Source organism: Caloenas nicobarica, chromosome 15, assembly GCF_036013445.1.
Source record: "Caloenas nicobarica isolate bCalNic1 chromosome 15, bCalNic1.hap1, whole genome shotgun sequence".
NCBI classification, from domain to species: Eukaryota; Metazoa; Chordata; class Aves; order Columbiformes; family Columbidae; genus Caloenas; species Caloenas nicobarica.
In genome coordinates, this window is record NC_088259.1 from 8442373 (window position 1) to 8578198 (window position 135826).

General features: G+C 54.9%; 7 protein-coding genes across 9 annotated transcripts in view; 4 read left to right on the forward strand and 3 right to left on the reverse strand.

Moving 5' to 3' along the window:
- Positions 1–6616: 6616 nt before the first annotated feature.
- Positions 6617–8621, reverse strand: LOC135994943 (WAP four-disulfide core domain protein 2-like). The gene is made up of 4 exons (XM_065645883.1): positions 8519–8621; positions 8129–8263; positions 6873–7025; positions 6617–6777 (listed from the first exon to the last, which is right to left on the reverse strand). The coding sequence occupies exons 1-3, from the start codon at positions 8604–8606 to the stop codon at positions 6874–6876; spliced, it is 375 nt and encodes a 124-aa protein (XP_065501955.1). The 5' UTR covers positions 8607–8621; the 3' UTR covers positions 6617–6777; position 6873.
- A 684-nt stretch (positions 8622–9305) lies between these two features.
- LOC135995027 (papilin-like) lies at positions 9306–16762 on the forward strand. The gene is made up of 7 exons (XM_065645992.1): positions 9306–9378; positions 12796–13049; positions 14134–14428; positions 14757–14897; positions 15273–15410; positions 15496–15888; positions 16651–16762. Exons 1-7 carry the CDS (start codon positions 9306–9308, stop codon positions 16665–16667), a joined length of 1311 nt encoding a protein of 436 aa, XP_065502064.1. The 3' UTR covers positions 16668–16762.
- An 8884-nt stretch (positions 16763–25646) lies between these two features.
- Positions 25647–69456, forward strand: CTNNBL1 (catenin beta like 1). Its single transcript, XM_065645603.1, has 16 exons — positions 25647–25746; positions 32692–32880; positions 35255–35361; positions 36689–36828; positions 40307–40404; positions 42584–42677; positions 43598–43689; positions 45921–45993; positions 46198–46256; positions 46591–46739; positions 51287–51468; positions 57002–57099; positions 58153–58233; positions 64183–64320; positions 64563–64635; positions 69205–69456. Exons 1-16 carry the CDS (start codon positions 25717–25719, stop codon positions 69291–69293), a joined length of 1692 nt encoding a protein of 563 aa, XP_065501675.1. The 5' UTR covers positions 25647–25716; the 3' UTR covers positions 69294–69456.
- A 7584-nt stretch (positions 69457–77040) lies between these two features.
- VSTM2L (V-set and transmembrane domain containing 2 like) lies at positions 77041–88459 on the forward strand. Its single transcript, XM_065645836.1, has 4 exons — positions 77041–77195; positions 83970–84139; positions 85000–85050; positions 87120–88459. Exons 1-4 carry the CDS (start codon positions 77087–77089, stop codon positions 87429–87431), a joined length of 642 nt encoding a protein of 213 aa, XP_065501908.1. The 5' UTR covers positions 77041–77086; the 3' UTR covers positions 87432–88459.
- A 2657-nt stretch (positions 88460–91116) lies between these two features.
- Positions 91117–103414, reverse strand: TTI1 (TELO2 interacting protein 1). Of its 2 annotated transcripts, XM_065645388.1 has the most exons (7): positions 100938–103414; positions 100324–100500; positions 99405–99553; positions 98491–98631; positions 96935–97139; positions 96125–96212; positions 91117–91646 (listed from the first exon to the last, which is right to left on the reverse strand). In XM_065645388.1, the coding sequence occupies exons 1-7, from the start codon at positions 103219–103221 to the stop codon at positions 91412–91414; spliced, it is 3279 nt and encodes a 1092-aa protein (XP_065501460.1). In that variant the 5' UTR covers positions 103222–103414; the 3' UTR covers positions 91117–91411. The 2 variants fall into 2 exon arrangements, with proteins under 2 accessions (XP_065501460.1, XP_065501461.1); XM_065645389.1 differs by lacking the exon at positions 100324–100500.
- A 129-nt stretch (positions 103415–103543) lies between these two features.
- On the forward strand, positions 103544–122857 carry RPRD1B (regulation of nuclear pre-mRNA domain containing 1B). 2 transcript variants are annotated; one of them, XM_065645391.1, is made up of 7 exons: positions 103544–103832; positions 105179–105308; positions 106355–106488; positions 112087–112193; positions 112737–112863; positions 113851–114026; positions 120427–122857. In XM_065645391.1, exons 1-7 carry the CDS (start codon positions 103682–103684, stop codon positions 120574–120576), a joined length of 975 nt encoding a protein of 324 aa, XP_065501463.1. In that variant the 5' UTR covers positions 103544–103681; the 3' UTR covers positions 120577–122857. The 2 variants fall into 2 exon arrangements, with proteins under 2 accessions (XP_065501463.1, XP_065501462.1); XM_065645390.1 differs by having other exon boundaries at positions 103545–103832; positions 112081–112193.
- A 2637-nt stretch (positions 122858–125494) lies between these two features.
- Positions 125495–135826, reverse strand: part of TGM2 (transglutaminase 2) — an 11150-nt gene continuing 818 nt past the window's right edge. Inside the window, exons 2-13 of the mRNA XM_065645997.1 lie at positions 134145–134324; positions 131891–132133; positions 130600–130718; positions 129735–129863; positions 129313–129493; positions 128320–128455; positions 128107–128210; positions 127742–127981; positions 127306–127578; positions 126998–127158; positions 126626–126762; positions 125495–126361 (exon numbers count right to left, since the gene is read on the reverse strand). Of these exons, the coding sequence (XP_065502069.1) occupies positions 126205–126361; positions 126626–126762; positions 126998–127158; positions 127306–127578; positions 127742–127981; positions 128107–128210; positions 128320–128455; positions 129313–129493; positions 129735–129863; positions 130600–130718; positions 131891–132133; positions 134145–134324 (2060 nt within the window). The 3' untranslated portion in view covers positions 125495–126204. The remainder of the gene's footprint in view (positions 126362–126625; positions 126763–126997; positions 127159–127305; positions 127579–127741; positions 127982–128106; positions 128211–128319; positions 128456–129312; positions 129494–129734; positions 129864–130599; positions 130719–131890; positions 132134–134144; positions 134325–135826) is intronic.

The following is a 135826-nucleotide window of genomic DNA, read 5'->3' on the forward strand; positions in this document are numbered from 1 at the left end:
TCTCCGAGCCACGGCCCTGCCCATCCTGTCCCGTCCCGTCTCACCGGTCGGGGCTGCCGGCAGGCACTGGCGGCCACAGCTGCTGTTGCAGCATTTCTGCGCGTCGGGGCAGTCGCTGTCGCCTCGGCACCGCTCCCGGCACGTCCCCGCCGGCCCCGGCTGCGCCGCAGGGCACTCCCCGGGTTTGGGTCGGTCTGGCGGAGCAGGGCAGGCGCGAGGCTTCAGCATCCCCGACCGGCTGGCGTGTGCCCCCGGGGGTCCCCAGACCCTCGCCGTGGCTCACGTACGCCCTGCGCCCACGTCCCGGTTCGCTGGCAGCCGTGGTCCCGGTGCCGCGCTCCCGGCCGGCCACGCCGAGCCCTTACCCTGCAGCGGCTCCAGGCAAGCGGCGCCGCAGCGCAGCGGGCAGCACTTCTGCGCTCCCAGGCAGTCCCTGTCCTCCAGGCAGGGGAAGGCGCAGGGGTAGAACAGCCCCTCGGGGGCCGCTGCCGGGCAGGTGCCGGGTTTCTCTGCAAGGCCGAGCGGGGCCGAGCTGAGGCTGCACCAGCAGCGTCCCGGAGCAGAGACAGGAATCTGCCCAGGCTGGGGGCCCTGCCTGCCTCGCCGGACCCCTATGCCCGCCCCGCCGGACCCCTCTGCCCGCCCCATCCCGCAGGGCTGCCAGCAGCGCACGGACACCTGCTCCATGGCAGTGGGGATGGGGCCAGGGACGGGGGCGGAGGTGTGCCGGTGGCCACAGCGCGGTGCCGTACCTTCTGCTGGGGGAGTGCAGCGGAGCCGGCACTCCCGGAGGCAGCACTTGTGCCAGCCGGGGCAGCTGGAGTCGTTGGCACAGAGGGCGGGTTCCAGGCGCAAACAGCGTGTGAAATCCCGCGGGCACCTTCCCGGCTTGTGCGGCTGCCCTGCAGCAGAACGGCAGCCTCAGGGCAGCGCCGTGGGACAGAGCTCCTCACCCTCCATCCCCCGTGGGTCCCACCTTTGGGTGCCAGGGGACCGGAGAGGGGAGCATAGGCTGCGGGGGGAAGGGTCCTGGCAGGAACGTGGCCTCTGGGGGCTCCGGACCAAGGTTCTGGCTCCCGCTGACCCTCCCTCGCTGGCACGGCAGTGCCCAGCTGATGGCAACACCACAGAGCTGCCGTACGCCCACACTGAGATCTGCACAGCACAGCATGGCACGATGCGGCCTGTGTGTGCCCTCGGAAGGCAGCGAGTGCCACAAGGATGTCGCTGGCCCTGCCAGGAAGAGGCCAGCACCAAGCCAGCACCAGCTGGAGGTCAGGATCCATCTCTGAGCATCCTGCTGCCCCGCACGTCCTCACTGCAAGTGGCACACTCTTCGCCACTGCCTCCTCCTCTTCATCCTCCTCCTGGTACCCTGTGTTCATATCGGCCATGCTGGGAAAATAGGGACAGCCCTGCCTTTGGCACGGGCATGGGGGAACTCCAGCTGACACCTGTGCCTGGCTCCCACCTGTGAGCCAGGAGATGCGGTGGGAGCAGCAGCTTCTGCAAACAGCTCTTGCCAGCACCTGGCAGGGCCATGCTGTTTGGGCTGCAAACAGAGCTGCTGCTGGGAGGTTTCACCACAAACAGCAGCTGTTTGGTTAAAACAAAGGAACTGGACTGTTGTCTCATGGCGGGCAGAGCAGCACTGCAGCTGGGCACCCCCGTCCCAGCATTGCCCCTAGGCTGGGGGGGCCCCGGCAACTTGTGCCAAGGATGTGTCAGCCACAGCCTGGGCCCTCTGCCGGGTTTGCCTGCTGGTACTCACCGCCTGTCTCCTCTGGTGCAGCGCCCAGATCTGCCCTGAGAGTGAGGAGCCCCAGGAGGAGGAAAACCTCCGGCCTCATGGTGCTGCTGGGGATGACGTGCGTGTCCGCAGCTGAGCTGGGGCTGGGTTTAAAGTCTCTGGTGGGGGTGCCCAGGGTGATGGGCAGCTGAAGCTGGGCTGCTGGCTGTGCCACGGGCAGGAGGGGCAGGAGGAGGGGCAGTTCCCAGAACCCGCCGGCGCCCTGCCAGCCACCCTGCTTATCTCCAGCCGAGCCGCGCTCTGGGTCAGGGTGACCCACGGGGTCGGGGAGGGCAGGTGGGGTCAGGCGGCTGCTGTCCCCTGCCGTGCACGGCTCTGTCCCTGCTGTAGCTGGCTGTGACCCCCTGCCCAGGTTTCTTTCCAGTCCCATTTGTCCCTCATCTCCACACACCAAGGGCCAGGGGCAGAGCCCACAGCTTGTCCCTGGCGCAGCAGTGGGAGCAGCTGGAGTGGCTCTGCCAGCTCTGCCACCATGGCGTTGCTCTGCAGCTGTTGCTTGGCTCAGCTGGTACAGCCTCTGTCCATAGGACCACTCAGGATCTGGCCCCACAGAGTGGGAGAGATGTCCTGGGCTGGCTCAGTGTCCCGGCACCGTGACAGGACCAGGGATTGAGTGGTTCCTGCCGTGGCCCCTGGCACATGGGTGATGCTCCCTACCCCCTCCCCTGGCCAGGTGTTTCATCTGCCCAGACCAGTGACTGCTTTTCCAACCAGGTTTTCACACTTTGGGATGCAAATGAGCCTTTCCCTGGTGCAAGGAATCCAAGGAAACTGGTTTCTGCACTCTCTTCCGCGACTGCTGAGGGGACATTGTGTGGCCCCTCAGCCTGGTGGGCCAGTCACTGCAGGTGATGGTGGCTGGAGGGTGCTCGCATGGAAATGGGAACCTCTCCCTGCCCCATGGCAGCGCCTGCCTGCACCTCCTGCCTGTGCACAGCTCAGGGCTGCCTGCTCATCCTGGGAACCCGCAGCCACACACAGGGATGGGGATGCAGGGCAGAAGGCAGTCACATGCTGGTTTATTCTGTTTCAGCGCTGCTGAGCAGCTGGGGCTGACAGGGATGGGGTTTGCCTCTGTGCCTGCACTGCCAGGAGACTTGACCTGGTGTAGGATGGTGCAGGTGGCACGCAGCCCTCAACGGCACAGCTGGGAGGGGCTGTGGGTGCCGGGACACAAGCCAGGACCCCTCTGAGCAATGCTGGTGCCCTCTTGGCAGTGGTGCAGAGGGTCCAGTGCAGGGATAGACACGGGGGGCAAAGGGGGCTGTGGCAGCAGCATCTCTTTGCTCACCCAGAGCGGTGCGATGGCAGCAGGGTGGGGAGCGGCCCCAAAATGGCAGCTCCTGGCGCAGCCCTCCCTGGCCTGAGCTAGGCCATGCCTGGAAGAGACAGGTGAGGCGGTCAGAGGAGGACGAGTGCTCCCCCCGAGGGATGAGGGGCCCTGGGGTGCCCCACCCTTGTGCCCACTGGCCTCCCTGCAGGCTGCTGGGACCCAGGAGGTGGGAGGCCAGAGGGGTCCTACCCTGCAGCATGGGGACACACGCCCGGCCGCAGCCCCGCAGGCAGCACTTCTGGTTGGGGGGACAATCCTTGTCCTGCAGGCACAGGAGGAAGCACTCGGCCGCTGGGTCATCATCAGTCATGGGGGGACACAGCCCGGGACGCACTGGAACACGTGGGTAGAGGGAGGGGTGAGGGGCCCATGCCTGCAGACAGGGTGTCCCTCCGGGGTGGGAGACCCATCTTGCCCACAGCCAGGGGGGTGCTGGCCCTGGCCAGGGGTGCTCCACCTGGGACAGAGCAGAGAGGGGACATGGGGGGGTCTCGGACCCACAGGTGGTTTTACCCTCCATGGGTGGTTTGCAGATGTGGCCGCAGCCGGTGGTGCAGCACTTGGCAGGCCCACGGCAGTCGCTGTCAGTGTCACACAGCTCCAGGCAGGGTCCCAGGGAGCCCCGCAGCACCACAGGGCACACTCCGGGCTTTGCTGTAGCATCATGTCCCCCTGGTGACAACGTGGACCACGGCCATGCTGGGATACTTCTTCCTCCTGGCACAGCCTCCGTCTCCAGCCTACCCCTGTGCTGCCCCCCATCCTGTCCCCGTCCTGTCCCCATCCTGTCCCCCATCTTCCCTCCCAGAGCCCAGTGCTGTCCACAGCCGCCAGCCTCATGCCCATACCGGTACGACCCAGTGAGACCAGTCACAGCTGCATATGGGATGCCAGTTGGCAGCTGGAGTGGTGAAGGACAACGCTGGCCATCAGCACCCAGCCTGAGTGGGGTGCAGGATGAGTGGAGGACGGGGTGCAGGATGGGATGGCATGGGCATGACGATCCCTTCCCACAGCGCCCCAAGGTTCTGCTTGTGCCCAGGGGCTCAGGGGTCCGGGGCTGTGCCAGAGGTGGTTGCGTGGCACCGTGAGCCGTGTGGCACCACATGCTGCAGCCAGTGGCACACACTCCCGGGGCCTGGATGGCTGCCATGGCTGCACACTTGGCCAGGCACAGCTGCTGGGGCTTGTCTGCTGGCATGGCTGGGCACACGCCAGGCATCGCAGGGGAGGAGGAGCAGTGCCACCACTGGCGTGGCTGCAGGGCAGCTGCGGGGCAGCCATGGGCAATGCTGGGGTGAACACGCTTGGATAGGGGGTGCAGGTCTGGCAAGCCCCGGCCCGAAATGGAGGGACGGTGCAGCTGTACCTGTGTCCGGGTGGGCACAGGCCAGCCCACAGCCAGAGAAGCAGCATTTGCGGTTCCCAGGGCAGTCCCGGTCATCGGCGCAGCGGTTGGGGCAGGTGGCCGCACTGCTCCGGGCACGCTTCCATGGGCAGAAGCCAGGTTTGGCTGGAGGGGGAGGCAGGTTTGGGACTCAGTGTGGAGCCAGTCTCGCACCACAGCACCCGCATCTCCCCCACAGAACGAGGAGGGGATGCAGACACGTGGCACCACCAGCCTGGCACAGGGACACCCGGGTGCCTCACCTGGCTGGGCAGGCGTGCAGCGGGTGCAGCAGCCGCGGGTGCAGCACTTCTGCCCAGGGCTGCACACGGTGTCGTTGCGGCAGCTCATCCTGCAGCTGGACCCAGCGGCGCTGCTGGCACGGGGGCAGTAGCCCGGACCCTCTGCGGAGGGAGATGCTCAGTGTGACCCCATGCCCGACACGGGTACCAGCCCCCGCCTGCATCCCACTCATCACCCATCTCCCTGTCCCGCGGTGGCACCTCTCGGGGGAGCCGGTGGTACCTGTGGTGGGGAGGAGGCAGGTCCTGACCTCCCCTATCTGGCAGCACTTCTCGGCACCGGGGCAGCTGCGGTCGGAGAGGCAGTACAGGGTGGGGGGGCGCAGGGGACGGCTCGTCCCCGCCGGGCACTCGCCCTCTTTCCGGGGGACAGGCCGGGCGGCGGGGGGCCGGCGTCCCCGAGGGGCCCGGTGCGGGGTCGGGGTGACCGTGGGGGCAGCGCCCTGGGCCCCGGCGCGGAGCTGCTGGGCCGGGGTGGGCGGCAGCTCCTCGGACAGCACCAGGAGCAGCAGGAGGAGGGTGCGCTGACCCGGCATCGTGCCGTCCTCAGGAAGCCGTGCTACGGGGCCACCGGCCGGGATTTAAACCCTGCCGGGGCGGGGATCGGCCGAGCCGAGCTGCCTCTTCCCATGGCAGCACCGTGTCGGGACCGTGGGAGCGTCCGGCGCCAACAATCGGGCTCGGGGGAGAGTCCCGGGGCAGTGCTGGGCTCGCAGCCCGTGGCTGATGCATCATCCACAGTGCAGCCTTTCCAGGTCACCGGTGACCGGCGAGCAGCCAGGCCAGGGGACGGCAGCGCTCCGGGAGCCCCTCTGCTGCACCCCGCCAGCGGCAGGGGTGGGACAGGGAGGAGCGGTGTGCTGTCCCTGCTCCTCGGTGTCCTACCGGCACACAGGATGGGCAGAGCTGCTGCAGAGGGCCGTGGGGCTGAGATAGGGGTGCACCAGCCCGCACCCTCACCACAGGGAGAGGGGGAACCGGCACTGGGCACCGGGCTATGCTGGGCGGGGTGAGGAGCTCACCCTGCGCCAGTGACAGCTGTGCTCTGTCCCTGACAAAGGTGGGGGCCCTGGGGATGCCAGCCCCTCGAAGGCACATGGAACATCTTGCTCTGCGCCAGGGGTGGGAGCGGGAGTGGAGTGGGCACAGGAGGCCAGGGCACCAGGAGCCCCATGGGGTGCAGGATGTGCCAGGGAGAGTGGGGCAGGAGCAGCAGCAGGAGTGGGGCCCAGCTCTGAGCAGGGAGGGGAGGGATGGGGCAGGGGCAGCCATGGGATGGGGTGGCAGGGGTGTAAGCTTTATGGCCCACAGTTCTTTCAGGCTCTGCCATGGGTGGCGTGCTGCTGCAGCTGTGAGTGCCCCAGGCAGGAGGGGGTTTGGGCGATGCTGATGCAATGGCACAGGCCAGCAGCATCTCTGTCCCCTGGCCACCACAGAGCAGAGAGCAGCTTCACTCCCATGGGACAGAGATGCAGCCATGCTGTGATGGGCCCGCTTTGAGCACAGCTGTGCAAAAGTGGAGGAGACAGCGTGCCAGGGCACCCTGGGCTGTGGGGCAGCCCCGGGCAGGGGCACTGCCTGGAGACCCTCGGGGACACGATGCAGATATAGTCAGTGCTGGTGTTTGGCAGGTGCAGCCCTTCCAAGTGGCACCAATGCCCAGCAGCAGCTGCAGCAGATAGGATATGGCTGGGACCGGGCAGAGCAGCTGCCCAACCAGAAGCATGGCAGGATGGAGAAGCGGCCACCAGCACAGCAGGGACAGGCTGCTTTATTGGTGAGAGTGGAGGGGGCTGTGGCGCACCCTGAGCAGGGGACCCTGGGGAAGAAGCTGAAGCTGAAGGCTCTGGGTTGGAGTGGATGGTGCAGGGCTGGGGCCTGGGCGTGCGGGACTCGTGTCAGGCAGCAGCTTCCCTGTGGCCAGGCTGGCAGGAGGCGGGGGTGCCTGCAAAGGGAGCAGATGCCATAAGCAGGACGGGCACATGAGTACTGTGCCCTGGGTGTTGTGGGAACCCCAGGGTTGGTGGGTGCCCGACTGACCTCAGGGGAGGGGTGTCACGCAGGAGACCTTGCCGCAGCCATTCCTGCAGCACTTCTGAGTCCCGGAGCAGTTGGAGTCCGTCTTGCACTGGTTCGTGCAGACGCCCAGCATGGGGATCCCTGGGCTGACGGGCGGGCAGGTGCCGGGCTTCTCTGCAAAAGGGAAGAGACCTGAGACCTGCCGGCCCTGGCACAAGGGACAGGGCCGGCTCTGCAGCTCCTGGAGCTGCAGGCATGGCCCCAGCCCCGGCTGTCACAGAGGAAGGATCCCTGTGCCAGCGGTGGCTCCTCCCCGCCATGGCTCTGCCTGTTGGCGCTTCCACCAGCCTGACCCAATGGGGACATGTTGGGGAGACCACGTGGCATGGTAGCCCCCATGGTCCCTGTGCTTAGCGTCCCGCTCAGGAGTGTGTGGCCAGCACAGGATGCATGGCCGCAGCACATGGTCCTGATAGCAGCATTGACCCCGCTTTCCCCCACAGACACCACAGACTGTCCCAGCTGCGTGCTTGTGGCACATGGGCTCAGTTGGGGGCGTGTGCCCCCTAGACAGCCTGTGCCCCAGCTGTGCGGGGCCCTGTCCTGCTGTCCCGCTGCCTGCCACCAGCACTGGGCTCTGGGCTCTGCACCGTGTCGTCCTCCACTGTGGCACAGGCAGGCCAGCATTGTCCTTGCAGGTGGCAATGGAGGTACTGGAGTCTCTGGTTCACATCCACAGGTTTGTGCTGGAGATCCCAACTCCTGCTATCCCGGCTGCTCTCTGGCAGGACCGGCACAGTGAGCACACTTGACCGGGTGGCTGTGGGGCCCAACCCACTGCAGGGCTGGGGATGATGCTGTTGGGAGATCCTTCCCAGGCACAGGGTCAGGAGGCAGGACAGTGCCCACGTCCTGCGCTGGCAGCCACTCATGAGGCTGAGTGGGCAGCGATGGGGAGGCCCCTGCCCTCTGCACCGGCTCCAGCATCGTCTGGTGGCGTCTGCTCAACCCCTGTGTCGCTGGGAGGAAGAAGGGATGAGTGTGGCCCTGGTGAGGCTGGATGGAGGGTGCACCGTGCCAGTAGGTCACCCTGGGCAGCACACCCCAACTCCGCCAGGCTCCCTGTGTAGCCCCCAATAACCATAACCGCGCTGCAGCCGGATTTGCAATGGGTGCCCAGGCCCACGGCTGCTATCGTGCCCCAGAACACCGGTGCTGCCAGCTGGGACAGGCTTTCGGCTCATGGCAGCGGGGCTGGGAGCAGGAGGCAGCGTTACCATCGGGCTTCTGGCAGGCCTTGCCGCAGGCCGCTGGGCAGCACTTGAGGGTGCTCTCACAGTCGCCATCGGACTGGCACCCCACCGTGCAGTTCACTGCTTCCATCGCCGGGTCCGGGCACACGCCAGCTTTCGCTGCAAGGCAAAGGTGGAGGGCGTGGGCGGCCGCTGGGGCTGCCGGCCCCCCGGCAGGGCAAGGGCTGCCAGCTCCAGGCGGGAGATGCTGCCGCCAGTCCCAGGGCTGGATCCAGGGATGCTGCCGAGCCCAACCATGCCGGGTGCCGGCTGGCTCTGGCCCCGGCCCCCAGCGCAGCAGGCCCCAGGGCTGGAGCGATGCTGGCTGCTGGCCCGGGGCGTGCCGTGCCGAGCCCAGCGTGCGCTCATACTCACTGGTGACATTCTGGGCGGATGCTGGAGGCAGCTCTGCCCAGAGAGCCAGGAGCCCCGCCAGGACGAGCACGCTGCGGGCCGTGGGCATGGTGTGGAGCCGGCGCTGTGCTGCGGGGCCCCGGCCGGCCTTTTAGCTCCTCTCCAGGTGGGGCCGGCGGGCGGGAGGGCTCGGCCTTCCGGGTGGCTCCCAGGGCCGGGCAGGGCCAGGCTCCCCCCTCGCGCTTGCACAACCCAAGTATCAGGTATCTGCCCGGCTGGCTGCCGACCAGGGAGGGGGAGCCTCGAGGAGACCGGGCGGCCACGCCGAAAACTTGCCAGGCAGGAACAGCAGCCGCCTGCCAGAGCCGCGGCACCATGCGCCGCATGCCAGACCGCAGTCGGCCCCAGCGCTGAGCCAGCTGGGGTGCAGGGCTGCTCGGCCACGGAGATGCCGCTGCTGCTGCCAGCGGTGAGCACGGCAGACGCAGGTGCATGGCAACATGGCACGATCCATCCCCACTCAGACTCTCCCTGTGCCACCCCAGCTGCCATTGTGAGCTCGAGTGGAGCCCCCAGCCTGGGCTGCTGATGCCCAGGGTCCAGGACGAGCTGGTGGCGCGGACAGAGGCTGTGGCTTGGCTGCTGCTGCCGCTTGCCTGGCTTCTGCTCCAGCCACTTGTTCTCCTCCAGCTTTCGCTCCTTAACTGAAGGGCCCTCCAGGCTCTCCCAGCAGGCGCCGGCCCTGGGTCTCCCCTGTGCCTCCCTGGCAGCCATGAGAGCTCCTCCTGCCTGGCCGTGACCTCATCCCATGGCCCCCGCCATCCTCACCGCCTCCTACAGCCCCAGGGATGTGGCCTGGATCAGCCAGCAGTGCCGGTTGGGTGAGTGGCTGGCAGGGAGCGAGCCACCAGCACGCTCTGGCTGTGTGCCCGGTACTCTGTGCCATGGCGGTGCCAGGGGTCGTACGACCCCAGAGCCCTGGGCCTGGCAGGGGGGGATACCCCTCCCATGGCACATGTGCTGCCGCGGGCAGGCCCAGGCACCTCGCGGCACCGGCTGCGCTGAGCCAGGGTGCGTTGGGTAGGCCCAGCCGACCAAGCGGCCCAGACTGCCCGGCGTGGCTGCCCTGCTCTCGTCAGTGTTTGCCACCCCGCCAGCTCCTGTCTCCTCCGCAGGTGCTTCCAGGGGTGGCTTTAACTGCTCAGGGCTGCTGATGGGAGAGGAGCAGCCCAGCACTGTGCCAAGCACCCTGACCCCTTTGCTCACAGCTCCCAGTTTTGGCTCAATGCCTTTGTAGTTTAGCTGCTGTCACCATGCAGGTCCCTGCGCATGGTGCTGGTGCTGCCCAGCCAGGGGACATGGGCCGGACCCCTCTGCTGGGGGACAATCCCAAAGCATCCCAGCTCCCTGGGACCCATCCTGGGCTCAGTCCCAAGCTGAGCCTCTCCTGCGCAGTGAGGAGGGTGAGACCTGCCCTGTCTCCAGTGATGTGCCCTTGTCACTGGCAGGGGCTCCAGGGCAGCCCCTGCTCCGGGCTGGAGCACCCTGCAGACCCGCGTGGGCCGGGGGTGGCGGGGCCAGGGACACGATCCCTGCCCCGAGTCACGATCCGCTGTCCGCTCTTCCGGGGTCTGTCTCCAGGTAATTTAACCCCACAGTCAACAATGTGGCACGGGGTGGAGTGGCAGTAAATCAGCAACTGTTTGCCTTGCCTGTGGTCCCCTCCCTGCCGTGGGTGTTTATGCAGTAACGGATGGCCCAGTCACCTGCCCCGCTGCTGCTCCGCGCTTCACTGTCCTCGGCAGCAGGAGCCGATGCATGGGGACAGGGGACAGGCCTGGGGCATAGGGGGAGTGGCAGGGCAGTCCTTGTCCCTGCGCCCTCCGGGCTGGGGTACTTGGTGGCTGGTGCCGGGGAGGCTGCCAGTGTCTGGCCATGCTCAGGCTGGCCGGGATGCTCCTGCTCTGCCCGTGCAGCTGGGCCCCGCTGTGGATAGCAATTCGGGGACCTGGGCTGGTGTTCCCAGCCCTGGGCCCATGCTGGGACTCCCTGAATAAAGGCGGCTGTGTTGCAGCCTGGTGGCCCCCATGCCAGGGCCAGGGCATGGTGCAGCAGTGGCTGGGGCGGGATGATAACGTGGTTGCTGCAAACATGACAGGCAGCCAGGTGGTGCGAGGGCTGCCCTCCGGGACAGAGGTGGGGGACCTGCGCTGTCCCTGCCCATGTTGTACAGGGTCAGAGCCCACCGGACCCTGCGGCCTCTCCTGGTGCAGCAGTGCTGCTGCCAGCCCCACGCTGCCCACCCAGCGGCTTGTCCCTGCAGCCGGGCTGCACCAGGGCAGCTGCGTGAGAGCAGATGAGAGCCTAGAATCGGAGATGAGGAGGAAATGGGGGAGGAAGGTGAGAGCTATGGGGAACAGTGTAGGCGTCAGCAGGTTTGCCCGAGGCTGCACCTTGGCCCCGCTGTGCCCCGCTGGCTGCCGAGCGGCCGATCCAGCCGGAGCTGCTCCCAGCCAGCCAGAGTGGCCAGGGGGGGCTGCACATGCAGGTGGCAGGGCCAGGGCTCCAGCCCATGCAGTCAGCATCGCTTCCCGGGAGACAGAAATGCTCTGGCTCCTGTCCCCAGTGCGTGCCACTGGGGATCCTGCTGTTCCCACCCTGGCTCTGCCAGCTGCTTCCTCACCAGAGGCCAAGGACGGCTGTGGGAAGTGCGGGGCTCTGCCGGCACAGCCACGGGCAGCCATCCCCGTGCCAAGTCATGTCCAGGGGAGGATCCTGGCTGAGGACGTGGGATCACCAGACCCAAGCCTGACCCCAAAGGCTCTTCCCTGCAGCATCCCTGGGTGGCAGTGCCTGCCCCTCTGGAGCCTAGTCACACCGGCTGCACCCAAGCCCCGCGGGTGACCGCGGCTCCTTCATGGCAGCAGGGAAGGTGTTGGAGTCACGTCTCTCTGCCTGCCAAGGGAGAGTGGTCAATGATTAAAAGGGTAGAGTTGCTGGACCAGGCATGATGCCCCCGGGCAGCTAGCCAGCCTCCTGCCGCTGCATGGAGTTGGGAGAGCAGGGGACAGTGATGGAGAGGGGTACCCTTCCTCAGGGAGAGCTCGGGCCTTGACAGTTGCAGCCTAGGCATTCCACACTGTGCACGGGCTGGCGCATGGGGTGTTATCTGACCCCTTTGGGGCCCGGCTGAACACCTGGCTGGTGATCGAGGGCTGGTGTCCCCGCAGGCAGGATGGTACCAGCCGTGCTGCCATGTCCCACTGCTGCCGCCAGCCCCCAGTGCCTGCACTGCCTGCATGGCACAGAGCTTGGTGGCCGCTCTCCGCCCTGCAGAGCTTGAGCCTCACGGCTCGGTGGTGGCGCATGGGGTGCCCCAGAGCTGGGGAAGCACCTGGCCCTGTGCTGGTGTGATTGGTCTTACCTGCTTGTCCCATGGGGGATCCCTGGCCTGAGCCAGCCCCACAATGTCCCAAGAGCCGGGGAACGTGGCCGCCCCGTAATGCCCGAGCACTCACCTGTGCCCCTAGGAGCTGCAGTGGCTGCCTGCGGTTGGGCACACAGGGCCAGGATGCCCATGAGCAGAATGCCGGTGGCCTTCATGGCTGTTCCTGCGGATGCTGGATGACCAGCGTGGGTCGGCAAGGGTTTATATCTGCGCAGGGCTGGGGAGGGGCCACCGCACACGTAACCTTGATGTACTGAAACTCTTGCTGCGTTTCATGGTGTGCCCGAGGCAGAGACAGCCCCACAATGTGTTATTGCCTCAGAAATCATTTACCATGGCCCTGTCTCAGCCCCAGCAGCCAGGCTGCAGACAGGGTGGGGACATCGGCACCCAACGGCATCCTCCCCAGTGGAAAGGGAGATGCAGCCATCATAACCCTCATGGCCACAGGGAGCCCAGAGGAAGGAGCTGGAACTCTCTGGCTTGCGAAAGAGGGGACGGAGGGGACAGGAGAAGGCTGGTACATCCTGAGTGGCCCAAAGGGTGCAGACGGGACTTTCTTCGCGTGGCTGCAGGAGCTGAGAGCACTGGGGGAGACCCGCAGGCAAGGGGCAGAGGGCAGGTGGTCTCGTCACCAAACTGTGGGAGCCAACATGGCAGATGTGAAGTGATGCCCAGGTGTGACAAGTGATTAGCTGAGTTTCTGGGACAAGAATTTAGGGGGCACAGAGCAGGAGGATGGAGCCCTGGGGTGGTGGCTGTCCTGGCAGTGTGGCACGGGGACATTCGGGGATGGAGCGGCTGCCTTGGTGCTGGCCTGGTGCCTGCATCCTGCTGTGTCTGCCCGCAGGTGACAGCTGGCTGGGTCCCTGCAGGCAAGTGTGGCCTCGGGAGGAGCGGAGCGTGGGAAGCCTGAGTGACGTGCCAGGCCAGGCGTTGCACACTGAGCACCATTCCTCTGCAGGGACAGGCAGGTGGCTGGGTGCCGGCACGCTGACTGGCTGCAGACCTGTGGCGGCAGATGGGTGCTCCAGCAGGGTCAGCACCGGGGCTGCCTTTCACCTCACTGTGCACCGGGACCGGCGGGAGGTGGTCCAGGACAGGGTGGGGGACCCCAAGGTTAACAGTGTGGGAAGGGGACAGAGAGCCTGTCACAGCTGAGCATGTGAAGGGTGACGGGGCCAAGAGTGAAGTGTGTTTGGTGCTCACAGGGATCCCATGGTGCTGCTGCGCCCTGAGGCTCTGCTGGCCACACCGGCCTAGCTCACCATGTCCCCCCATAGCCAAGGGCACAGGCAGGTGCTGCCGGCAGGCCAGGCAGAGGAGCCTGGCTTGCTGGGTGCGGGGGGGCTGGCACGGCTGCAGCAAGGGCAGCCCATGGCCACAGGGGTGGAGAGGGGCAGGAACTGGGTTTTGGAGGGGCTGGTGGAAGGGGTTCATCCTCCACTGGAGCTGTAGCTGGGGAGAAAGGCCTTGGCCGGGGTCCTGGTCTGCAGGGCAGGATGCTCCCTGCCTGGGGGTTTGTCACAAGGCCAGTGTGGCTGGAAGCAAGTGTCTGTACTGAGGCTGACCTGGCCTCTGTGGTCTCATACGGGGTTTTACAGCTCAACGATTGTATTTCCCCACTCGAAAATTCCTGTTTGCGTCATCCTTGCTCCAAGTGCCTGAAGGCACCTGTTGCTACAGAAATTCCGCGTCTGAAACAAATGGAACCAGAAAACCGGGGGCTGTAAAAGCAGTCCTGTGCCTGGTTTATGTGCACAGCGTCACTCTGAGTGACACCTTTGCCCCAACGTGGCACATGCTGCAGTGCCAGAGTGGTGATGCAAGGAGTCACCAGTCTCTTCTGAGCAGTGCCTGGTCCTTTGGCTGCCGCTGGCGGCCCCTCGCTCTGCAGGACTTTGGCCTTGCGCTCTTCTTCTCTCGGCTGCCGCACACCCACCGTGTGTTACAGCGCGTAGTTGTGTGCCATTAATGACAGGTGTTTGAGTCCTGCTGGCACAAGGCAGTGTGAAGCTGGCACAAGGCAGTGTGAAGCTGGCACAAGGCAGTGTGAAGCTGGCACGTCCTCCTGCCGCTGTGCCCTGGCCATGGGGAACAGACCCCTGGCATGTGCAGCCCCTCCCCGCCTGCGGCCCCTCCCAGCTGTGCCTGCCAAGGTGCCGCCTCTGCCCCCGCTGTCTCTCAGCTCCGTGAGCTCCGTGGGCTCGGGCCCGATCCTGCGCACATCCCGAGCGGCCGGCAGAGGAGGCTGTTGCTCCGCTGGAGCGGGCCGGGCCGTGTCGCGCTCCGGGAGCGCCGTGGCCGGGCCGGGGGCGGGAAGCGGCGCGGGTGCTGCGCCAGCCCGGCCCGGGACTCCCGGGCTCTACTTAAGCGGGCGTGGGCGGCGCGGGGCAGCGCCATGAAGTCGGGGCTGCTCCTGCTGCTGCTGCTGGCGGCCCCCCCGGGTACCCCTGGCCCGGCCGCGGGGCAGCACCTGCCAGGTGAGCCTCGGCCCGGGCTGCGCCCTGAGCTCGGCCCCGCCACCGCCCCGCTGTCCCCGGGGTCCCGTCGGTGGGAGTGCGCTGGGGGTCCCCGGTCTCCGAGCTGGGACATCCCGCCGGGGCGCCCTGCGCAGCCCCGCGGTCCCTGCTGCAGCAGAGCCCGCACCCAGCAGGGCTGGACCCCCCGGGGCAGTGCCGTGTCCCCTGGTCCCTCACCCACTGGCAGCTCCTGAGGCGCTGGGCGGCCCCGCGAGTGCCCGGTACCGCGACGTGCCCCACTGCCCGTACTGGAGTCCTGCCCGCCGTGACCCCCTGCCTGTCCCCACAGGGAGGGATGGCGAGTGTCCCCTGCCCAGCCAGATCTCCGTGGGACGCTGCGACAACTTCTGCTCCTCGGACAGGGACTGCCCGGGCAGCGAGCGCTGCTGCAGCACCGGCTGTGGACGGGAGTGCCGGCTGCCCATAGGAGGTGAGGAGGTCACTTCACCCCGGTAGCCATGGGTGAGCCTGTGCAGTGCCCTCCAAGGGGGGGTGGGTGACTGCAGCCACCTCGGGGAGCAGGTCCTGCAGCCCTGCCAGCCCCCGTGCCCCGTCCCGGCAGGTGGACAGGATGTGCTGGGTCTGGGATCTTCTGAGAGGAGCTGCTGCCTGCGGGGTGCATCACCCACAAGGGCTGACAAGGGTGTCCCATGCACCCATCCCTGCTCTTGGCCCCTCTGGTGTTGGGGGACAGGGGTGCCTGTTGCTCCCTGCCTGCAGGCCCAGGGGTGGGCACCCATGGGTGGGCTGGGTGGTGGGGTCAGGCAGTGCCTGGTGGGGCTCTGACCCTGTTGGGCACCCTCAGCCAAGAGGGGCTTCTGCCCGCGGGCTCCTGACCTGGTGAGCATCTGCCTGGTGGAGTGCAGCAGCGACAGCCAGTGCCCAGGCAAGGAGAAGTGCTGCAGCATGGGCTGCCACGTCCAGTGTGTACGGCCAGTGCCAGGTAAGGACAGCCCCAGGGCTTGGTGGGAGGGGGCTGCGGCCAGGACAGACCCCGCCTGTGACCCTGTCGCCTTTCCCACCTGCAGCCAAACCAGGCGTCTGCCCCAAGAGAAAGGTGCTGCAGACCTTTGCCCCCTGCAACAACTCCTGCACTGATGACACCGACTGTCCTGGCCACAAGAAGTGCTGCTTCACGGGCTGTGGCCTCGGCTGCCTGTCTCCAGACAGAGCTACTGTGGCCCCGCTCCTGCGCACTGGTGGGCGCCACGGGCTGGATCCTGCTCCTGCCGACAGCCCTGTATCCTCACCTCACATCTGTCACCTCCCACCCGTGCCTGGCCCGTGCAGGGGACACTTCCGTCACTACGCCTACAACCCTGCCACGGGGACCTGCCAGCCCTTTACCTACAGTGGCTGCCAGGGGAACGCCAACAACTTTGACACGGTGGAGGAGTGCCAGCAGGTCTGCCAGCAAACAGGTGAGAGGAAGGACTGGGCTGCCCTGTCGGGGCAGGGTTGGGAGTGCAGGGCTGCCTCCCTGCAGCTGGGCAGCCAGACCTGGTGGGTCTGCTGAGGTCCCCATGGAGCGAGGGCAGCCCCCCCGTGGCAGGGAGCGTGGCAGCACCCCGCATCACCCTGTCACACAGCACAGGAGCCTCTGATTGTACATGCTGGCTGATTTCAACCAGCTCACACCTCCATCTTGGGAGCTGTGTCGTCTTTGATAATCAGGCTGCAAAATCATGATTACTGACACTGTTGCCTGGTTCTGACCAAGGCAGGAAACCTGACCAGGGCGGCACTCAGCCTGCACGGGCTGGGGGAAAAGCCTGCTCATGCAACTTGCCTTCCCACGACTCTGCTGAACGCGTTTGGCAGAGCTGGCGGAGCCGCGGTGGCCCCCAGGGTGAGGGGGCGGCACCGTGTGGGCACTCGCCTGGTTGTGACATCTGTTTCCTAGTGGAGCTGCGGGCAGTTTGGGCCGTTGGTGGATGAACAGCCACCGTGATTGCTCGGCTTCCCTGGCACCACAGTTGTGTCTTCACACAACACTGGAGCCACGAGAGCTGCTCCCGGCTGTGCCACGTCCCCGGAGCTGTGGGTGGGGGGGCAGCCTGTGCCCAGGGCTGGGGGGGGGTGAATGCATTCGGAGTGAGGGCAGCGGCCAGTATGGGGCCAGCTCTGCTCCCCAGGACGCTACTGCCTGCACCCCTGTCCTCACTGTTCCCTTTTGTCCCCAGGGAGAGCCAAGGAGTGACCCTGAGGAGGAGGTGCCAGCGGTGCCTGCCCCACACCCCCTGGGACCAGCGGCCCTGGGGTCGGGGTCTGTTGCAGTGCTGGCCACCACGCTCTGCCCCTTGCAATAAAGTGCCAGGACGCCTGGCTTGCAGCAGCCCTGTCTCCTCTGCCTGGCCTGACCTGCGCCCCAGCGCCTTCCTGCTTCCCTTCACGTCCACGTGTGCTGGAGCTGCAAGGCCAGACCCTGCCCGAGCCCAGGGACCTGGCACAAGGGACACGGTTCTGCTCTGGGTGGCAGGCGGCAGCCCCTCGCTCCCAGCTCACCCTCAGCAGGCAGCTGGTGCGGGGCCCCAATGCCTCTCGTGGCTGCGTGGAGGCGAGCAGCGCTGGGGAGCTGGTGTCGAACTGGTGGGTGCTGCCCACCCCCTCTGGCAACACCTCACTGCCCCTGGCCCCCCTGGGGAGCCGGGGGGCAGGAGTGCCTCAGAGGCTTGTGAGGAATGGGTTTTTGTGTCAAACTGGCAGCAGCCAGACAGTGCCACATGTGCTGCCTCCCTGTGCACCGCTGCCTGCGGCCGCTGGCAAGCTCTGCAGGCAGAGGCAGGGAGGAACTTGAAACAGAAAAGATGAAAACCTCCTGAAAGTGCCAATTTATTATTCAGCTCCCTTCCCACCTGCTCCTGCTCAGCCCTGAGCCAGCAGCGTGGCTGCTGCTGAGATGAAAGTCCCTGTGTGGGGCAGGCACGAAGGGAGGGATCCCAGACCCCCATCTCCCTGTCCCCATCCCCAGCACCCTGTCCCTCTGGAGCCGGTGGGGCTGCACAGGAAGCTCAGGCAGGGCTGCAGTGCGTGGGCCCAGGCCTGACCCCCGGTTTGGAGAGTACCCGGCCCAGGCAAGACGCTGCCCCCTCCAGCCCCCACGATCCTGTTCTCAGGTGCTAATGACACCAACTGCCTGAACATGGTGCAGAGGCTGCGGCTCCATAACGGCTCCGGCAGCTCCTGGCCACGGGCGCCGGCTGCAGCGAGACCAAGATGGAGACGCAGGGGGGCTGGGCTGGTGCTGGCTGCCCACGGGCGCTGGCAGCTGCGGCCCTGTGCCACGCATGTCACACTGGCTGGTGGCACGGGGAAGGCGGTCTCCCCAAATGGGGTTTTTATTACAGCCATACATCACCACAGTGGCCTGATGCGGGTGGATGGTGGTGATTTTTCTTCATGGTTTACAGACAAATGAGGGGAAGGAAAATTGGTGTGAACTTTGCTATAGCGAGAGGTCGAGTGCGGGAAGGGAGCTGGTTACGGATGAGGCGGGGGCTGCTGGCTGGTGGCATCGTGGCTGGTGTGGGGACAGAGGGCCGCTCCGGGGGAATGCGGGGGCTCTGGCTTCCCTGCCCCGAGTGGGTGGCCCCTCCCTCACCGGAGGGATGTTCGGGGGGATGCCTGGCTGCTGGGGCGAGGGACACCACACGGGCAGGGTTGTTAATCACAGCGGACATTCATTAGCGCTGCAGACGCGGTTGGATGTGTGGCGCCGGACTGGCCGCTGCCACCGGCTGCTGGCGAGATGTCGTCTGTTTTCACCACAATTAAAGTTGCCTCCAAACACCCCGGTCCTGCCCGGTGCAAGATAACAGTTAATACCCTCAATAGCGACTATCAGCTTCTCCATGAGGCTCATAAATATTAATACAACTCTAATTAGTTCCTTTAAATACATTGCCTAAATTAAGCGCTTCCTCGGCAATAACCGGCGGTGGTTTGCACGCTGCTCACGCCCGTTAAGCAGATGAGGAGACCCCCGGGGACCGGGTCGGGAAGAGGCGGGGCGTTTGGGGGCTCGAGAAGCCGGAGCCCCTCCAGAACGTCCCTAATCCCGGGGGGCGGCTGGCGGGATCTCGTCGAGTGGCTGCAAAAGCCTGATCAAGCCTCTCGTAAGTGCCCGCGGTCACAGGGGTAAAATAACCCGACCATTGGACTCGAAGCGGACCGGGAGCGCAGGCGCCCTGAACAAGCAGAAAGTGCCCTGCGACCTTGATCAGCGGTGATATTGTTAATCACTTATCCCCAGGTGCACCCGATTTGCATTCCCAGCAATTTGCACAATAATGAGGCGAGCTGACCGCGTTCCAGGCAGTGATCACCCCAAGTAGACGGTACCGCAGCAGAGAGCGGCTCCGCTCCAGCCCCGCCGGCGTCCGGTCCGACCCTGATCCCGGCCCCACCGGCGGGCAGGACCGGGCGCTCTGGGGGCGGCCGGGCCCGGTGTGTCCCGGGGTCCCGCTGCCGCCTCCCCCGGCCTTCATCCCGGAGCCGCCCTCCTCCTCCCGGGGGAGGTGGCAACGGCGGCCGCGCTGCTCGGACCTGCCCCAGCGCTGGAGGACGTGGGATCCCCTAAAGGTGCTTGTGTATACACAGGGGTGCGTGCGTGGGGGGGACGCACGGGGGTTGTTTGCTCGCGGGGGGAAGCGAGCACAGGCTGCAGGTCTCGGGGGGACACAGTGTGTGTCCTCTCTGCGTCTGGCACTGGTGGTATCAGAAAAGAGCAAATACCAAACTCATTTGCTTGAGGAGAAATTAATACGGTGTGAAGCCTGTAGTAGGTAATGTAAGAAGTGAATTTAAAATCTCAACACAAATAGATTTTTTAATAAGGTCAGAAGAAAGACTAGATGCTACAGACAAGCACAGCACTTGCCATTTCCAGCATCACTTTTACCATAAATATTTTGGGCGGGTGCTGTGTCTGCACTGCCCATGTGGATCAGAGCCCACTTGCCGCGGTGGGGTGAGAGCTGGTGCTGGGTGAGCAGGGATGTCCCTGGAGAGGGCGTGACATCTCACTGTCCCCCTCCTCACACAGCGGCCCACGGGAGCAGCCAGCGATGCTCCTGGGCTGGAGGGAGGATGAGGAACTGCTGGGGCCATGCTGCTGGTGGCATTGGAGGGACCAGTGGCCCCAGGCTTCCCCCCAGTGCTGCAGCCAGCGTGAAGGTGCCTGTGGTGCGGGAGGGGGTCACGCAGCCCAAGGCAGGGTGCCCACCAAAAGGGGTGTGTGCCAGCTGCTCCTCCTGCCGCCTGGCAGGGACCAGGATTGATGGCAAGAAATTTGAAAGGCTCCAAATGTGGAGGTTGTATCACTGAGCCACCCCCATCCATCACGAGACGTTCATTATTAAGTAACACCCTGCACGCCGGGCTGATTTCACACCTCATCTGAACCCAGCAGCTGTGCCCTAAATCCTGAGCGCCGCGACTGTCTGGAGGAATTCAGCTGCCTGTGCTTAAAATTAGTGCTAGCATCTATCATTTCCCCACACCAAATGGCTTTTGTGTCGGCACTTGGCAGCGCTCATCTGTCACCGAAGTTCCGGGCTGCCCAGCTCCGTACCCTCTCCGTCACTGTCACAGGACCCCTCGCTGGAAAAACATCACCTAAAGGACAAGTGCAGCAGCTTGGCATTTCCCACCGGGCTGGTGGCACTGCCAGCGGTGAGGGCATCCTCTGTCCCCTTGGGCACGTCAGGCGCCAGCTTTGCTCCCAGCAGGGCTGTCCCTGTACCTCCAATGCCATCGCAGCCAGAGCCTGCGACCCCCCAGCACGGCGGCCTCTCCCCAGCACAGCGCCAGCCACAGCTGCGTGGCCGGGCTGCTCCTGGCCATTTCTGCCGGCAGCCTTCCCTGGCGAGGAGCTCCTGGCAGGCAGGTGATGCTGGAGCTGTCTGCGTGATGAAAAGCCTCCCGCAGCAATGCAGATAACATACAAGCGCGGGTCAGGCGAGGCCCGTGTAGCCCATCCATCAGGTGCAGCAGCTACAGGCGCTCCCGGTGCCACCATCTGATGCACGTTACCCGCCGCAAATGTGTTTCTTCCCCCAAGGTTAAACGGATGAGTGAGGTTGAGGCACTGACAGGTCTGCCTGCCTCGTGGAAGCGATAAACGAGCTCGAAGAACCAGAGGGGTAAAAAAAAAAAAAAAAAAAAGGTTTGCTTTCTGTCAAATGCTTCTTTTGATGGTGCTAGTGTGAGGATGGGGATCCGCTCCCGGTGTGGCCGTGGGCAGCTGGCGATGGGCACTGTCACGGCTGTGCTGGGAGCTGCTGGCGGTGACAGACGGGCCGGAGCTCGGCGAGATGCCGGGGCACCGAGTGGCCCTGGCAGCAGGTGCTGGTTCAGCCCCAGCATGTTGCTGAGCTGTGGGGATCGGGTGGGAGCCAGCATGTCCCCTGCACGGCTCCCACGGTGGCCCTAGGAGTGGTGCTGGGGCTGGCAGAGCTGGGGCTGCCCCTGCGGCTCCAGGCCTGTCCCAGTTTGTGGTGCCCAGGGCCTGATCCTGTCCGCTCTGGGTGGTGCCCCAGGGTGCGTTCTGGCTGCGGGTCCGTCTCCCCCCACGGTCACCGTGCCAGCTGCTGCTGCCCCTGCTCAATGTCACACTTGGAGCCTGTCAGTGTGAAAAAGGGTTTGCAGCCGATAAGCGATCGGGCTGTCAGCTGCAGAGTGCCGCTTGCTCGTGATTTACTGCAACGTTGCTAACGGAGCACAGATTTTTCTTAATCTAAATTGAAAACTACTCAAGTAGAAAAATAATTTCATTGCTTCATCTTGAAGGGACAGCGGGAGAGGAAGGGGAAGGGCTGTGCCAGGGGAGACAGGTCTGGGGCTGCCTGTGCTCCCCGTGGCTCCGGGCAGGGCTGTCCCAGTGCCACCAGCCCCATCACCTCGGGCAGCTCCTGCGCTGGGGACAAGCGGTGGCTTCTCTGGTCAGGCGGTGAAGCCATGTTGCCGTGACCCATGGCTGGGCCTGGCAGCGCCTCTGGCACATGCTGGAGCTGTGTCCCCACCGCGGGGCTGTGCTGCAGGCCCCTGGTGGGCGCTGGTGCAGGTGGGGACATGCTGCCTTGCGATCGGTAATCTGGAGCGCGAGCGAATTCTGGGAGCATTTGCTGAGCTGGATAATAACGTGGCCAGTGAGCTGCATCCCAAGCACGTTGCCAAATTAAAGAAATTTTTTTCCCCTTTAATTTAAAAGTCACCATTGGGAAATCTCTGTCGGCCTCGGCAGTGATTTCCCCCCAGGCTGCCTGTCTGGAGAAATCTTTAATTTTGATTGTCACACTTTGTGGAGTTTAACTCGAGGAAGCGGAGCCATAAATAAGGTGCTGCTCTGGCTCCAGCTGTGCCGGGACAGCAAGCGGCACCAGCGCGGGGATGGAGGAGCAGCCTGGCCGTGGCCACCGCACTGGGGTGGGGGCATCAGCCCCGCTGCCCCTGCCCGCCCTCTCTGCAGCTGGATTTCACAGATCAGCTCCCTTTAATTACCCGGTCCTGCCCCCCCGCCTGCCTGCCAAACAAATTCAATCAGCAGGTTCATGAAAATCTCATTAAATGTTATGCCACAGCTGGCATCTCCCACCGGCCCCGCAGCACTGACTGGCTCAGTGGGTGCTCAGCCCCAGGACCTGGCACCCCGTCCAGGAGCCACGGCAGGTGTCACCCCAAACCCTTCGAGCATGGATGGCGGCACCGGGATGGGGAGTAAAGGCTGCGAGGGGCTGGGGGTGAATCACCCAACAGCTCCAGCAGCAATTTAGAAAAAGTGGCGGAAATGCAGGTGCCGCCCTTTCGGCACGGAGCTGGCGCAGTGGTGCCGGCACAAGGTCTGGGAAGGTTACAGCCTATTTGCATTTTACCCTTCAGTAATTTCAGCGCTCGCGGGTGCAATCCAGAGGCCAGCCTGGCCTTACGGAGCCATTGGTGCAGACACCTGAATACCAACAGCTCCCTGTGCATTCCAATCCTGGCCACCCGTGCTCACACCGTGGCAATGCTGGTGCATTTCCACTGCTGCAGGAATGGGCCTCGGTGACGTTAAATGCCCATTTTTTAGCTTGTCCGGTAGCCTGGCCCTCCAGAGCCGTGGGTGCCAGTACTGGCATGGACAGGCACAGATGCTGGGCAGGAGCAAGCGCTGGCGCGGTGGGATGGTGGCTGTGGCAGAACCGGGGCTGGGGGGGACCACGCTCGTCTCCCCATCAAAGCGTCAGGTCTAACGTTGCCTCTAGAAGAGGAGCCCCAGGCTCATTTTGTCTCTTTTACAAGTAAACCGCCGATGCAGCAGGGCTGACTGGGCCCAGATGCTGGCACGGCCCCAGCGGGATGTCCCTCCCCAGGACTGGTACCCTTCTCTCTCTTGGGTGGGATGCCAGGCTCAGAGCATGGCTGTCTTCCCCTTTAAGCTTCACCCTGGTTTAATTGAATGGTTTTGAGTCCCGGCTCATGATTCCTGCAGCAATTTGGTCTGAAATTTCTTTCTTTCCCTCCATTATCCACTCTGATTAACTCAGCTGCACCTGTCAGCTCTGATTCTGCGGTGCAGGGACGCCAGCAAGAGCCTCTTAAAATGCATGAGATTTATCCAGAGATTTACCAGCCGTGCTGGGCAGTGATGCTGAACTGGGGAAAGAAGGGGCTGTGGGGCCCAGGCTGGGGTGGGGGTGCCGTGGGGGTGCTGGTGTCTCCCTGTCCATACCCGCTGGGGGGCCCAGGCTGGTGGCGGGGGGACCTGCGGACGCAGGCAGGGCTTGGCAGGCCCCGGCCGCCCCCCCTGCCCGGGTGCTTGGGGTCTGCGGCTTCGCCACTTTGCAAACGCTCATTTCACATTCCAGCTGTAACTTGTTCCTTTTTCTCATTTTCATAGAAGCGAAAGCGTCCGGAAACATGGCTGCGCCCGAGAAAGAGCGAGATCTGACATAATTAAAAAGTGACTTCAATCAGGCTGTTTTCCTAATGGTTTGTCATATCAGCCCACACGGCCCAGCACCCTCCGTGCTCCCAACCCCCTGAGGCATCATTTACATTTCTTAATAACCCCTCATTAATATTCATGACGTGGGGAGGGTAATAACGGCTGAGTGCACACCACTAATTCAATTTCAGCGAGCCTCAGTGTGTTTAGTTAATCACCGGGGGACCTGGGTTACTCAGTACAATTATTTATTCGGAATTAGATCTCGAGGCATCTGGATTGAAACCTGAACTTGGAATAAAATTAAGGCAGGATTCTCCTCCCGCCACAGGGCTGAGCCTCCTCGTGGCCCGCAGAGCCGCCGTTTCACACTGGCACCGGTGCCACTGCCGGGACCGTGGCTGGGGCTCGTCCCCATCTCCAGGGGCTGCCGGGACCCAGCCCCTCTGCGTCCCCAGGGCCAGAGGTGCCGCAGGGTGGCCATGGTGCCCGCTGTCAGCGCCAGGGAGTCAGCAGGACATCACTGCCTGTTACGCTGGAGCACTGAGGGCAGAGGGGCAGGGACACCCCAAACCCTGGGGATGTTGCCAAGGACAAGGGACAAGGTGCTGTAGGTCCCATCACCCCTGGCTGAGCAGCCCCAAGGTCCCAGTGATGCCACAGTCCCTGTGGTGGGTGGTGCTGGGGATGTGGAGCTGCTGTGGGCTCCCAGTTGTGGGTTTGTCCCGCTTGGCCAGAGCCCGCAGGGTGGCTGGTGTCCCTGTGCAGAGGCCGGTGCCCGGGGGGCCAGGTCAGCCTGTCCCTTCGCCTCCTTGGGGCTTTTCTAGACTTCAGGTTTGCTCCTGGTTTTGCTTTTCAGTTCAATGTTCTGTACCTGTGCTCCAGTTGCCCTTACGGATAAATCTGTTACCGGTCCTGCTGCGCAGCAGCTCGGGGACAGCCTGGTTTCCTGGGCAGCAACGTGGCCATTTGGTGTGACAGGGACAGGAGGCACAGCGGAGCTGGTGGCTGTGCCAGTGACACTGCCCCGTGCTCTGAGCTCCCAGCCCAGGGCTCATGGTGCCAGGTGAGACCCCCACGGGTGTACGTGGGCTGTTCACAGATCCAGGGGCTGTGGGGACATCCCGGGGACCCGCTGGGGTGGGACCCCTCCGGGTGGAGGGGACAGGGTCACTGGTACCCGGTGTGTGTCACGCTCATGAGTGTCGCTGCTCCGGCTGCTCTGTTCGCACTCAGCAGCAAAGCTGGATGATCCTGTAATTATCTCCTATTTATCTCATCTCTAACAGGCAGATTTGTTGAGTTAATTTTGTCATGACTGATACCTCCTGTATTTTATTGAAACAACAGGGGATGCCAGGGCCTTCTTTGAAAACATTATATATATTTTTAATTTTGTGAGTGTTCTCAACCCAGACTCCTACTGAGATAATGGCATAATATCTGCGATCATTATGTTATGAAAAATTATTTTAGCTCAAAGCTGTTTTTTAAAGGATAGTTGAAATAAATTCAATAAGATTTTGGCCAAGTTGACTGTCTTCTAATTATTCATATTTGTTAAATTGAAAAATGCCTCTAATCCGTCAGCGGTTCTGCATCTCGGCGGATTACAGGACTATTTGTCACCTCGGCAAACAGAGGGACCGTCACATCGCTCCCGGGGCTCGTTCTGGGCCTCGTTTCACGGTGACAGCGGCTGGTGATGGTGGCGGCTGTGGACAGAACGCGCTGGCGATGGACGGAAGAGCTGCGCAGCCCCACGGAGGTTCATGGGTGACAGAAAACAGGGAAAAAATGGCCCATTTTGGGAGCTGCCGGGGGCTCTGCCCCCCTGCCCGCAGCACCGGCACCTTGGCCGCCCCCACTCCTCTCCCGGTACCAGTCGGTCCCGTTCGGCCCCGGACGGGCGGGAGGTGCCGGGACCGCGGTGTCGGGGCCGGGCTCAGGGCAGGCCCAGTCCCGGGAGCCCGGGACCGCTGCCCGCCCGTGCGGTGGCCCCGGGGCTGCGCGGCCCGAGGGACGCGGCTGCCGCCCTGCCCCCGCGCTGCCGGTGCTCGGACCCCGGTGCTCTGATCCCGGTGCTCGGACCCCGGTGCTCTGACCCTTTGCCTCCTGCTCGCTCCTGGCCGCAAGAATCCCGGGGCTGCTTTACGGCAGTGTGGCGACTCCCGCCTCTCGCTTTCCGGCTCCCGTCCTACCGCCTCGCTTTCCGGCAGAGTGGCGCCCTCCCGGCTCGCCCGCGCTCCCTGCTTTACGGCACGGTGTCGTGCGGCTCCGGTGGTTGGCGACAGTTTCCCGGTGGCGGGGCCTGGCCGGTGCTATGGACGTGGGGGAGCTGCTCAGCTACCAGGTGAGCGGCCCCGCGGCGGCTGCCGGGGCGCTCGGGGGACGGCGGCGGGGCCCAGTAGGGCGGCGGGGCTGGGCTGCTTCCCCGGGCCTTGCCCGGCCCCGCGCCGGTGGGAGCGCTCGGTGCGCGGGGAACGGCCGCGGCCCTTCCCGCTGCCCTGCCGGCCCGGGGGCAGTGGTGCCCCGCTGGGACCCAGTAACCGGGGGCTCTGCGGGGCCGTTTGTCCCGGGCGGTTCCGCGGCTGTGCCGCCTGTGCCCATTCGGCTGCTCGGTTGGGGCTTGCCGGCTCCTTGGGTTGTTGTTTTTTTTTTTTTCTCCTACCTGATTTGTGACAAAACTCATTTAATTTGATCTTTACCCAAGTATTTGGTGAAAGTTTCCCTTTCTGTAACAGTTTCCTGTTCCCCTGTGACCATCTCCCCTCCCTCCTGTGCCCGTTCTGGCCGGTGTCTCAGGTCGGTTCACGGGCAGATGTGTTGAATCCCGTGTGTGGTGACACGGGGGTGGATTTCACGTGTTCCCGGTGGATTGGGACGCAGAGCTCCGGTTTGCGATGGTGTTTTGACCCTTTCGTTGTGATTTGCACACCCAACAGTGTTGGCTCGTGCTTTAGTTCTGGGGCAAACTGCAGCCGAGGCCTTTCCTTGTGGAACGGGGATGAGAAACACACCGAGACGTGATGGGCTAGAGGAGTTACATGAGCTCTCAGTTACTACACCTGAGTTACTACACCCTGACTCAGGTACCATTCCCTGAGCTGTTTTCCCACCTGCCAGCCTGGTCCATGCTGGGCCGGGGGCTCCGCATGTGTTGGGAGGTGAGAAGCGTGTCCTGCCGGTCAGGACGTGCCTGTACTGTCAGAACAGGTTGTTTGGGATGCACAGGGCAGGCAGGAAAGTTACCTTTGGGTTCGAAAAAATTCTTATCTTCTTTTCCCAGGGGTATGAAAACACTGCGGTGTGGCTGTGGGAATGGCCTGTGGGAACCCTGCTGGGTTCCGCTTGGCTCAGCCTGGGCCGTTCTCCGCCGTGGGTCGCTCTGTCCGACACCCCTCCTGCCTCACTGTGCATGCTGAGATCTGCTCTGCCTTCGGGTTTCTATCCCAACTGTTTTTCCTGTGATTTTTCAATATCATATTAGAACGATCATTTCTCACGTTCCTTAAATTCTTTGCTCTTCCCCACCTCAGTGACGGTTAACGATCCTGATGCAGTTTACACCTAAGGCGCATAAAGGCAAACCTGTGTTGAACTTCTATTTGTTTTAATTTTTTAACCAGGTTCTAGTTTGGATTTTTGTTTGTTTTCCTCTCACCAAGCCATGGGATCTGCTCCTGCTCAGGAGGAGGGTGCGCAGCTGCTTTCCCTCGATCCCACTGGTTTCTGCGCAGCTTTCCCTGGGACGAGGTTTCTGAGATGAGGGTGATCACTTGTGGCAGTGTGGGGCTGGGTTCTGTGGGGCGGGAGGTAAAGAAATGCTGCCGAGGTGCTGGGTGTTACGATTTTGACTTCTTGCTGCTGAAATGATTCTTGACTGTGGGACAGAACATTCTGCAGCTCTCAGCCAACTGCTGAAGTGATTCTGAAGAGTTTGTCCTTGCTCTGTGCGGTTCTGGTCTCTCCCCTGGGTACAGGTGGTTTCTATGTTGGTAGCTGATGCTTCGGAGTAAGTGTTGGATTTCAGTGTTGGTGAATTCAGTCCTCCAGAACTGGGTAAAATGGTGAAAACAGGTGAAAGGGGTGGAGAAGCAGGAGGAGATGACACTGGTGTGCGTCTCCATGCCCTGGCTTCTATCTCGTGCTGCAAATGAGCCAGTCTGTTCAGCTCAACCCAGAATAATTGCTTGTCTTTTGCCCTGTTTTGGATTTGTCTCTAAACGCCTGGTCGGTGCCCTTGCTCAACCAGGGTGACGTTCTCCCTCAGTGCCAGACTCGGCGTGGAAGATTGCAGGCACCGTGCCACCAGTTCAGCACCAAGTGTCTGTCAGAGTGGGAAAAAGAACCTCTCGCAACAAAAAATACAATTAAACAGCACCTGGCGGTTTATACAAAGCTCAGGAATCCATAAACTTTATGTGTTGCTGCAAAACAGTTGCAGATGGTCTAAACTGATGATTAAATATTGCTGCTGCTCTGCCCAGAAAGGCTGCGCCCGGATCCTCTGTCTGGTCTCCAATTACAGAGGGTAATTAGGGGACAAAGCCAAATCTGCTCTTCTCAGAGATCTCATTCAATTGTCTTGGGAGGACGTAAGGGGGATTATTTTAATACTCATTAAATGCAGATTTCACTGGTGTGAGAGATCATTACAAACTGCTAATTTTTTAATGGAATATTAGTAAAATCAAGTAACAAAAGCAGCAGTAAATAACGGGATAAGGGTTCACGTGTCTGAACGGCTTGAGTGCAGGTTGTGGTGGGATGGAGGAGGCCCCGTGTAATTCCTGCTGCTGGCACAGCCGATTCACTGTCAATGTGTGATATAACGGATGTATCTGATGGTGGAGGCGGTGTGGCTGAGCAGGGGCTCGCTCACTTTGCAGCCTCCCCGCGGGTAGAACTGGGAGCCCAGGCTGTGCCGCAGAGCTGGTGTTGGGCGCTGACGGAGCTGCGAGTGGGTCTTTGTTTGACTGTTTGGGGTGTGACCTTTGGCCACCGAACTGCAGCGCGTGTGTCACAGAGGGGTCGGTCCCGCCACCCGCCATGGGGTCAAGTCTGGAGGGGAAAGGGTTCATTAGGTGGGCTGGTGAGGAGCTGTCCCTGTGCAGGTTCAGCACACATCTGCTGTTTTGTTTGCCCCCATTTGTGTGGGTTTGGGGCTCTCGGGGTGTTCCTGGCAGCAGTTCTCCCCGGTTCTAATGCTCAGATCCTGCACCAAATAGGAGTGTTGTGCTTCAGGAGGCAAAACCAATAACCATTAGGATTGATGGTAGCCTGGTTTATCACAAATGCTGGAAACAAAATGCAGAAGGGAAGGAAGGTTTCCCTGGGGATTCGGGGCTACGTTCATGGTCCAGCGCTGCGCAGGTTCCGCAGGGCTCTGGAGCAGCCACAGCCGCCGAGCTGGCGGCACAGAACAAGCTGCATCGCTGATGAAGATTTATTTCAGATTTTATTAACAAATAATTTGTGAGCTGCACAGTAACCAGGTTACCCGCAGAGCAGCTGTCTTGGTGTGGAACTCCATCCCCGAGACTCCTCCAGACCCCAGTGGCTCAGCCCGGTGGGTGCGGGTCCCTGTCCCCATGCTGCGGGTCCCTGTCCCCACACTGCGGGGCAGCAGCTGCACAGAGCGGCCAGCGGGGCCTGAGCAGGTCGCGGTTCTCTGGCATGGGATGTGCCGGTGCCAGTGGAGCAGGTACAGCCCCGGGGCCGTGTGTCCCCATAGGGACTGTGTGTCCCCACAGGGACCGTGTGTCCCCAGCCATGTCCGGAGCGGGTCTGTGACAGTCGGGTCTGTCGGTTCATGGCCAAAGCCAGCGCAGCTGAAGGCTAGAAGAGAAACAGATAATTCTCCCTTTACTGATCACTAGTTTTTGTTGGCTTCATGGGAATTTATAAATGTCAGGGTTTTTTAGAGCTTTTTTTAAACCCTTTTTTTGTGTGTGTGCATTGATACCAGTGTTAGATTTAAATGAAAATGTCTTCTGAATAAATTACTGTGAATGCACTGCATTCAAGAGGAACAAAATTAAGCTTAACTAACAAAACAATTTAAAAATGCTTTTCTTGTGCATTTCCTAATGAATTCTATCTTCTTGCCAAATGCACCTTAGCACAACTGAGTAAAAAACCCCACAATTTATTTATCAAATGATTAACTTTCCCTTTTCTACCAGAAAGCAAAACTTGTGTAGATGTGTGTGAAGCTGTGAAATTATTTAAATGAATACGTTTAGACACAATATATGTGTTTGCTTGGCAAAACGCACCAGTCTCAGTGCAGCAATGTACGTGTTTAATTCTGTGGGTTGGTACCAGTCCTATAGCAAACACTGTCACAATGCAAAGGTGGGAACTGGTGCCCAGGGCTGGTGCTGCCATGAATCTGGTGCTGGCGGCCGCATGTCCCTGCGGAACGAGCACAAACCCGGGGGCTGCATTTAGGCCTTGATTTCTGGGTTCTAATGGTGCTGGTTGGAAACCTGCAATGTTCTTGGGAAGGTTTTGTGTAACATCAATAACAAAAGGAAAAACCTTAATGCCTTCTTAATAGCGTTTGCCCGGGAATTCAATTACTGCCGATTGCCGGCGTGTTGGCAGCGTTAATGATGTTAATGACGGCACGTGGGGCACCTCCATAATTCATCATCATGATTTCTGTTGTGTTACAGATGATTCCTCCCCCCAACAATGCATACATACAAAAAAGGATTAAATGATTGAGACTGAAGCAGGGTGTAAATTCTGCTGCTGTGGGCTGTGTGCTCAGAAGAGGTGGGGTTGGTTTCACAATGGAGTTTGAATTTGGGTTTTGTTCAGGTGATCAGTCCCTGTTGTTTGGCACTTTGGCTCTGACAAGCCCCCCCACCCCGGCCGCTCCGTCTGTCCCTCGTTCCGCTGCCGCCTCCGGGGCTTTTGTTCCTTTTTCCATCTTAGAAATGAGAGCAAGGAATGAGATTGTGACTCGCTGCATGAGGAACGTCCGGGGCAGATCTCGGATGGCTTTTTGTTGTGAATTTCAGGACTTTTGTGCCACTAATTTCTGTGTCTGTGTTTGTAATGGTACCTGTCAGAGGTGGTTTGGGATGAATTGGGGGTTATCAAGGAGTGAGTGGAAGGACAGACCTGGGTGCCCGTAGGGGCACTGAGCAGGGAATATGTATTAACCTAAGCCTTTCCCTGAGAATGTCATTTAGAACAACACTTTTTTTCTTTTTATTTTCCTTATTGAGTTGTTGATTTCTTCGGGAGGATTTGAATTATTTGTTGTGAATGACACATTTGTTTCCAAATCGATCTATGTGAAATTATATTTTAATGTACCTAGAAGATAAGTAATAGGAATTTTCTTAACAAACCAACCAAACAAAAACAACCCCTAAAACTGACCCCCCCCCAAAACCCGACCCAAATCAAAAAAATCCAACAAAACCACGAAGCCCAACAACCAAAAAAACCCCACCAACTCTAAAAATCTGCTGCCAAAACCCTCCAAGCAAAAAAATTTTTCATTTCAGAGGATCTCCGGGTGTGCTTCTGCTTCCCAGCTGTTGCATTATGAGCCGAGTAACTGCATTAAAGGTGCTTGAGAGCACCGAGAGGAGCTTTGAGTCGGGAATGGACCATCTGGAATGGACACAGCGGAGGAGCCGTGGGCAGGAAGGGGTGGAGGAGCAGAATGGAGGGGACTGGGGCAGCAACTCCTCGGCCTCGGTTTGTGCTGAGCCGTCAGTTTGTGCTGAGCCCTCGGCTGGGAACTCGGTTCTGCACCTTCCCGGGTGCTGGGTTCTGCACCTTCCCGGGTGCTGCCGCAGCCGCTGCCCCTCACCTCTCTTTACAATTAACACTTCGGTTGCTTTTGGGGGGTGATGCGTCTTGTTTTGTTTGTGTGGGTTTTTGTTTGTTTTTAAACATCTCTCCTGAGAGTCGTTTTCTTGTGGGCAGAGTTTGCATTTGTTGGATGTTCCTTCGCACAGCACTAAGGAGGTGATTGCTCTCGGGCTGTGCTGAGGAGCCGCTGCAGCAGCTCTGCAGCTCCCGGCAGGTTTGCCTCAGAGATTTGTTGTCCCCAACCTGCCAAGAGCTGGAAATTCCCCCTTGACACCAGCGTGGGGCCTGGCAGGAGAGTGATGCTGTCACCTGTTCCCACTGCAGCTTTCTGGCTTTAAATCGAATGGAGAAGAGCCCAAATCTCAGTGGAAAGCAGCCTCACGTTGATGTGACAATGTGACAATCATGGTTTTAGACAGAGGGTCCCCCTAGCAGAAAAGTGGGGTCTTCCTGCCAGGCCATGTTTTATGAACTAGTCCAGACAAATGCTGGACCTGCTGGGTTACAAAATCATCTACCAGGAACTTGAGCAACTGATAGAAAGTAAAAGTATTTTTCCAATTGTTTTCATTGTTCTTAGCACACAGGCTTCTTTTAAATAGTGAAGAATGAAGCTTTGTTTTCCTATAGGTACAGAGCATGCAGTGCTGCTGTTCCAGCTTGTCTGTCCTTCAACAAAATGTGAGAGACCAAATCTAATATCTTTGTGGGTTTTGAAGGGAGAGTTTTCCCTTCTGCTGCAAATGCTTTCATCCCTTTTTGCCAGAATTAAAACATGGGATTAGGATTAACGGATTTACTCTTTTCCCTGGCAAATTACCTTTAATTTTGACAATTAAGTAGAAAATGTGGAATAAAATCTGAAGTTGTTGGAAGCAAACTGTAAAGGTAGAGCCCGAGGTGGTGCAGGCCCTGCAGAACTGCGGCAGCCGGCAATGCTGCCATCCTGCAAACCCAAACCAGGCACTGAGGCTGCAGCGGTGTCAGCAACCTTGAGTCAGGAGGATGGGAAGTCAAAGTGCGGTAGGATGCACGCAATAATTTAATATAGTCTCATATACTAGGAGGGTAAATTCTCTTTTTCTGCTCTCTGAGCTCGTTGCTCTGCTGTCTGTACATTGTGGTTTGTCTCCCTGCTGGCTGGTTCCTGGTCCCTAGGTGGCTGAACTTCTGGTCTCTGCAATACTGGGTACAGAGATCCCTGCCCGTGACCTGTGTCCATGGATTGAACCTGGCAGGACATTGACACAGCTCTTGGCAGAGCCATTCACCCACTCATCTGATATTCTGCCTCTCTAAATTTACTTCCTTTCAGTTTCCAGAGTTGTGAAGTGTTGTGTAAGCAAATGCTTTAAACAACTTGCAAGAGTTTCCTCAGTATATCTTGTAATACTGGGGTTCTGGTTTGCAAGGGTCACAGAAGCCTTGTGTTCATTCACTTTATTTCTCTATTTAGCCTAACAGAGGGACAAAGAGACCCCGTGATGAAGAGGAAGAGGAAATCAAAGCACGTCGGAAACAAGCGGGTGCCCGCGAGCACAGTCGGCACAGGGAAGAGGAGCCTGTTGCTGTGGATGAAACTGATGATGAGAAGAAGAAACTTCTTCAGATAATGGAGAGGGATGGAGAAGAGGAAGAGGAGGAAGTAAATCACTGGTGTTCTGGGGAGCGGGGAGGCAGCGGGAAATAAGCGAGCGTTCAGTCACCTCTCTGTGGTTTCCATTTATTTCCACGTAGATGATAACTGGTGATTTTCTCGTGCCTCGTACAGCTGGAGGTTCTGGCTTTACTTTCCTGCCCTGCGGGGTGTTCATTCATTTCAAATGGGCTTCTCAGAGATTTCCTCTGAAGCCTTGGGGAGGGCAAAAGGGAGAAGGAAGGGAAAGCTTTCAAGCCTGATCTCTGTTTTAGGCTGGTGATACCCAAATCACCTTCTAAAATATGTTTTTAGGAAATAGTTTCTGTATTCTAACTGGTTTTTTAACTCTGTTATTCTCGTCAGTGCCCCCAGCCCTGCAGCCTCTCCCACTTCCCCTCTCTGTGTCTCTCCAGCAGCAGCAAAAAGCCACCATTCCTCTGTACGAGCAGGGTCTGGGGTCAGAGCAGGGGGCAGCCGCTGTCAAGGGTAAATGATTTCCAGCCTCGGAGACAGAAATCCAATGCAGAATTGGCCTTTCTGCCAGGGGCCAGGGAAAAGATCACTTTATAGATGCGACACATGGATTGGTATAAATCTAGAAGATATTTGCTTCCTGCTGCCTGTGTCCTGTTTGATAAAGAACCAAGTGAGATTCGCCACTGCAGAATCATGTAGGTTTGTAAAATATCGTGTCCTCTGTATGCAGCATTGCCAGCATTTGTCTCTGGAAATCTCCCTTGTTTGTTTGACGTTGAGCTATTGCCATTACAGTTGTTGCTGATGGCAGAGAAAGATCATGCGGGATTTCTGTAGCATTGAGCTCCAGGATGAAGGGATGTAGCCCGGAGTCCTCTCAACTGGCGGGTCCTGGGGGTTCCCGCGGCTCTGTCAGGTGCAGTTCTCCCATCCGGACCTTTTAAGGACTGGAAGTTGAAGGTGTCTTTGGAACCAAAATCTCTTGTTTATTATCTTGGAACGTGGTTAGTGTAAGTGCCATCAAAATGCGCTTTGTAACAGTAGATTTGAGGGAAGGAAGCTGATCTGTAGGATGCTGTAATGCTGAATGCACGGGTAACACAAGATGCAGAGCAGCCCCTGATGCAGATGAGGCGGGGGGTGTGTTAGAGACAGCGAAGAGTCAAACGAGAGGGGGAAAGAGAGTCGAGAGGGGGAAAGAGAGTCAGTGTGTGTGACAGTGCCTCGGTGGACTGGAATCCCAGTGCAGGGAGACAATGGTTTGGGCAGCTCAGTATTGATGGATGGGTGGTGCCACGAGGGGGATGGTGCCGGAGTCCCAGACTGTCCTTGCTGGGAGGGACCCGCAGGATCATCCAGTGCAGCTCCTGTCCCTGCACAGGACACCCCGAATTCACACCAGCAGCGTGTGCTGGGCCTGAGGACACAGGCAGCCCCACAGTAAGGGAAGACTTGGGCTGGTACTATTATTGTCGTGGAGTTTGCTGAACAAACTCAAGTTTTCTGTCTCGTGCAAGATTCCTGCTTAGAGTCGCTAACCAAAGAGTCTTCAACACCAGAAGCAACTCCTGATTTAATCCCAAACAGGAGATGGGACACACAACGTGGCTCAAGATGTGAAGGGGCTTGGTTTGTTTTTTGTTTTGAGAACTTCTCTTTAATAGTGATCGTAGCATAGTCAAATAAAGGAGATGGAAGAGGTTACAGAAGAAAATCTATATGATCAATGTTTTATTAAAAGAAGTGCATTAATGAAAATAACAAAACAAGGAAAATAATAGAATCGTGTTTCTAGGTGTCAGGGAGGCAGCAGAAGTTTTACAGCTGATGTACATAAATGTGTAATGCCAGCTGAGAAACACCTTAGAATTTCAGAAATAAGAAGTACTAGAGCAAAATGTCAATTTTTTTTTTTCTTTAGAAAAAGACTTTAAAATAAAAGTGAAAGCTTATCCAAGTGAGGAAAATACAAAAGAACATAAACTCGGGGCAGTTAAATGTAGAGCTACGAAAAGAAATAACACAGTGGACTTCTGAAAATAAACTGTCCCTGGGAATGAGCTGCTGATGCACATTTAACATGTCAGCAGCAAAATCCTCCGTCCGTGCGGTGGTGCCAGGTGCTCACAGGTTTGAGCACAGCTCAGGGAGGATGAGCTGTCCCAAAGGGTTTGTTTGTCGTTGGTAGTTTCAGAAAGCGCAGGGGAGCTCTGCTGGTTCCTTCGTGGGTGAACCCTGGTTTGCACCAGCCCAGCGGGCAGTTTGCTGCGGGGCAGGGGGCGCAGGGGGTGTCCTGGGTCCCCTCAGTGGGGTGTCCCGCATCCTCCTCGTGGTTCCCATTTGCTGCCAAGGTCGGGCCGTCCTGCCAACCCCAGCTCTGTCCTCTGCCCTTCCCTCTACTCAGGAGGAACCTCTGGATGAAAGCTCGGTGAAGAAGATGATTCTCACCTTTGAGAAGAGATCATACAAAAACCAGGAGCTGCGGATCAAGTTTCCTGACAACCCAGAGAAGTAAGATTGTGCTCGGCCACTCTCTCTTACCCCTTTTTTCAACCCTAAATCAATTTCTTGGGTATACAGGCATTTTCAGTTACACAAGGCTTATGTAACAGCAGTTATTGCCGTGTAGTTCTCAATTGTATTTGAGACTGACTTTTTTAATTAAAAATGGCATTAAGGAGACGCTAGCGGTGGCTGGTACATGGCCGGCAGCACAAAGAGAATAATTAGCAATGAAGGGAAAAGTTCTAGTTTATTAAATTCTTGCTGTTGTTATTAATAATATGATAGATTGTGAAACTTCAGCACTAAACCTCATGTTGTTTTTATTTTGAGAGTGCACAAATTCAGTAAGGTTTGGTGAGTTGGTGTCTGGGTTCTCAGAGCGAGCGCTGAGGAGCTTAGTCCACATTGCAGTTCTCCCTTCTGGGTTTCTGTTTGGTTAGTTGGTGTCTGTGTTCTCAGCCCGTGCTGCAGTTCTCCCTTCTGGGTTTCTCTTGGCGCTGGCTCCGAGCGGTTGCTCTCTGCTGACAGGCAGCTGGTGCCTCTCTAGGGGGTGGGCTGGAACACTGAGACCCTGGGTTGGGGAGTTTTGCTTTCCAAATAATTAAAGATTTCACACCGTCATTTTGTATGAAGGCGTTGTGCTTCCATATGCAGTCAGTGGTCCGTGTGGGAAGAAAATAATTCCATATTATGGAGCATTCAGGTGAGCAGAGTGGCTGGATGGGCTCTGAAAGCCGTCACAGACTTGGTGTTTGGTTCCACACCTGTGGTTCTACTGAGCCGCTTTCTCCTTTCACCGAGATTTGTTATTTGCGTTCAATGAATTTCTTCCTACGCTTGAGTGTCATTGGGTTTTGTCCAGTTTACTGTTTGTTCCCTTACCCAAATTTTTTTTATGGACTTTACTTCAGCCGGATACAATCCCCATGCTGATGTGTGGCAGCCAGGGAAGGTGCATCGCTCTGGAGAATTTATTTCATATGCAGGTGGTTGTTTTCAGGCGTAGCCACAACCTCTTGATTTTTTTTTTCTCCTAAGTTCTCGAACTGATTTGCAGAATTGGAACAAGTCTGGTTATGTCAATGGTAGGAAGGCTCCTGCTGTCGTGGTTGAGGTTCAAGGGCAGGCGCAGGACAGGAGGTGGCACAGCTGCCCTGGAGCTCTGGGCTCGGGATGTGAGCACCGAGGGTCAAAATGCCAGGGCCATGTGCAGCCGGGGTGACAGCCTGCCCTGGACCTGTGGGAGGGCTGGTCTCTATTCCGAAAAGGGCTGTGCATGGACCACAGCTGATGTACTTCTTCCTTTGTATTAATGGTTCTTGTCTTGCCCCAGGTTCATGGAGTCGGAGCTGGATCTGAACGACATCATCCAGGAGATGCACGTGATCGCCACCATGCCAGACCTGTATCACCTGCTAGTGGAGCTCAACGCGGTGCAGTCGCTCCTGGGGCTGCTGGGCCATGACAACACCGATATCCTTCCATCGGTAAATCAGCTGTCACCCGAGAGGCTTTCTGCAGACCCTCTGTCTCTCAGGTCTGGCTTTCACAGGCTCCTGTGTGTGTTTTTCTTGTGTTTCCCATACACTGAATTTTTGTCTTTTTATTTTTTTCTTCCAAGTGAAAGCCTTCTTTGTTCAAGTAATATTGATTCTGAGGTTTTCAGTGCTGTTATTCTGCTTTCCTGATATATGGACCTTTCATCTAGGCTTGAGTGGCTGCGTCAGAGTGTGAACAGATGAGCAATAGAGGAAAAGCTCAAGTACGGGCTTAGCAGCGCAGGGCCTTGATCTGTGTGCAGACTTTGGAGCAGTCCCAGGAAAAAGGAAAGAGATTTACCCCTTTTTGTTGAGAGCTGAGCTGTGACGCTTTCAGCTCTTTGCCATGAACTAGCTCACCGCAGTGCCACGTCTTCATTTGTAAATGTGATCAATTCTCTTTAATTTGGTGTGCTCGGAGCTTGGGGCTCTGGGTAGTCCCTCTCGTTACCTAAATATCCAGAGACATTTCCACGCTTGGTTAGTTCTTGTGTCACTGCTCGTGCTCCTCTGAAGATCTGAGGACATCTCAGAGAGGGTTTTCTGTCTATACTGCTAAAGATTTTGGTAGTTTTGAAGAAAAACAGTGCTATTTTTTGACTATCCTGGTGTCTTGGTGCTTGGCTGCCAGCTGATAAATAGACCTGTGCCTAGCTTACCGTTGTGCGGCCTCTAGAAGTGGAGCTTGGCTTGCATGGCTTGTGAAATATTCTACAGTGGATTAAGCTGAGAAATTGTGAGATGATTTGAGAGATTGCGTGTTTGTGTCCTGACAAACACCAGTGAGCGGAGGGAGCGGTAAAGCATGGTGGAAAGAGCTCTGCACTTAGACTGGGGCCTACAGCAGGATTTTCTTTTTCCCTTTTTATTGATTCATGACCTTTGGGAAGTAATTAATTTTTTATTTCTTGATTTGTAAGGAAGTAGGTAAGCAGCTTTTCTGAGGTGTTTTGAAATACGCTATGTTGAAAGAACTATTAAGTGCTCAACATTGTGGTCCGATGCACAGATCTTGGGTTTGTTTTTTAGCACTATCCTTGTGTTTAAGAATTCATAATTCATTCTTCCTAAGTGGGTGCAGCGATCAGGAAATAAAAACAAAGCATAAATATTTTATTGCATGCTCGTTTATGTTGGAAAGCACTGCTATGTGTTTGGCTATTTTGACTCATGTAGCTGAACCTCGATGCGGTGGAAAGCTGATCTCTGCAAACAGCACAGCTTTCCTTATCTCTGATCCAGAATGGAAATTACTCTCAAGTCAATGTTTGTTAACAGTTTGCTGTTGGAGGAAAGCAGCTACCATGCAGAACCAGTTTCATGGCTACCACCGTTTCATTGCTTATTTTTTTGCCAGACACCACAGGCTCTTTGTGTACGATGTGCATGGTGTGAAAAGCTTGTAGCGGGTTTCTCATTCACAAGGCAGATCCAAGCGGAGGGGATGCTGAGCGGGGTCCCAGCTGGAGCCTGCGGGAACGCGCTCCCTCGTCCTCTCAGCCATGAAAAGCTGTGTCCTGGGGTCACTGCGGCTGTCAAGGACTTGTCAGTATTTCCACTGTGAACTCTTTTTAATTGGTTTGCAACTTGCCTGTCAGTTAAGTTTATGGGCAGAAATTTGGCCTGTGAACTGCAATTTTGAGAAAAATATATTTCTTGTTATAAAACTGCTGAAGTGTTTTCCTGTCCATTGGAAGCAGGACACAGGCTGTAGTGATGCCTCTGCACTGCGCGGCTGCTCACGGGCAGAACAGAAACACCACTGAAGGGATCTAAGCACAAAAATAAATTGATACAGCTCAAGTTTTGTAATGACTTTTTGTTAAAACAAATGGAAAAAGATTTTTAAAATGAGTTCTTCAAGGAGAGGACTGAACAAATGGGTCTTCAGATGTGATTTAAGTATCATGTCTTGAGGGACTAACGCAAGGAGACAAAAGCAATGTCCAGAGGGAGCAAATAATCTACTGAATGATTCATGCAGTTGTACACAAAACATGTGAATGAAAGATGATCACCAACAGGATTTTATTAATGAAAGACACAAAAGCTTCAAGTGCGGTTTTGCTTTTCTGTCCCCTAAATTCTCTAGGACAACTGATGCTCTGGCAGGAGCAGGAGCTCCCTGGGCTGTGGTGCCTGTTCCCTTCCCGGGCAGCACTTGGCATCTGTTGAGCTTCACTAGGTTCATATCAGCCCCTTCCTCCAGCTTTTGGTAATTAGTAGTTGATTCTTTGCAGAATAAATGTAAAGCAGGTTATTTTCTCTTAACTTACTGAGTCGCACTCCAACTTGCTTTTAAAAATGGTACCCTGGCACCTTTGGCCATGTTTTTGTGTGAGCAGGAGTGACTGTGCCTGGTGAGGAGCCACTGCCCGGCCGGTTCCTGGTGGCAGGTGCAGCGGGAGGTGACATTGCCATCAGGAGCACGTGCAGAGAGCTCGGCCTTGGGTAGGGAGTGCTGTAGACGAAAGTGATTGTCTTAGTGAGACACATCTGCCGCACTGAGACATGGGTTAACGTGGGCCTGGGACAGGCAGCTCTCGCAGCCTTTCCTGAGCTTAGATAAGTCATGACTGGAACCTTGCTAAGGAAAGACACATGAAAATGCTTTTCCTGCTGCTGCTCGTGTGTCTGAGCAAATGCACAAATAGGAGAACTGGGAGCCTGGCTCGTTAGCCAGGGCATTTTAAAGAGATTCATCACAAAGTTGTTATATAGGACATGCAGAAAACTGCGAACCCTGTTCTGCCCCGGTGGGACTCGGGCAAGATTGATCAGCGTGTCTGAGAGAATGGAGAAGTGGGTCTAATGAGCTGGAATATGTCTCGTCGTACAGGAGGGCTGTGGAGCAGCCAGGGAACCGTGTGTTATGCAGCTCGGAGTTAATGAGTGAAAATGGGGCTGGCAGAAGCTGTGCTGCTCTTGCGAGGCCTGGCTTAGCGGTGTGCGCTGGCCTAATTGGGCCGGGCAGAGGTGATGGCGGCTGCTCCTGCTGGGGCGAGTTACAGGGCTGCTGCTGAGAGCACAACACCCAAATCACATTATTGGAACTTGTTTCTCTTTGCTTGTGTTCGATCTTGGCAAGGCAAAATGGTGCCTGGTTATACCAACTCTAGAAATGTTGATTTTAAAAAACTCAATAAATATCAAGAAACAGTAAAATTGCCTGAGACAGTAAGCAGATAATAATGTTCATTTTTATCATTGCTAATTGTTGGGATTCCCTGATTTTGGTGCTTATAGGACCGAGTGCTGAAGTGTCTGTGTGCTCTGGGCTCGGCTGTTCCTCCTCTCATGCTGGGACATGTTTGGCTGTGTTGGATCGTGGCACGAGCGCCCTGGCCCCAGAGCGCCCTGCTTGTGATACTCTGGGTGTCTGCCTCTGTGTTCATTGTCCTTAACACCTGCACATGTTTCCATAGCTGTGGTGGACTTGCTTCAGGAGCTGACTGATATAGATACTCTCCATGAGAGTGAAGAAGGAGCTGAAGTCCTCATAGATGCTCTGGTAAGTAGTAGCCGCTGGATTATTTTGCTGCCTGAGCAGTGCGTGCCCGTGCAGCACCGTGGTGAGTGTCCGAACCACCGCGCTCTGCGGCCGCGCTTGCTCCGGTGCCCTCGGGGTGGGGGTGGCGGGGCCAGGGGCCGCTCGCTGCGGCGGGGATGTGTGCTGGGGAACATGGCCGTGTTTTGAATGGAATGCCAGAGTCTGGGGAACAGGTTCTTCTTGCCTGTTGTTCGACCACTTATTTTTTGGAAGGAACTCACATTGCAAGATTTGTATAGGATGGGAGATTTTTTTGTGCAGGAAGGGAGAATGAAGTAATATTTGTGACGTAGTGTCCTATTGAAAACAGGAGCTCGATTTGCATTTTTCTCCCTTCTTGCAGAACAGGGTGAGCTCTGTTCACTGTGAGAAACTGCGGTTTGTGGTGGGGCTCGGGTTGGCTGAAGGACAGTGGGGCTGCTCTGGTCTCTTGCAGGGGAGACCAGTCGTCTTCCACCCAGTAACTCGTTTCAGACCCCAAAACCTGTGCTGGAACTGGAATGTGTGTTGTTATAGTGAGGGTACGTGTTCTGAACCAGAAGTAAGAGTGTGAAAGTTTTCTTGTAGCAGAGCTGATACATTTTAAGGGCGGAGGAGGGTTCAGAGGTACCGATCCTTTTTGGCACAGAGGTTAAATGACCGCAGAAGATGATCTGTGTGCAGCAGAAGGTGCGTTGCTCAGTCTGACGTGCTCCCTGCCCGAGTAACTCTTGAGCGGCTCCTGGTCTCCGGGGTGGATCTCCCTTTCCTGGCGTTTGCGCTGGATGTTCTCTGCTCCTCGGCTGCCGAACTGAGCACGAGCCCTCCAGAGAACCGATACCAGCAAAACCTGAGATTTATGTGTCTGTCCTACCTTGGGCAGCTTCTGCTGCTGAATTGCCGTGTTTGTGAATCGCTGTGGCTGTGTCGTGTTCTGTAACTATTATGTTGAAATGGAAAGGTGGGGAATTGCGGGTTTTCTTTTGTTTGCTTTGTTTGGCTGCTCTGTTTTCTCCTACAATCCTTCTTGTCCGGTCACTGTAATGTTACCTTGCAAAGGTTAATGACAGTGGCCTGCAGCCGAGTTCTCCAGCTGGCCTCTGGCTGTTCTTAATTACTGTGCCTTCGTGGAGAGATTGCTGGATGAAGGAAGTGGCAGAGAGGAACTGCTAGAGAAGATGTTTTCTGTAAAATGTGCAGAGAGGTAGTAAATCAAACAAAGTTCTTTTTCTGTTTGCCTTGTCACCAGCCCATTGATAACAGCCAAGTTTTAGAGGTTTTATTGTCCTCCTTGAAAGAAACAGGTCAGGCATAGCTTGGGAGAAATGTTCAGATATTTGCTTTTCAGATTATTTTTTTTAAGGAAGTAGGTGTAATGTAGGGTATTTGTGAAGATTGTTGCACTTCCTTCTACAGCGGCTGAGATTTGTATTTTTTCCAGGTGTTCACTGGGCCCCAAGCTGGTGAACAGTGTTTGAGTTGGAACTGTTACTTTAACTTTTCCAGGCTCATGTCTGCAATGCAGAGTGAGCCAAAGGCTCTGCCCTGTTGCAGACACTTGTGTGAGCATTTGGTTGGAGGCTCCACCTGTGGGTGCAGGTTTCTGCTCTTGCTTTGTCTGGGCTTTAGCTGGCTGAAGTCAACTTGGTACTTCCATCTTGCTGGGATTTAAATGCAAGGCCTCAACTGGTGATCATTCAGCTTTTGGATGTGAATCTGCATGTGTGAGGGTTGTTCCTCCAGCTCTTTGTGCCTGTGAAGGTGGAAGGTCCAGCACAGGTGTGGGCGGCTGACATGGGGCTGCGCAGAACCGGGGCCGCGCGCTCACCCCTTTGGAGGGATTAGAAATCAATCAGGCTGCTTCAGGAAATAAGACTGTGACAAGGTGCATGTTTGCCTCCAGATGTTTTTCTGTTTAATCTGAAACACAAAAGTTGTTTAATTAATTAGGACAAACATAGTGCCAGATTTACTCGGTGATTCCTTCTCTTCCTCTGAGATTTTCGAGCAAGATTGTTAATGTCTTCTGCTCATGTCTGGCAGGATTTTTCAGTAGGGCTTATTGATTTTTATTATTTATGAATCCCTTTGTTCTTTCGCCTTTATCTCCCTTTTTTCAGTCGTCTTTCTTTTTATCTTTCCAACGACCCCGGTGATTTAGGTGGAGGGCCAGGTTGTGGCCTTGCTGGTCCAGAACTTAGAGCGCCTGGATGAGAGTGTGAAGGAGGAGGCGGACGGCGTCCACAACACACTGGGTAAGCGGTTGGTGCACAGCCTTTCGCTCCCTCCTGCCCTTTGAGTGGAGGGGATGGGTTATCCTCCCACCTTCCCTCCTGACTCCTTTCCCCCTGAACTGCCAACGTGACGGCAGAGGACCTGGAGCGGCTTTTGTTCAAGTTCAGCTTTAGCTGGGGTGAAGCCTGGTGCCTGGAGCAGCTTTTATTCAAGCTCAGCTTTAGCTCAGGTGAAGCCTGGTCCCTGGAGCAGTGTTTGCCCCAGGGCTACTCCGAGGTGTCTCATCCCACAGGGAGGTGCTGACACTCAGATGAAACTGCCCTGCTCCAGGAGGGCTCTACTGCCTACGTATTTGCTACGTGCTCATCTGTCAGCTCTACCTGCTCCCTTAGGAGAGCTGCTTATGTCTTAGGAATAGATTTAACTTTCTGGTAGCAAAACATTTGTATTTCATGTGAGCAAGTTGTTACCTCTCTGTTTCCCGGTCCTCGTACAACAGTCACTGCTCTGCAGTGTCTCACTGTTAGTAGCGTTTAGCCCATCATCTGGTCCGTGCAGTTGTTTGAGATTGTGATCTCCCGAGGACTGGAAGAATGAGAGAGGCTGGAAACATGAGTTTTGGAATTTTTACTGCCGCTGTTGTTGTTAGTTTAGTTTTATGCAGTGAGAATTGCTGCTGCAGTAGAGGGAAGGTGTCTCAGGCTTCTTCCGGCAAGAGCTGGCATCACACTGAGGATGGACTGTGTGGGCAATGTGAAACCTGAGAGGGTGTTGTACACCTGAGCTTAAAGTCTCACTCAAAAACCAGGTGGTTTTGCAAGGAAGATGTAAGTTTGAGAAGAGCAGTGCAGCTGTAGGACGAGCTGGCCAAGCAGTGTCGATACGGCTGGGGCTGAGCAGCAGGTGGGGCAAAGGGACTGTTTTGTGTGTGTCTCCCCAGCGATCGTGGAGAACATGGCAGAGTTCCGGCCGGAGATGTGCACCGAGGCTGCGCAGCAGGGCCTGATGCAGTGGCTGCTCAAGAGGCTGAAGGTAAGTGGGTTCCTCTGCACTGGGACATGTCACAGCATGAGCCGACGGGGCGCTGTGCTCCACACAGCGTCTGGCACAGGATTACAGGCCCAAGGCTGTTTGTTATTGGCTCTTGCCATTTCTGTAGGTTATCTTTGTGATGAGATTTAACATTTGTGAATACAGTGAACTCAAAATGCCTCAAACTGGGAAGTTTGCCCCTTTTAAAACTTATTATAAACTAGCAAAATGGAAGGAGTTGGCTTTACACAATGTGATGCAAGTCTGTGAGTAGAAGTACTCTAATTTCCATAGTGTTTGCCTGGAAGAGCATCTGATGTTCAGTCTTCTTGAAGGTTTTCACTTGTTTCTGTGGCAGGTATTTTTGGTGACATGTCCCTCACCCTGCCATGACAATGAGGGTCTGTCCACCACCCAGCACTGGCCCCGGCGCTGCGGCAGCACTGGAGCTCTGCCCATCCCCTTCCCCAGCAGAGCAGCTGCTGCACACCTGAAACAGCCCTTAAATAAGCCAGTTTTGCATATGTGTTAGAGAAGCCAAGTTAAGGACAAAAAGTTAGAATTTAGGGTTTGTTTCCTCTGCAGTTCGGTTTAAATGGACATACTTCTGTCTTGTCTTTATATTGTAAATGTCTTACAGTAGAAAGTGTCTTTTTTCTGTTGATGTGATTCCTGTATGGTCCATTGCGGAGGAATATAAAAGCTTATCTGTGAGTGAGGAAACTAACAAAGACCATTTCTGCCTTTCCTTCCTACATCTCTTAACACTTTTTTTGAGTTTCGAGTGACGTCTTTTTTTAACAGCTGCTGGCGGTGGCTTTTTCTTTGAACTCATCTAATTGCCTTTTGAATTCAAAATTACTCTTTGATATTCTTAGCATCCTGTGGCAGTGAGTTACACAGTTAAACTCTGTCTTGTGTGAAAAGATGCCTAAACATTCCGGGGAAAATACTGTAGGGAGATTCAGCTCCTACAGAACTAGTGAAGAAAACTTAGCAAACAGACTCTGCCTTTTTCCTGACCTGTTCCAAAGGCATTATTAGCACTTGTACATTTAAATGTCTTTATAGTCAGAAGGCCTCCGAATCACAGAAATACTCTCTCAGCTTCCTAAGCGTGCAGAAACCCCTCTGTGCCCCTCAAATACTTGTTAGCAGAAGTAACCTATAATTTCTCACTACAGGTAGTAACGTAATTATATTCCTTTTGCTTAAAACCAAAAAGTGGAGTTAATTTTATTCCAGGCAGGTGTGTACTGAATGTGGCTCTGCTGCCTGTGTTGTAATTACGCTGGCAGCTGAAAGACCCAGAAACTTGGGAAGGCAAAATAATCACAACCTGAATTCCCTTGCCTGGTGCCACAGAAAATGAATGTTAGAGGCCCTGGAAACTTGTGCTCCATGTGTCTGTGTGAGCCGTGCCTGGGCTGGGCCGTGTGCTTGGGTGCTGCTCTTTCTGACCGAGATGCTGTCACAGGGAGCCGCGCGTTAATGGAACCCTCGCCAAGGTGCCTTTGCTATTGGCAGCGCGTGGTCTGGAGTCTCTGACCCCACCAGATGTGTTTAGGATGAAACCAGGACCTCAGCATCTGGGCAGAGCCTTGTGCTGCTGGAGAAGGGCTGTGGGATGGGTTAACGTCAGGGTTCTGTCCAGGCGGCAGCAAGGACGTCTGGCACGCAGTGCAGTGCAAGCTTCTGTTTTCTGACTCAGTGTCAGGTTGTGTAATTGTGTTCTGACTGTCAGAACCTCCTCCGAAGGCTCAGCTGGACAGCTTAATAGCTCACTGCTCCACCACAGTTGGGGTTTGATGATGTTGTGGGCAGCCTTGAGAGAGCTGCCCGTTGTTTCCTGACGCATGCTGTAGGACAGCAGCTGGTGCGCGCCGTGCTGCAGTTATAGAACATCATGGAAAGTTCATCACAGGAAAGAGATCCCGTGTTGCAAACAACCTGACACTGTTCTCAAGGGTTTTGAGCCAAGTTGGTCAAACCTGCTTATGCAGGACAGCGTGAAGGACTGGAGTGGAGCTTCTACTCGTGTGCACAAGCACACACACCCCACAATCAGAGAGATTTATTGCTGTTTTGTCACTGAGGCACACTGCAAAATTACCACTGTTGTATGTTGGTTTAAATGTTGCTCACACATTGGGTGATTTGATTAATGTGTTCAGATGAGTGAAACGCAGAGAGCCATGCCCTGCTGAGCCTCGTGTTCTTCCTGCCCGCAGGCCAAGATGCCTTTTGACGCCAACAAGCTGTACTGCAGCGAGGTGCTGGCTATCCTGCTGCAGAACAACGACGGTGAGCGTGCCCCGGGGATCCGCAGCGCTTCTGCCCCCGGCCTGGGCTCTCCCGTGAGCGCCGTCTCCTCCTCTGCAGCCCCTGTGCTCTGTCAAGCCGTATTGATTTTTTTCGCTGATATATCAGCATTAGACGGCTGTAAAATCTGACAGTTAGCTTCATTTTTCTCTCTCTCCTTCCCCCGTTCCCCCCACCTCCGTCTAGACAACAGAGAATTGCTCGGGGAGCTGGATGGGATCGATGTGCTGCTTCAGCAGTTATCAGTGAGTAATTCCCTGTGCCTTCTCTGCGAGGGCGGGAGGAGGTGGGGAGTTGTGGGGGCAGCGCTGTGGCGTCCAGAGTGCTTTGTGTTTGGTGCAGGCCTAGGCCTGGAATAACTTCCACATGAGTGTGTCATCCATGCTAAGGGAGGTTAACCCCTGGTTTGCAGATCTTAATGCAGAGATGTGTGGAAGTTACATTGCTTTGTTATAGTGACATGGCAAATTGGAGATGGGCAGGGTGCTTGTGGTGTAAAATGTTCATGTGTGCTCTACAACAGCTGGGACAGAATGGAACCCTCCATTTTGGGGTAATTCTGTCATCTTTGCCATGCAGGTGTTCAAACGCCACAACCCTGGCACAGCAGAAGAACAGGAGATGATGGAGAACCTGTTTGACTCACTGTGCTCCTGCTTGATGCTCAGTTCCAACCGCGATCGCTTCCTGAAGGGTGAAGGTCTGCAGCTGATGAACCTGATGCTCAGGTACCCTGGTCACTTTGCCATTTTCTGCCTGCTCTTGACCTACCAACACACATCCTGGCTAAATACTTGTGTTTCTCTGTTTATAAAATGTCTGTGTTAGCATATTTGTCTGTTTTCTGTTTCTTTTTTTTCCAGCGTGTAGTTGGACCTTCTCAGACATAAAAGCTCCGCTCTTTGTCTTTAGCTTTGTTTCCTAGGAAATGGGGATAGTGCAATAGGTGCTGGAGAGCAGCGGTGCAGGTCTGCGGGGCAGGTGACCAGATGAAACAAAGCTGTAGGGCAGGCCATGAATCCTCTAAGGATTTCAGAGACCGCTGTGAGGGTGCGAGGGAACCTTTGGATGTCTCTAGAGAAAATGTTTTTCCTTTGTTCCCCGGTTCAAGATTCACGCTGTTGTGTATCCTCTGAGCTGATGAGTTTTTGTGGATGTTGATACAAAAATTGCTTTTGTGACACAGGCATAATATGCAGTTCTTGTGACATGTCTTGTCACACTACGAGTCTCCATGGCTTCTCTGCTCTCTCTCCTGGCACCGGATCCTGTCTCCACTGACTGGCTGCCCCAGAGTGGGTCTGTCTGTCCGTCCCTGGCTGTGCGGCGGCTGCTTGGCCAACGCCAGCGAGCAGTGACGAGTTTCTGCAGTGTGTGGCTGGGGAACATGCAGCAGCAGGGAACTGAATAAATAACCGAACGTGGATTATTCAAATAGGAATGCTGGGTTTTCTTGAGGCTAATTAAAGAAAAGCTTCAAAACTAAGACCGAGAGGGAGGCCTCCCTCTACCTCCAGTACTGAGCTGCTAAGCCAGCCTTGCAGAACTAATTACTTGGAGTTCTTGTGCCATGTGGGTGGGACTCAGCGTTTGGATTTTTAATAGCTTTTTCCTCATTTTTGGACTGTGCTATTTAGCACTCTCTCTACCAGGACCCCAGCTGGAAAATTATGACAAGAGGAAAATTTCTCCCTGGATGCATTTTCGTTTCCCTCCCGGCTAGTTGTGAAGGGATTAGGAGGGACAAAGCCTGACTTAACTGCCAGCAGCAGCTCTGTCTGATGGAAGGAGTTTCCAAGACCTCAATCTTTTGGTGCTCAGGAACCAAACTTATTCTACAGTCTGAATGGGATTGATAAAGTGACAATGGAAAACAAGTAACAGTTCACAGAACATTTTCTAGAAGCTTACATGGCTACTGTCCATAAGCATGGACTATACTGACAGTTGATTATTATTTTTTTTTTTTTAAACTCTTCTAGTAGTAGTAGAAAAGATGAAGTTCTCCTGACCTGGCCGTTGGAGCAAATAACATGAATTACTGGTTGACTGAGTCTGATCCCAATGCAGCTCCTGGACCTGGCCTGTCCCACCCTGCGAGTCATTTAGAGAGAGCAGCACCTCGTTGGACACCTCCTGGTGCGCCTCCTGGAAACTTCTTGCTTCTAATAATGTCTTCAGACTAGAGTCAAAGGCATTAAGCTGCTGATTTTATTGCTGATTCATGTTTTTCTTCTTTCGAAGAGCTGCCAACCACTTTTCTTAATATTTCATACTATCTGTGGTGTTGACATGTCAGTTCATTCCTGTACCTTGTTTGCCAAACAAAGTGTCTGAGAACTGACACTGCAAGGTTTTGAGTGCCTGTGGGTTTTTTACAGATTTTAATATCCAGAAGCTATTTAATGGCTATTAACTCTGCTAACCTCTGTTATCTTTGGGAGTTCTCCTGCTGTATGCTCACAGGAGCTCGGTTTCTTTGTGCCACTTTGGTAGTGACAGGTTAGAGTTGTGAACGGGGAGCGATCCTCATTGTAACAGCTGTGATCAGAGAGCTGCACCAGAGTGTTCACTTCTGTGTCTTCTTGATACCTTCATGATAAACAGCAAAGAACAGCAATGCCGCTCTGCTGTGATCGACCACCTCGCCCACAAACTGGGCAGGATATTTTTCTCTCCTGTCGGTGTCCTCTGAAGACTGGGGGGAGAGATCTGTTATTTTTTGTTTTTATGTGGAAGGTGGTTAATCATTGTACCATGGTCTGTATAGATGAAAGGACAAATAAGCAAAGTTGAAAGTTTATTGACATGATGTGAGATAGATAAGCTGCGTGAGAATAAAGATATCAGGCTTGGATCTCCAGGACTGTCTTGGAGAACAGAGCATTCTGTATCTCGTGCTGCCCGGTGCGTCCGGCCAAGCTGTTCCTTTAATAATGGTCGGGCACACAGACCTGCAGGGGAGCGTCGTGTCTGGAACGCGCTCGAGATGTTCCTGTGGACACAGATGAAAACAGGACTATGTTCTGCCCAAATGCCAACAGCGAAAGATGATGATGTTTTGTGTGAACTTGTGCTGGTTTATGGGGAGACAGTGGTGGCACCTGAACAGTTGCCTGATGTGGCTGATGTGCTGTGCATGTCCCCAGCGCGTCCCCAGCATGTCCTGATTGCGGGCTGGTGGTGTTGGGGGACTCGCCCTTTACGTCCCCGAGCGGCTGGGAGAGCTGAGGGTCTGGGACAGGGGCAGCCTGTGACAGCACAGACCAAGGGCCAGTTGTGAAGCAGGGTGAGAGCACAGGTATATGTAATTATTTGATTGACATCTCCGCGGCAATGGAGGCTTGTTTATTTTATGGAGTGTCTTTATCAAAAATAAGATGGTTTATCAAGGCGGTAGCCACCAGTAGAAAATTTATAAATGTCGTATAGAATTGAATTAAATATATATTTTTTTACGTCAGGAAGCACTGTTTAGTACACAGTCCCTCAGCCTTGCCTTGGTAACTTAAATTCCGTTTACTTTTCAAATCCAAAAGAGAGAAGCTCAGGCTGGTAGCGTGCACACCGTGGCAGGGAGCTCGTGGCTTTGGCTGCAGAGTTGTGTTGGGCTTTGGAGGAGATGCAGCCGCTGCGCTCCCAGGGATGTGGCAGAAAGAGTCTCCATTGCACAGGAAAAATGCTGTGTGGCTTTCCCAGTGATTAACCGAAGGGGCGTGTGTGTGCACACAGACAAACGCGGCGACGGGAGCTCAGGGAAACGTGCATCACTTGGGCAACACCATCTTCCTTCTGCAGCTACTCAGCGGCTCTTCATGACCCTCAGAAACGCATTTGTTCTCTCACAGCAAAACCAGCTGTACGGCTCCACAGCTTGGCCAGAGTTATTTCAGAGTGTACTTTTTGTGATCATTGAAATCCTTTTATATTTTCTTGTCCTGCTGTTCCTAATGACCCCATGGAAACTTAGACCGTCTCTTTACTAAATCTTCTGGTTAATTAAACGGAACCATTTTATGCAGCACTTTCCAGGAGATCCGGTATTCCACTTTTGCTGGTGTTTTGGAAAGCAAGAGATTGTGTTATGCTAATGTGGAAGGTCCAAATAATGTTAGCACCCCTTCTTTTTGAAATAATAAATGTACCAAAAGAGTTATCTCAGATGCGATGGTATTAAAAGGAGGAAAACTAACGGTCAGCAAATCAAGCTGTAATTCAGAGCTCCTGTGAAGCCTGAGGTCGCCCCCGTTTGGTGATACTCACGTGTGCTTGTCTTTGCATTAGTGTTCAGCTAAAAGTTACCTCAATAAGCACAGATGAGAGTAAGATAAACTGCTTGCCCTCTGGCAGGATAAATATTTCAAATAAAATCAACTCTAGACAGTCCAGTCAAGCAGCTATTGATCTCTAAAAGCCTGAACTTAAACCCAATGAATATTCCAGAGATCAGCTCTGTGCAACCTTCCTAAATGCTGATCAATATGCAATTACTTCCCCTGAAAACATTTCTCATATTGTCTGGCCTACGCAATGCTCTCTGCTCAGCTCTCTGCTCTTCGCTGTGTCACCAGATAGTTTAAATTTTCCCCTGGATGAATTATAAATTCCTCTGTTTCTGGTCTGAGAGGTACGGAGCTTTTGGAGATGGTTTTCAGACCATCTGTGTGTTATTGGTGTGAGTTAGCAGTATCTGAACTCATATTAAACCGGAATAGCCCAGAATCTGTCTGCATCCTTCCAAAGGTGATTTCTGGAGATGGAGTTTTCTTCATCATAGCTGACCACCCAACTTACTCCTTTATTAAACTGCATTATTGTGAGATCTAAATCCTCATCTTTTGGTGTGACAGTGTTTGCCTCGTGTACCCAACCCAGCCTCCCCTGCCGGTCTGCGCTAGTGCTTGTGAGGTAGGGAAGAAATAACTTCTTCAATAGCCGAGAAATAAAAAGTAAGAAAATAAAACCATAACAATAAAATACATAAAATGAAATAAAAAGAAAATAGAAAATAAAAAGAAAATAGAAAATAAAAAGATATTAAAAATATTTAAAAAATAAATAACCAAGAGACTATTCTCAGCCACAGTTTTGAAAAGAGTATTTGCTGATATAATATTTTGGCTCATGGAAGAAAATCTCGCTTAGAGCTTGTGCTCAGACTCTTCACACTTTCCCTGTCACGTTTGTTTCCCTTCCCATGCTGTCTTTTTGAAGTAGTGTGGTCCAAAGCTCCTCACGCCCCCGAACATTGTAACATGCAGCTTTCCCTTGGCAGGGAGAAGAAGATTTCCCGCAGCAGCGCGCTGAAGGTGCTGGACCACGCCATGATCGGGCCTGAGGGCGCCGACAACTGCCACAAGTTTGTCGACATTCTGGGGCTCAGGACCATCTTTCCTCTCTTCATGAAATCACCCAAGAAGATAAAGAAGGTTGGAACGACTGAAAAAGAGCACGAAGGTGGGTGTGCTGCCCGGGATGGGGGGTGAGGGGGAGGGAGCAGCACCTCCTAGGTGCGCTCGGGTCCAGACTGCTGCTCGCTGTCAGTGTCACCGTCAGCTGTTGGTGACACGCTTGCCCTGCTTGTTTAGGTAGCAGCAGTGCCTGGCGATTCCATTTCATGTGCTGTTAATAAGTTATTTTACTCCTGTAGGGTCTGTTGTTTGAAGCTCTGACTCTTTGATGCAAAACTCTTTTGAAAAGAGTAATGAGGCAACTACAGATGTCACCTCAAAAGCAGTGTTTTCATGGCTCTGAGCGCTGAAGTGTGACTCGATGAACATCAGGCATTGCAGAAATAAACTGCAGGCTTTTGAAGTTGCTTTTTTTGTTGTTTTGTTTTTCTATTCTTTTCCTTTCTCCCCTGGAAAACTCTGAACAGAAATCTGCTGTGAAGTATGACTGCAGGACCTTCTGCTGAACTGAATCCCCAGCTCAGTCCCTCCCACTGCTGGTGACTTTACCTTTTCCATTTGGTTAATAATTGACTGCATCTTGGAAGAAACTTTAAATACTGCCAGTGATGCTTGAGGTTTTGTGGCAGTTTGTTCCTCATCTCAGTTCTGTAAAGGGTGAACATTGCCAAAAACTGAAGAGGTGTGAGTGGATGTCAGAATTGCCGATATCCGTCCTGGCAGCAAACCAAGGGGAACGGGAAGGAGACGGCAGCAAACTGGGAGCTCTAAACCCAACCAGCCCGGCTTGGTACTGGGGTTTGGTGCAATGAAATTGCAAAGAGTGCGTTTCCACTTATATGGTGGATTTAGGGGATGGTTTGAAATCTTCCTTTACAGTATGAAAACAAGATGGTTTAATTCCTACTGAGAAAGCTTGAGCTTCTGAGTCGAGATCTGGGTCTGTGGCTCACGTCCCTGACTGAATTTTTCGGTTTGGGAAAGCGAGTTAGTCTCTGTCTCGTCTGCTTCGTCTTGAGATTGCAGATGACATCTGTGGAAAGTCTTGGCTGCTGTGAGGATTTGGTACCAGTCTGGAAAGCCCTCACAGGGTCAGTTCCTGACTGTTTCTGTGATAGGGAAAAAAAGCAAATCTGCCCTCAAGAGAATGGAGTGATCCGTGCAAACAGGCTCCCTCTCGTACCTCCATCTCATTCATATTCAGGAGAAATGGAGGACATTAAGATGAGTCCAGAAATCAGTTTTATTAAAATAAACTCTCCCTAAACCACTGTGGTAGTAAGGCCAATTTCCTTTGTTTTGCATCGCTGGGCAAGTGAGTTACTGAATTTCTAATGATGGGAGTTAATTGAGATGTTTCACAGGATTCCCCTGGAGCCTGCGCGGCCCTTGTCCTGATGTGGGTACATGCGGCACCGCGTGTGTTTTACTGTTAATGACTCTGTGCTCGGGGTGCTGGGGTTGGTCCAGGAATCCTGTGACGCTCCCGGGTCCGAGGGAAACGCTGCACGGCCCGGGGGTGACTGGGAGTCAGTGTCCTCTGGGCCATCAGAGCCCCAAACATGCTGCTGTCTTCATTGATCTATCAAAGGGAATGCTGATGTTCAGTCTTGTCACCTTTTCTTGTAAAAACTCTATCTCGTGTTCAAACTGTTTAAAAACAAAATTAATTAGAATGATCGTCTTCTGCCAGGAAAACGTTAATGTCTATGTCAAAATCTCAGTGTGACTTAGCGGGCTTTTATTTGTTACAGAAATCTAGAATCCAGATTAAATTTGATAAAAATAGCTTTTCTATAATGTATTTATCTCTTTTTTTAAAGCTAGCATAAAGGTGCCAGTGCTGGTTAGCTACGTTTTAAACACTGTCACTGTTTAAAAATTATTTTACTCTAGGGAGTCTGTGAACCATTTAAATTCAAACTGCATGTATTTATGCTTTATATACACTATGTAATTAGGAAAAAAAGAAGGGGAAAATTTCTTAAGGGTCTTTAAGGATGATCCAAGTCTGAAGATCTGGCTGGTGGTGTTTGCACATTGATGGGCTCGTGTGCTGCGGGATGGGGCTGCAGCCCAGTGTGTCACCTGGAGACTCTAGGGAGTTGTAAAAGGGTGTTTGTCCAAGTCATCTTCGTTTAAATGCTTTCTTGGGACTTGGATGTCAGTTCTACTTAGGAATGCTTAATTTGATCACCTGAGAATTAGCTCAGCCCCTTTCCAAGGCTGTTGTGCCTGTTCCCCTCTTGCAGTACGGAACCCTCTTTTGGAGACACTCAGCTACACGCTTCCTTTAAAAAAACGACAGCAGCAGACCCGTTTCTTAGTAAATCTGCTCTTTGTCCTCTGTAGCCCAGACTGAGAGGCAGCAAAGCCCTGAGGTGAATCCTGTGCAGAGTTCCCTGGGCCCGGAGAAGTGAAAAGGCAGCAACAGAAAAATGGTTTGACAAAGAGTGTCTTTATCAACTGAGCACCCTGTGCCAGCAGCAGCGAACATTTGTCATGTGGGGGTCGTCTGGAGTGAATACCCAGGGAAGGCATCAGTCTGGCTGAACAGAACTTTATTATGCCAATTTGTTATTTTACCATCAACCCTCCAGAATACGACAGGAATCTGTTACTTGAATGAGCCATGATGCTGAGTACAGAGTTAAATTTATCTCAATTAAAGTTAGCATTCTCTGTTACAAGAACATCACAAAAATAAACCTTCTCAGTTGATAGAAAGAATTGTGTTTTACATTCAGCATGATGCTTGAATGTCAGCTCACCTGGGGCATTGTGCGGAGCTTTTTCAACCTTTCCAGGCCCCACTTTACCCATCAGTAAAACCAGGATTTCTTACCGTTGTCAGTATTCTAAGATGAGATTTTCCTTGGCAAAATATTTTGAGATACTTGAGTGGGCCAGTCTTTTAGAATGCGGAGTACTGATATGGTTTGTGCTTAGGAAGGGCAGAAGTTTCTGAAAGAGGTATATGTTTGGCACTTCCCTGTTCCTAATTAGAGCCACTGTGTTCCGCTGGGTTCACCGGAGCACCCGCTGTCCTGCACCCGACACGGCCCCGCGGGACACGGCCTGGTCTGTGCCGGGACATGGGGAGCTCCCCGCCAGGTGGGGTCCCGCAGGATGAAATGTGAAAAACAACAGAAAAGGAGGGTGTGGTGACGGCAGAGGAGTGTGATGTGACAGGACCTCCTGCTGCCGCAGCTGCCAGCGTGGAGCAGATTAATCTGTATTCCGCACGATGCAGCCCCAGGTGGGATCGATCTCATTAGGGACTTTTAAACACCGCTGGCGTTCTCAGGCCTTCGTGCCTGTCTGAGAGGGACGGGCCCCCCGGAGCCCTTGGTGACACGGGGCTGGGGCTTCAGTGCGGTGGGGTGACGGACATGGTGGGGTGACGGACACAGCAGGGTGACAGATGCGGTGGGACATGGCTGGTGTGGCCACTGCAGCATCAGTGTCCTGGCCAGCAGTGGTACATGCAAGTGAAGCAGCCAACAGGGCAGAAAACAGAGTTACCTGCTAATGAAAAATTGGCCTCTGCCTTCCTATGTCTGCAAATTTGTGAGATTTTTGGCTGGTGATATGAAAAAAAAATCATTTTTGATGCATCCTGGCTGCCAGCTGGTAACTGTTGTTCCATTAAGGAACCATTGGTGCTGAGCATGGCTCAGCTGGGTGTTTGCTTTGCCTGGGTTTTCAGGAGTGATATGTTGGAAGAATAACCTCATTCTTAAAAAACCTATGTCAGCTTCTTTAGACTTCTCAGTAGTTTTAAAGATTTTATTGGTGAAATGGATAAATGTCTGCATATGAGCACCAAAGCAAAAACGATGGCTAAAATACATTTCCTAATAAAGGAATATTGAAAAAAGCAATGAAGATATATCACTGGTGAGAATATTACTACTAAAATACCATGTCAACACTCCTAAACGCTTCCGAAAAAAGAAAGTTTGGGAAAAAATAGTGTGAAATACAGAATGCTGACTTCTTTCTATAACAGCAGAGGATCTGCTGGGATGTATTGAAAGAAGAGTCTTAATTTTTGTCATGCTTTTCTTCACCTGAAGAAAATAGGATCTTGCAAGGACGTTGGAGGCTTTTACAGTATTTTTTAATGTAGACGCTTAATTTGGCGTTGTTTTTTGTTGCGTAGCTGTTTCTGTGCATCGGGAACCTGAGCCATCCTTCACCCGCGTTATCCTGTCGTGATGACGGAACGGCTGCCCGATAAACCTGTTATCTGCACCGCTCCCTGGCTCTTTGGAACGTGACAAATTGACACCACCTCGGGCAGAAATCTGTTCCTGAGGAAGCCACATTTATAAGTAGCTAATGAACCGGGGTGTGCGGTGTGCGCACCCCTGTGCTCGCTGCCGTGCAGGACAGGGACCTGTGCTGCGGCCGGGCAGCGGCGTCACGGTGCTTGAGCGGGTGCTGAGAATCCCCTGCAAATGCGTGTCGCTGGTTCTTAGGATGCCAGTGTGATCCATCAAGGCTCCTCGTGGCTCCGGGCCAGGCAGCACTGTGGAAACGCCTGTTAAGATGGTTTGACAGCAGTAAGATGATGATACCTTTCCTCTGCATGTTGCATTTTCCTCTCTGAAAGTAACAAATCTTGACACTCCTTCTCTCCGCACCACTGTGGGTGAGGAAATGTTTGTGGCCATTGTTGTTCTTGTGTCCTAATCAGCAAGATTAAAGCAAGGACATCTTGGAGAAGTTACCGTTTGGAATACATTGAGATACCTAAAGCAGAAGGTCTGTGCTCAGTGCAGACCTGTGGGCAGGAGGTGACACCAGTGACTTGGCAATCGGGGACCAGCTGCTGCAGGCCCAGGCGCTCGGTTCTGTCAGCTGTGCTGGGACACGAGCACCGGTGTTGGCTCTTGTGTGCTTGTGCTGTTGACTTGTTCCTTGGCTCTGAGGTTCGTGCTGTAAAATATGACCCCAAGAGCAACGGAGGAGACTGTAGAACATGTTTATTTGATTGTTTCTGGTTTGTTGTGGCACATTTATGTTCAATCCACGGGATTTTCTGTAAATACAAGTGGTTTGTTTGAGGATTTTTTCCTCTAGCTAATACCAGTGAAGTCTCTGCAGGAGCTGCCCACTGGCACAGTGATTCCTTCCTCAAGCTTTCCTGTGTCAGAGCCCGTTCCCTGTTTGGCAAACTCGGCCACCTGCACGACAGCGCTGGCTTTGTCCGGGGTCCCTCAGCCCTGGGGAGGGGCAGCGGCTGCACCCACAGCTGGGATGGGGGAGCTGGAGCCTGGGTGCCAGCCCAGGGCAAACGGGAGCAGAGCTTGGCTTTACGTAAGGAGCTTTTCTCAGGTCACCGCAGAAAGCAGGATGGGTGCAGCAGAGCCAGAGGAGCCGTCGCTGCGGGGTGAGGAGCTGCCTGTGCTCCCGCAAACACGGCTCGCTGCTCCCCGGCCATGGGAGCAGCCAGCGTTCCGCTTATCAATAGCTACACATAGGAGCACTGGGAGTAAATTTAATGGCACGTTATGGAGAAAATAAGCTCCTGTTCCTGATCTCAGCATGCAATTTTCATTTTGTATCTCCAGAACATGTCTGTTCCATCCTGGCCTCCCTTCTGCGAAACCTGAGAGGGCAGCAGAGGACACGGTTGCTGAATAAATTCACGGAGAATGACAGTGAGAAGGTGAGTGTTGAGTGTGTCTGGAGGCTCTGGGTACCAGACTGGGCAGATACTTGGTACCAGCAGGTGCCTGTATGCTCCTGGAGCTACTGAAGAGCCCTTATTGTATTTGTAGAGCCTGTGCTCTCACAGGCCATTGTTCTCCCGCTGATGTTGTTTCCTACAAACTGGAGAACTGGCGATGCCTGATGTGCACACACATCATGTGTGTTTGTTCCTGGTGCTCCAGTGTGTGGCCGCAGTGATTCCCAGCCTGTGTCACGTACGGTGACACGTGCTGTGTGGGGCTGTGCTGTGCTGGCTCCGTGAGCCTGGGCAGCGTGCAAAGGTGACAGTTTTTTGGTCAAGCTCTTTTGCAGAGAGTTTAGGAATTGCTATAGTGCATGTTTAACATGCCCCATTCCTCTCCTAGAATGTGTCGCTTTAGTGGTGTTTACCCTGGGAAATTATTTCCAAAATATTTACATGGTGGTGGATAGATCAAATAGCTGTGAAACAGAAACAGCAGCTTTTGCAAAACAGTAATTCTCAAGGGGTTTGTAAATTCTGTCACTGGGGAAAAAATACTGATTCCTTAGTATTCCTCATTAGTGTCTCTTAAAGGCGTTTTTCATAACCTGTGCTACCAGCTGCAGAAAATTTCCCATTAGTTGACAGGCTTTCAGTTGCCTAATGCAGTTCAGAGGAGAGCAGGAGAGCTGTAACAGGCCGACACACTTCACAGCATCGGCAGAAGGGTCTGTGATGGAGCTGGGAGAACCAGAGAACGGCAGCAGAGGAGAGCGAGCGAGCCAGGGCCGCCGCTGCTGCCTTGTAGCTGGAGCTGACGAGACCATATTGTGATGTGGGATTATGTTCAAATGCCTGCAGACTCAGCGTGTGCATCCGACCAACACTTGTTCTGTCCTTCTGGAATGTATTTCTTCCTCTGAGTGACAGAATTGCCTGTTACTTTGTGAAGGCTGCAGCTGGGAGGAAAACAACATAGCATGAAGGATTAAAGATGATTGCATTGTTCTTTTCTCTTGCTTAGGTCTCTCTCTTCTGCCCTTGCAGGTCGACAGGCTGATGGAACTGTATTTTAAGTACCTGGATGCAATGCAGGCAGCCGATAAGAAGATTGATGGAGAGAAACACGTATGTATTGCCTAAGTTCTGCCTGCTTGTGTCTACGATACCTCTGCACAGGCATGTCATCTGCACAGAGCTCCTGGCTTGACCAGGTCACTCTTGTGAGCTGGCCCTCGGACCTGTGCTGTCACCTCTTGGTTCTTCTTGCCCTGCTCGCCAGCCTCCAGTTACTCTCAGATAAAACGAGCTGAGAGCTTCTCCACAGTGAGTGCTTCTGGCCTTTTCTGAGAGTGAATTTTACTGGGAGAGCCTGAGTCTGTGCTTCAATTTGCCTTCACTTTTACTTGGCTGCAATCTTGCTTGGTTTGGCAGATGGAGAGTAAGTGAAATGCAGAGAGACAATTACATGATAATGTGCGAGGCCTCCTACCCTGGTCTTTAGAGTTCTGATCAGCTGCGAGAACATGTCTATTTTGATTAGTTAGATGAGGCTGCAGCCAAAGGCTGGTGTGCTCTCTGCACACCAGCAGCGAATCGTTTTGAATGACATGAGCCTTGGTACCACACCACACTTTCTTGGAACTGGAGCTGGAACAGACTTTTTGAACGAGAATGAGCTGCTGGAGTCAGGAAGCAGCTTGCAGAGCTGTTAGCGAGCTTGGCCGGCTTCCCACAAGATTATCTGTATCAGCACTGAAGAGGGTGTGAGATTGATTAGCGCTGACGGAGAGTAATCAGTGCAGCCGCCGTCCCCGCACGTGGGCGAGCTCAGTGTGCCACGGGCTCGGCCCCTGCCAGGCGCCGGCCAGCACTGGCTGCCCGTGGCCAAGGCCGCTTCTCTGGGCACCGGCAAACGTTCTGAGGGCATCGGAGAGGCATGGGCTGAATGATGAATGGGGCTGCGTTTGCTGCCAGCGTGCGCGCTCCATATGGACAGCTGCAGCTTCACAACTGAACGGTGGCCTGAAGACAACCAGCCTTTACCCTTTCCTGTGATCCCTCCGTGCTCCATTCCTCCTCCTTGGAACAGAGCGACAAATCATTTATTCTTTACGTTTCAGTGTTGGTGTGTGGGTTTTAGAACTCAGAGACCAGAATGGATTTTTCTGGTCGAAGTGTTGTGGCGTAGGGGCCGCTGCTGTGCAGAGCCCTGAAATGCAGCGTATGGAGCCTGTGCGTGTGCCCTCAATCCCGTCTGCAGGTGTGAACCTCTGCAGCCAGCAGCCAGCACGAAGCAGGGCGAAGGGAGTTTGTGAAGAAGCTCGTGTGGAAGGTCTTTAATAATATTAAGCCATTCGTGTTACTGATACAGGAGAGAAGATAAACCACAAGAAGCTCAGGTTTTCCTCCTGTGTCCAGAAGGGCACCGTGCGCTTGCCCCTCCGCAGGGCTCTGCGGGCCGGAGCGGTGTGAATAAATGGATCTCAGTTCTCCACTCCTATTAGAGCTAATAATAGGATTTGGCAGGAACATCTTGTGCAATATGTTGGGCACAACATGTAGGAAATACGATGTTGAGGTTCATTCTGTGCTTGGAACACTCTTAGAATTACAGTTTGCTTTGTTTTGTAGCATCCTCAAACGGTCAGTGGGAAACGACCTGCTGAGATCTGAAGTGGCTCAGGCGGTTTCCCCACGCAGAAGGACCCAGAGCCCTCATTCTGTCCATTAGCTCCCGGCACTCCTGGAACAGGATTTATGGAGCACTTTAGCATTTCTCATTGTGGCACATGAATCATTGAAGTGGATGGTACAAACACTCGGTCCCTTAGGAACTGCTGTGTCACCTGGGGGCTTTGACCTTGCTCTGGCAGTAGGGACATTGCGCCCCAAGGTCTGGTTTACAGATACTCGCCTTTCTTCCTGCCCCAAGAAAAATGATACCTGATGAGATTTTACAGGCTCAGCCTGTCCTGATGAGAATGAGATCCAAGTCTGATGGACAGAATATCCTGCTAAGTCTTGCATTACAAGAAGTGAAAACTTGATTATCCAGGGAATGACGGAGTGTATCGTACCTGAGGTTTTATCTGTAGCAGTGCAGCTGGCATAAGAAGCTCCTGTTCTTGCAGTTCTCTTCCTTTTTCTTTCTTTCAGCGTGGTTTATTGTAGTGATCTGTGTGTAGCCTCCTCCTCAGCCGTGGCCGTGCAGGTGTGGGGTGCTGGAGGCAGGAGGCAGGGGGGAATTTCTGGAGCCCCTTGTAATGAACCTGCACCCTTAACCTGGAGAGTGAAACGGGCCGGGATGTGGAGGGAGAGCTTCCCTTCCAGCATCACCCACTGGGTCTGGGGAATATATTCCAAAGTGGTAACTTAGTGATTACCCTAATTGCCACATGAAACCCGGGAGCAAAGTCCATGTGAGCATTTGTCTCCAACACCTGATGCCTGTCTTAGCACTTTTCTCAGAGTTTTTAGTTAATGAAACCTAGAAAATGTCTTGTTCCATTCTCAAATTCTTTACTTCTTTCTGTAGGAAAGGGTGCAAAATCCTACAGCTTTTAACTCTCTCTAAAATGAGGTATAATTACATGTGGCAGCGATAGCCTTAGTGATCTCTAAAGATGGTGGGAAAAGACAGGAGACGGTTTAATATTTTTGTAATTCCACATAAAATTATGCTCAGCAGGTTTATTCCATAAAATATTCTCACCAGACACTTTGCGCTGTAATGACTTACAAATTACATGCTAATTGTGCTACAGTGAAGTCACTGAAAGGGAGAGGTGGAACTCCTGGCACGAGAGCGATGTCCGCAGACTGGCATAATTGAAACAGGAATGTGCATGAGCCCAGCATTCCAGCCGGGTTTAGATAAACTGAACTGCCTGAGTGGTTCTGAGGGCAGGACACAGCATTGGGCCGTGGGCTGCGGAGAGATGCGGTAGTCTTTAGCTTGGATCTTGAGGAGGGGAGGGCATGTGGGTTCTGCAGCTGGCAGGTTCGTGTTTTCTGTGCTGAGCCGTGCGGCCGCTGGGCTTGGCTTAGGACTCTGCTGCTGGCCGGCTAGGCTCAGCTTAGGACGCTGGGGCTGAGCCTGGTGGGTCTCTTCAGACAGCTGCCCTGACGTGGGGCCCGTTTCTCGCTGCCGACGTTGAGCTTGTGCCCTTGCAGGAGCTGCTGCTGTTTCTCCTGACTGGGAAGTGGTGGTTTGCTTTGTAGCAATCGCAACGAACTTTCCAGCTCTTGCAGGTTGGTGTCTCAATTTACAGAAATTCCAGTATGTTTCTGCTTGTGAGGCAGAACTGAAGAAAGTCCTTTGTGTGGCAGCGGGCTCTGGTGGTTTGTGTGGTTCTCAGAGCTTCTCGGTCACCTTGGTGTGACCTGGTGCCTGCGGTCCACGACCTGGCCAGGGCTGTGTCCCGACGTGCCGTGTTCCAGGGAAAACAGTGGTCGCTCTGATGAAGAGTGTGTGCTCTGCAGGGGACATCGCTGTCACAGCCGGCAGCTGTGAGCAGGTGGCCCTGGGCAGCTCTGCTTGCCAGGGGCTGGTTTCCCCCAGGGCTTCTCCTCGCTGCTCTCCTGCTGCAAGTCTCCGTCCCTTTGTGAGCGAGGGCTCAGCGATGACCTGGAGTTGAGCTGTTCCCTGCAGTCTGCAGGTGTCACCTGCCTGTCCCCAGCAGCCCCAACAGAGCAGTGAGGGCAGAGGGGCTGACCTGGCACAGGGGCCCAGGTGGCAGCTGGTTCCGTGCGTGGCCGTTCCCTTTCCCCTCTGCAGTGACAGGCCGTGGCCTCGCTGTCCCACCGGCGTGGCAGCAAACACGGGGTCCTAGTGGGATTTGTCGCTGGCAATCCGGTCCCCACTCCCTGCCCAGTGCTGTGTGCAGGAGGGACCGGGAGGGTGAGGAGCAGCTCCGGGCTCTGCTCCAGCGACTGGAGCTGATGTGATCTCTTGTACGGCACCAGCAGAGCTGGTGTGTCTTCAGGTTTCCAGTCTCTATTTGACACCCTGAGGCCTGTCAGTCCTGCCTCATTAGTGTGAGAGAAGCTCATTTTAGCTTCACAGAAGCCCATCTTATTGCTGTCTTCTCCCATCAGCAAGGGGCACCTCAGCACATATTGCTGGCAGATTAGAAATGGCACTGGAGTGCTCATTTGGAGGTTAGCGACGTGACAGCTTGCAGAGAGAGACAAAGTGGGAAGGTGGCTGTTTGGCACTGTACTGGGAGGCAGATTAGCATTTAAAGGGTGGTTGTGGTTTAAAAAAAAAAAAAAAAGGCTGTGAAAAGGTGCCTTAAAACTGTACTTGTCTTCTAATTCATATCTGCTTAATTTACTGGCACAAAATAATCTTGCTTCTCTGTCGAGAGGGGCTGTTAAAGTGCTGCCTCCTCTCTGTAATCAAGGCAGCAGTTGCCTGTTTCAGCTCCTGCGGTTGCTGGGCTGGAATGCAGAGCAGAGACGCGCTTTGTTTCTGCTCCAGAGACTCCAGTCCTGCCCTGGTGGTGTTTTCTGTTCAGGAATTTAGCGCTGCTGAGAAGAGTGCGTGTGGTGAGCAGGGGGAGCAGCGGTTCAGGAGTGAGTGCCTTCTCATCTTTCTTGAATTTTTTTTTTTTTTTTTTTTTGGTATTTCAGTCAATATTCCGATCTCTTGCTAGCCAGACTCAACATTGTTTAGTTTTAGAGATCAGATTTGATCAGATTCAAGCAATTTTGGCATGGATGCAGGCTGAGAAAATTCACTCCTTGCGCAAAATTGGATTTTTCTTTTTGCTGGCAAGAGCTGGTGTGCCAGTCCCGCCCAGTTGTGCCTGTGCCTGGGGTTTGAGAACCTGGCGCAAATGACAGTTGTGCAAAGGCTGGAATCTGCAGGGTCTGATGCTGGAGCATCCTGAATTGGAGCCAAAGCCATTGACTTTATGGCATTGGTAACTAGGCATTGTGTTTTAAACCTGACCTATTCTTTCACTGGCAAGCTAGATTTCCAGGAGGAAGGAGAAGCGTTTCATGACCGGCAGTGTCCCCTCTCAGGAGCTGGTGTGAGCCGCACCGAGTCACTGGACATGGTTTCTGGGTGGTGGGCACCATTGCACTCTCTGTGCTGGCAAGTGCACTGGGCTCATTTTCCTTCTTGTGCCTGAAAGACTCTACTTAAATTCGATGCTGGGATGTGGCTTGACGGAACAGGAGAATTCAGGAGCCTGGACCAGCTTTGGTGCCGGTGACCTTGCGTGTGTGCCCCGAGGAAGCGCTTGCTGTGCGTTGCAGGGCCGGTGTTGGCTCTGCTGGCTCTAATGAGGAAATATCGCTCCGTGCCCGCACACACCTGCCGGCGCCGCATCCTCAATCACACAGGCTGCAGCAAGCGGGCAGGCCTGACAGCTGCTGCCTTTGTTCAAGAACAAACCCAAAAAACAACCCCCAAAATGCAGATGATCAGACATGGCAGCAGTTATTTTAACTGCCGGTCCCCAGGAAGGTGGTGGCAGCTCAGCGGGTGACGCGGCCGCTTGCAGGGAAGCTGCTCTGAGCCCGTTGCCATTGCTGGGCCCCGCTGCTCCTCACACAGAGCAAGGCTGGGCTTGGCAAAGCCGGGCTTGAGCAGAATTGTCAGACCTGTTTTCTCATTGATCAGTTAATAATGAAGTTGGAAGCCTGATAGGCCTTGGAGCCTGCTAGAGTTGTGTTCTGCACTGCTTAACAGCACCCTCAAATGGCCAGTGAAAGAGCAGCTGTTTGTTCCGTTTTGACAAGAACTGATAAATAAGAAACACTGGTTTGTTCCATATTCACAGTCTCTAATAGTTCAATTTAGAAATGTAATTTGTATGTTTAAATTAGAATTTTAACTTGCAGATGGACACACTTCACAACCAGCAAAGGCAAAACTTTGTTCAAAACTGAATGAAATGTTTTGTGAATTTAAATGAATTATTAAAAGTACTTCTTTGGAGAGAAATATATGGATGTTAATGTTTTGGGGAACAAAGCATTTCTTAAGAAACCACAAGCATCACCAACATTTTGCCACTTTGAGAGACAGTCATCACACCTTTCCTTTGTGTTGCGTTACAGGACATGGTGCGTCGGGGAGAGATAATAGATGATGACATGGAAGACGAATTCTATCTCCGTCGCCTGGATGCCGGTCTCTTTGTTCTGCAGCTCATTTGTTACATCATGGCAGAGATCTGTAATGCCAACGTTCCCCAGGTAAAGCTGTACCCAAGGCTGGCAGATCATCCGGGTTTCCATCCGTGGTATGGACAAGACTCAGTCCTTGCAGACATGGCCTGGGTGTCTCTGCGGAGCTGCTCTGGGTTGGGGACTGGCGAGGCTGAGCCAGGTTTTGTGGTGCTCAGGGTTTCTGCTCTCCCCTCAATGGGATCAAGCAGGTGTGTGTGGTTTTGTATTGTGTTGGAAATTACTTTCTTCTCTTTCCTGTCCCCCATCAGATCCGTCAGAGAGTCCATCAGATTCTAAACATGAGAGGCAGCTCCATTAAAATTGTTCGACACATCCTAAAGGGTGAGTTGAGATCTTCCTCTGTGTGTCTCTTCTGCCAGGGCAGCCTGGCCATTCCTTGGTGGGATGACCCCTCACACGGGGTTCTCCATGACTTCATGGGTGTCTCCAGCCGTGGCTGGGCCGTGCTGAGTTGAGGGCAGGGCTGCTGTCACCCTGACAGAGCCACGCGTGACCGCACCAGGACACTCGTGTTGTGTGCGGTCACGGAGCAGCACGGCGCTGAGTGCTGCCATCAGCTCAGCCTGCCTGGAACTCACTGCCGACATGAACGCTAGAGTAAATATTTAAGGGGAGTGTACATGCATTCTAGAGATGAGAACAGCGGAGTCTCATCTTTCATTAACATGGCCCCGCACTTCACCATCTGCACCGTATTAGTATCCATGGTGTATTTGTCTTGTTCTTAGTGTCAGATTAATATGGATTATAGCATTAAAGTATCCTCTGTAGCTTTAAAATGTAGCTGTTGTGATTTGCGATCCCAGTTTTAAAGTACTGCTTGTTATTTTTAAAGCTTATGTTGAATCAGAGCGATGCTGATTTGAGCTGTGGCTGTCCCCTGTAGCCCGCTGTCCTTCAGCAGAGCAGCCAGCGGGGCTGGGACAGGGACAGAACCAGGACCTGCTGCCCCCGAGCTGCGTCTGGGGCTGTGGGGCTGTTCTGCTCCCCAGGGCTGTGCTGAGGGCAGGGAGGGTGGGGAGTGTGTCTCCCTCTCCTCCCCTGGACAGACGGGCAGGTTGGCAGTGGCTCCAGGGCGCTGGGCTATGAGTTCTGCTGGTTTGAATGCTCTGCTTGCTTTGGGAATCACAGCGATGTTCTGCTGGCCTTTTCTTCCCCCGAACACTGGCAGGTACAGGCATCTTTTGTCTTGCAGATCCTGTCGTTTTTCTCCCTTCTCATAAGCAGGAAAGAAGGGGATCAGAAGGATGGCTGGTGTGACAAAATTGAGAGCGATTTTCTGACAGTGTGAAATTTCCTGCAGCTACAGGCAATCGCTTTGGCCCTTGTCCTTTGCCAGCAAGTGCAGGTTAATGCCTGCTGATGAGCAGAGGAACTGGGTAGGATGTCTTTTCTGCTTTTAATTGTGATGCTTGACAGTTCTGCCTCCAGCCCATGCACTTCCAGCACAGGGCATGGCTCACAGCCGCGCGCAGATTGCCATGCTTGACCTGGGCCACGGGTGCCCGAGGGATTTGTCTGCACATCTGGCTGGATTTACACACCTCACGTTCATGTCTTTGGTTTGGTGATTTACACATAAAGCTCTTTGGAGGACAGCTGCATTAGAATTTCATCTGATTCTTTCTTTCACAAGCCGTGCCTTGCATTTTGAACCTTTTTCAGTGGTTTTGTTGTGCGCTGCAAGCTGTGAGTTGCATGGCAGGTTGGTGCTCTCGGCAGTAACACGTTCTCTACCTGAAGAGGCCACATGTGGCACGTTAAAGATACAAGTGAGGGACACAGTATTTGGGGCTCTGTCTTCGCTTTCCCCAACTCTCATGCATGCCAGTTTTAGAGGCTTTTGCTGCCACAATTGTCAGTGACCTCAGAGATCAATTTGTTGGTGGGCCCTTGTGAAATCCTGCAGTGGGGTCTGGGAGGTTCCTGCCAGGCAGGAGCAGCACTGAGCTCACCTGAGCTCTGCGCTGGTGAAACTCAAGTTTTTCAGTACTTACACTTCTATGTCCAAGTATGTTGTCACTGTAGATTCACCATCTTTTGGCAGAAGTGCCCCACGGACACATTTGTGCCTGTCCAGGGCTGTTTGCTGGGCTGACTGTGGTCCCTGGAGTGTTCCTGCAGGGATTTCCGAATCATAGCTGGTGTCTGAGCTGTAGGACTGTGTTCCGAGTGACTGGCAGGTCGGGAGCATTGAGCCTTGGCTGACACGTTTCCGGGGCACCTTCCAACTTGCTCTCAGGACAGACGAGGCCTGGTTTATTTTTACTTTTCGTTCAGTGTTTTGCTCTTGTTCAGGTTTTTTTTTCTATTTTTTGCATACTAATTAGGTGCTTGGTTTTTAGTTTGGTTTTTATGGCCTACATATTCTCCATGTTTCTCTGGCAACCTGACAGCTGATGGATCCCCCGGGGTTGCTCAGCATTACTTAGGATGCAAGCGCGGCAGCAAGCCCGTTTCCTTACGGTGGGGCTTTCACGAGGAGCAGGCAGGGATGGCCGAGGGCTCGTTAAGCGTGTTTCTTTGGGCTGACTGCTCCTCCCGCAGCTCCTTTTTCTGGAAGATCAAGCGTTACTTGCAAGGGGGCAGTTGGTTTGTCCTTTGGAAGAGCACGGCTGAGCCTTGGCTGGGGAATGTCTCTGGGATGGAGCCTGGTCCTCACGGCAGCTCGTGGTGTCTGTGTTGGTCCCTGTCCCTCGCTGGGGACGCGTGGTGGCTCAGAGCTGTGACCCGTGACACTCGGCACTTGAGGGGACGGTGTGTGCTCCATCTGACCCGGGGATCAGCCCTGGCCCTTCTCCAGAGGTACCAACAGGCGATGCCGGGTTCAGCCTCTGCTTTTGGTGAAGGGAACTGGCACATCAGGGAGCTGGGGAGGTGGAATAACTGCTGAGTGTGACAAACCAGAGCTGTTAGCAGCGTAACCGCACAGCAAAGGCAGGTGTGTTTGAGACGGTGCTAAACTGGCCTGTGCTCCCTCCCTGCGTGCCGGCTTCAGAGCTTCCAATATCCATTACAAGCTTCAGTATTTCCCTATTGATTTTTACTGTTCTGTAACCGTTGTATTTTGTCTAATGAAGCGGAAACCAATCTCAGGTCCTTTCCCTTTGTGTAGCTACAGCAATGTGGAAGCTCTGTTTAAGTGCTGGCAGGGGGAGCTTACCTTGATGGTTTTGCTCTCTCACTGAAGTGGTGGAATTTTAAATAAAAAGGTAAATACATAAAACCTCAGTCAGAGATTTTTTTTTTTAAGCCCAGTTCTAGGGCTTTTATTTGGTCTCTTCAAATCGGCATTAGCGACAGTTGGTAACCCAGTAAACAGTCTGCCCTGCGAGTCACTGGGATTTCAGTCTTACGAAGCTTAAATGTTTAGAAAGAAGACTGCTGAGCTTTTGGGCAAGATCAGAGGAATCTGTGTCTTGCTGTGGTGCGAGTGCTCTCATGGGTCGGGGGACAGGCAGTGACGTTGGCACTTGGGGTCCCTGAGGAGCCATGCTCTGGCACGCTGGCGGTGCCGCAGCTGGGCGGGAGCGCTGTCTGCGCCGCGGTGCTGCCAGCTCAGCCCACACACAGCCAGGAGCTGGGGTTGGCATCAGCAAACCCGGCGTTACTGCTGCTCTGGTACAGGGGCTGTGGCAGTGTATAAACACGAAAGGGATTTCTCCCTGGCAAAGAGCTGCGCGTCTTGAACACTGAGAGTGCACGCAGGAGGGAACGCTCCCACAGCAGCCAACTTCTGCCCGTCCTCACTCTTTTCAGTGCTCTTATAATAAAGGCTTTGATGGAGCTCAGAAGCATGTAGCAATGCTGAACGTATAAATATTAAAGCAAACTTTCACAGTAACGTACTATTCAGATGCTGAATACAAGCTGTTCTGTTTGTTTAGGAAGAAGGGAAAGAATGCGAGAAGGCGGAGGCTGGAGAACGCTGTCTAACCAGGCAGTCTGCTCCTGATTTACTAAGATTTGTTCAGCTCCTTGCTTTCACAGCTCACAACCTGCTTTTTATTTTTTCTTTTTGAACCATCTTCGAATATGCAGGTTCTGGTTGCAGGAAGGAGGGAGCTGGGACAGGACAGGGACAGGAGCTGGGACAGGGACAGGAGCTGGGACGGGACAGGGACAGGAGCTGGGACAGGACAGGGATGGAGCTGGGACGGGGACGGGAGCTGCCGGCTTTCAGTGGGTGCCAGGAGGAGATTTTTGATTCCGCGGTGTTTTGTTGTGTCTGTGGATGGGCAAGTCCTTGAGCAGGGTCTGGTGTTCTCTGCCTGAAGACATGGAGTTTGTAGTTAAATCTGAATTGGTGTGTTTTCTTCCAGATGGGTTAAAAGCAGCTGTAGATTGAGGAACCGTCTCCACTTGACAAAAATCCTCGTTTAAGATGTTTGGCCAACAGACAGGTTAAACCGAGGGTTAGGAATGTTTAACAGTTGTGTGCTGGTCCCTGCCTGACCTTACCTGACGATGTTCAATGTTAACAGTGACCCGGAAAGCCCGTCTGTCCAGGGCTGGCTGGGATCTCTTGTCTGAGAGAAGCCAGTGATATGACTGTTCAGGGAACAGGTGCGGGCACAGGAACGGGCATGGGCACAGGAACCGCCTCTGGGTGCTGGTGTCCATTCAGGTTCCTTGTGCTCTTTGGTGACAAGAGCTGGATGTTCCTGCTACAATCTCTGTTTGCTACAGAAGCTTTTAATGAGGAGTCAGTGGATGTTTATTAGGCAAAGCTTTAACCTCGGGGATGGGGAGAAAACCCATCAGTGCTCCTTGCATAAATTCCCATTCAGCTGTTTGCAGTGGACGTAGATTTCGATTCTGCTGTGACAGCTGCAGGAGAAGCTGCCCATGGTTGATTAGCATCTGTTTTCTGTGCTCTCTCCCCCGCAGAGTACGCGGAGAACATCGGGGACGGGAAGAACCAGGAGTTTCGGGAGAGCGAGCAGAAGCGGATCCTGGATCTGCTGGAGAATTTCTGAGATGCGGAGCCAAATTCCATGTCTGCCCCCGAGGATGCGGTGTCCGGTTCTCCCTCCTTCTGCTGCCTCCTCCACTCTTGATTGCACGATAGAAGTGATGTTTCTGTGAAACTGCTTCCAAATGGGGTTTTGGAGATATTAAAGATAGTTTGCTTTTTTTAAATCCCTTGTTTTTGTTATTTAAGTAGTCTGCTGTGAGTAGGGTTGCAGCTGCGTACCTTGTAGTAGGGCAGCTCAAGATTTTTCCTTTTTTATACGTATTTTTTTCCCCCCAAGTCAGCGTGCAGCGGTCGGTGTAACCAGCACAGTTCTGCAGGCAGCAGAGGGAGGGGGAAGGGAGCTGCCCAGGGAGCTCAGGAGCTTGTGAGCAAGTTACTCCAGCTCAGCATTTAATGAAAACACACAACCCACTGTGCTGACACAGACTAGGGAGGCTGAGGCACTGGTTTGTGTCCAGCTTGGCTGCTCTGCAGTGGCTGAGGGACACCAGGAACCGCCACATCAGCTGTTCCTGCTGCATCTTCCCGGAGGTGAGTGGGGATCAAAGGCAGGTCCTGGCACAGCCAGAGATGCTGCAGCCACTGGCCAGGTCCTGCTCAAAGCTGAGGGAGGTAAGTGATCAATAACATGCCCGAATTCCACTGACTTCTTTCGCAGTTGGCTTTGGGTCTTGGCTGTGCTTGTTCTGTAGAAAATCAGTGTAACGGTTCTGGAACGGGGCGTGTGGCTCGTGACAGCAGCGATCTCCCTGACGGAGAACCTGCTCGTGCCGCCGGTGGTCGGGGAGCTGCACAAGGACCCAGTGATGTCCCTCTGTCCGTCCGGCTGCAGTGGTGCAGAGCGCAGCTCGGTCCCATCACCCTCTGCACGTGCAGTGTGATTCTGGGTGTTGGCTGGTGCCAAACCCCACCCCGTGCCAAACCCCACCACGTCCAAACCCCACGGCCTGCCAGACCCCACCATGTGCCAGACCCCACCATGTGCCCTGCCACCACTCCCAGCTGGGACGAGAAGGAGCTGAGAATATTTTCCTGCATCCTCTTTTCTTCTGCTGAAGTTAATGACTGTCATCACAAAACATCGCAGCTCCAGCAAGCTGGGCCTTGCCTAATTTAGAGAGATTTGCATGCTGGCAGCATTCATTTTTTATCTCCAAGAAAAATGCATTGTCAGGGAAGCTTAAAGGCTTCTTTCAATCATGAGTGCGTAGGCACTGCTGGCCTGGGCGCCATCAAACACTGTTATTCAGGGGATCAACATGGAAGTCAAGGTTTCAGCCGCCACAAAAAGCTGCAAAAATACGTTTTTGTTGCAGAGGTTGTTTGAATTCTTCCTTTCTTCTGTTTTAACCCCCTCCCTTAAAGGTGTTTTCTCCTTTATCTTTCAGATGTGTTTGTTTTTTTACTTTGAGTCTTAGAATTGTTCCCTTTCCACAGCACAGGCGGGGTTTGTGGTCAGAGTGGGTCTCTGGTTTTCCTCCTGGAAGCTGAGCTGTGGTTCTGTCTGACAGCGCTGGTCAAGGGACAGCGGAGGAGGAACCGACGCGGGGCGGTGGTGGTGCAGGGGCTGTGCCATGGTGGTGGCTGTGCCGTGGTGGTGCTGTTGTGGTGGCTGTGCTGTGGCTGTGCCGTGGCGGTGGTGCTGGGGCTGTGCCGTGGCAGTGCCAGGCCGTGCGGGTTTGCTGGACCCAGGGCAGCAGGGACAGGTCTCGGTGTTGCTCTGGGTTCAGTGGTCAGTGCTGTCCCCACTTTCCCACCTGGAGTGGGGATAACTGGTGGGAAGGCTGGGGGGCAGGAAGCCTTGCAGGAGGGTTGTCACTTATTTTTACTCATGAGCCGAAGGAGATATTTGCAGGGATTAAAAAAGCCCAACTGCCCATGCTTACCTGAGCACAACCCAGCCGTGGCATCTCTCGTCAACAAGGATGCTCCAGATGCTGCTGAGGAATTAGCACAGAGCTTGTTACTGCAGGTCAGGCTTTTACAAGGTGGATGATGGATTATTCTCTCCTAATTTCCAGACTCTTTCAGGAGGAGGAACCCCAGTGCACAGGAGTTGGGATCCTCTGCCCGATGGTCCCTGCCCTGTCTGGGATGGATGAAACCTGTTAAATTGTACAAAACCGCAGTAAAGCACAAAAAAACCCCTTTAGCATCCCTGGGGCCTGGTGGGTGTTGGTGACCCGGGTGTGGCATCGGGGTCTGCTCCCCAGCGTCCCGGCACAGACAGGGGTTGGACCCCCGCTCCCTCCTGTCCCCCAACTCCGGGGACCTCTGCGCTAGTGTTGCTACTCCCAGTGCTTGTGCCTGGAGAAATCCCTGCTCCAGACATACTGTCAGCAGGAAATAATGGAATTGGGTGAGCAGCAGGAGATGCACTGGGCGAGGGCGATGACCAGTAAACGGGGATGTCGGTCTGGGCCGTGGCAGCTGAGCTGCACTCTGGGTGGGTTTGGGGGGTCCCTTCATGCCCCTCCTGTGGCCAGGGGAGCCCCCAGCATCGCCAAAACCTGCGCCCTGACCGCAGGCACCAGGTCCTCTGCCTCGGTCCTTGTGCTGCCCACCTGGGCCCACTATTAATAATTAAGGTAATTATCAGCCTAACGTGCTGCTGCAGGCCAGCTCCTTTTTGTGGTGACACTGAGCAGCACAGAGGAGCCTCGGAGCTCTGAGGACGGGCACCATGAGCCTGAGCAGCTGTGTGGATGTGAGTATTGTAATTGGGGGAGGATAAAAGGGTTGAGCTAATAACATGTTTTCTTAATGAAGCATTTGTAGGTTGTGGATGGACAGTGGGGTTTGTTCCCTGGTTTAACCCCATCTGATTTTTTTGACCCCAAGCTGGAGCTCAGGGGCGGCAGCATTGCTGTTGGCTTTTGGGAGCGGGAGTAACGCAGACCCCACAGCACCAGGGGGGCTCTGCGGGGACGTCTCCGAGGTGGCGGGAGCCGGGTGGCTTTGGCTGGTCTGGGAGCCCTCGGCACGTCAAGCCACCGTTTGGTTCCTGTGCCCGCCCGAGGTGGCTCCCGGGCTTGGGGTGTGGGAGATCTCCTGTTGGGGGGGATGCTGAAACCCGCCCAGGGGGGTGGCTGGGCAGAGCCCTGGGGGTTTGGGCTGGTGCTCCCGCTGCTGCCCGCGCTCTGGGGGCTGTCGGCTGTGGTTTGGGGGCCGTGGAGCCTGCGAGGAGTGAGCAGCATTCACCGAACCTCTCCTTGGGTCGTGTTTTCTTGTCTCTGATCGTAAACAGATTTGACTAAGGAGGTGGATTGGACATTAATTAGAGGGAACATGATTGATGAGGCACTCAGGTGATGGGGAGGTGGGAAACTTGCACTGAGAGAAAGGAGAGGGGAGGGGGTTCTGCAGCAGGAGTGTCGCCCTTCGCCCCCAGCCCCCCACCGGGTCGGGGCTCAGCTCCCCCCAGGAGCCCATCACCCCGGCATCGGGGCTCTGCCAGGGCACTGCTCCGGGCAGCCTTTGGAAAGAAGAACAGTGAGGGACTGGGAGATGCTGTCCCCATGTCCCCAGTTTGCAGAGCCATCAGCTTCCTCTGGCACGGACAGTCACCCGGTGGGGTTCGCCCGGGCCGGGTCCTCCCCAAGGATGGTCGGGGCTCTGCTGGCTGAGTCCTGGGGGTGTTGGTGGGAGAGGGAGGGGGCAGAGGACGGTGCCACCGGCCCTGCAGTGGTCATGGGTGGTGACAGTGGGACCCCGGTGCAGGTCGGGTCCCAGTTGCAGGACTTTCCTCCCCTGGCGCAGGTGACGTTTCCATGGCCACAGGGTGACACTGGATCCAGCTCCAGCTCCACTCCTGGCTGAGCTGCTTGAAAAGGGGAGAAATGAGTGTAAATGATGACTGAGGAATATCTCCTGACATCCTGGTAGGGATCCTGGTGGAGAGACCCAGGCTGCACTAAATACAGAAAGGCACTGTCAAAATGGGGAAACGTACCTTCAGTAGCACAAATAAGTCACTTAAACTATTGATTTTTTTTTTTTTAATAGTTTTTTTTAAGACTCGGCTTTCAGGGAAGGCTTTTCTTGTATGCCAGTAAATAATCGGGAGAGGGAAGAGGTGGTTGGTTTGGGTTTTTGGATTGAGTTTTTTTGCATTTGACTTTTAAAACACTGGTTTGGAAAGGGGGAACTGCAGCTGAAGCGATTGACACGGTGACAGCACTTCCCTCCATGAACCTGGGACGGGCTCTGGGAGGAGGAGGAGGGAGTTAATGGACTGGAAATGGGCATGAATTGTTCTCTGAAGAAATAATTCTTCTCAAGTCATTTTCTTCTGAATGCTGTGCTCTGGGTGACCTCGCCCTGTGTGTGGGCGGCCATGGGCAGAGGCTGGTGACCCCAGAGCCCTTTGGGGTGTGGAGGGGTTCCCACCACCTTCCCCTCTCTCAGCCCGGCCTCCCTGCTCGGCTCATTTACTGTTGTTATTTGTCGCTGTTGTGCTGCGGCCGGGTCACATTCGCTCCCCAGAGCTCCCCCCGCCGCTGCCCACCGGGGTTTCCCGCGGATTGTGCCCGGGATGATTTGTGGAGGAGAAGGTTGTAGTGTTGGATGTCGGTCGTGTTGTTTCCTGCAGCACACACAGACCTTTGCAAATAATCTAATAATGCAGGAATGTCAGACTTCAGCTGTGGAAGGAAATCCTTTTGTACAGGGATTGTCAAGTCTCTAAACAAGTCTCAGAAATGAGCTCGGTATCAATGTGGAGGGTGTTTATTCTGCCCGTCAGAGAGATGAACAACCCAATCTGCTCCCGGCAGCTGCGGATCCGAGTGGCGGCTCATGGGCTCCCGGAGGGCTCTGCAACCGGTGGGGGACGTGGGACCGGCCACCCTGGGGCTGAGAGTGGCTGCAGGGTGGACAGGCAGTGAGGACAGGAGAGCAAACATGTCCCCTGCTGTGCCCCAGAGCGAAGGGTGCTGAGCTCCAGGGTGCCCCCATACAAACCCTTAAAAAGGTGAATTTCAAAACAATGTAGGAGGCAGCGCTCAGCGCTTCAGTAGCTGCGGGGGTTTTGGTGGGGTTTTGTTTCTCTTCCCTGGGTCCTGAAGCTGTGGTGCAGGTGCTGTGTTGCTTGGCTGTCGAAAGAGAACACAGGATTGGGCTTGTGTCGGAACAAACATGAGCAGCGTGTGGTCACCAGCAGGACAGGCTGACCTTGCCTTGGGGTGGCTCTGGCTGTCCCTGGGGCTGCCAGTTTGGGGCCGTGTCACCAGGGGATGTTCCCTGCGTCCTGGCAAGTGGATTCTCCTGGGAGATCATCCCGGTGTCCCATGGGGCCCTGCCGGGCCCTGATCAGAGTGGTGCCCTGGGAGGTGCAGCTCATGAGGCTGGGACCCCCTGGTCCCCCTGCCCTCCAACCTCTCATCCAGCTCTTCAGAGCTTCACTGCAGCCGCTGGCCCCGCAGACTCCACTGCCCGACAGACAGATGTCCCCGGGAAAACACGCATGGGAACCTCCAGGGCACAAGGTGCCACCAGGGTCTTCGCAGTGTCCTTGCCTGGAAACAGCACTGGATTCCCTGTCTTGCAGTTGCCTACCCTGAGCAGAACTGATGGCACATGCAAAATTAAACAGGAGGCAGCAAACCTGGAACTAGCGGAGATAAGAAATGTTTTATCCTTGAGAGCGAGTCCCTGGGCAGGTTCAGCTGGAAAAGGAGCCCTGGAAGGGAGACACCAGCGATTATAGAGCAATAGTGAGTTGCAGATAAGGGGCCTCGTTACGCAGCGAGCACTGGTGTCGGTGTCGGGAGCTGCTGGCTGGCTCTGCTCTCGCCCCATGAGTGAGCGACCTTCCCTCCTATCACTGTCAGACCCCGGGGTTCAGCAGCACTGCGTGGTTGCAGCAGCCGACAGCGTCTGCTCTGGGCCTCGGCACCGAGAAATTAAAACTGAGGGGGAAAATGAAACCTTCCCAGTGTGCTCAAGGTGCGCAGATGCTTGGCTCTGCCCCTCTCCCGCCTGCTGGGCCCCTGCACAGCCCCGGCCTCTGTTTGTCATCCTGCTGTGGCATCAGAAAATCAGCTGGAAATGGGACAATTCCGGCCCTGCATCTGGAGGTGTTCTCAGCTCCCCGGGGAACTGATGATTTTTGCTTCTTCGTGGTGTGATTTAAACATCTCTGCAGACACCTGGGAGATCCCGGCAGGTTTCAGCTGTCGAGGGGCTGTCACGCTGCTCCTGGGACTGTGCTGGAACCGGGACCCCGGGGGTGTCCCCGGCTGCACTGCAGGCGGGTGCTTTGCAGACTGAGGGTTTCAGGTCTGAGGGGGCAGGTTGGAGACGCTGGGTTCACTCAGGTTTCCTCTCTGGCCCTGGGGCCATGCAGTAGCGCACAAGATTGAAGGAACTCTGCTGAGGGAAGGGCAAAGAAATACAGTTTGTATTTTCAAGTCCAATTTAAAGAATCTCTTTGTAGCAAGCATCTGTCATCTCATGGCAGAAAACACCTGAAATAATCTGATTTTACTGTTTATCTAGAGAGCAAATATCCTCCAGATTGCTACGTAGCACACAGATAATATCATGTGAGTGAAGTCTGCATCTGTGCCCTCCCTTCAGCGATGGAGCTGCTGTTCAGGGTGGAGATCTGCTGCCTTCCCCTCCTCTTTACGTTTTAGACTTTTCAAAATAGGTGTATAAATTGTATAGCTTGTGGTGCTGTGGTTCTGATCTGCTGCAAGGCCCAGGTTTGGGGAAAGGCCGGTGCTGTTGGTGGGTCTGGCCTCTGGATTTGTACAGTTTGAGGGAGATTAGGATCTTGCCTCTTCTATTACCTGCTGTCTGTGGCAGGAGCAGGTTTGCCATTCCCAGCCTGGCAGGGTGGGTGTTTGGAGCAGCCTTTCTCCCTGCCAAGGGCTGATTTCAGGAGCTCCCTGGCTGGGCTGTGACCAGTGATGCTCTGGCTGAGCCCTCAGGGTGGGTTTGAGCCCACATATACTCCGGCTTGGGGTTTTTAATTTTGAGACAAGCCTTGGTCAGCCTGTGGCAGTGATCCCTGACCCACTCGGGGAATTGTGCCCTTGCTCTTCCCTTACCTGTTTAAAAAAAAAAAAAAAAAAGGAGAAAACCACCCCAGCCATGCCATGTCCCTCGTCCATACCGGGGGTCCCAGCTCCCGTCCCCTTTCCCGGGGCTGCAGCGGGAGCTCCGGGAGGAGCCGGGAGCTGTGAATCCTCCCGGCACCTTCTTTCCCCAGAAATCCCTGATTGTCCCTGGTGGGAGGGGTGAGGTGCAGCCACCGGCCCCGCGCCGCGCCCCGCCCGGGGGTGAAACGGGGGTGGCGGGCACTGCATCACCCCCGGGTCCGCACCCCCGGGCATCGCTCCCCGCACGGGCCGGGCCGTGGAGCCGCGCGCGGCGGCGGGCGCTGTCCCGGGTGCTGAAGCCGCCCCCGCCGGGACCGGCGGCGCGCGGGGGTGGCGGGACCGGGGCGGAATCCCGGCGGAGACCCTTCCCGCGTGGGGCCCGTGTGCGTGGCGGTACCGCGGGTCTCGGCGGTGCGGGGGTCTCGCGTGGGCGCGGCGGGCCCGGCCCCGCCCCGCGCAGTTTTAGAATGAACCGTGGGAAAAACTTTGGGGGTGTGCGCGGGGCCGGGATCCCTCCGCCGGGCGGGGGAGGCTCCGGGCTGAGCCGCGGCACCGCCTCGGCGCGCGGCGCCCTCCGCGCGAGGGAAGAGCTCCGCAGCGCGGCGGCGCCGGGACCGCGGCGCAGCCCCGGGGACAGGGCTCGGCCCGGCGGTGCCGCCGCCCCCGGGACAGACGCGCCCACGGCAAGATGGGCGCCCTGGCCCTGGCCCTGGGGATTTTCCACTACCTGGGGCTCTACCTGCAGATCGGCGCCGCCTCCCGGCACCCCCCGTGGGACGCCCCGGCGGCGGGCAGCGGTGAGCGCGGGCAGCGGGGCGGGCGGCGGGCGGTGCCGGGGCGGCGGCGCGGGATCCGGGGCACCGGCGGCGGCTGCCCGGAGAGGGGGGGCCGGCTGCGCTCGGAGCGCTCCCGGGGCTTGGTCCGCCGCGGTGTCGGTTCACGGGGCTGCCGGTCCGGCGGTGGGTCGGGACGGGAGGCGAGGGGGTCCCGGTGCCCGCGGCGGCGCTGGGCTCCGCCGCTGTGGGCAGCACCGCGTCGCGGTCCGTCGCGCCGGCGGCTCCGGGGAGCCGGGAGCGGAGGGCGGCCGGGGCTGGGCTCCGCCGCTGCGGTCCCTGGGGCCCGGGGGCGGCCTCTGTCTCCGCCGCTGAGCTCCCCGAGCCCGGGGGGCTTTGCACGGTGCGTCCCGGTGCGCTCCCCCGTGCACACCCCGTGCAAGGGTGTATCTCCGTGCACACCCCCGTGCAGCCGCCGCGCCTCCCTGCGCCGTGCCACCCGCCGCTGGCAGCGGGAGCACTCGGGCTCCGCTCCCGTCTCCCGTTCCTCTGCCGGCTCCGGTGCACGGCAGGTCGGCGGGTCCGCGGTGCTGCCAAGCCCGGCCGGGGCCAAGCCGGGGGCTGGGAAAGGGGAGCGTCTTTCTGCAGCCTCCTGCGAAAAAGTCTGTCTTAACGTGGGGATCAGGTGACAAGGGACAGAGCCCCCTCAGAGGATAGCGCTGAGACCCTCCTTGCCCTCTGCGGGGTGATACGGGCGCCTGTAAGTCTGAGCCCGCGGAGTGTCCGTGGGGTGCGCGCTGGGTGCCCGGTGCCCGGGTCGCAGCCGTTCCCCCTCGCCTGGCTCCGCAGCTCCGCAGCTCCCGGCACGGTGGGAGCCACTCTCTGCCCCGAGGAGCTGCCAGGCACAGGAGCTGCAGGGCCATGGGGTGTGCGGTGTCCTGCCCGGTGCGGTGTGTGCCGACGGTACCTGCCTGCACGGGAAGGAGTGATTTGCCTTTGTGCTGGGGGGGCAAAGGCAGGAAGGTTTCCGGACCTGCCAGCCTGGCATGCCGGGAGGAGATGTGGGCGAAGAGCCTCCATTAGCCGCTGCTGCTCCCCTCAGAAATTCAGCAATAGGCAAATAAATAGTGAAATGGTTGCTGTGAGGGAGCAGGGAGCAAAGGAGAAGAAATATTCTGGGAGGACGCGTGCACTTTGGAGCCACATTACAGCTGCTACTATGAGCAGTTCTGCAGCAACTCACTTAATCACAACAGAAACCTTTATTAACGATACTGAAAAGCAGTGAATAAATGGGTCATGTATAATAAGCCATTTGTGTTCAGTAGGTGAATACCAATTTGATAAAAGCTGTGTGTGCTGAAAACCTGTATAAATTGCTGTTTAGCAGATCGGAGATTGATCATTTCATTACTTGCTGGTACAGCGTTCCCTCCACACCGCGAGAACCTGGCGGGTCAGGGCGCAGAGCGGGGCTGGGGCCGAGGGGATGGATTCGGCAGGAGGTGTGCAGGTCCTGGCAGGCTCTGCGCGCAGCGTCCGGCACTCGCCGCCATCTCTGCTGGTGCAGGCGGCCTGGAGGAGCCTCTGCTGCACCAGCACAGCCCAGCAGCGTGGTCACCGTTACTGTTAACTTGTCTGTGGCGGATACAGCGAGGGAGCTGAGCAGGAGCCGCGTGTGCTCTCGAGCATTGGCCCTGAACACCTCTCAGGACGAGGGCTCCCCCACCCCGGTGAGCTCCTGCCCCTGCTCACATGGCAGCCAGGGCTGCTCAGGGAGGGAAGAAGACTCTGTCACAGAAAGTCCTTTCCCTGCCCCCACAGTAAAGGCTCTACCTCGAGTGAGGATGGAGGAAGGATGGAGGAAGGACAGGTTCCATCTGCCCTGTTGCCCTCAAGAGAGTGCCCAAGCTGCAGGATCCTCCCGGCATCCCTCCTCTACCCACAGCGCTGCCGCGCTCCCCTCCTCTCTCCTCTCTTCTCCTCGGGCTGGCGCCTTCAATTATTCATGCCCCCCGTTGCAGACAGCCTGTGCACGCTGGGCTGGTGCCGTCGGCTTTCAAACCGGCACTGGCTGGGAAGCTCCAGCCACCTTCCCGGCCTGCCGGCCCCAGCGCAGGACACGGAGAGCTTCTCGGTGAGCAGCTGGTGTTCCCGAGGAGGAGAAGCTCTTTCCTGCGTTGTTTTCAAGCGTTAGTGTCTCACCGTCACTAGAGCTGCTGCTGAAGGGCTGAAGGCTGGAGGGAGCAGTGCCCCAGCTCCCCAGGGTGCTGCCCTGCTCCTTTCTCACACACCCCGATGATTATTCTATCAATTACTTCCATAAACACTTTGCATTCTGCCGGATTTTTTCATTCTTCCTGGTGGGAATTCTCCACCCGATGTGTTTTTCCTGCTGCTGTTCGTGCAGTCATTCAACACAATTACTTCTGACACCTCTCCTCATCAAATGTCTGTGCTTTCTTTTCCCTTGAAGAAGCTGACAGACGATGGGCCAGACACTGGGAATTATTACGTTAGGACAGCGACAGCTAATTTTAATCATAACGTTCCCTGCGAGCGAGGCAGCAAATCAAACGAGCAGCCGGTGCGGCTGTGCGTGGGCCGGAGCTGTGGGCAGCACACCGGGGCCGGGGGGAGTGGAGACCCGGGGGGGCTGTAGGCTCCACATCGCTCCCCCTGTGGCTGATGCCGCTCCAGGGGCCAGGACTGGTTCGGGTGCTCCTCCTATCGTGGGTGCTCGGGAATTTTGCTGCGTGGTTTGAGGACTCGTGTGCCCCAGGACAGACAGAACGTCCCAGCCCAGCACTGATGGCTCTGCCTTTGTCCCTGCTCCTCTGCTCCGTGGCTGCAGGTTCAACTCCTGCCTGGCCCCTGCACTGCGCTGGGCACTGAGGCTGGCACTGTGCCAGGTGCATTTGAGCTTTTTACCATGTGCTCCATCCGGAGCTGCTGGGACGAGCCCACCGGTCACGGGGCAGGCAGAGCCGGGCAGGTGGCACTGTGCCCGCAAGCACCAGGACAGACACCAGTGCCGTGTGCGGCGTGGGCAGCTCTCCGCGGCAGCTGCTGGTGCCAGTCACTTGTGTTTTGGGTGCTGGGTGTGAGACCAGGGGGGCTGATCTCCAGCAGAGCGGAGCTCCTGCTTGCCTCATTCCCGGCTCCTGCCCGCTGCCAGGTGCCCTGCCTGCTGCAACCATCCCTGCCTGCTGGGAGCCATCCCTGTGTGTGGCGGTGAATGACGGCTGCATGGCGCTGCCAAGGGTCCTGCTGAGCCGTTCCAATGGGCCATTTTAGGTTTTTGCTACTTATGCTGTCAGATAACTGCTCTTCCTCGTTCCCCTCGGGAGGGAATTGTCTGGGAACCACGATGGCTCCCAGGAGGCTGCTGGGAGCAGTGAGTCCCCTCGCCTGCCCAAAGCTCCTGGTGCCAGGGCTGGAGGGTTCTCAGCGCTGGCAGCTCTTGTGCCAGCTGGTAAATCCTGGGCACGGGGGGCCTGCAGGGGGCAGGAGCTGGGGACAGCCCAGCCGCGACGGTTCATTCTTGGAAATACTCACGGGTTTCAAGGTTAATTCCCGCTCCCTGGCAAGGTGAGCTCTGGCTGGATCGCAATCACCAAATTAGACAGATTTTTTTTTTTTTTTTTAAATTTATACTGCAAATTTGAGCTAATTCCGCTGCTAATATGACAGTAAATAGGGGCAGAGAAATGGTACTCCTGTCCCCAGCGTGTGGCAGGCGCTCTAGCCTGGGGCTTCTCTTGGAGTGGGGAATTGCAGGACTGCTGGTGGGGAGCAGGTCCCACGGTGCAGGGGCCAGGCTGCCGGCAGCTTGGCACTGGCAGGTGCGCACCGAGCTGGCACCCGCTGGCACAGCCAGGAGCTGCCCGAGGGCTCTGTGGCCGACCTGTGCCGGGCTCCAGCCCTGGCCTGTGTCCCCTCCCTGCTGTCCACTGGAGCTGCTGGGGCTGGAGCTGCGTGCCCGGCTCTCGCTGGTGACGCTGGCTGTCGTGCCACTGTGCTTGTGCACCCATTTGTGTCTGTGATGTGTTTTTGGTGCCCCGGGTCAGCATCCCTGCTCGCAGGCAGGTCAGAAGGAGCGGCTGACACAGCTGTGCCTGGGGTGATGCACGACCTGGTCTTGCTCCTGGCATGGGGGGGTGGGACCCCCCGGGTGGGACCCCCCGCTGCCCGCTGGCTGCCTGCACCCTCCTCCCCGTGCCGCGCGGGGCTGCGGGGCTGGATCCTGCCCGCTGCGGGGGAGGAAAGCGGCAGCCGGTATATCTCTGGTTTATGAGAGCACCAAGCTGTCCCAGCAGGCGTTTTCAATTCCGTTTATCTGTGTTTCCCCATTGAGTTCATTTTATTTCCCCTGATTTTTGTTTCCTGGAAGATTTATTGATCCTGATTCTCCCAGTTTATGACAGGTACAGGCCATAAAGCACGCGGAGCAGCCAGCCCAGCACCGTGCCCCTCCCTGTCGCTGGGAGGATGCGATGGCAGCGCTGGGGAGGGAGAGGCGATGGGCGATGGAGGGGCCGGGGTGGGCAGGGGGTGGCTGGGCTGCCCCACGGCCCTGCCGGTGGTGACGGTGGTAGCTTGGCCACCCCGGTGCAGCATTTGTGCCCCCCGTGGGGCTCCTCATGGCTGGGGCTGCCGGGGGGGGCTGGTTCTCCTCTGCCCGCATCCCTGCGGGGCGGCAGGGCTGGGGTTGGGGGGTGCAGTGTGGCCGGTCACCACCGTGTCACCTCTGTCTGGGCGCCGGGGTCCGTGGTGTCCATCAGGGAGGGCACATGGTGCTGCTGGAGGGATGGGGACCAGCCCCTCTGTCCCTCCCTGAAAGTGTCCCCTCCTGGCAGCCCCATGGGGCTCTGGGGGCCAGGGGGGCTCTGCAGACACACTCTGACCTTCCTCCCGCTCATCTCGCCCCGCTCTGCAGCCCCAGGGTGCTGTGGGAGGGGGTCCCAGGGCAGGGGCTCCCTGGGGGCGCTGGATGCTCCGGACCAGCAGGTCCCCAGCAGGACCTGCCCTCCTTTGGATGCACTCTGAGGCGGCCGAGCCCTGGGGTTAATTAATACATACGCTTCCCAATTAAAATCTGAAAGAAGACGCTTGATTCAATCAAACCTTTCCTCCGCTCAGCTGCCAAATTCCCGCCTGTGGGAGCGGATTTTAATTGTGTTTGGGGTAATTTGGACACGGCTGGAGCCCTCAGGCCGTCACCCCCACTCTGCTCTGTGGGGTCCCAGGGCTGGGGGGCTCTGCAGGGACCCCTGGTTCTGCCATCACTGCTGCCCCCAGGAATCCTGCAGAGCAGAGCCAGATCCCGGCACAGCTGGGGCATGTGTGGGGAGGGTCGGCTTGTGCTGGGTGTGGGATGAGCCACCGCCACGTGCCGGCAGTGCCGCGTGCCAGCATCACCACGGCCGCCTGCTCTCCCGCACCCTCGAGCCTGGAGCTGCTCCCCAGCCCCGGTTCCCTCCGCTCTCTGCACAGAGCCCATGCAGCTGCCAGCACCGGGGTCCCGGGCAAAGAAGGGTGCGGGAGCTGTACTGGGAACTCATTGGGGGAGCTGGGATTCCCAAACCCCAGTGCTGGGTGTTCCCTCCAGTGCCCCGCTCAGATGGATTAAAGGGAAGAGATAAGTGTACGGGATTTCCACCCTTCCGGAGGGACGGGCAGATATTAAAGGTGTTAACTTTTCTGTCTGGGCTGATAGTTGTTCATTTTCAGAGCGGATCAGGGCTTGGCGAATAGTGATGGGGCGCATGTCCTGGGGGTTCTGGCAGCACCGGAGGGACCCGCACAGCAGCTGTGAGCAGCAGCACCCACGGCACGAGGTGGCTGCTGGAGACGGGAGGGGACAGGGCACCTGGCACAGACATGGTGGGACCCTGATCCAGCATCTGTCACCAGCCTGGGCTGGGCACTGGGCACTGCGGGGCAGGGATGGCAGGGCTGGCCAGCCCCATGCTGGAGCAGGTTCCAGCTGGACTAGGTTTGTCCGGTGCTGCTGCCAGCCCTGAAGTGATGCTCTTCAGGTGGTGGGGACATGGCAGGTGGTCCCTGTGCCCTGCAGCCCCTGCTCGTCTCTGCAGCCAAACGGTGCCCCAGACAGTGCTGGGGGTGGCAGCCCCGGGCCAGCTGTGCCAGCGCTTGGGGGCTCAGCCCCTGTCCCTGTGCTGTGCTGAGCTGGGGAGAAGCCACCACAGATTGTCACAATAACATTTGCTGGTGACCTGCACGCTGGGGCCGTCTTTACAGAGGAACAATATTCTCTCCAGAGGAGATGAAAAGAATTCTAATTACATCTCCAAACAATATTTGTTTTGAGCGAGGAAAGCAAACCATATGGCATGTGGGAGACTGTTTGGGGGCCACATTAAACAAGGATTTGTTTTTCATTTACGCGCTGATCTGAGCAGAGATGTGATCATGCTTTGTTTATTTATTCCATCCCAGAGGCATGTGGGGGTCCCGTGCCTGCTCTGGGGGTGGGTCCCAGGGGACAGGGTGGGCCCAGAGGCTCCTGCTCCCCCCGCTCCTCCCGCTGGTCTTTGCAAGGTGCCGGGGCCGGGGGGCTCTGCCGGGCTGGGGAGGGGGCACTGGGGTGTGCGAGGGGCAGTGGGGACAGGAGGGTCCATCTGCATGACAGAGACCTGTCCCATCTGCCAAGGGCGCTGACTCTGGCCAGGGAAGGGTCTGGGCGCTCCTGGTGACACTGCTCGCATGGCCGGTGGCTCTGTCCCTCTCCGAGGTGGTGGCGCGTCCCCGCAGCCCTCGCTCTGTCCCCCGCAGCCCTCTTCACCGAGACCCCCCATGACATGACGGCGCAGGCGGGTGAGGACGTGGAGATGGCGTGTTCCTTCCGCGGCAGTGGCTCCCCCTCCTACTCCCTTGAGATCCAGTGGTGGTATGTCCGCAACCACCGGGACTGGACGGACAAACAGACGTGGGCTTCCAACCAGGTAACGTCCCTCTCGCTCCGGCAGCGGCGCCGGGAGGCAGAGCCTGTTGAGGTCCCCTGGCACTGAGCTTTGTCTTTGTGCTTGTCCCTTCTCCCATCTCATCACCAACTCATTCCCTCGCATCGTCCCGCATCTTCCACCCCCCAGCCCTCCCTTGTTCTCCCGGTTTCCGTGTGGATCAGGCTCAGCAAACAGCTGCCTCTTTATTTCTCTTTCTGCTCACACAGAGATAAGGGCCAAATAATGGGCAGGCGGCTCTAGGTATTTTAATGAGCCTTTATTATTGTATCTTTGGCAGAGCTGCTCCTGGCATTACCATAAATTGAGAGCAGCACCGGGGCGGTGCTGCCGCTGGGGAGCAGGGCTGGGGGTGCACGGTGGGGGTGTCAGGGCACAGGGGGCTGGGGGTGCCCGGTGTGGACGGGCTGCGTGACTATGCGGGGACCCCAGACACCTGGGCCCTGGTGCTGACGGTGACACCAAAGGGGACCCAGGGCGCTGCCAATTTAGCCAATTTGGGAATACTGATGGTGGTCGGGGCAGGTTCTGGCTGTGAAGGGTGGGGGTCACTGGGGACAGGGTCACTGCCGCGGGGGCGATGACGCGGGGAGCTGGTCCCCAGGTGGTGCCCGCTGATGAGCTGAACTGCGGGGGGACCTGGGGGGAGCACCCAACCTCCCAGTGCCGCTGTTCCCTCCCCTCCCCAGCCACCCGCAGGTCCTGGCTGCCCACGGTGTCCGAGTTTGCCCTTCGCTCTCCTCCCCGCTCCCTCCTCCTCCTCCCTCGTGGCTCCTGTCCCCCCAGCCTGGCTGACGATTCTCTACCCTTTCTGCTCTCCCTTCATCTGCTTGTCCCACCAGCTGCCGATGTCGCCGCAGGAGGAGCCGGGGAAGGACGCGACCAAAATCAGTGTGAGTTTCCCCAATGGTTCTTGCGGGGGCTCTGGCCGGTGGCTCCGCTGCGGTGTTTCCCCTGGTGCTGCCATGTGGAGCTGGGGCTGGGGGGTCTCCTGGGGTTTGTGTCCCTGCACAAGGCTGGGGGCTCCGGTTGAGGCGTCCGGGGGAAGCAGAAGCTGCTTGTCCCGCCGGTGCTGCCATGCCGTGGGTTGGTGACACTGGGTGGGCTGGATGCCCCCAGCCTTGGCACCTCCACCCCCAGTGCCGAGGGTCACGACTGGACCGGCAGCCCCATCGCCTGCTGTCGGCATCTGAGGGACACGTTTACGCTGAGAAAATAATCTAATTTTCTAATTTACTTGTCGGATTAGCATCCCAAAGCCATTTAGGCTCACGTGAGCAGAATGAGGAGACACTAATCAGTTAAATAAAATAAACGCTCTTGGCTTCCCGCTGTCAGGCATGTGCCCCCTACTGCCGGCCTCCCCACTTCGGGGGGCTTCACGTCTGGGGGTGCCATGGAAACTCAGCAATAGCAGAAAGCGGGTCCCTCACCACCCCTGCCCAGGCACTGCGCTGGTGTCGTGTCCGGTTTCCCTCCTGGGGGGAAACGGGGCTCGCCTGGCGCCCATGGCCCCTTGGGGTGGCAGGAGGGACTGGGGGGGCTGCAGAGCCCTCCTGGGCCAGCCACCCCCTCAGCTCGGCCGTCGCATTTTTCAGCATAGTTAGGCAGTTAACTGCACACCGGAATGTAATCGATGCGTGTGCATGTGTAACCAGGATTTATTTTGAAGCGCTCGAAGTGCGATGCTTCTGCTGTCTCCTCCAGATCAAGCCAGCAGGGAGAGGCTTGAGTTTCAAACCTTTTTTTGTTTTTGTTATTTTAAATGTCCTTGATTATTAAGTGTTTATGGAACGGAGGAGATAAATGAACGCAGACAAGACACCATGAGTGGTTCTGATAAAACGTGCATTACAGGCACCGCGGCAATTGCCTGAGAACAAACATCAGCGTCAAACAATGCGAGATGAAGTAAATCAGATGCAGAAACTGCCGTGTCAGGCACCCCTGGGCCAGTTTTTATCCATCAAAACACACTCGGTGCCAGAGGTGCCGGTACCAGCTCTGCCAGTGCCACCGCGCTTTGCCGGGATGCTGAGGGGGAGCCGCTGCCGCCCTTTGCTGTGCAGTACCAAACATGGCAGGTCTGGATTTATTTTTTCCCCCCTTGAATTCTTTACACCCGCTGCTTTGCCCCCGAGCAGCGGCGTGTTGCAGAGCTGAGCTGGGGCTGGGCACTGCTGTGTCTGTCTGTCTGTCCGTCCCCGTCCCGCGGGGCTGCGCAGTGTCACCGTCCTGCCTGAGCCTGCGACTCCAGGAACATCTTGACCATCACAAAACTGTCCCTCCTGCTCATGACCTGCCATGGTCTGGGACTCCGGGAAATTGGGGGTTTCTTTTATTAGTTCTCAATTTCCCAGCCATTAATTTTGGTGACTCCTTGCTCCTAGGACGCAGGGGTTGTTTTGAAGCTCCTTTCCCCGAGCTGCTGCCCACATTTGAGTGCTGTCCCCTTGCCTTTTGGGCTGTGAGTTTGTGGGTCTTTGGTTGCAGCTCCCAGCCCCGTTTCTAAACACCATAAAATCTTCAGCTAACAAACGCAGCGGCAAGTAGAAAAATGGCCTTTGCCATCCAGTGTGATTATAGGGAACAGAGCCAGGGGCCTCGGGGCGGGTTATAAATCTGATTTATTGACCCAGCCGAACAGCAGCCACAGCTCTGGCTACCGAGTCTTAAATTTCATGGAGTGATAAATACTGAGAGCGAATCAATTTGGTAGAAAAGCTAATTAGCCCGTGTGGTTCTGCATTGATCTCGGAGCCCACGTGGTTGGGTGTGCGCTGGGGACTCCATCACTGGGGCCAGGGTCCCCCCGTGCCCACTGCCCAGCATCGCCCCCTTCGCCGTGTCCTCCCCAGCACGGGGCCGGGCACGGTGCGGTGGCACGTGGTCGGGGGGGCAGTGACCCCCGTGTGCGGGGCTGTGGGGCCCCGGGGCCGCCTGACCCCTCTGCCCGCCGCAGGTGGTGAAGGTGGTCGGCAGCAACATCTCCCACAAGCTGCGGCTGTCGCGGGTGAAGCCGGCGGACGAGGGGACGTACGAGTGCCGGGTGATCGACTCCAGTGACGGCAAGGCGCGGCACCACAAGGTGAAGGCGTACCTGCGTGTGGAGGCGGCGGGGGGGCCGGGGCACCCCCAGGACACCCAGCTGCGGGGCGCCCCGCCGCCAGAGCCCCCTTTGCCGGGCTCAGGCCATGTGCACCCGCACCCCCACCAGCACCGGGCCGGGAAGGAGCTGAGGAAGCGCTCGGCAGACACCTCCTGCGTGCTGTAGGTGCCAGGGACGCCAGAGCCCCCGCTGCCCCGGACTCAGCGGAGCCATCGAGGGTCCCGCACCCCTTCCAGAGACTGGCCCCACTGCCCCATTCTGCCCACCGCCCCCACCACGTCCTCCCGCCTGCCATGGCCACACCGGCTCAGTTTCGGCCCCAGCCCCATGGCACACGCTGGCTCGGTTTCAGCCCCAGCCCGGTGGCGCAGCAGTGCTGGGGCTGGGTGTGGGAGCAGGACCGTGTCCGTGCCAGGGCGGCACCACTGGGGCCATGCCAGGGCCGTGGCGGTCGCCCACACACAGGTCTGCATCCCCCTGGCCCCGCAGAGGGGGGACCCTGCTGCTCGCTGTCCCCGTGGTGCCACTGGCCGTGCTGTGCCCCGGCTTCGCGCGCCCGGTGGAGCCCCCCTGCCAGCGGGACCCTCCCACGCCCCTCGTGCTTTGCAGAACCAGCATCTGTCCCATAGGAGCCCCAGGTTAGTTGCTCTGCTCCCGCCCCGCAGTGTGTAGATAAGTTCCAGCATCCATTCCAGCCCGAGTATATTGCCCCTCCTGCCCCTGCCCGCCCCAGCACGTCGAGGCCCGAGCTCAGCGGAGGAGGATGGCACAGCACGCCCCCGGCACTCTCCTGGCACAGCCATGGTGCTGCGGGCTGTGCCGTGCATCACCCAGCTGAGCAGCCTGTCCACTGTCCGCATGTGTCCGGGGAGCCACGCCGTTGGAGCTGGGTCACTGTCACCCAGGGCTCCTCCTGCCCTTCACGTTTCACAGGGATGGGGGGCTCAGCTGCCCTCACTCTGTCCCCGCTGCCCGGGCGTCCCCTTCCTCCTGCCCCATGGCACTGCGCTGCCCGGGCAGGGTCTGGCTCACGGGCTCCCGTGTTTCAGTGTGAACGGCAGAGCTCAGCCCCGGTGCCCCCACGGGCAAACGCCGCTGCTGGGGACAGGGCTGCAGGGAGGGAGGAGGGTCCCGAGTCTCCCCATCTGGGTGCCGGGTGCTGCTCCCTCCGCCTGCCCCTGCCATCCAGCTTGCCACCGCCAGACCCGCTGCAGCTAATAAAGCTCTTTAAACAAAGCCTCTGTGCGTCTGCGGTCTCTGTGCCTGGTACAGCCAGGGGATGGGTCTTTGGCACTGGCTTGGTGAAAAAGGGAGCACAGCTAGGGCTGCCCTAGGGGCTGCTGGGAATGGTGATGGGCATCATCATCATCATCATTATCATCATCACTCGCAGCTGTGGGCTCAGAGCATTTAAAAGCGGCAGCTGGGTGCTCCCTATCCCCCCGGGTGCTGCTGCCTGTGTGTGTGGGATGTGGCTGGGTCCGGGTGAGTGGGGGCTGCTCTGCAGCGGGGTGGGGGCTGCTGGGGCTCTGGCCTCTCTGCTGGGTGCCAGCCCTGGCCCCTGCCCGGGCTCCTGGAGCAAAGGCCTTGTCCCTGGCCAGGTGGGAGGTTGGGTCCCCAACGTGGGTGCCGCAGCCCCCAGCTGTGGGACGGCAGCTCTGGGCATCAGCAGCGCCCGCTCGGCCCCGGCTGCCAGGAGTCTGCCGGCTGCTTTGCAGTTATTAATCCCCGGAGCTCCATTGTGCTCACCTCTTGCTTTGCTGATAAGAAGCGATTTGTCATGTGTTAGAGTAACAAAAGCAAGAGCTGCTGGCTTGGTGTTAGCCAGCACCGGAGGCAGAGGAAGGGCATGGCGCGGCTGGTGACGGTGGGACATGGCAAGAGCCACACTCGCCTTTGCCACCCGCTGTGGGTGTCACTGCAGAGCTGTGGGCTCAGGGCAGCAAATGGCACAGGAGCCTGTAACCATACAGGGTGCTTTGTCGGGAGAAAAATATCCAGCAGCTGCAGGGCAAGGGGCTGCCATTGGACATCGTGCTTTGCCACGAGCACCGATGGCCGCCGTGCTGCTGCGCTCCTTGACAGAGACCTGGGGCTTATGCTGCACTCCATGGTCCTTGTCAGGGAACCGTATTGCTGCAGGGGGGAGCAGGAGGTGTCAGCCACCGGTGCAATAAAAAATAATCTACAGAGGAGGAAAATGGAGAGCTGGAGCTGCTTTGGGGAGGGTAAAAGACTGCAAATCACCTCAAATGGAGAGTAAACAAATTGCTGTGTGGTGTAGTAATTTGCAAAGCCTAGAGGCAAGCTTTAAAAATAACAGGTTTTATTAGAAGAGATTAATTTTGCTGAGTTTATATGAAATCTTGGGAGTGGGAGCTGGAGGAGAGGACAGCACTGGCTCTGTGTGCAGGACCCTGCGGGGCCGTGCCTGACCTGGGGTGTCGGGGCTCCCCGTGCTGCAGGGTTTGTGCTGAAGGCAGCTGGACGGGGGTGTCCCAGAGTGGGGGTGTGGGGGGAGCGGGCTGGCAGCCCCGCACTGGGCTGGGGAAGGGCCAGGTCTGCTCTGGGGTGTTGAGGAGACTCAATGGCTGGAGCTGGGTGCCCCCCACACCCCAGGGTGCTGCCCTAGATCAGTCCCGCACCTTGGTGGGTTTGGGGTGCTCGGTGCAGCCCGGGGAGGGGCTGTGGAAAGAATCCCTGGGCTGAGCTTGATATGCAAGTCACTGCTGGGGAGGAACCAGGCTCCTGAAAACACCATTTCCACACAGTAGCTCCTCTGGCCATTATCCTGCCTCAGACAAAAGCAATTTACTCTGCCTGTAATAAAGCAGGGGTGATAACGAAGCCGCGAAGAGCCATGACAGGGACGGTGAGCGGCAGCCAGGCCAGGCTCTCCTGGAGGCCACAGGGACCATCTCTGCAGAGCCGAGACGCGCCAGGAGAAACTGGTGCTGGGACGTGGTGGGTGTCCTGGTGCAGTTGCTTGTGCCAGGGCCCAGCTAGGGGGATGTGCTTTTCCTTTCAGAAATGTGTAACTTTACCCTAAAACCAGCTGGAACACAGGTTATTGGTTTTATCTTTTAAGCTGGTCCAGTCTGTGCGGAGGTGAACCCGGCAGGGCTGGGTGGTGACTCCTGCTCCCGGGGTGACCGGTTTGGATGGAGCAGGTGCAGGTAAATCCCTGCTCTGCCTGCAGCCGTGAGCCGGTGACAGGATGGTGCTGCTCAGCAGGCTGGTTTGGGGGTGACACTGCGCTGCAGGATCACAGCACAGGTTTCCCAGGGGATGTCTGTCTCTCCCTGGCAAGAGGAGCATGGCACAGCGCAGTGCTGGGGCTGGAGAGGCTGCGGCTGGGGAGCCCAGTTTGGGCAGCAGCACTCTGTCACCATGCTGCTCATCTGTCACACCGGAGCCCCAGCCAGCGCTGAAGGGACGGCAGAGACGGGCTGGATGCGGCATCTGCACCTGATGGATGAGTTTGATCAAGTGCTACAACAATCCAGAAAATTCTGCACCACCCCCAGGCTGCTCTGGAGCCCCAGGTAATATTTCACCTTTCTGCCTCTCCTGTCTCCTGTCAGATCAGCTCTGAAGGGTTCCTTTGGACAAAATTCAACCCAACGTTAAGCACTGAATACATATTTTAAAAAGCACAAAAGGGTAAAAGCTGAACTGCAGCCCTGTCCTACCTGGTAAAAAGCCACTGACTTGTGTTCTCCCTGGAGAGGCAACCAGGAGTAAAGTGAGGTGGGGATCAGCAGCTGTACCCTTGTCCCAACAGCTGAGACGTGTTCTGGATGCTCACCCAGGATCCCCAGCAGCGACGCACATGCCTGTTCCATGTAACAATCACTTTATTGCTTTGGTTTTTGCAATTTTGAGCTTGCTTCAAATGTCCAGGCCAGACCTGTCCCTGTGCTTCACCTGCACAAAGCTCCGTGGGCGTCTGTTGGAGGCAGCTGCTGCATTGGGGCAACGTACCCGCCTCATCCTCAAATGCCATTTATAAAAAATAAGCTTCTGTCCATGGGGAAGGTGTCCGGGCAGTGCCATAGCCTGGGCAATCCTTGCCCTGTTCCCAGAACGATCAGGCTGGATGTGGCGATTTTCCCCGCTGAGCTCTGTCCCCTCCGGCCGCTCTGTCAGGGAGGAGGGTCCCGGTGGGCGCCAGCCCGTGGCTCCGTGCTCTCCTGCTGCCGCAGCCGCTCCAGCAGCCCCAGCACGTTGTCGGTGAACTCGTCCCGCTGCCGCCCCATCCCCGGCAGCTGCACCGGCCGCAGGCTGGCGTGGGGGGGCCGGTACCTGCAGGGGCAGCAGATCTCGCTCAGCAGCAGCCAGGTGCTGTCGGGGTCCATGTGCATCAGGTGGAGGAAAACACTTTGGAAAAGAGTGGGAAGAAAGGGAAGGTGTGTGAGGAGCAGGCCCTTGGACTGGCCCCCAGCAGGGTCATTACTGGAGCTACTGGAACTCTGGTGGTGTCTGCAGCCTGAGGCTGGAGCAGAGCTGGAGGCTCGTGAGACAGTGAAATTGCTCCTGTGCCCAAGTGAGGACAGTTCAGAGCTTGCACATCTACCAGCAAGTGGGAGAACAGTTATTGTGCTCCATGGTAAGTTATCAACATCAGACAACCTGGTGGGTAAGTGGCCCAGGCTTTGGTCTCACCACAGCTGCTGCTGGCAAAGCCTCGGACATCAGCCTGTCCCGGAGGTGACTGCGGAGCACTGTACGTGCTACCTGCATCTGGCGTGGTTTGGACAACATACAACAAAAGAAGTTGTATATGTCGTTCTGGTTTTTGGGGAAAGAGGGGCCAACCCCCCTGGACTTCAGTTTTCAGAGGTACTGAAAACGAGGGCATTTCTGGCCAGGCTTGGCCGCAGGCAGAGCTGAACCTGTACAGAGGACTTTTTGTTTATGTGAGGTCTCCCCTCACCCCAAATTCTCATTACCTGCCTCCAAATTTTCTTCCTTCCGCACAGCACCTTTCACAAAGCAGGATTTTTTTTTAAAAAAAACAAATCTTCATTAACAATAGAATAGAGGACAAGAGGAATGACCACTTCCTCTAGTGCTTTACTGCTGTGTTGATGTTTTTCACTTTGAATGTCAATACCCCAGGCAATGCGGGGATTTGACTCCTGAGCGTGCACTTCACACCTCTGACTGCAGCTGCAGGGACAGGACAGTCCTGCCGATCTCTGTGTCTGCTGAAATCATGGGGCCAGGAGAAGAACAGCAGCTCTGCAGCCCCCTCCCAACCCGCTGTGGGTCCGGGAGCTCCTGCCTCTGGGGCTGCGGTGGCCCCGGGCCTGGGATGATCCTGATAACCTGAGCTGTGCTGCTGAAAGAACAACTTGACTTCTATATTTTCAAACTAACTCTGGGGTAGTTTCTAAGCAACCTGTTTCCATGGCAAAGAATCCTGGGGTTAATCCAGGTCTATTTTCTGTTGTTGCCTTTTTTTTTTTTTTTACCTAAATATTGTTTTATTGAATTTTGCCTTGTGCAGGTGGCTGGTTTTGTGTACTTCAGCCCCGCTTGTGAGTGACAGCTGTCCGTAAGTGTCCCATGAACTACACAATCAAGCCAGAAGAGGTATGCTGTGTGATCAACTTGGGTATCTGAAAAGGTCCAAAAATAGCTCATATTTGTTCCAGCTGTGCTAAACAACCTGTTCTACCAGCACAGAGCAGGCTGGCTGTTCTGCTGCCCTGTCTTTTCCCAGGCTCTAAGCAAAGCCACAGCACAGGGACAGGCAGCAGGGCATCTCTGACAAGTGTTTAACCACAGACAGTGCACTACAAACTGGGGAAATGATTCCACATCCTGGGGGAAAAAATCCAGTCGTATCCAGACTGCAGACCAAAAGGTCAAATGTTAAACTCCACAGGCTGTAAACACTTACTAGGAATTAAGTGTAAATTTCAAACCAGTCACTTCAAACTGGAAAAGTGCAGAACTCTTGGGAAGTGCTGACACAGGCCAGGGACAGTTTCTTGATCTCTTTGCAGGAAAAAAAAACTTTGCAGGAAAAGTGACAAGCTTCTCAGGGATGATGCAACTTAATAAACTGATGAGAAGCTCAGATTTTCATATTGTGACTGCCAGTTTGCACCATCTTCCCCACCCCATTCCCACACCAGCCCCTTGCTGCTCACAGCCCTGCCTGATTTCCATGGAAGCAATGACGAGATGTAGCTGGGGTTCCCTGGCCTTCCCTAAAGCCTCTGCAGGGTTTTTTTTCCAAGCTCTGGATAATATTCCTCTCCGGGAACACTCCCAGCAGTCCCATTTTATCTTCCTCAGACATGCTGGGTTCTTTTTTAATGTTTGTTTCCCCAGCATCTATTTTTGTCTGTTGAGTATTACATGAAGCTGCAGTTACAAAATTCACTTACTCCCACTGGTACATCTAATATAACTACAGGGTCCCATAAATGGGATTAAGCAGCCTCCTTGGGCCATGGTAACATCCTTGGAAGACAGCCAAACTCCCTTTGTCTTTCTTTTCTGGTTTGGTGTGTGTTTTTGTTTTTTGGGTTTTTTTTTGTTTGTTTGTTTTTTTTGTGGCTCCAGCACCCTGGCCAAAAAATCCTGCTTAGCCCTTCACGTACCTGCAGAATCCTCACCTCCCGCAGGGAGTTACTGGGGCTGGAGCTGACTTTGTAAGACCCGACCTTGTTCTTGGCAGGTCACGACTCAGAGTTGAGTAAGAATCCAAAAAGCTGAGCAAAGGCCAGTGAGTATAAATCAATACGGCAAGCTGATTCCAAATATCCTTTTACCTTGTAGGATTTCTACAGTAATAAAGCTGAGTTATGTGGCGTATGTTGGCACTCATTCTATGGCTAAGATTAGTTCTGGTCTGTCTGTTTTTAGAAGCATTTAAAATGCAGAATTTTTCATGTAGCAGGCTGATAACGTTGCCCTTGCCAAGAGGGAAAGGTGGTCATGTGTGATGACCTGTGTGTGTTTGCAGGGTTAGTTCAGCACACGGAGAGCCAGGCTGAGGGCCGGGGCTGCTGGACGCTGGTGCTGCCACAGCCGGGGGAAGGGGCTGTGGTACGGCTGGGAATGGATCCTGGTCCTAGCGCTGGAGCTGATTGTTACGGTACAAACTGCAGTTTTGATTTTCCCAAGCTGAAACCTCATCTCACGTGTACTATAGTTAAAAGTGATGTGATACATTTAACTCTGATCCATCCAGGCTCCAGGACCAGGGATCATACAGGACTAAACAGAAAAAAAAAAAAAAAAGAAGAAAAGCAAATGCCAAGTCCTGCCATGTGTGTGGTTAGTACCGGGCCAGACATGATCTACGCCTCAGTGCACGGGTGAGTCCAGCCAACAGAGCTGTACACGGGAGAGCTAGCTGCTCACAGAGCCCTCGCTTTGTTCAGTGAGATACGTAACACATGGTGCACCAAAGGCATGGGGGGAGCAGTGTAATGTGGTGTTTTTCCCTTAAAAATAGAATAAAAATAACATACAGGAGAAAAGTGTTATTTAACCCTGAACTTTGCTGCTCCTTTTTCTCCAATAACAGGGAGCTCGCTTCACAATATAGCTTCTAATGACTGTACCGCATCATAGGGCTAATTCAGTATTTCCCCCACCCCTGCTGGGGGGGCAAATTGCACAGCTTTTTCAGGCTGCTTTGTTAACGATTTAAAAGCTTAAGATTCCAAATATCTAGATGAATCCTGGTGTTCTGCTTTCTGTTCCAGCATTGCTTACACAGATGAACGCTTTATGTATGAAGGGTACGCAAGCCCGCAGCGCAGAGCCCCTCTGCAGAACAAACGCTGCTCAAGCCTGCTGCGATGCAATAAAAGCCACCAAGATAAAAATAAACCTCCTCTCCCCAGCGCAGGAACACAAACAAAGGTACGAGTACAGCTTGAGAGCGCTCTGAACTGCTGCCCAGCCACACAAAGCCCTTCAGCCCCAGGAGGGCTGCGCTCAGGTGAGAGAATGGGCGGCTCTGCCCTTTGCAGCAGCCAAAACCCCAGCGCCTAGGAACTTGCTGCCCGTGGGAAGCTGGGCCACCCAGAAAGGGGGGGCTGCCACCCCGTCCTCCTGCAGAGACAGAGCTGCTTGGCTTCCTCATCCGCTGCCCAAGTTCTGTAACTGCCTGGGTCTGGCTGCTGGCATCGCTGGCTGTGTTTCCAGGTGACAACATACGACAATAGCGATTTCTTCTCCTGACAGCGGGAACATCCTGAGCAGGAATTTGAACACCAAGCAGCAAAGTATGTCTGTCAACAGCTCACAGAGCTGCCGCGTGTTCACCTCAACTGTTTGTGCTCTTTTCACCTCTCCCAGCCGCCTTGGAGCGAGTCTGGTGCCCAGACTGACAGTTCCAAATCAGCCTCCGTCCGCCCGGCAGAGCCTGCGCTGATGATCACAGCAGCCCAGGGAAAACAGGAGGATAACACACGTAAATCCCCAGCCTGCAGAAGGTATGAAGTGATAAAACACACGGGGGTGTCTGGCACACGTTCCTGTGTAGCCGTCCTCTCCCTGCAGCTTTATGCCACCAGTGGGCCAAAAGCCCTGAATATTTGAGCACAGGAGGTGGTTAGAAAACAGCAAGTAGCACCTGGCCCCAAATGCATGGCAAGGTAACCTGACCGTCAGCTGTTACCTGTGGGCAAGCCCAGCTCTCCAGCTCATTTTGGGTAGTAACTGACTCTTCACCAGAGAAAGGGGTTAAATTCTGTGAGACCCTGTTGTACGGGACTCAGATGTGTGGGAGAGAGGAATGGGGAAGGTGCAGAAGGGAAGGGGTTACCGTGCTCTCTCTGTCCGGTGTTATTTGCACACATGATACACCTATGTTTAAGAGACATTACCTCTGGGCAGCTTCTTGCAGTTTCATGGGCTGCTTGGCACTGAGGTAGATCAGGCAGGCATCTGCCACTTTATTCAGGTCACTCTCGCCTGCAGAAATGGAACACAAAAGAAGAGTAGGAGGGATCCTACTCAGCTGCGGCTGCTGCCTAACAGAACTGGCTCTAAATTGGCAGCAAGTGGCTTCTGAGCCTTTGAACTGCCTGACCCAGAGCTCTTCTGACCTCGCCTCTTAAGCCTCTTGCTGCAAAGCCAGGAAAGCAATCAAGGGCATTGCAAGAGGAAAAGAGCAACTGGCCAGCAAGCCTTCCCTGTCTCTTCAAAGGCAGCTCCGGATATTTAACCTGGGACAATTCCAGAGTTTCAATCAGCAGAGGAATGTGATATGCTGCACTTAAAGGGTCACCCAGAGAGATGCCCCAAAACAGAACCAGTCAGCTTAGCCAGAAGCCTTCTCTGGGCTCCAGTTCTTCAGTTAACGAAGAACAAAGCATGGCCCAGCAGGCATCGCGGCAGCTGCACTCCACCTCACACCCGCTTCTCACGCACAAGTGAGATGAGCAGCAGACTCTGCAAGGTGCTGGGCACCGTCTCGCCATTTGTCTCCTGGGCAATGAAGAGCAACCAGCCCCTGTGAGAGGACAGACGAAGGTCCCACAGGACCTGGGTGGCATGAGGCTGGAGAAGATCAGGAAACCCAACCCTGGGGCAGCAGAAGGGTAAGGAGCAAGTGCAGGCCTGGGCAGCTGAGAGGAGCAAAGAGGCAATTTGGGCAGAGCTGTGGCACAACCTCTGCTGTCCCCGGTACTCACCCATGTCCAGCCGCTGGCACAGAGCGCCCAGGCCCTGCAGCACGGCCAGCTGCAGCTTGAAGGCAAGTGTGTGGCTGTAGATGGGCCCGGCACGGGCACTGGCCGGGGCCTGGCTGCGCAGGGAGCTGGTCAGCGTGGGCAGCACGTCTCTGGAGAACCTCTGCCTCAGGAAGTCCCCACACCACTGAGCCAGGGTGCACAGCACCTGGGGGACACACTGGTTACTGGGGGGAGCTGGGACACCCCGCCAGCGCGGGACAGGCTGTCATCCTCCTGTGACACTTCAGCTGAGAGCAATGCGCCCACACCTGCCACGGCTTCCCACAACGAGCAGAAGGTGAATGGCTGATGGAGAGACCTGCACGCTGCTCTTCAGCTCCCCAGGGCCGCCCCAGGACTGCCCTTCCCTCACCAGAACAGCAGAGTCAAGGAGCTCAGCAACTTGGAACTGCTGGAGGAGCCTCTGACGGAAAATGCCATTAAAATATAGATCCCCTTCGCGATGGAAACAGCCTGTCTTTACAAGCACACTAGTGAACAGAAAGACCAATTGCTACAGCATAGGGCACCCAGCACTACTGGTGTGTGCCCAGGATCAGAACCAAACCAGCCCATGGAATGGCCTTAAATACACCTGAAAATGGAGGGAGATCCATGGGGACAGAACACGGCTCTCTCTCAGAACTTCACCAACCTCCTGGTCTCGGTGTGCAGGACTGAGATGCTGGTTATGCTGTATTTGGCTTTCACTGATATTACGCTTCTTGTCCTGAGATTTAGGAAGATGGTCTGGGGGGATTTCTTTTAACAAACCCCAAACTTCATACTAATTGTAATGATCCCTCAAACTTTGGAAGAGTTAGTTTCTGTGTAGTGATCTCTCCTTCTTTTAGGGCAGGCACGTGTGAGGTATGGCTACTCTGAAATGCTAGTGTATGGCTTCTTGAATCTGGGGAATCACAACTCTCCTTTTATTCATACTGAAGGACTTTAAAATGAATCTGCAGAGCAGAGGAAGCGCTGTGAAACCCTGGGGCTGGCAACCTCTGCAAACGTGCTTTATTGTGCAGCTGGTGATTCAGGAGGAGAACGCAGCCAGCTGACGTGGGCAGGAGCTCTGGAATAGTGTCATTACGAGGTTAAGGCTTTGCTTAACCTCTCCCCTCCCCTGCCAATGCCTCAATCATGGAACAATCCCTTGTCTTCAGCTCAAGACTTCCAAAAGCGGTGCTGAGACTGTGGCTCCAGCAAGGGCAAGTTGCGCTGTACAATACCTCTGACAGCTGCTTAGGCTGCAAAAGAACGGTTTGCCGCTTCCCTGCAATAACCACTCATATTGCTGTTTCCCCCAGGAATGGTGACAAGGTTTTATCTGTGGACAAGTTGCAGTGGGAACAGTACAAGCCTATGCACGGCAGGCTGGTGACCCCGTGTGCCGAACCACATTTAAAAATCACCGCACAAGCCCAGCACTTCTCTCGCGGGCTGTAGCACTGCCTGAGCCGTTTGCCTCCTGAGTAGCAGCGTGAAGGCTGCTGGCAGATCCGCGGCCGTACCTTGAAGGCTCTGAGCACTGCCAGAGGGTCGTCGCTAATTAGACGGGTGACGAGAGCTGGCCAGGCACGGTGAGCCAGGGGAAGCAGGTGGTTTCCGTGAGGATGCAGCACAGTCACGCAGAGCTCCAGCACGTCCAGGGCCTGGGCAGGAGGGGCAGGGAACAGACTGAGCGCTGTGGGGCCAGGGATCCCCGGCACAGAGCCAGGCGAAAGGAGGTTTCATACGAAAGGTACAGTTTTAACTCAGCATGAACTGGGATAACAGAACAGTGCACAGAGCACAGGCCTGTTTGAAAGGGACCAGCAGCACAGTGACATTGCTTGTGCTGGAAGCAGGGCAGGTCCTGGCCCTTCTGCGGGCTGAGCTGCGTGTGGGGCCTGGCTGCTCCCCGGCACGGCAGCGGGTCCACCGGGCAGGGCTGTGGCTGCTGCGGTAAGAATCTGTGTTATGCCTCACTGCTGCATTTTCTGCCTTGCCTTGCAGTTTCAAAGGAGGACACCTTCAAAGAGTTTTTATAATTAAAAAACCCAGGCTTTTCGCCCTGCTTATCATCACCCCAGCAACTTCAAAAATGTTCATCAGTCTGTGAACTACAGTCTGAGGAAGGGGGATGGGAGACCTAGATGGGAGAAAGATGATTCCGCATCCTCCGCCAAAGGCTGAGACACAAGTCTTGACTGCCACGAGCATTGGGAGAAGGTGCCTGACATGAAGCCATCCTTCATATCCTGCTTGGCCTGGCTGCCATTCCTGAACCGGACTGCTTCCAGGAAACTGCCTCCCTATCTCTCACCAGCCTGGAAGCCTCTGTCCCAAATAAGCAACCTTGTTATTTTAGGAAGCCCATTGTGTTAGTGAACTACCAGCTCACTCCATGGGCCCCGTCTGCCTTCCCAGAGCGGCGTTTACAGACCTGCAGCCGCACGCGGAGGTGGCCGTCAGACAGCAGGTGGATGCACCTCTCCATCGTGTCCTTGGCCAGCTGAGCATGGCTCGGCAGGGGAGCTTCTCCTTCTGTGTCAGAGCTGTTTGGGTCCAGCTTAGCACAGGGCAGAACCTCATCTGGAAGGCAAAACCATTACTGACGCCACGAAAATGACTTGGGAGTCCTGGGAGATCACAACACCCACCCACAACTACTCTGCAAATTCCCAAGTGAGGCCTTTGGCATTTTTTAACCTATCTGGATATAGTCAAGTCTGCGCTTGAGTTCTGCGAGTTAAGTGTTAGATTCATTTAAAAGTGTGAGACTGGGGAAGGTCTGCATTCTTCACTGGACAGTGCAGTTGATCTGACATTTGCAGTCTCTCCTCACCATGGACTTACTTCCCATTGATTTTTATTAAAAATGAAAAGCCTGGGTATTTAAAGATGAAGTATGTAAAGGTCAGGATGGCAGCACAGCCCAGGAAAGACTAGGAAGTTCCCTGCATGAATGTGTGCAGGGCTTGCCGAGGCCAAGAGAGAAGGGACTGGTAGCATCATTAGCCGGGAGAAAACGGTACAGGGACTCCCAAGGGAGGGTGAGGAAAATGCAGGAGGATCCTGGAACGAGGAAACTTTGTGTCCTGAACCCAAACAGCCTATGATAAGGTCAGGAAAAACAGCGTGCTTGTGTCTTAGAGCCAGACAAGCCTGTATCAGCAAACATTTCACTTCCCCCCACCGCCACACACAGAACAAAGCGAGAACACGCAGCAGCACCTTCCATGAGCTCAGGCCAGCTCAAAGCAGCCCCGAATGTCAGAAGCAGCTGGGCTGTCACCCTGCTCCCACGGCCCTGTCTGACAAAAGGGAACCTCAGGGGTCACGGTCTTTCTCCAGACACTGACCTGCCTCCTCGTCTGTGTCGGGAAGATCGCCCTCTGCGATCTGCTTCTGTCTGACGTAGTCAAGGAAGAACCGCTGCAGCTCCTGCCCTGTCACCACCTGCGGCCGCCGGGACAGAGTCCTGCTCTGGCCCTCAGCAGCCTGGTGTTCCTCACCACAGGACGAGCCAAACCACCGCACTGCAAAAAGGGAACTGGATTGTCACTAAGCGATCATGGTCCCCTCCTGCACGTCAGCAAGGTGTTGAGAGACAAACATGAGTCTCATGGGACTGAACTACAGAACAGGGCACCCGCTGTTGCATCACCGTGACCTCTCTGATGGTAGGAGAATGTTAAAACCCCCCAAAAAGAGGAATACACTTCATATGCTCACACAGAATACATATGGAAGCAGGAAATCCACCCTTTCTGGGCCACTACGGGCCGTGTTCCTGCACATCTGCAGGCCAAACAAACTGGCTGTGGAGGGGGAAGCTACTAGCAATCGCTGCCCCACCAGCACAGCAAAGCTGCCACCAGCCAAGGCACCTCAGCTGCTGGAGCCTCCCGTGGCAAGGCAGAATGTCAAAGACAAGAACCCTTGGCTACAGTGAGCCTGAACTATGCTCAGTTACCTAATGCTGCCGTGACTGAGTGGAGGACCTTGAGGAAAGCAGGAGCCTGGTGATTGTAGGACTGGTCTAGAGCAGCCAAAACATCTTGGATAACGTCATCTACCAGGGGCAGCAAGCTGGCATCCGAATGCCTCAGCATGGTGTCCAGGACCTGGGAAGCGTGCAGCTGATGCGTCAGCTGGCGCAAATTCAGGGAAATCCCATTCACCAGATAGTCTGAATTCTCATTAATCAAACTCTGCACAGAGTCATAACCACAGGCCTCGCATATGTCTGCCAGTGTCCCCAGCGCTGTCTCGCTGATGAGCAGAGTCTTGTCACCAGCCTTCTCCAACACTGGGTAGAGAGCCGACAGCAGAAGCAAGCGGAACTCCCTCCCCAGGACAGTGGCGAAGCAGCCAATGCCTTCCAGCTGGATGCAGATCTGCCAGATGTTGCTGTTCATGGTGCGGGTCGTTGTGGGAGGCTCTGGGGACGGAAGGAGAACGCTGCTGCATGCGCCTCCGGGATGGGCGGTGAACTTTGAATGTTGCACAGAGCGCTCGTGGCTGATTTCTTCTGGATCAATGCTGGTGACCAAATACCAGTTTGCCTGGTCTGTGTACTCATCGAGAATGGACGTTATGGTCCCCTTGAGATCATCCACGTTCGGCGAAACTTCCCTCTCCTGAAGGACATCCACGCCCACGCCAGCAGCCCCGGCCAGCAGCTCGTTGAGCACCATGGCTGCCTGCTTTCGGTACACACCGGACTCGCTGTACAGCCCTGTGAAGTGATCCACGAGCAAATAGAGGTTCCCGTAGTAGCCCAGGACACGGCAAACTTGCTGCAGGAGCTGGAAAACCTTCTCCTCCGTGAAGAAGCGGAAGTATTTCCTCTGCGACCTGCGCGCCAGGGAGCCCACGGGCCCGCACGGGCTGGCGCTGCCCCCGCCTCTGTCCTCCACGATCTTCACGTCCGTCACGTCCAGCTCCAGGACCTGCATCAGCGCTTTGGACAGACGCTGGAGGTGGGACATGGAGTTGAGGACAATGTTAACCTTGGGGCCCAGCAGCTTCAAATAGCCCAGTAACAGGCTCAAAGTGGAAACCTTGCCCGTGTCATCCTGAGCATTGATGAGGCGTGGGAGGGCTGTGGCGAGGGAATGGAGGTTCTCGGAGAGGACGTCAGCAAGAGCCCGGTTCTGTGCGACCATCCCCTGCTCGGCCATGCCCTGCAGAACCTCCTGACACCGCTTTTGCACTTCGGGGTTTTCATCGTTCACCAGCCCAACCAAGGCCTTTAAAAGGTGACTGAATGAGTCCACCAGCGACTGACTGCAGTTCTGCAGCAAGTGCTGGACCAGTTCCACCAGCTCCAGCCTCACTTTCCAGTGGGGGTGAACTGAACAGAATTCAACTATTTTACGCAGGAGGAGCAAGAGTTTTTCGGCAGTGCTTTTACTCCAGTCGGGTCCTCTATGGACCATTAGTTCTGATATTCTGCTTTGTTCAGCTGGCAGCTTTTCTCTACTCTTTGGGACTCTGGCTAGCTGTGCATCAGCCATCACCAAGCCAACAATCAGATAAAAGAGTCTGATGGCAGAAACGGTGGGTTTGTGACCTTGTTTGATGTCTCCAGTAATAACCCGAGACAGCGTAATGGAAATCCCAGGCAGAAAGGAAGCAAACAAGTCCCCGCATTGCTGTGCCTCGTCTGCGTCCAGGTGCCGATGCTCCTGGCAGTCACACTGCAGGACTAGGACCTGTAAGCACTTCAAAGCAGAGATCTTAATTTGCTTTGCTTTCTCGTGTTCTGCCAGGCCCAGAAGCGAAGACACAGCAAATCCTAAGAGTGGAAGGGTGGCAGGCTGGTACAGGGACAGGACAACATCCCCGTGAGCCGAGTGCAGCAGGGTGTGCAGCGCCTCGATCGCAGCCAGCGTGAGCTCCTCCGCCTGCGGGGCCGGTTTACCGGAGCCGCCCGGGGCCGGGAGGCAGGTGCTGAGCTCGGAGAGCAGCTCCCGCAGCAGCTCGGGCCGCCGCACGCGGGTGGCGGCCAGCACGGCGGACACGCACCGCACCGCGCTCTGCGCCAGCCGCTCCCGCCGCGGGCCCGGCGCCCGCAGCGCGAAGCGCAGCGGGAACAGCACGTACTCCTGCAGCTCCTGCAGCGCCGCCGCGCCCACCGCCGCCAGCCGGGCCTGCAGCCGCGCCACGTTCTCCGGGGTCTGCGCCTGGGTCAGCTGCACGCAGACGGGCCGCAGGACCCCGAAGGCCTCCTGGGGGGTGTCGAACACGGCCATGCCGGGGGCCGGGCCGGGCCGCAGCCTGCGGCCTCACGGGCTCCCTCGGGCCCGGGGCGGCCCCTGCGGGCCGGGACGCCTACCTGCTCCCGCGGCGGGGCGGCCACGTGCCGGAAGTGACGCTGAGAGAGCCGGGGCTATCAGCGCGACAAAGCGCACCCACCCGAACGCAGCGTGGTGGGTGTTGTGAGAAAAGTCCCGAGAGCACGCAATACGCATGCGCCCCTTGGCGCACGCTGGCAAGGCGGCTGCGCATGCGCTTTGCTTCCCCCGCCGCGTTCTGCGCCGAGCGCGGGGGTTCCCGCTCTCCCTCCGGCGACCCGTACGATGCCGCCCTCCGACCCGCCGCCGCGGGGTGAGAGGTCGGGCGGCCATCTTGTGGCGGCGGCCGGCTGTCGGTGAGGCGGCGTCGCGCCCTCCCCGCGGGCGGAGCAGGCCCGGCGCGGGCCGGCCCGCCGCCATGTCCTCCTTCTCCGAGTCGGCGCTGGAGAAGAAGCTGTCGGAGCTGAGCAACTCGCAGCAGAGCGTGCAGACCCTGTCGCTGTGGCTCATCCACCACCGCAAGCACGCAGGGCCCATCGTCTCCGTCTGGCACCGGGAGCTCCGCAAAGGTACGCGGGCCGGAGGACTCGGCCGCCGCCGCTCCGCTTCCCTGGCTCGGGCCGCATCCCGGCGGGGGGACCCGCTCCGGCCGCCCGTTCTCGGGCCGGTTCCTCAGGGCCGGCGCGGGGAGGACTCGGTAACCCGGGAGCGGCGGGGCAGTCGGGCCCCGGCCGCCGCTCTGGTGCGATTGTTTGTTAAGCTGTATCGGGATTACCGCGCACAGCTGGGGGATGTGTGTGCTCGGGCGGGAGGGAAGCGCCGGGAAGTGTCGGCTGAGGGGGCCGGGCCGGGCGTGGAGCTGTGCCCGGCGGCGTCCCGGCTGCACCCGGGGAACCGGGATGTGCTCCGGGGACTGTTCAGCTCCGAGATTTTGCTGTTAAATTTTGGATTCAGGCCCCTTATCCGTTATGGAATTGCGCTGAGAAATTGGGAATTCAGCCAAGTGAAAGTGACCGTAGAAATCTATAGAAACGCTTTGGTGGTATCATCCAGAAATATTTCATACTTCAAAGTTTACCTTCCTAAGTGCTGGTGACGTCCCACATGGTGCCCCAGAACAGTGGGGAGGGTCAGTGCTGGTGCCGTGTCCCTGGGCAGCTGCAGGACCAGCCACTGTCACCCCCTGGCCTGGGCAGCAGGTCCCAGCTGGAGCCTTTCACACAGTCGCTAGAGCACGTTAAGTGGGAGTTTTGGAAAGCCGGGGCTTTGCCCTGCTGTGGGAATCCCTGCTTTTGTTTTCTGCCTCGTGCGTGTGGATGCGTGGCCGTCGTGCCCCGGAGAACCGCGTGTGCTGCCAGTTCTGCCCGTAGGAAAATAGAAACTGGAGGTGCCGGATGGGAAAAACTTCTGGTGTAGGGAAGAAATTTAATGTTGCTTTGGCACAGCATTGCCTGGAAAAATATTGGAGTCTCCACAATAGGTTTCTCCTGCGATTTCACTGTGTTCTGAGTTAAGTTGTTCTATACCAAAGTGGTTTTTTCTGTAGTTAATGAAAAATAAGTCTGTTGTCACATTAATTTGCCGGTAGGTTAGAACAGCTCACTTTAATAACGTGCTTAATGTTTGTTTATTACACAGCTTTCCTCAGAGTTGACGCGTCCCTGTGTGCAAAAAGTACTAAGCTCATGTTTGTTTTATAAATCAGTTAGAAAACACCCAAGGAGAAGTAAGGAGATCAAGAACTACTCGACTTGAAGGTCTCTGATTTGCCTTGGTAGTGTGGAAATACTTTGAACTTTGTTTTTAGGCTAAACAGCTATAAGCAACTTTGAAAACCATTTTAACAATTCCAGGTGAAAGAAGCGAGAAATAAACACAAACCCTTTTTTTTTCTTCCTTTTTTTCCCTTTTCCAGCAAAATCGAGCAGGAAACTTACTTTCCTGTATTTAGCAAACGATGTCATCCAGAACAGTAAGAGGAAAGGTCCTGAATTTACCAGGGAATTTGAGTCTGTTCTCGTGGATGCTTTTTCTCATGTTGCCAGGTATGTTGCTGTGTTAGACATTTCTTCGGCTTTTCTCTCTAGAGGTTGGTATTCTTGTTGTACAAAGTTGAATTCAGTTGCAGGGATGCTCATACACTCTCTAGTAGAGATGTAATTCTGACTACTTTGCAGCGAGGAGCTGCTTAGCATTAATATTTCTCTTTGGGGAAGCGTGTTTGTGTGTGAATCAGCCCCTGACGGCTTAAATATATTTGTTCTCTGCACGCAACGCCTATGTGCTTTATTTTAATTGTTACTGAAAGGTCTTGTGGGTCTGTTCAGGGTGGAGAAATTGAATAGTTGCCACATAACGAATGGTCCTTCCCTATTGCCTCTAAACCAGCTGATATTTTGGGTCACTGGGTTATCGTCGGTCTCCTGGTTTGAGCACAGATTCTTTTTGCCTTGCTTGTTGTAATGGTTATTTGATCCATAGTCTCCTTGCTGGGCGAAGAATGAATTTTATAACTGAAAGGGAAGAAGACACGCAGCTACCATCCTATCCATAATGGACTGTTGTTTAGTTAGGATTTTCTCTAATTAGCATAATCATTCCTGTTATCGCAATTAAGGAATTTGGTGCTGTGTGTTTGGGGGTGCAGCTCTGGGTGGCTGTGGAGTTTCCAGCGCTGTGTGAGTGCAGTTAAGTGCCTAATGATCCAAACAACCTGCTTTTTAATTGGGATGTTATTGACTGAAACAACTGTTTAAAGTTAATACTCTGAGTTGTAAATGTGTCAGCTTGGGGGTGTTTTATAATTCTTCTTGCGAATTCTGAACAACAGCAAATTTCTTCCTTCAAAACTTTTCCTGCTTTTGCTCTGGGGTGGCAATGCAGAGCACTTCCAGGCAATCTTCGGCCCCAATTAAAGGAGAAAATTGACCACAAATGTGTTTTGCACAGTTTATCCCAGACAATATGAAAAAGATTCTCTCCAAGTGTGCAAATATGGCAACGGGCACAGCTGCTAGTTTGGAAGATGCTCTCTTAAAACATAAGGGATGTTTTTCAGCTGAATTATAATTGTTTTCTAATCTGTGAACAGAGAAGCAGATGAAGGCTGCAAAAAGCCGTTGGAACGATTGCTTAACATCTGGCAAGAGCGGAGCGTGTATGGCAGCGAGTTCATCCAGCAGCTGAAACTCTCTATGGAGGACTCCAACAGCCCCCAAACTAAAGGTAAGTGTCTGTTGCTCTTGTTGTCTGCCTCGCTTTGGTTTTAAACTGGTACATGTTCCACTGCAAGGAGGGGAGCTCTAGGCTCCTGGAGCTGAGTTGTTGCCAGAGCTGGGCAGGGAGATTCTTCGGGATTGTCTTGGGAAAAGTCTGGTTTTGGTTAAACTGGCAGTTCAGGTTTGCAGGTGTGTTGCCGTGGGACTGGTGGTGGCAGGAGGCTGCGCTGCCGGTGGTTCTGTCTCTGCTCGCGGGCAGAGCGCTGCAGGGCTGAGGACAGCTCAGCGGGCACAGGGAATGCCTGGTGCGGGCAGAGCGCTGCAGGGCTGCCTGCGGGGTGAGTACAGCTCAGCAGGCTGCAGGAGACTGTTGCGTCCACCTTGAGACTTGAATTGTCTCACTCCACATCTCTGAGCGTGGCCAGCTGGGTTCTTATAATGGTTTATTCAATATTGTTAGTGTTTCCATTCTCATATTCATTTTTTCTTTTGCATAGTTTTGTTACATATTTTGTTACAATTCAACAAGGACTTTTTAAGAATTTAGGCCTGGAATATATGTCCAGAAGTTTGTCTAGTGTTTGTGGGTTTTTTTGTTTGTGGTTTGTTTTTTTTTTTTTTAATGGTAGCTGATGTCATTTTGGGAAAACAAGAACTTTTCATCATGTAACATCATTAGAACATCATGGTTATATCCTTATTATTGCATGAGACAGATGTGAGAAACTGAGCATAAGCTTCTTGCGTTTACTGCTTTCGTGCTGCTTTGGCAGACACTGCTGCCTCTTGTGCAGCATCAGAAAATGTGTAACCAGTAGCGCTGTACTGACAAGGGCAGCAGCAGGATGTGTGACCCATGGCAGGTGAGGGTTGTTAACAGCCAGTGTTCCGTTGGGGGAATATTTGTCCACTTTGCAGCTAAGGGAACTGTCAGTATCTTCAAATCACCTGCAGTCACGTTGCTGCTTCGACTGGGTTTTGCTCTGTTCCTTGCAGAGCTGCGATACTTTGTGAGCGAGTTGGCTGGGCCCTTAGCAAAGTGCTCTAATGCTGGTCTTAGGCGGTGAAGACAAGCAAGATACGTCTACTGGAGTTGGTAATTAATACAGAACAGATACGAAGACATGAGGATTAATACGAGATGTGCATGCGCAGATATCCATCTAGGGCTGTAGGTTTGTGTTTTCAAGGTGCTGCTTCAGGCCCAAGTCCTGGCTGGTGCTGCAGCAGCGGCTTTCCAGCCTGCCCTGCCCGGAGTGGGGTGGCCAGGGGGTTTGGCCATTTCCCCCAATGCTGGAGGCACCAGCCCTGCCCGGGGGCTCTGTTGTCACGGGGAGCAGGCAGGGTCAGGGGTACGGCCTCTGTGCCAAACCCAAATCAAGGGGTTCTGTGCCCACGGGGAGTGGGCAGGGTGGGAGGTACAGCTGCTGTGCCACACCTCACACCTGGGGGCTCTGCTTGGGCACAATGCGTAGGGCACTGCTTGGCGTAAAGGACAGAATTTACATACGTGAACTCCTGTTACACCGAGTAACTGAGAGGTTGAAACTGTTGATTTAAGGTATAACACCGAGAGAACTGTTTCACGAGTGTTTGATTTTTAATGTGAGCCAAGTGATACTGTGTGTCCAGGGACAGGCGGGTTCCTGGGGAAGCGGCAGGACCCCCGCTCCATGTGTCCTCCTGTGGCCAGTGGTGTCCTCAGCCCTGCTACTGTTATCTTCTCCATTTTGCGTGTTTATACAAAATCAGACCCTTCCCAAGTGTAACAGACTTGTCTCTGTGGGAAGCAGAACAAAGAAATACCAATGTTTTAAGAACTGCTGTGTGCACATCTTCACTTGTCCAGAACTTTTTATTTGTCTGGGTAACTGGAGATATTAATGTAGTGCCTTTTATTTGAGGGAACAGTTCAGGCCTCTTCATGAGTGTGAATATTGCTGCCTTGTCAATTCATTGTAAAAAAGAAATGGAGATTTTTAAACTAAGAGAAAAAGAAATTGGAAAAACTCAGCAGAGTTCTCCTGAGTTTTTCTCCTAGTTTTGACTGGCTTGTTTTCAAATTAGCTGCTTAATGGTAAGAGCTAGTTTCATGTGGGATTTTCATGGATTTCTGAGATAAATCGGTGTTTGTCCAGTTTCTAGTCAGTGACTATCTATGTTGCAGAAGGCTTTGTTGTAGTCACTCTGTTCTGTTTTCAAACAGCTGAACATAAGCGAGATGGATAATAATGTGTCGGTTTTACAAATCTAGCATTTATTATAAAAGGGGAAAACTGTAGTACACTGCTCCTCCAAAATCATTCTGACGTCCTGGGTTTGTCTGTACCCAAGGTAGACACAGCTGGGAAATAACTACCAGTCTCTTTAGATTGGTAGAAGGTTGTGCCATTATAATTTTGAAGCTCCTTAAGGGTATCTGGTGCTGTAATAATGAGTGTTCTTGTTTTCAGCCCAAGGTATGGTTTAAATTCAGCTGGTCTGTCTTTCAAACAATGGTTACCTATAGAACTTCACAAGTTGAACCCCCTGTTTTACAGGTTACCTGTTATTCTAGAACTACAGTAGCTGTGAAATGGGGTTTCCTTGCATGTTTCCCTGCAGGCAGAAGTTTCCACTCGTGCAACTTGTCCTATAACTGTGTGCTTAACTGTCAGAAAAGATGGGTGATGTAGCTGTGCTGGGGCTGATAAATCCTCATGTGAAATAAGGACTTTCTTTTTAATTGGAACCCTTTGCGTAGTTCCCTCCTGTGAAAGGCATTATCTACATGGGGAGTTCCCTACCGTGTGGTGTGGCTGCTTCTTGAACGAGGAGATGAATGTAAGCAAGTCTTCATGAGAGATGATAATAATTTTGTGTTGCCTTAAGATTGAAAAAACCCCACACATAAAGCCACTGTTTTTAACAGAGCCAAGTTCTTGTACTCTAGTTATCCTTTTGAATGTGTGCATACGGATTCCGCAGCTGATTTCTCTTTTCTGTGCACATGAGCCTGGAGTCAAATCAGAGCAGCCTGTTTACCCGTAAAACCTGTTCTGAAGAGATGAGAACAGGTGAACCCCTGGGTGGGAAGGTCACCCAGGTGGAGGAAACCTCGGGCTTCATGACCAAGGTCTGTGACGCTGTGAGCTTCCTCAGGCACCAGAGTGGGTTTGAAGACAGAAAGGCTGGTGGAGAAATACCTTTACGAGTCTCTCCGGACACTGCAACAGCGAGATAACAACACCTGGAGTTTCACTGCAAAGCTGTTATGATGGCAGTTGGTCACTTTGGAGAAGCAAAGTGCTTCACTCTTTGAAGGCTTGTGGGGAGCAGTTTGGTTTCTGAGCTGTGGAGAAGACCCCGAGGAGCAGGAGGACTGACTGCATCTCTAGTGGTGGCTTCTCGGGCTTCTTTATGGCGGTGTCAGGAATGGCCTCGTGATTTTCCTGCCAGAAGCTGCCCATGCTCTCCAAGGATACCCCGATTGTTTCAGAAGATGCGTTACACACCACTGCTGAATTTGGATCAGTTCCCAGTGCTCTTAATGCTGGCTTTCCTCTTCCCTTCTCGGATTTGATGGGCTTTTTCAGAAGTGCAGACTGCAATGGTTCAATTACTTTTGGCTAGCAGATTTTGAAAGCTACCTGGGCAGGGTGTGTTATAACTGATGCCTGGGTTCCTGCCTCTCTCAGAGGTCCTCTTACACCTTATGCTCTGGAGTCTGAAAATAAGTATAGGGGTTTTTTTTTCTGTCTTGCTGTAATGGAGATGGTGTTTCTAGGACTCTTCAGTGAGGTCTTCTACTGCCCCTGTTTGCTGATGCCAAGGAAAGTGCAACAGTCTACTTTTATGTCATGCTATTCATGCCCAAAATGCTATTTCAGTAGAGTCTTTCCAGTCCGACGCTCTTGGTCTTGTTCAGATGGGAAGTTCAATTCTGAGTCTTCACCGTTAGAGCCGTAAGCAGGCACAATACTGTCTTGTGCTAGACTGGTTGGCAACACAGCAGGAATAGCTCTTCAGCAATTTTAATCCCAATTCTCATTTTTATTTTCAGTTCTGTGTACACTATGTGCATTCTTCTATTGATTATCTTGTGTTTAGCCTTTGGTTAATTACTTCATGGTAGGTGCACAAAAGTGATGACACGTTGTCCTGGGCTGCACAACTTTAACTGCTCTCTTACTTTAACTGTTCTCCTACTTTAACTGCTCTCTTTGGTCGTTTTGTCACCTGCATATCTCCCTTGAGCTTGGCTGGTCCCTTTCGCAGAGCTCAGTGGACAGCAGCTGATTTTTGTGTTGATCTGGTATTTTGTCAGTCAGATTATCAAGCATTATTGCATGCATGGTATACATACAATACTTAGTCTGTACCTTTTTCTAGCCTAGGTAGCTTTGCTCCAGCATGCATCAAAAGTAATTTGGTTGAGGGTAACTGTTTTCTGTGCTTCTTTGCCTTCCATTGAGTAAATCTATTCTCTAACAGAGATGTGTTTGTGTCAGCCTCATGAAGGTCGTTCGGCTCTTTCTCACGGCAGCATGTACAGCGCCTCTGACTTTGTGGAAATAAAGCTTTTCAAACATATGTCCCACCTGACAAGCAGGGAAAGTTCTGGATTTAGGGACAGACTCTTCTGTTTGCTTCCTCATTAGAGCTGGGCAGACTGATTTCATTTTAAATCAAGTGTCCTTGAGTTTTCCTGTGAATCAAATGTTTTCCTTGAACTCCATGATTATCTCGGCAAGACTTGATTCCATTGAAGAGATGTTCACAAGACTGTCCAGGGCTTTCTTACAAATCACCCTGGCCCTTATGAATTCTGGTGGCAAGTCTGAAGAATGATGTGTCGTCTTCTGAAGGCTCTGTGACTGGAGCAAAGGCTGCACTGGAACTTCAGACTCCATTCAATAAACTGTCTCTCCCCTTTTAAGCTCAGGTACGCTATGCTGAGGTTCATTTAACCAACACTGCCTTGCTGTATGAAATCCTTATTTCTGAATGCTCTAGGTTACCTGTTTGGAGGTCGGTTCATGCTCTGCCCATTGCTGTCATTGCTGGGTTTTTATTTCACAGAGCTGTCCTACTCTGACAGACAAGTGGAAGGTCAAATAACCGGCGGTCATTCAGTTCATGGTGGGACCACAGTGAGCATATATTTGGTGCAAAAAAATAACATGAAATTCTTCTGTCCATATGTATCTTAGTGTCGATGCGTCATTTCTACTGGTAGAAATCCTGAGCTGCATATGTGGTATGAACCAGAGAATCTGAGCAGGCTTGGAGACCTGCCATTTATTGGCAAACAGGATGTTTACTTGCCTTTCGTTCTTCAGTGTAGGAGGCACAAGTACGTGTACAGTGCACACAGCTGATACAGAGACTGTATCCTTGTACTTGCATGTACAGGATGCACGTGTGAGCAGAATCAGCCTTTTATTGCTGTTTTGCCTTTGAGTGTTTGGAATATGGTGCCAACATGAGAGTCCAGCTGTGGTCACCCTTCTCCTTAGAGAGCTTCAACATTGGAGGATCTGGTACTGGTTTTTTAAAGTAGAGATAGTCAGGGTGGGCAGATCTGATGTCCAAATTAGTTGCTTATGTGTGTCTTCAGTTGCAGAGGAGAAGAAGTCATTGAAGCGGACTTTTCAGCAGATCCAAGAGGAGGAAGATGACGATTACCCTGGGAGCTACTCGCCCCAGGACCCCAGCGCTGGGCCACTGCTGGTACGTGGGGAGCGGGGCTGAGGCACCTCCCGCGGGTGCAGCCACGAGGTGGAGCTGCCCACAATTGCTTTTCATGGGGACATTCGCTTGGGGCTTGAGAAATGCATGTGAAATGGAACTGGTTCTTTTTTCATATTGGAACACTGTGCCACTCCTGGGTGATTGCGTGTAGTCTAAACCAAGTCCAAGTGGCATTACCAGTAGAGAATCTCAAAGGGCTGCTGGAAGAGCAGACCATATTCTAAATTCTTGCAAAGATCAGTGTATAATCTCTCGAACCCAAAGTTGTAACACAGTTAAATATTTTTTTGTAGGATATCTCTCTCCATGAGCTATTAAAAAGCCCAAACTTTGATAGATGTGTATGGAGCTGGTTAGGACAACCAGTTCTGAAGACTTTATTTTAATAGGAATGAAACAGAGGATCATTCTGAGCATTTAAGGCTACAAAATGAGTGTGTTAAACCTCAGATGCAGTGACCACAGCCACAGGAAATGGCTTAAAAGTTACCTGGTTTTAACGTTTGCTAACTTGTCTTGTAGACCGAGGATTTGATCAAAGCCCTGCAAGACCTGGAAAATGCAGCATCAGGAGATGCAACAGTGCGGCAAAAAATTGCTTCCTTGCCTCAGGAAGTTCAAGATGTTTCATTACTGGAGAAAATTACAGGTATGGAACTGGAAGATGAATGAACATGGGTACAAGGAATAACTTAGAAATCAAAGGTGGTTTTCTTTAAATAATCAGAAGGTACAGCAGAGTGAGTTCCTGCTTTTATGTCCTTGTTTTGTAGCTCTTGGGTAATGAATAGGCAGCAATCCTGAGAAGTAAGGTTGAAGATGGAAATTCATAGCTGCTTCCTTTTTTTTTTTTTTTTTTTTTGCTTGGACCAAGGCTTTTGTACTTGAAGAGCATCAACAGCATTTTGCAAGAATGTAAAGGACATAGGGCCAGAGTTCTCAAATGGATGTGTTTGATTTTGAACACCTTGGCTGTTAGATATTTTTGAGTTTTATCAGACTGTGCTGAGTACACGCATAGTCCATGGTTGCTATGGAAAAGGAAAGTTGCTACCCCCATTAGTCTGTCAGTCCTTGTTTAAATGGTCTTTTACAATTGTATTTGAAAAGTAATCTTAATAGAAGCTTTTGAAAATTGAACTGATTTGACTCTTGTTCCTGGAAGCAGTTTTAATTTAGAATTCATTTTGAGCTGTCACTTATTTAGTCCTTTATAGTATAATCTTAGAGTGTCCAACTGTGAAGACTAGTGTTCAATTCGTATCTTTGCTCATATACATTAAGAGCTATTCGAAGAAAAGATCAATTAGAAAGTGCAAATCATGTTTAAATGTGAAAACCACCTGATTTGTTTAGACTGCACTTTCAGAATTCAGTTAAACTTTTAAATTTATCCCCCTGCCAGTCACCGACATTTCTGCAAGGATAAAAGGTGGTCAGTCATGTCAGCGTCTCAAAACCACCGTTCTCGGGCTGTTAGTCCTGTTTCCTTTGTATCCCCTGTGGCGGGAACTCCCATTTTCCTGTCAAGCCAGGAGCGTGTTTATGAGTGAGATGCTGTTGTGTGTGTGGCTGGTGAATTGCAGCCCTTCTGTCAGAGAGGAAAGTTCTAAACTTCCAACCCTTGTGCATGCAGACAAAGAGGCGGCCGAGCGGCTCTCGAAGACGGTGGATGAGGCATGTCTGCTGCTGGCCGAGTACAATGGGCGGCTGGCGGCCGAGCTGGAGGACCGGCGGCAGCTGGCGCGCATGCTCATCGAGTACACCCAGAACCAGAAGGACGTGCTGAGCGAGAAGGAGAAGAAGCTGGAGGTGAGTATTGATGGCAGTGAGCCGACTGCCTCACCAAACGCTGCCGCTCGGCCCCTCATCTGTGCTTCTCTCAGGGGAAATTATTCTAGGTGTGAGCGTTACATTTGGAGTAAAACAGGAGTACGAGTGCCGTGTCAAAGGTCTGGAGAAGACAAACCTGTTCTGGTGTTCAGTCTCGTATGTTTTAATGCATATGGACGTGAAAAGCCCAGAACTCAATACTTTTTAAAGAAAAATAGGCTCACCCGACAAAGTTTCTGCAGATTTACTCTATTTTTTAATTAAATTGCATTTCCAAAAATTCAATGTCCCTTTGCTACAATTAGCTGGCACTTTTTTATTTGTTGAGTTTTGTTATTCTTTTCCTTATGGTTTGGTGCCCCTCATCTGCCTTCCCAGCCCCTTCTCAATAAGGAGATGCTGTTTAAACAAGATCTTCTGGCATCCATCCTTCAGCAGCCGCTTCCCAACAGCTTCAGGGAAGGGGTGTGAACTGGGCTGGTGGGGTAGGCCGGTGACTCGCATGTCCTGCCATAGCTCCTTGAACGCGGGCAGGACGCTGGCAAATGCACCAACAGGGCCTGAGCACCAGCCGCACGTCCCAGGGGCCGCGGCACCTGCCCTCCATCTCAAACGGGCTTTCTTGGAGGAGGTTCTTTGAGTGCTGCGTCCTGGGAGCAGTGGGGAGGTTTAATTACCGACCATGGCTGTGTGTCGCTCTGCCATCTGTTCAGCGACCCCGGGTGGCGCGTGAAGCGCTTCCCCCTCGCCACGGGCGGCTGGTGCTGTGAGCAGCTGCTGCTGGGGGCACAGGAGCTGCTGCAGAGGACAAAACCTGCTGCAAGGAGACTCTGCTGGAGCATGTGCAGGCTCTGCTCACCGTCGTGACAAACTTGTCCTCTGACAGCTAGGCAACGTTGTTCTGGGGGAAATTTGGGATGTTTCCGTTGTCACAGGTGTTTATACCAGAGTTTGTCCGTGTCTTATGGTTCTGAACATGTTGCTTTTCCAGAGCAAGGTTTTTCCCAAATCAGCCAAACAAGTGCTGATGCTGCACTCAGAATTAGAGTGGATAGTTAGTAATTCTGTTAGCTTGTTTAGCTTGAATTTCTTCAAGCATAGTGTCTGCCTTATGACCGAGTCATTAAAAGGCACTTTCAGATGTGGATATGACAGATGCCATAAAACCAAATCCTGTTTGGCACCTGATTTATTTGCTGAATACTAGTGGAAGTTTTGGGTGTGTGGTTTTTTTTTTCCTTGCTGAAAGGACACCTGTCTAGTAGAAACACAGATGTGTATGTGTATTTATAAAAAGATATAAATGATAGAAACAATGCTCTTTACTTTTTTTAAAAAAGGAAAGAAATAGGTAGCAAGATGCTGCACATCAATGTTTTAAAATGCCTGGAACAGTCCATTAATTTGAGTCAGTTTGAGAGAGTGAAATTCAGAAACTCACAATGAATGTAATCCTGAAAATCAAGCGATTCACTGGCTGGGCTCCTTTGTTAATAAGAATAATCCTGCTGATAGCAACAGGACAGGTTGTTTGCCCACTGTTGAATGTACACACATTCTTAAATATGTTGGAAGCTAAAGAATGATCTTATTGAATATCTGTTTAGGTTGGCATCTTTGCTGTTCTGACAAACAAGGTGGCCTTAGTACTGTGAAGTCTGAAATGAGTGGCAGGAAATGCCACTCCAGAACTCAGTGAACATGAAGGCACAATTCATATTGGTGTCAAATCTCACATCTTAGCTGGGGGATGTTGCCTGATTAAAGCACTGCATTGTTCTCAAGTTGTAGGGGTTAATAAATAGTGGAAGATGTTGGTTACAGATACGGCAGGCATATCTGCTCATCAGTTTTCTTTGAGTCTTTGATGTTCTCACAGCAACGTTAGTGATAAGACTGGATTTTCCTTTGTAGTGCTAATAAGCGTTTTAATAGGAGGCTCTGAAATTCTTGTAGCAATTAAGAATGTATTAAAAACCAAAACATTTACTCCAAGCAAAGACCGAAATAAGAAAATAACTTGAACCAATCTAATTTTACAGATCTTCTCATTGTGTGATTTGCTCTCTCCAGATATCTTTTCCAGCATCTTGGGTACTACCGACTGTGAGTTTTTCTCTTGTGCAGTCAATTTCCTGACTCGGCCGAGATGGCGTTTCAGGTAGAGGTGGATTGTTCACTGTGCTCATCTCACCCAGGCTCCCCGTTGGGAAGGGGTTTCTGGTAGGAACATGGCTCAGGCCTTTATTGTAAGACATGGAAGTGTCTGATTTGGAAATTGCTCTGGGTATTTTGTGTACTCTATTTACTCACAAAGCAAAGTCTGTCACTACGATAGTAATGAAAGTAGCTCATCTACATCTTTTGAAAAGCAGCTTTTGTGATCTAGAGAGCTGCAGTTGTTTACTAATCCTATTAATACTGTCCCTTGTGAAACATCGCAAATTCTCAAGACATACACATAAACTCGGCGTATTTATGTCTCGTGGGCTAATGCTCAACACACTTGGCAATGTCAAAACCCTGGGACACAGAGCTCTTGTCATCAGCTGCAGAAAAGTTGTTTAGTTGAGGGACAGGATGCTGGGAAGGGTGGTTTTGGGCAATGAATTACAAATCAACGTCAATCCCGACTGGTATGACTGGGCTGAGACTCTGTGGTGCTCAAGCGCTGGTGGGGGGGAGGAGGCTGCACAGAGCCCCAGGGTTGTGACATACAGACAGACAGATGCTGCTCAGAGGGCAGCACTTGAACAAATCAAAAGTGTATTAACTAGCATTACTTTACTGGGGGACCAAAGCTGATGCTAAACAGCCCATAGCAAGGCATATATTTTTAAGGGTCCGTATTCCTTAGATTAACTTACTGAAAGGAATGGTGGATGCTGGTGTTGAACATCTGAACAAATCAAGGGCTTACTTGTGCTGCTCGTGTACTCGGTGAGCAGGAACGTGACTGTCCTGGCTTTTGAAAGCTTTTCTTTTTGAGTATTTTTTCCTGACACCCTTCATATTGGTAATTTCTTATAAATACGTTGTAATTGGTCATTTCTTATAAATATGTTGTAATTGTGAAACTGTTATTCTAACACGTTTTAATGTTTCAAAGTACTTTGGCTAGGTGGGAAGCAGCAAAGCAGCGGAATACCTAAGCAACCTACTATATTAGCGTTGTATATTTAGTGTCGTAAGTAGATTTTACGTAGCCATACAAACATGACTGTCAAACCTCTCGCTTCACTACAGAGTCTTTCCAAATTCCTGTTGAGCTGCTGGTGCATTTTTCCCCTGACTTCTGTGGGCTTTTGCTCTCGTACATCTGGCCGAAGCTGCAGCATATCAAAACTGAAACTGGCTGCTCTTCCTCCTCACGTTCTGAATTCTCATTAATGCTGAACTAGATGTTTTCCAGCAGCTGCAATTGCTGTGATGACTTACAGTGTGTTCCTGCTTGACCCTGAACAGGAATGGAAGTGTCCAGTGCAGATTCAAAGCTGAAATGAGATGAAGCCTGTGCTGTGACTCACCAAGGTGAACCACGCGGGGCAGCAGCCCTCGGGCTGAATTTCCTTTCACATCGATTGTAGTTGGTTTTATAATGTTCAAGCCAGGCTGCTTTGGAATGCAGCCTTTCTGTCAGATTCTTCAGTGGTGTTTAATTCTGATTTTACGTTTGTTTCAGGGACTAAGGATCTGATTCACTTGGCCGCTGTGGATGTTGAATCCCACATACTGAAAGGGAATGTTGATTAGCAAAAGCCTCTGCGTGGCACAGTGCCAGTTTTTTCTGTATCACCCTGAAACTCCTGCTTACAGCAAAGATCTCATTATTTGGACTAAAAAAAGCAAATAGGATCCAAATACTATTAATCTTAATGAAAACCACCTCTGCAGAGAGGCAATTAGCTAGGCACATGGATTACAAACTAACACCTCACAAAACAGAGGCTTCTTTTAAGTGCACTTCATATTTTTTCTGTTTTATAGAATGGAGAGACGTTATGCAAAACCTGCAGGGTGCAGTTTCTGCTCTCCCCAGTCCGTTCTGCTGTGACCTGTCAGCACAATGTTGGGTACCGGAGTAGATGGAAAGTTCTGCAGCGGGGTCTGTGCTGTGGATCTGATCTGCACAGCAAGTATTCGTCTCTTCTAGGAAAACTTGGTTCCTGAGTTACTCCCTTAGAATGTCATTTCCATTCCTGAATTTAGTGACCTTTTTCTGAGCCAGATTTCTTAATGGTTTGGGGGCTATTGTTGCTTTTTCCTTGTGAGCATTTTCTCTCTTTTTTTTAATTAATAGGTACAATTTAGGCCTTATTGCTTTAACAGACTTTGGTGTGGACTAGTTAATCCCTGCATTAACCTACTAGTAAGGTAGAATTATTAGAATTGAATGGAGATAGTTCTCAAGGTGACTTGATCTTTTTTTTGTCCTGTGTACCAAAGTCTCTGTTCGAATTGAGGTGTTTCTGGTAGCTCAGTACTGCAGATAGCTCTCAGTGCAGAGTACCCCTGAAAATGGGGATATATTAAGAGCAGTATTTTCCTAACCATTTTAAGCTGTTAACTGTGACTCTGGGAACAGGCTACTGCTGTTGTGTGGAGGAATTGCTCCTAAGTCCTCATGTTTGCTGGAGCACAAGTGTGGTCTGTACGTGTCCCGGTGCTGCTTCGTTCGTCAGCATGTTTGCTCGGGGCTGGGCCACCAAGGCATTGCAAAAATTCTCATTCCCCTAAACAGTTCTGTCAGGAAAGAAATATTGTTTGGATCTAATACAATTGTAATATTTACACAAATTGTCTTCGGCTAAAAAAGCCATAGTGTCCTGCTCCTGAGCGTCCCTAGAAGCAGCGTGTGCTGGTCTTCCTGCCAGTTCTGCCCTGCGAGCGCAGAACATTGATCTTCCTGGGGAGCAGACATTGCGTTGTACCTGGCTTTACACAATTCTCATGCGTGGGTCTTGGCAATTCAGGCAGTATCTGAGATATTTTTTGGCTTATTCTTGGAATTTGCACCTTCTACCCCATTTATCAGACTGGGAGGACTTGCCAGCTTGGTTTCTTTCCTATCTTTAGTAAGAATTACTACAGAAAGAAAACCTGCTGATATTCACTCTTGACAGTGTTTGGCATTCTTGAGAAAGTGCTGCCCTTTCTTTCCTGGCTTGGTATCCATCGCTCCCTGACAACGTCCTGAGTTATGATTTTTTTTTTTTTTTAAAGACAGTCTTCTGGGGGAAAAACAAGCACTCTGAATGCAGTCTCTTCCCCCTTCTGTCCGTAAGCATTTGGAATACAATAACACAGTAGATATCTTTGCCGTGTCCCGTCTGTGTGGGAGCTGGTGCTGTGTCCCTGCCCCGCAGGTCCCTCTCCCTGACTGCCAGCAGCAGATGCTCCATTCATGTCTCTCCCTTTCCCCAGCGTCGGCTCCACCGTCTCTTGCAGAAGTACACGCAGTGTTGCGGTGCAGCACTTCACAGCTTTCCTCCTCAGCTGCTCCTCCAGGCCCGTGAACAGCACGCTATTGTTTGTGAAGCTGGTGCAGCTTTGTTTGAACTTGATTATTTCAGCACATATCCCATGTGCGTTAACAGCAGTGTTTGGTTATGGCGGTGTGTTAACTCACTGAGCCTCACAGAAAGATTTAAGTTGGAAATAAGCTGTTAAAGGACATTATTACTTGGTGCTGGCAGGAAATTTATGGAATATATTTATACAGCCATTCCAGGCGTAGGGCTATTCTGAGCTGTTGCAATCAGCTGCTGCTCTCGCTATTCTAATTCAAAATAATGAAACACAGAGAGTAGAAACTCGTTGCTTGTAACCCTGCAGGAGCTGCTCTGCTTTGATATTTGGAGAAGGTGAAGAGAATTTCCATCACTGAGAAGGTTAGAAAGATGGGATTAAAGTTGTAAACTCTTCAGAAAGATGCTTTGATTAGATGTGTGCCTAGTTTTACTTGATCTTCAAAGACAGACTTCTGTTCTCTGGTAAACCGTTCTCTTTGCCAAGTAATTAAGAAATGAAAAGTAAGTTAATATTATAACTGACTGTGGAAGGCCGTGTACAGTTTTTCTTCAGCTCGTTGTTGCCTGCATTGTGGAGATGCTGTGGAATACCTGCCGTACCCACCGCTAGGGTCTGCAGCTTTGGGGGCATTTCACACAGATTCTGTGACAGTGCCACGGGGCAGGATCGGTGCTTTGGGGGTGCCAGAGCCTGTGGACAGGCTGCGAATTTGGGTCATGTAGCAGTTGCTTGGAGAACCAGGACCTTGCCACCTGCTCCCAGAGTCCTCACCTGGAAAATACTTCTGGCTTAACTACAAGCTCCGTTAATTAACCTCTGCTTAATCTTGGTTCTCTGTTTCCCTCAGGAGTACAAGCAGAAGCTCGCTCGGGTGACCCAGGTGCGCAAGGAGCTGAAATCCCACATCCAGAGCCTGCCGGACCTGTCGCTGCTGCCCAACGTCACGGGAGGGCTGGCACCGCTGCCGTCGGCTGGTGACCTGTTTTCCACAGACTAGGACAGGCTGTCCCCAGTTTCCACCGCCGGCAGAAGGAAGACGACTGGTGTTGGCTGGAAATCCACTCTTCCGAGATCTGCAGTAGGAAGGAACTTGCAGACGCTGCTTTCGGCCTCTCGGCTGCTCCTGCTCTCCCTCGCGCTGTGTGCGCTGCCTCATGCTGAGGGGAGGAGAAAAGCGAGTTTTTCTGAGCTTGGAAGGGAGTGGGGACAGTCCAGATAGGAAAACGTGTCTCATCTTTTTCCATACTCTTTAGTTGCTGTTTGCTCTTAGCACTTGTTACCCCCACAAATGTCACGAGAATCATGTACATATGTACCTGGAAAGTTTTCCAAGAAAGGCTGACCATATAACATCTTTTCTCTATAAACGTATTGTATTATTTCTGGATAAGTCTTGTCTGTTTTAGTTTGGTTTCTGCCCCTTGTCTCTGAGCAGTGGAGTGGCCGGTGTGCTCCCAGGGCTGTGTGCAGGTCTGTGCCGTGGCAGCGGAGCAGCACGGCACCTACCAAGCACTGGTACAGAGAAATACTGTCCTTGAATCTACAGTTCCTCGTTGTGCTGTGGGACTGACATGGACACAGTTCCCGTTCGGTGTGTACGGAAATGGGAACTTGCTACAGGCAATAAAAATAAGCAGCTTTTCTTTGTGAATTAGAGAGAGCTTCTTTGCTGAGCAATGCAGAACTGGATATTACCTGAATGAGAATGAAAGGAAGTTTTGTTCTAGCTACCTTAGATTTATACCACATTTTTCCTCTTCCTTATACAAAATCAGATGGTTGCAGAAGCTGTAACAGTGTATTGCAGCTGGTGACATCCCGGTGACGGGCACTATCTAATCCACTCTGAGGATGGTTACACTGAAAATACTATTCTATAAATTCTCTCTGTAGCTTTAGTGAAGTTATTCGATGAACAGAAGTTAAATGTGGTATAAATATTTATTTATATAGAAAATAGACCCATATATATGCACATATCCTGTATGCACATGTACCATGTCCATGCATGTAGATATTAGAAGGATGTACTTAATTTTGTGTCGCAGATTATTGTGAATTGATTTTTGTAATTGGGAAAAGTCAGGAAAAAAGTCCAATTTAAAATACTCTTAACTGCATTATGTTGCTAGCTGATGTTTAGCTGCCATGGGCACAGTGACATTTCGGTTTGTGTGTTAGGTTAACAAGCTGGACTCTGATCACTGAAAAGCATTCCGATTTGGATAACAATTCTGTTTAAATTAAGCACCTCTCACTAGAAAACATTTTGGGTTTCTGGAAACACTTGATCTGGTAATGCAGGTTTTGTAACACAGGCTGAAATGGGTTGAGTGACGTGCTGTGGTTGTGCCTCCCTATAGTCTTATGCTGCTGTTGTCACAGACATGAAAGGAAACCTACAGGAATGCAAAGCTTGTTCTGTGTCCTCAGTAATTTATTTTCCAGGGTACCCAGAGCCTATTCAGCACTCAGTTAAAACAAGTAATACAGCATTTTTTGGTCACTAAGTTGTTCAGAAGCTCCCGTCCTTTTCTCCCTGCCGCTGCAGCGTGTCCGTGTTCTCAGAACTCCTCGCACCCTCACAGCCCAGCCAGGCCCTGGGGCCCGTCCCAGACGCTGTCCGTGGCTGAGCAGTTCCTTCCCAGCTGCCTTGGTTGTGCAGCCCCGTGGGGCCAAACGTTCCTCACACAGGCACTGGACGTTCTCTCTGCTTTTGCCAAAAATGAAAAACAAACCCCCTCCCAAGCCTCAAAAACCCAAACCAAAAGACTCATTTCTGTCCTGTCGCAGCTCGTGGAGTCACCTGAGGCTGTTTAACCAATAGTTGTTCTGACCATTGATTGAATGTGTAGCTGTTAGAGGACAAAAAAGCTGTCATAAAAAAATTATGTAGACAAGTGTGTTGGGATCTCACGCCATTGTTTTGGGCAGATCTGTGAGAGAGTTGTATGTCTTTTTTTAATTGAAATGTTTTGATTTTTTTTTTTCCAAATATATGTGTGTGTTTTATTTTGCTTAATTTAATTGAAGTCTTGTGGTTTTTAATTTTATTTGTTTTACTTTTTGGGCAAAGGGCATCTGGTGAACTGGGTGACGTTCGCTCAAGGTTGAACAGATTTCCCCCAAGGTGTGTCTTTTTTTTAACAAAAGCTCAAATCTGTAAATGAATTGATTCAGGAATTAATTTAGACGTATAGGCTGCCATTTGTGCCAGCAGTATATTCTGAAATGTCTCATAGATATCTATTTTTGAATAAAGAGGGTGTCGTTGAGTAGCAGTGGTCTCACTGGTTTGTCCCAGCGCAGCTGTCGCTCTGGGTTTGCTGTTCCCTGCAGTCCTGGTGGCTGCTGGACGCTGCTCCCCCCCACTCTGCAGCCCCGCTGCGGCAGTTTGTCTGTCCCTGGTGGAAGGTCCGTGGGGCAGAAGGTGCCGGGGTGGGTGTCGGGCTGGAGCAGGACCTGGTTTGGGAAGGAAGAACCAAAGCTGGAGGTTTTACAACCCGCAGGCTGGATTTGCGGTGAGAGGACCTGGGGCACACGGTGCTGGACGAGTTCAGCGTAGGATTCTCTGCAGAGTCCAAGATGCAAATCGGTTATCTGGTGAACAGCCAAGTCTCCTTCGGATGGAGAGGAGATGGTGTGAATCACAACCTTGATGCCTTTGTGGCTTCTAGAGCTGCTGCCTTTCCCTTCTGCTGCTTGCGGGAATCAGTAGGTAGAAAATCGTGTCTTTATTTGTATTCTCAGCAGGGCTTTCACATGACACCTTTTAGCAAGAGTTTGATAGAGGCTGAGCCTTCCCAGGCCTCAGCGTGTGTGGAAGCAGAGGGATCTCATTCTGTGTGAATCACGTTCTATGATTCTGTGCTCTCTCTTGGTTCTGCTGGCCCAGAACGCGGAGGCTTCTGCTGCGGAGCAGCCGCAGCCCCTGGGGAGGGACTGGTGCTGGTGGCTGCCACACAGCTGGGGCAGGTGACACTGATGTGAGGGGGGGATGAGGTTGGGGGCTTCAATGGAGGACAGTGGCAGCGCGGGGCCGTCCCCTGCACCCCGCACTCAGCATCCCTGCTGTCACTGATCTACCCGTCTTTGCCGCGTCCATCAATGGAGCAGCCGTTCCAGTGGGTGCTGGGACATGTGCCACATTGGTTGCCACAGCAGGTGACGATCATCTGCTCTGCTGCAGTCATCAAATCGGGTTTGAGATGTTTTGTGTGCTGTCCAAGGAACAGAGGCTAAAGCGTGTATTTAAACAGTACACCCAGTTAAGTTCTCCCTGCATCTGCCTCATGTATTTTCTGGCACAGAGTTAACTATGAAAAATTCTTCTTCACCTGAAACTGCATGTCTTCACAGTTTTTCTGATGCTCTGGGGTGACGGAAACTTAATATTTGTCTTGGGAGATGGAGTAGCTTCCAATAGATCTGTTCTGTGCTGATCAGCCTCAGTGCCTGCAGCAGTGGGGAAAACCCAGAAACTCTTCGAGAATTGTCCTTGTGCACACTCTGATTTATGGGAGTTTGTTCTGCTCTCAATCTGTCAATGAAGGTAAGTTAAAGGTCCTCAAGTCTAAAATGAGTTTACAGTCACTTCTTGGCAAGTCAGCACCTCTGGTGAGTCGAGATGTGTTAATCACCTTCCTGCACGGAAACAGCCTCACTTTTCTCCGCACTTGGCCTAATGCTGAATTACACGTCCTCCCGTGCAATGGATGCTGTAAATATTTAATTTATAGTTTGTTGCACAAGTGCCAAAGAGGCTGGCAGCTGTAGCACGGAGCAGGTTCGGGGATCGGGGTGTGCACAGGGAACCTGCCCCCGAGCTGCGGCACTGGCGGGGCCAGTTCTGCTCCGGCAAGGCCCTGCGGCAGCATCACCAGTCACAGCATCCTCATGGTCCTTGACGGGCCACCGAGCCGGCAAGTGGGGCAAAGGCCCGTGGGCCCTGCGCTCTGCCAGGGGGTGCTGGTTGCTAGGGATGAGCAGGGAACCAGCCCTAAAGACACAAACCCAGAGCCAAACCCTGAGCGCAGCATTCGAGCTGGTTTCTCGTTGGAGCCGCTGTGCGCTGCCAGGCCTCAGATGGATGGAGTGACCTTCAGAAATAGCTGCGCTAATGTTTATTTTATCAGGACCCAGCTTCGAAACAGAGGAGCTGCCGGTTATTTTTAACCTAGCACTGAGCAGCTGGAAGCCTGGCTCAGCAGAGCCGGGTAACAAACACTTGAGTGGGCCGTGCATCATCGCTGGGCTGAGGAATGTTCCCGATGGACCCAGCGCCGGGTCCAGCGTTAACCCCTTGGGCACCGCGGCGCCCAAGACGGGGTTGCTGTGGGGTGGGGAGCCCTGGCTGCCACATTCACCAGTTCTGTATTGGTTCCTCTGGTGTTTAACAGGGGCAGGGACCTCCCACAATGTTTCTGGGAGAAAGCGGCAGGGCTGTGTCTGGCATGGGAAGCATTTATCCTCAGCAGCACCTTGACCCCTTCCAGGCCTGAGACACCCCTGTGCTCAGCCCCACTTTCCTGTGCTCCTTGGTTGGGTTTCGGTGCTTTGGCTGCTGGTTTGTGCTTTCTCTGGCTGCACTGGCAGCCCATAGGTAGCCCTGGGTAGAGTCTGGGTGTGCAAAATCTGTGTGTTTAATTCTCCATGTGGGTTTTCCCTCCTGTCCTCAGTGCCATCGTAGCACCATGTAGTTCTGCTGTGGGAGAGACTCACCGGGAGCGCCTGGCACCGGCATGAGCCCCTGGGGCTGGTGCAGGTCTTACCGGTGCTGTGGGTGCTGCCGAGCTGTGCTGTGGGGCCAGGGGAGCTGGGCTGGGGGCAAACCTGCCCCCCACCCGCTTGGGCGCTGGGTGAGGAGCTGCCGGTGCCTCTGTCGGGAAGGGACGCTCAGGAAGAGCTGGGCTGGCTTTAAAAGTGAAAAATAGAGGTTTTATTCAGTGCTTGCATAGTTAATTCATGGCAAGGTACATGCCATCCCTCACTGTAGTGTTCACAGTGACAGGGACAGTTATTAAAGCAAATACCCGGCTTTACCTATGCAGTAGGGTTATATGCAGTATGCATTTATATAGCTATAAATAATTTGTTATGTATGTATATAGCATATACACAGCTTTGTCCTCACAGTATACAATCTTTTCTCTAGTGCGTTGCCTTTGGAGAATTGTAGCAGCAGGTGTGAGCGTGGCTGAGGTGCGACCTGTGCAGGAGAAGGTTGTTCTGCTCTTTGGCTCATGGGATCTGCTCTGCAGCCAAGGGCTGTTGGTGCTGCAGGGGGGAGGCGGTGTGGGAGTCCCTGCAGGGTGCGGGAGTCCCTGTGGGTCTCATGCTGGGGGACAGGCGGGACGGGGATGGTTCCACCCATGGGTGTGGGAAGGGCAGCAAAGTGAGCGGCTGCCCGACACCCCTGGCTCCCTCCTGTTCTCTGCTCCGTCGCGTCTCTCCTGCAGCACTGAGTCCTCTGGGGAGGAGCCGGCACTGTGGCTGCCATGCCGGGTCGGGCTGGGCTTTGGCAACATCCTTCATGTGCTGCAGGGACTGTCCTGGGCTAAAGCGAGCGGGGGCCACGAGCCCCAGGCAGATGGGATGCAGGATGTCTGCGGGGGGCGGCGGCCCCTCACTTGGGCTGGGGCGCGATGATGACGTTGCGATAGCCCTTCACCCCCGTCAGCTTGTCGCTCTCGAAGTCCACCATGAGCTTGCGCAGCCCTGCCTGGTGCGGCACCAAGTCCAGCCTGACCTTGGCCTCTGCCTGCGGCTCCACGGGCTCCTCGCTGGGGGGACAGGAGGTCAGGGGGTGGCTGGGGTCCCTCCCAGTGACCCATCACCCTCCCCATGCCCATGGTGCTGTGGGATGGTGCTGGGAAGCAGAACCCCGCCTCTCCGAGCCCTCACGCCCCACGGGAACCAGCCCAGCCCTGGCTCCTGCTGTGCCTATGGTGGAGCTGGGCCCCGCGGTCGCGCCCCCGGGGGGCTCTGGCACAAAAACCTGCCCGTTCCCAAAGGCCAAGCTGGGCAGAGGGAGGAAAAGCTCTTACAGCTCCTTGATCTGCTGTCCCTCGGTGAGGCCGGCGCCCTCCACCACGAACACGCAGTTGTTCAGGGGGACTCCCAGGGGGTTCACCAGGCTCATCTCCGCCACCAGCTTCCGCTGCTGCATCGGCTCCCCTAAAACCTGCAAGCAGGAGGGGTTGGACCCCCAGCACCACCCTGCCTGGGACTGTGGTGCTCCCCAAGCCTGGGGGGCCAAGGCGGGTCCTTGGGGGTGCAAGTCCCCGGGGATGCAGCCCCACTCCGTGATACAGGACCCTGCCGTGGTGGGGACCAAACCCCCAGGGTGATGGCAGCAACCCCCTGTGAATGGGAAATGTCCCACCCAACCCGCTTGGGACAGAGCACTGAGCCCTTACTCTGATCTTGATCTCCGGATTCTGGATGTAGACATCCCTGACGGCCACGACCACGTCACCCGTCTGGTACTCGGTCAGGAGAGCCACCACCTTGATGATGTTGTCCGGGGTCAGGCTCTCCCCGTACTTCTCATACAGGATCCGCAGGGGCACACGCTTCTCTGGCGGGGGAGGCAGAGGGGGTCAGGGCTGCCCCCTCCCCAACCAGACCCCACTGCAGACCCGAGATAAAACTGAACATGGGCGAACCACAGCCCTGACCCCAGGCCCACCGCATGTCCTGTCCCCACGGCCACCGGGTCTCTCACCGGCCTGGGGCTCGAGGGTGATGTTCAGCAGGTCCTTCATGCCGCACTGGGGCCCGACGCTGCCGCTGTAGCTGGCGGTGCGGGCACAGAGCATCAGCCGACAGACCCGCTCTGTGTCCGTGCTGTTGGTGATGACGGCAAAGACGTCGAAGTCGCAGCCATTGTTTGCACCCTCTGACAGCTTGATCCAGAGGTGCAGCCCCTCGTCCTCCTCCCTGAGGGAGCTCTTCTCGTGCTCTGCCTTCGCAAACACTTCTCGCTCCTTTTCAGACCCTGTGGTTCACAGAAAACTGGGGTTCCCAGAGCGGCACAGGGAGGGCATGGTCCAGGATGCTTTGCCCTGGTCCCTGGAGCCTTCCTGGTGCACTCTGTTTTCCAACAGCCAATCCCCCCTCGCCCCGTACCCTCAGGGTACTTGTAGGTGTGCGTGACGTACCCTCGGGGTACTTGTACGTGTGGGTGATGTCCTCCCTGCTGTCCCTGCCCACGCTCTTGGTGCTGATGTTCTTGCCCACGACTGAGGAGTGGGTGCTCTTCCTCTGCGACCCGTCCTGCCGCACCACCCAGTACACCACGTCCGCGTTCACCTCCGCGAAGACGAAGGGGACGTCATACCGCAGCTGCAGGTCGCCCTCCCTGATGGCTCTGACGGGGGCCGGCCCGCAGCAGAAAACCCCTGTGGGGAGTGGAGCCACTGTCACCACCCGGGGTTTGGGCACCGCAAGGACAAGACACCATCGTGGTGGGGGGAGACCCTGTGGTGCTCGTGGGGAAGGAGCAGCCCCCCGGTACACGCCGTACCTTCACTCTTCTCCTGGGGTGTCGGGTCCAGCGCCTGCCACCCATCATAGCCGGGTGCCAGGTCCGGACGGGCCATCCAGGATTCCACCCAGCAGTGGAAGTTCCTGCAAATGGAATCAGGACATGGCAGGCTCAGGCTCCCCTGGCTCCCGGGGGTTGCTGGGGAGGGGGCAGAGGCTGCCTGGGGGTCCGGGCGTCCTGCTGGCTGCTCACCAGATCATGTCCCGGGAGCGCCGCTCCTCCTCCCCCGTCTCGCTGAGGTAGCGGTCGATGACCAGGTTGCCGTTGGTGTCGTGGGCCGAGTTGTAGTTGGTGACCACCCGGCTGGGGATGCCCAGGCAGCGCAGGACTGGGGGACAGGGCAGGGTGAGGGGGTCCCATCTGCACACCCATCCCACCGTGCCCCGTTCTGCACACCCCATTCCTGTCCCCAGAGCGGTGCCGGGGACGGAGCCCCAGCCGGTCCCTGCGGCACTGCGGGCCAGGCGGGTGGCAGCGGCACTGCCAGGCTGTTGGGTTTGATATCGCAGGAGAAAAAAGGCACAAAAGCGGCTGCAAGAGCTTTTGAGGAGTGCGCGGGCAGCAGCACGCTGCAACCTCTCATTTAATCTCCCAGCTGCCTTTTACTGCGAGCAGAGCTCCCTGGGGAACAGGGAGGCAGTTAGAACGCTTCAAAGGAAGGCTATAAACTTCTGAGAGTTGCAGAAAATCCACTTTAGTTTTCTGCTATTTCTCTCCTCTAAAAAGGATCTCATATATCTGTGACATATAAATGCACACGCACTCACAACCCAGCGAGGCGTGTGTGTGTGTGCACATCTCAACAGCAGGGAGCCTGGAATTTTTTCCTCTTTTGCCCCAGCCTGACTGCCTCAGTGGCACTGAAATTATTTTGATCTCAGTGGATTCATTACTTTATTGCAAACTTGACCTTAAAGCCACTTTTTTTCTGTGCCTGAGCCCAGCCCTTCCCCCTCTGCCCGGTGCTAATTGAAAAGCCAGAGCCCTTTTTCTGCCATTTTTTTCCCCCCATTTCCTGACACAGCAGAATAGCAGAGAGCTTTATTGCTAAGCAATCATTGCTGCTGATTGCAATCAGCCCCAGCGGTTCCCTCCTGCTGCAGCACAGGGACTGAGTGGGAGATGGGGGGGACACGTATGACCCTGTCCTGTGGGGATGGGGACACGGGACACGTCCGCTCTCACCGGTACACGCCACGGCAGCAAAGACCCAGCACTGGCCATACTTCACCGGCTGGCACCCAAACTTCTGCCACCTCTTGAGAATATCCACGCTCCCGATCCAGGCCATGGGGCTCGTCCCGTCCTCGTAGTGGTTGTCCCACCGCCCCGCCAGCACCCCCTGGTCCTCGTCGTTACAATTGACCTGTGGCACCACAAATAGAGGCTACGATGGACAGATGGACGGGCACGGGGAGGCTGGTGAGGGAGGGAAAGTGCCTTCCTGCAGCTCACATGTCACCTCCGTGTAATATCCTGGAGCAATGCAAGAGCTCGCCGGGATGCGGGCGGACGCGGGGCGAGATGGCGCCGGGATGCACGCGAATGCGTGCATCCCGGCGCCATCTCGCCCCGCGTCCGCCCGCATCCCGGCGCGTGGGACTCACCATGGCGCTCACCACCCGGCTGATGTACACGGGGTCATTGCGGTGGGAGCAATCCTGGTTCTGGTCCCTCAGGAATTTGGGGTTTGTGTCCAGCAGCTTGAGGCAGATGGACAAGACGTCGTCCTCGAACTGGTGTGTTGCGGGGGGGAAAAAGCTGCGTGAGGGCTCCCCTACCTCTGTGCCCCCTCCCTGCTCACCGTGGTGCCCTGGAAGCATGGGGCACGGGAGGGGGGTCACACATCCCCGGGGTCCCCTCCCCAAGCCAGCGCCCCCCTGAGTGACTTTCCCCGGTTTGTGCCACCATGACGAGGGGCCGGATCCTGCAGCCGCCGCCACGGTGGGGTCAGGACCCGACCTCCGGGAAAACCACTGATTTCCCATCACTGGTGAGTCACGGCACTTCCCTGAATTGAGGATCCTGCGGGGTCACAGGCACCCCCGCATCCGCCCGCCCTGCAGCCCCCAGGACAGCCCGGAGCTCAGAGGGTGGCCGGGTCCCCCCAGCGTGGCTGTGGGTGGGGTGCAGGCGCTGCCTTATCGGCACAGTTGGCATGATGCCGGGGAGCACGTTATCGGTACAACCTCCCAGCACAACGTGGCCACCCCGATTAGGAGCACACGGCCCCAGGGCCCCCAGAGCCATCAGGAACATCCCCTCGCTCTGCCCCACGCTGTCACCCGCTCCCCTCTTGGCAAAGGGACCCTGGTTTGTCTGTCCCACAGCAGCGCAGGGGGGCCAGACCCTGCCCGGGGTGCTGGCTGCATTTGGGGCGCTCTTTTGGGGACACACAGGGGGCAGCAGCCTCCACGCCCTCAATGCCAGGGCTGGGCTCAGCTGGGGGTCCTGGGGCTGTGTCTCTCTCACCTGGCCAAAGTTCCAGGGGGTGGAGGTGATGTATTCGCAGGCACCCTGGTAGATGAGCCCCTGCTGAGCCAGCACGTACTCGCCACGCTCGTCCTCGTCTCGGAGGAAAACCGTGTCCTCTGCAGGGACAGTAAGAGATGGGGACAGGGACACGGCTCTACCCCATGTGCCCCAGCCCCCCGGCCCAGCTCTGGGCTCCCCCTCCCCGGGCTGTGCCAGGCAGTGCTGGATCTGGGGAGGAACAAGGCACCAGGGGCTGGATCTGCTCCCGCTTCAAAAAGCTGCTGGAGAATTTCAACCCGGTTTGATTGGAGCTGATGGGAAATTTTCAGCGGGCTTGTGGTTTTGTTTTCCATTCGTTCTCATTTCTTTCTTTCCTCGCTTTTGTTTTATGGAGTCAGGTCTTTTCCCAGGAGGGAAACCTCCCTGGTGGGAGAAGCAAGCGGTGGGAACTGGGACTGTGGCTGAGAGCGCAGCTGAGGCCGTTTTGCTCGTGCAGCAGTTACAGCTGGAAAAATCACTATGTACTGGAAATGTTTTCAGAAAAAAGCCCAACATACATCCTCGGGGCCAGCGCTCGGCACAGCCCAGGCGAGCAGAGCTTCCTAAAGCCCCTTATCTCAGCGGAGCCAGCTTGAGTGTTTAGGATTCAGGAAACCGGCTGTTCCAGGGCTGGGGGGAGCAGGGCAGCTCGGGCTGCTCCTCAGGCAGAGGGAGGATGGGGAGAGATGAAAATCTCAGCTGGTGTTTGCCCAGTGTCATTAAACCCCCAGCACTGAACCCCTTTCTGTGTTGGGCTGCCCAAATTTCAGCAGGACAGTGACACCCCTGGGAGCACCCCGGGCTCCCCCCTGAGCCTGTGGCCGGTCCCTGGGGGTGGGCGGGGCTGGGCCAGGTCGGGCAACTAATTAGGGGCAATTAATTAGGGGCAATTAGAGGCTTTTCCTCTGAGTGCTGCCTGGCTGGGACTTGTTGCTAGGGGCCGCCCAGGGCTTCATGTTAGCACTGCAGAGGTGAGCTCTGTGGGCAGTGTGTGGTGGGGACACCTGGATGGGGTACTGGGTGTTTGGGGGGCTGGCAAAAGGGCTGCGTGTGTCCCAGGGTGGGAGATAGTGCTTACAGCCCCGACCTGCTATGGGGACCATCTGGAGGCGGAACAAAGTGGGGATTTCTGCTGTGACCTGAGCTTGGGCCAGGGCTGGGGCGCTGGGGTCTGTGATGGGGTGAGACCTGGGGGGCGGCTTGTGCCCCCCTTACTGGAAACCCTGCTGTCGGGAGGTGACAGCCTTACCTGGGTGCCAGGCGTTAAAGAGCAGGACAAAGTCCCCGAGGTGGCAGCTGGAGCCCTGGTAGCCGGTGGAGGTCTCCAGTGTCAGGTGGTAGCGGCCGATGCGGGCGCTGGGCGGGGAGCAGAGCGAGACAGAGAGCAAGTCCCCATCCTGCTGCTGGATCACGGCGCTCCAGCTCGATTCCTCCGGGAAGTTGGTCACGGCGAAGTGGGACCTGGTTCCTGATGTCTCTATGGGGCAGGGCCCTGCGAGGAGGAGCACGTCAGCTCTCGGGGGGCCCAGGGAGCCCCGCGCTGTGGGGGCTGTGCCCAGGGGACGTGCCCCGCAAGTGTCCCCTGCCCTGCGGTGGCTGCCTGGACCTCAGCTCCTGCAGCCCAGGAGCATTGGCTGTTTGCCGGGTGCCAGGGTGCAGGGCAGCCCGGCTGTGGGGAGCTCAGGCGAGTCCCTTGCTCTTTGGGAAGGGGCAGAAAGGAAAGACTCACCCTGCAGGAGAGTGGAGCAGGTGCTCACCCTGTGCGCACCCCAGGGTCACATCTCCTCCTCTCAGCCAAACCATTCCTGGCTCGGAGCGGAGCCACCAGGTCCCTGTGCCCACACGCCCCACAGTGTGGGGGTCCCGGCAGAGCTGGGGTGCTCTCAGTGGGAGCCCCACTGTGTGTGTCCAGCCTTGGGCGTTGCTGCAAACATCCCAGCACTGGCCATTACATCAGTGGCTGTGCGAGCCCAGGACAGCGTGATCCCGGCCGAGCGTGCAGCTGCGCCAGCCACCTGCACCCAGCTGGCTCCCGGCTCTGCTCCTCGGGGACGCTGAGTGCGGCTCTGTGGTGATGCCGCTGCCTGCGTGGGGCCGGCAGCCGGTGCAGCGGTGCTGCCATCCGCTCCCCCCGGGACCGCAGCCTGGGGCCCGTCCCCTGCCCACAGCGTGGGCGGGACGCCAGGCGAGTCACCAGAAATACTCATGAGCTCATCAGAGTGACACAGTTTCTCCGCTCTGTCCTCCTGAGGAGGCTGGGCTGAGGTAACGGTGTCCTTTTGGCAAGGGTGTGGCCGTGGGGAGCCTTCCCCCCGCCTGCAAAGCCCGCAGCGTCCCTGGGCCCCAGGCGCCTGAGCAGGGCTCTTCAAACACGCCTGCTCTATTTTTGCACGGAGCCGTCCCCTCTCCCGTGGGAGGTGGCACATGGCCTCGGTGTCCTGGGGACAGCTCTGGCAGCCCTGCCGGGGCTGCTTCTCAATTGCACAACCAGCCCGTGCCCCGGGACGCGGTGAGACCTCGTACAAACCAGTGGGTTTGGGTGGTGGGCAAGACCCCCCACGGCTGCTTGGAACGGGGAGCTGTCAGTTTAGGGCGAAGCTGAGAGGTGCTGGGTTTGTGTTCATCACCCCATGGCGGGATTGGGGCTTTTTAGGGAAAAGAAAAAGAGCATTTTATGCCATGAGGAAACCCGGGTGCAGTTTAACTTTGAGCTCTGGCCTGGTTGACTCAGCAGGACGCTGCAGCCCCAAAATAACTTTTGCCCAAGAAACAGTTTCCTCTCCCTTTGCTCTGAGCTGGCCGGGGCTGATCCCCGGCGTGGTGGCCGCACCCGGCTCCAGCCATGGGACCAATGTCCCCATCCCCACTGCCCCCCATGGGCTCTTGCCAGGGCGGCAGCAGCGGGAGCCCTGGGAGCCGCAGGGACCTGTCGGAGGCTGCGCCTGGTTCCTGTGTGCCCGCTCCGGCACCGCTCAGGGGTGTGTGCTGGGGGGGCTCAGTGGGGACATTCCCTTCTCCAGGATTTGTGTTCCCGGAGCAAACCCTGCTCTGGGGGTGTCTGAGCGACAGGGCAGGGGCGGTTGGAGAAAAAGCCCCTCAGCAGGAGTACTGTGAGACCCCCCGGCTGCAAGGATTCATTGTTGAGCTTCTCAGAAGGGAAGAGACTCGGGCGGGTTCCCTGGCTGCAGCCGCGGCACTTCCCCGTGAGCTGGCGGCTCTGGCACGGCCCGAGTCTGGCTCAGCCACGGGGAGGAGGGGATGGCAGAGGCAGCGGCAGCTTTTTGTTCGATTTCTTTATTGCTTCCCTTCAGCTCTTGTTATGGAGCCAAGTTTCTACCTTTTTCTCTGTGTTTCGGTGTAAAAGCTGTGCACAGCACCAGCCTCTGCTGGGAGGGGATGGGGGAACAGGGACTGCACGAGATGAGGCAGGTCCCTCAGCACAGCACCACGGGACAAGCCCTGGGGCGGGGGCAGCTCACAGCGCGTGGCACAGCGACACTCACCTGTCTCCACGTTGAAGGCGAGTTTGTCCACCCCCTCCTCGTAGCCGCGGCCCGAGAAGCGCAGGGTGATGGTGAAGGGCTGGCCCCGCCGCACCACCAGCTGCTGCCCACCCAGCTCCGCCGTCCGGTGCTCCCGGCCGTTGCGCTCGTACTGCAGGTCCCACGTGTCCAGCACCAGCTCTGTGGAGGCAGAGGACGTACAGCTGTCCCCTGCGTGCCCCATGCATGTAGACCCCGCTGGCGGGCAGGAGGGGTTGCTGTTACCCCAGCCTGAGCCCTGGGTTTGGGTTTTGGCACTGGGGGCTGGCAGCCTTCTCTCCCCAGGCCGTCTTGTTCTCCCTGGTGTGCATGGCGCAATCCTGGGCGCTGCGGCTGTGCCGGGCTCTGAGCATCCCTCCCGAGGGTTCTGCAGCTGGACACACGCCCTGTGCTGGGGCAGGGACAGGGGTCCTGCAGCCGAGCTCACAGTGAAGCGCTGCCCTCCCAACCCAATCGTGCCGAATTTCTTGTGCCGCGGCACTGCCCACTGCAGTACCACCACAGAGGAGGGGCATCGTGTGCTGCCAGAGCCGTGCCAGGTCTGCGGCTCACGGCATCCAGCACTGGAGCAAAGCCCAGTGCTCATCTCTGTTTTCTGGGAGGCGCGGGGCCTGTTGGCCGGGGTTTGCTGTCTGTGTGCAGACACTCTGGAGAACGCCAGGGATGGTTCTGTGCTGCAGCCAGGCTGAGGGCAGCTCTCCAGGCAGCTTTACTGCCCCATGACTGCTGACAAACTGGAGACGCTGACTGTAAATTTGGTGACAAAAAGGGTGTCTGATTCCCCGGGCTCGGGCGCTCAGCTCTGCCACCCAGCCCAGTGCTGGTGCAGCACGACTGCGTGCTGGTGCAGCCACATCCCCACTGCCCCAGGCGCAGCACTGGAGCGATACGATATCGTTCATCATCGCTCAAGGCCAGTGACCCTGGAATGTTCTGCCCAGACAGGTTAGTTGCCAGAATAAGCAAAAGCGTTTAGTGCAGGAGAGCACGCAGTGAGCTTGATGCCAATTGAGGCGGCTCAGAGGGGCGATGCTCGGTGTGCTGCCCATGTGCTGCAGCTCTCCTGGCCGTGCCGTTCCTGGTGCTTTCATGCCAGCAGCTGTGGTCACCGAGCCATCCTTGAGCTGGTGCCAGATGGAAAGAGCTGACCCTGAGCTCGGCTTCCCAGTACCGAATGGAAACCCCCTCCTGGCTCCCCAGGCATGGGGACCTGCAGTGCCCATCCCAGGGAGGCAGCTGGACTCATCACTGGTCCCCACAGCACTGCGAGAGCTGCTGTGGGCAGCTGGGACTGTCCCTAAATCAGGTCAAGGTCCCTCCAGCCAGTCCATGGGGACCCTGAAGCACAGAAAGGACCTTTCCTGTGTCACCTCCCCCTTCGTAAGCAGAGTCTCAGCTCTGTGCCACAGCGTGTGACCTGTGCGGTGCAAACCTCGCTGACACCAAGCCAAACTTGGAGCAAATGAGCGTGTTAAGAGAGTAGGACTAGGGCTCCTCCTCTCCCAGTTGCGCAGGGTTATCACCCTCAGTGGATTTAGCAAAAAGAAGATTTCCAAAGTGCAGGTGCCTCTTCCCAAACTGATCAGTGTCAAGAGCCGGGGGGGGGAGGGGGCTGCAGTGCTGCCAGGGTGTGCAGACAGCAG

What these genes read in the sequence shown, in the direction of transcription:
- LOC135994943 (XM_065645883.1), bottom strand. Translation starts at nt 8,606, where the DNA reads ATGCCCACGGCCCGCAGCGTGCTCGTCCTGGCGGGGCTCCTGGCTCTC. An exon ending in ATCCGCCCAGAATGTCACCA is followed by an intron (nt 8,264 to 8,518) that starts GTGAGTATGAGC and finishes TTTGCCTTGCAG; the next exon opens with CGAAAGCTGGCGTGTGCCCG. An exon ending in GGCCTGCCAGAAGCCCGATG is followed by an intron (nt 7,026 to 8,128) that starts GTAACGCTGCCT and finishes TCCCTTTTGCAG; the next exon opens with AGAAGCCCGGCACCTGCCCG.
- LOC135995027 (XM_065645992.1), top strand. Translation starts at nt 9,306, where the DNA reads ATGGCCCCCGCCATCCTCACCGCCTCCTACAGCCCCAGGGATGTGGCC. An exon ending in CAGCCAGCAGTGCCGGTTGG is followed by an intron (nt 9,379 to 12,795) that starts GTGAGTGGCTGG and finishes GTCTGCCCGCAG; the next exon opens with GTGACAGCTGGCTGGGTCCC. An exon ending in CGCGGGGCAGCACCTGCCAG is followed by an intron (nt 14,429 to 14,756) that starts GTGAGCCTCGGC and finishes CTGTCCCCACAG; the next exon opens with GGAGGGATGGCGAGTGTCCC.
- CTNNBL1 (XM_065645603.1), top strand. Translation starts at nt 25,717, where the DNA reads ATGGACGTGGGGGAGCTGCTCAGCTACCAG. An exon ending in GGCTGCTCAAGAGGCTGAAG is followed by an intron (nt 43,690 to 45,920) that starts GTAAGTGGGTTC and finishes TCCTGCCCGCAG; the next exon opens with GCCAAGATGCCTTTTGACGC. An exon ending in CGGAGAATGACAGTGAGAAG is followed by an intron (nt 57,100 to 58,152) that starts GTGAGTGTTGAG and finishes CTGCCCTTGCAG; the next exon opens with GTCGACAGGCTGATGGAACT.
- VSTM2L (XM_065645836.1), top strand. Translation starts at nt 77,087, where the DNA reads ATGGGCGCCCTGGCCCTGGCCCTGGGGATTTTCCACTACCTGGGGCTC. An exon ending in CGCCCCGGCGGCGGGCAGCG is followed by an intron (nt 77,196 to 83,969) that starts GTGAGCGCGGGC and finishes TGTCCCCCGCAG; the next exon opens with CCCTCTTCACCGAGACCCCC. An exon ending in AGACGTGGGCTTCCAACCAG is followed by an intron (nt 84,140 to 84,999) that starts GTAACGTCCCTC and finishes TTGTCCCACCAG; the next exon opens with CTGCCGATGTCGCCGCAGGA.
- TTI1 (XM_065645388.1), bottom strand. Translation starts at nt 103,221, where the DNA reads ATGGCCGTGTTCGACACCCCCCAGGAGGCCTTCGGGGTCCTGCGGCCC. An exon ending in CTCAGTCACGGCAGCATTAG is followed by an intron (nt 100,501 to 100,937) that starts GTAACTGAGCAT and finishes CCCTTTTTGCAG; the next exon opens with TGCGGTGGTTTGGCTCGTCC. An exon ending in GTGCCAGCGGCTGGACATGG is followed by an intron (nt 96,213 to 96,934) that starts GTGAGTACCGGG and finishes CCATTTCTGCAG; the next exon opens with GCGAGAGTGACCTGAATAAA.
- RPRD1B (XM_065645390.1), top strand. Translation starts at nt 103,682, where the DNA reads ATGTCCTCCTTCTCCGAGTCGGCGCTGGAGAAGAAGCTGTCGGAGCTG. An exon ending in GCTTTTTCTCATGTTGCCAG is followed by an intron (nt 105,309 to 106,354) that starts GTATGTTGCTGT and finishes ATCTGTGAACAG; the next exon opens with AGAAGCAGATGAAGGCTGCA. An exon ending in CCAGCGCTGGGCCACTGCTG is followed by an intron (nt 112,194 to 112,736) that starts GTACGTGGGGAG and finishes CTTGTCTTGTAG; the next exon opens with ACCGAGGATTTGATCAAAGC.